The sequence below is a fragment of the Hesperophylax consimilis genome, chromosome 18 (assembly GCF_061612785.1).
Source record: "Hesperophylax consimilis isolate HC1 chromosome 18, BYU_Hcon_1.0, whole genome shotgun sequence".
NCBI classification, from domain to species: Eukaryota; Metazoa; Arthropoda; class Insecta; order Trichoptera; family Limnephilidae; genus Hesperophylax; species Hesperophylax consimilis.
Genome location: NC_142853.1, coordinates 1,838,933 through 1,983,111, shown reverse-complemented (window position 1 = coordinate 1,983,111; position 144,179 = coordinate 1,838,933). Strand labels below are relative to the sequence as shown.

The window sequence follows — 144,179 nt, the reverse complement described above, 5'->3', positions numbered from 1 at the left end:
ATTGTCTCATTCCAGGTGTCCTCTCCCATCCTTTGCGGTGCTGGGATTTGACCCACCTATCAATATGTAATTTTGTGTGGCAAGCTGCTACTCCTGCGGTCGCCTCGGGTCCTACAAGTGGTGCTTGAGCTGAGGACATTACTGATGGTTAAAAAATAAGTTTATTTAAAAAAAAATTTACTGTGAAATAGTTAATATGCTCAGCCAATTTGAAACTTTAACAATTTCAACACATAGATGAGTTATAATTGTCAACAAGTGATGGGAGCTATGATTTTTCACGTTTAGGTTTCATCCGAGTTGTTTAGATTTTATTGATTTTGATAATTATGAATTTGATATTATTTGCATTAAGTGGTGGTCTAGCCATGCTAAGGGTTTATAGAACATATACCATACATGCATATATTAACTGTAAAATAAATTGATATGTATAATGCAAAACTATTTAATCAAGTCAAATTTTTATTTTATTTGGTGGCATGTGAACAAAAAGTTTGATCAGCCCTGAATTTTACGACCCAAGACTGCTATCGTCATCAGCAGAGCAATGTCCCTCTCGCCCTCGATCATACAAGAGGACATTATATGATAATACGCTCAGCCTTCAAAACAATTCAATCATTATCTATAGTTTTTCACAATAAATCTAAATTGCATTTATTTTTATATTTATTTTTGTTTTATAAAAATGTGAATTTTCACGGGTCCCGTGATTTTTAATGGGTCTGTTTTCTGATTTTCTTAAAGAAAGCAAACGTTGATTCCGAATATCTACGTTTTATTTTATACAATCAATTAATGCAATTAATAAATCATAATATACATATATATATTTTCCTGAATTAACTACATAAAAATAAAAATACGTAACAGTATAATATAAACAGTTCTGATAAAATGGAACTGTTTAAATAGACAATAAGTTTTTTTTGGAATATTTTATAGGTTTACATTTACATGGAGTGGGAATTAATAATGAAAAAGAGAGAAATTTACGTTTTCATCTTACGTGACTTAACCCTTTCATCCCCGAGTTAATTCAAATAAACACGAAGTTTGTGATTTTTTTACCGTAACGGAAGCGATTTATAAAAGCCATGTTTTTGTCTTCTTATAGCTTGTAGTCTTTTCTGTGGCGAGTATTTTTTCCGTTCGGTTGAAATTCTTATTCCCGCCACAAAAACTATAAATATTTTGACATCTGCTGGTTTCATCGCATTTCTGCCGTCATTGATTACTTAATTAAAGGTGAGATATCAATATTTTCTACTCAAATTATGAATATTTAACGCATAAAGATGTGTTCTATAATAATAACATCAGTTCAATTCACTGTTCACAGCCATTTGCCATAACATCGTCAATGAATTTTAATGTTCATTCAAATTAACATTGGCAGGGACGCACATATTTGCGACTAGTATGGCTAATTTTTTCAATCATTATTGTCCTAGATTATTTTGTTTATTTCTGAATGAATTTTAGCTAAAATGTTATTTGTTTCAAATCAAATTTATCACTAAATTGTAAATGTGGATTTTTGACATGAAATAGTTATCTGTATTACTTTTGTGTTATGTTTATTCTACCTTACTATTTAAAAATACCCTCTGACGTCGAATGTTAAGCCAAATTAACGTAGAATAATTTCTAAAAAAATATATCAAATGTGGAAACAAGAATGCGGGTGTGAAAGGGTTAATCGCCTTGATCGGCGGATTCTGACGGAACTTAGATCGCTCCCTTACCGGTCGGTCGACGGTTGAGATGCGTGGAACCGCAAACTGTCACCACTGCGTTCAATAGATTATTTAAAAAATATTGAGGATTTTTGTAACAGTTGCTAATAATTTATTTGGGATTGGTTAATTCCATACCGACCCGTGTAGGAATAATCTCACCGACAAAACCGAGGGGTGTATGACGTCACATGTATCCCGCCAGCTATCGATCGTTTTGGACGAAATGAAACTTTTAAAATTATTTTGACTGGACATGAAAACGATGGGGAGAGGAAAACTTGTGAAGTATTCAAGTAAATATAAATAGTTTTATCAAGTCAGGGGATTAGGATCACAGCGGCCTAACTACAAAAACTGGTGTTGTGAGTTAAGCTTGGTTTCGGTAATACCATAATCATATTTATTAGTGACACGAAGCTCTGTCTCGTACATACAGCCATTTAAGAGATACGGTTGGGCATATCAGTTGGGCATAAAGTTGGGCATAAAGTTGGGCATATGAGTACTCGAATCGTTATTTGCGTTTATCTCAAAACTATGTTTTTGTCGATAGGCCCCTATGATCCTAAACCCCAGAAGTGTGTATGTATGCTCAAAACATAAATATGATTAATTACCACCACAAAAACCATCAAACAATGGGCGTTTTGCGAGAACTAATGAATTTTAATGAACGTTTGGGCAAGTACAAGTATGTTTGGCATTTCCTTTAGTTCCGACTCCTACGATAATAGTCTCCACTTTCTTACTGACCAATCCTCGCGTGTCAATTTATTAATATTGTTTGAAACTCGATTACAGCAGTAGGTTAGTAGAATACATGCAGCTATTTTTTTACATTATAAATTACACAGTGAACGAATTTAAACGATTTTTTATAATAATTTGAATGGCACGGTCAATCCTAGTAAATATAAGTGTATTTTTTGTATGTCCGTATGTTCGGACGTATGGAATCATGTCCTTGTTAGAGTTCATGATAGTCAAGGTCTCAATTTATTGTAATGATTTTCACAATAATATTAATCATATGGTTTTTTTCGTTGGGTCTACGTGATCTTTATTGCATTAATTTATAATATGTATTCAATTTATTCACGCTTCGTGGCTTAGTACTATGTTATTATTGGTCGTAATATTATTATGTATTAGCGCAGACTCGTGAAACATCACGGGTTGGTATGGAGATATAGTTGGTATATGGTCATAGAGGGGCTATTACGTTATAATATCTCGCCGAAATATGTACCACTATTATCACGAGAGTAACCGCGCGTCGGTAGTTTCCGGTCGTACGGCGTTGGGGCGTTGGGAGCGTTGGAGGTAGGGTTGAGTATCTCATACAAGATGCACTACCACATATATCCCATAAAATAAACGCAAAAGGTCCCGCCACCTTATTAAATGTATCGGTACCAACTTTTTTCTTTGTATTACTACAAATAAGGCGGTGAGGTGATTGGTGTATTGGCAGTACATCACTACATTTCGTGTATGCGATATTATTGAAAAAGCCCCGAAGTGGTGAAGTGGTGAGGTGGTGAGGTGGTGAGGTGGTGAGGTGGTGAGGTGATGAGGTGGTGAGGTGGTGAGGTGGTGAGGTGGTGAGGTGGTGAGGTGGTGAGGTGGTGAGGTGGTGAGGTGGTGAGGTGGTGAGGTGGTGAGGTGGTGAGGTGGTGAGGTGGTGAGGTGGTGAGGTGGTGAGGTGGTGAGGTGGTGAGGTGGTGAGGTGGTGAGGTGGTGAGGTGGTGAGGTGGTGAGGTGGTGAGGTGGTGAGGTGGTGAGGTGGTGAGGTGGTGAGGTGGTGAGGTGGTGAGGTGAGCATGGGATTGTTTCTATCAAGCGTGTATGTATAATCAAAACATTAATAGTTAAGTAATAACATAGATCACTGTGGAGATGTATTATAGGTTTGTACAGCGCCCTTGAGGTGATTTTGCACAAAGACGACGCTATACAAGTCATCCAATTATTATTATAAATGCGATTCATGACCACCCGAAGTTAGCACAAGTTGTAAGAGCCGGGAGGTGGTTATGTGAGCTGGGACTTATATAATATGTGGGACATTTGTAGTGCATCTTGAATGAGAGACATCAAACACATCAAATCGGGGGCGCTGAGGGAGAGTAGTGATGGTTGGGGATGGGGGGGGGATGTGAGCGAAGTGTACTGGGAGCGGGGGGAGGGGTATTATTTTTTTGTTATGTGAATACCGCACAAGAGTTCAAACAATTGGAGCCAATTGAGGGACTGGGCACTACTCGTACAACATACCTAATACATACGTGACTTGTTTGACGCTTAGCATATTTTTCTATATTCTGATACAAACTCATTCTGATATCGTACACTAGTAACACTAGTTGGAGGTAAAAAATTAGAACCAATTTTTTCGCTTCGTGTCACATCTAAACATAATGCATCAATGGGGGTAGTCTAAATTCTTGACAAATCTCTTGGTTCTTGACTTTATTTGTGATACAATCCTGCTACTGAGGGCTCCATTGTAATTTTAACTCACTTTTCCGTTACACACACCTGCGTTGTTCATGAGAAACAGGAAAAACGTATCTCTCAGCGGTAAACGTCTAAAAAGACATTTCTTTTCTGAAGTTCATTGTGAATAAGCATTACGCAATACGCACGAATATTTAACTCTACGTACTTACGCACATATTACCGACAACCTAAATTTGTACGAATAGATCATTTTATGTGTTTTCGTTATATAAGTTCAACTAATAAATAAATAATTTAATATCGGAATAATAACTCCACATATGAGATTGTGTGATGTTATTTAATAAAAACGGTATGAAATAGGATTAATTTAATCCAATGATTCATTTTTAATTTTTCGTTTGATCAAGATGACTTCCTCACTGGGATTTCCCGTAGCGAGGAATGAAATTTATATGATTTAATTGCTAATGTTAACCGTGTTTTTATATTTTACGTGATTTTTTTTATTATTTTTTTTATTTAGTTATACTATTAGACTATTTTTAGTCTCTTAATACATGTTTGTGTTCGTAATTTATAAGTAAGTGAATATTATTCGTAAAAATTTAGGACGTTTTTGCAACACCGACTGAAACCTCTTGTCTTATGTATTGTCATATTTGGGTTTTCACTTCAATAGAGCACCCTTGTCTGTACAGTGTAAAGACAGCCGACCACCCGGTTGGGCAGTATTTTGAGGAGGGTAAACCCTGCTTGGAAGGTCTTTTTTTTAATAATGGATGCAGTTCTCGTTGATTATAATTATAGTTACGGATTGTATTTATGCATTAAAGTATATATTTTAAATTAGCTATTACCAATTTTCTCACATAAGTGGCAAATGGCTTTTCTCACTTAAGTATCGTATCCATTTCTTCTTTTTTGCAATAACAGAAAAACTGCTTAATCCATTATTGTAAAAAATTTTACCCTTTTGTAATGCAATGGCGTTGATTTGTCATTATGTTCTAGTGGTACGTGTTGTGTTGTGTTGTGTTGCATTACAACGGGTTTCCTTATGCAAGTTGCAAATAGATTTCATAATTATAAATTTGTTTCAATTCCCTCATTATTTGTGTTAGATTAATAACAAAAATCTGCATATTATAATGCTTGCCAAACTTACAATCTAACGTTTATTATTTTATTTTTTAAATATGTACGTTCGTGTTTGCACATTAAATTCTGTATTACAACCGATTTCCTCACGTAAGTTGCAAATAGATTTCGTAATTAAAGTTTCGTGTTAATTTCCTCATATTTTCTTAGATTAATAACACAAATTCTGCTTAGCTATTCAGTCTCGCAATAAACTTAACCTTCTGTCTCGTCTCTGGGTCAAAATTTTCGAAACATCAGCAAAGAGTCAACTAAAGGCTTCTTGACTTGAAATAATTGAAATCATTGCAGTAATTTAGCTCCATCAGATGAATGTCACAATCCAAACCATGTTGCAATGTTGACATGTGACGTGGTATTTATATTTACAATAATTATAATCTATATTATTGTAACCTCCGCGTAACACTAAACATGAGCTATAAAATATAGTAAACACAAATTAAGCAACAATATAATCTAAAAGGAATCTCTAAGACTGTGGAACTACGGAATCCCCAACTGAAGTAGGTGATGAGAATGAAGGGAGTGGAAAATTGGTTATAACTGTCACAAATTTGACATGGTATTTCCATTGGTGTAATTAGTGGTGTGGGTGAAGGGAGAGTAATATAATTATTACTACATTAACAAAGACATTGAAAAGGCGCAGCTGGCGATTTTTTATCTTGTTATCTAGTTAGTTTATCGAGCAAACCAATAATAGCTTTTTTATTTTTTTTATTTATTACAAGATAATACATTACAAAATGATAACAAATTTATAATATATTATTCCCAGTGAGTTTACAAAACTCATTTCGGGAAAGACAACATAAATACATTAAAATAAATAAATGCAGCAGTTATTTTGGAGTTCCAAAGAAAGAATGTGTCAGTCATTAATAAAACTGCTGAGGAAATAGCTTTTAAGAGCTTTTGCCAATGTTTTTTTCTTCGTTGCCGGAAGTTTTAGATTACTAGGTAATGCGTTGTATTGTGGTTCGATTTATATTTTCGGAAAGTTCTCAGTAGAAATCTTTTAGTGTTGTTTAAAACGGAAACCCTTAATTCAAATCAGCTTAACCCGCTAGTAGACGAGTGGAAAAATGCGTAGGATTCTGAACTCAGGCACCGCGTGTTCAATTCAATTATATCAAAGTCCTTCATCATTGCACAAACAACATTTTCCGCTTATTTAAAATGTGTTTTTTTTTAAATCCTGTGTCCTCGATGTGTATCATTGGTCTAGCCCGGGCTCCCTTGCCCCATTAAAACATTATATATCACAAAAAAACATTATATATTATTTTCCGTGTCCTGTGACTTCAAAGCGAATGATTTTCGGTAACTTAACGAACTTATTTGCCATCGGGGTATTCGCTTTATATTAAGTTCTGGGATTGGGTTCTGCGGTTGGGATTGGATTCTGGTTTGGCCTGACTATGGCCATTAGTTCCAGGGCTCCCTCAGGCCGGGGCCCCCTCAGGCCGGAGCCCTGGGCTCGTATCAGCATTTCCTGAAATGCTGACCGTTAGATCCGCCACTGGAAAAACATACGATATGCGTGTTCAGATTTTATATCACTTACTAGTTTGTGTGTAGTTTATCAGGAAAAGTGAGAGGTTTCGAAGGAGCTATCAGACATATGACTGTTGCCTAATCGTTTTTCTTGTCTAGAAGTTAAGATGAATCATTTCTTGGACGTTATTCATGACTGTAGGAAAAATCAGCAATAATAATGTTAGACGGAATTCAAGGTTGAAGACTGGATTTAGTAATTATTTCCAAGACGAATTTCTGAGAATTGATTTGCATTAAAAGTAATAAATTGATAACTAACCCACACATGATAAATCTACATTACCCGTCATATCCGCGTTAAAATAATTGATAAATTAATTTCATTTTTAAATAAGCCGTTAACAAATTTGGCACTCTTTTCCAAAATCATTTTTCGCGTTGAGCATATAAATTATTACACGGTAAAAAATCACGGGATATTATAATTTATAGGATTGATATAGATGATTGATTGAAAGAAAGAAAATCCGGGTTCATTGAACTAGAGTAACAATCATAGACACACAGCCGAAATTAGTATTATCGATTGATGATACGGTTCATGGACACGTGTTCCGACATCGTGATAATATATTCGAAAAAACCTGTTAATTCAATCGTTAAATGCTTGCAATCCTGTTTTTAACAGAATTGCCAATAATTTGACGAGGTTCTTAATAAATTAGCTTTTTATTTAGTTATAAAATTACATTTTTATGTTTAGTATAACTCTTTTAACTTTTTTTCTTTCTTTCTTTCATATCTCTATTTGTAAAATAATATTCTTATGTATATATTTTTCCCCTATTTATAAGTGAAAATATTTGTAAATGTTTTCTGCTGTTTAAGTTAATTCGTGAGAAATAGTTTGGATGCAGGTGAATTCTCTAGTTTATGTTTCGTATATATTTTTGTCAATTGATATCTGTATCTGTTTTTTCTCCTTAATAAAAAAAAAAAAAAAACTTATTTCTATTTATTTATTTATTTGGTACAATATTTTTTAAATTTCAAGTTTTCCAGTAATGTTGGCCTCACTGGGTGGCTTGCCCGTGCTGAGGCCTTCATTTTATAATATGAAAATATAATCTACATAATACATTTAAAGAGAAAATAATACATTTAAAATATAATCTTGTGTGTTTGTGAGTGATGTGTGTTTATATTGGATTTGTGTGTTATGTGTAGGTTTAATTTTTATTTTATGCTATGACATTTTGGTAATATTGTCTATTACATTAAGGACAATTTACAATATATCTAAATCTTATTCTTTATAGTATTTAGGCATAACCTACGAAAAGCAACAAGGTGGTAATTCATTAAAAATCTTAAATCCTTTAAAATAGAGATTATTTTGGGTTCCCGACAAATTTGTTTTTGAAGTCTAAAATCTCCACAGCTTCTCGTGGGGTAGCCATGTATTCCGAAATTAAATTAAGATTCTTAAACATGTATTTTGGGAACATTTTTTTTAGCTTAAATATTGATATTAGGGTATTGTAAATTGTTCGCTGTCTCACACTCAATAATTATTATACAGAAAAAAACTAGGAATTGTTACAATAAAAGATATCAATTTGTTTTAGAACACTTTAATTTTAATTGCACTCTACCGGTTTCGGAAGCACCCTTCCTTCGTCATCTGAATATTAAAACTAACCTATGATACAAAATATTGACAGATATATACACAAAAAATATAATTTAGGTGTTTGAGTGGGAGGCCAACAAAGGGGGACGGGTAATTGCGGGAATTCCGGCAATAACAGAGCGGTTTACTGGAAATATATCCAGAATGGGACTAAACGATAAATTAATTTGGTTATTCAATATACTAACGTTATTATTTAAGTATTTTTTGATTTCAAGAGCTTCTAAGTTATCTAATCTTTTGCTTTTATTATTACGGTGAAGAATTTTAACCCCTGTGTCCTTATTAAAAGTATGATTGGTGGAAATAAGATGATTGGTAAACTCTGATAAATTATTGTTTTTTTTTTTTTTTTAAGAATTATTAATTATTAGCTTTACTAATTTTTCATGACTGTTCCTTACCCTTTCATTATCATTAGGGCAATCTCTAGCCTGCAGACCCGGAATTACTAAAAAAAAACTACGAATGAGTGCAGCCTCCCATAAAAACTAAAATGTTTACTTTATTTATATCGCTAATCGTCATATCAATTTCATTACGAATTCAGTTTTACTCGATTCGTTTTCGGTCGATTTTTTACTCTGTACTGTTTAAAATTGACTCATGGTTTTGACTTACACTCCAGGGACCTTCGTTGCAATGTGATTGATTAATAATCATCATATACCACAGAATAGTATCTAAAGTTCATCCTGCACTTACATATATATTGGTTTTTTTATTTTAGTTTTAACCGTCACGATTGACGGTATGATAAAAACCAAAAATAGGAAGCAAACATCTTTTAAATCATCATTTAAAGAATACAAAATAAAAACACGCCTTTGTAAGCAATTATTAGACGAAAACATTCATTACGATCTTGCAAATCATTTTAATTAAATAATTGATACAAAAAACGTTTTGAGAATATGATTTAATTAGCGATGACGACATTTCAATTATCTCATTAATAATTATTTTAGCAGATCAGAGATCATCTTGTATGTCAATGTCAAGGGATTTATATAGAAAGGTGTTATAATGATCACATTTATCGATAAGTCTACTTCATTTAATACAGTTTATTATTTTGTTACCATGGGATTTGGTGGCAACAATTAATAAAATTGATTTAAAAAATACAACCTAACATTCTGCAAAGGATGGGGTTTTCGTAAAATAGAAAGAAAGAGTTACGCAATAAAATTACACCATAAATTAATCAGTCTGACAAAGGGGAGCTTGCTTACATATGGAATTGTGCAATTCCGATTTGCAGCGTGGTTGAAGACAGCTTATGGCAGCAACTCATCTCGGCTTCAATTGCAACAAATAATATTTTTGTCAGTTCTAGAATCGCCTAGTCTCCAAGACAAAAGCTCGCGAAAATGCAGGATCGGAAGATGCTTTCCGATTACTCATCGTCCAAGGATAAAGATTCCAGTTTCATAAAATTAATGTTGACATAATCGAGCAGATGCATCAGTCACCAGTCAAAAGGATGCCCACTGCTCTGAGCTGCTGAGTGAATGCTGCTTCGATTTGAACTCCTCAGGTTTTGAGATTCGCGCGCAGGTGTGACAACCGATATGTCCCGAAAAATTCCTGGATTTGCAAACTATGGAGATGCCACATATCGAAACCATAGTTATACATTAAGTAGAACTAACCACACACCTTGTTACAAATCTTTTATATAAGAATTTTTGGTCGTTATCAACAATAATATCAATACATCAATGAATATTGATCAAACAGCGGTCAGCATTGGTGAGAGCGGGACATTATCCATGACTTCAGTCATGAAGGATATAACTACGATCGAAAATTGGAACCGATATATTGTGACGTCATAATGATTACCTAACTATATCCACCAATGAAAAACTCTGAAAGTCTATGGAATAAACATTCAAAGTTTTTAATTGGTTGTATAGTATTATAAGTAGGGTCCGAATGAGAATTTTACTGTCTATATATTGGCATATCTATGGTTTTTTAGGAACAATTTGTTTCATGCAGCCTGAAGATATCGATCTAGTGAGTGGATTATTTGTGCTTCAGTCTTGACGAGCGGTCTAGGAAGTAGTTTTGCCATACATACGTCGTAGGCAAGAGCGTATATAAGAGGTTGGAGGTTCACCCCTCCCCCATCGTCGGCCGCAATATGAAAATAAAGAGAATATTACTCGTGTATTACATTCTTGGAAAATACGACAGTATTATTTGCATAATTTATTTAATAAATGTGACGTAAATGAAAAATATCAAACCCAATAATATTGATCCTGTCAACAAAAAAGGTAAATAGATTATAACTAGCAGATTATATGAAGGTGAATGATAGACTCGCCGAACGTCACAGCGGTGCTGCCAAGGTCTGTTATCTATGTGAGGATATTGTGTCAGAGCTTTATTAGCAGCAGACACATACCTGGACGGATGACGAGCCTCGTGCTGGCACTGTTGGTGGACTCTCTCACTGCAGCAGCTGTTGTAGTTTCTTCACCACCTAGGATTCTTGCTGCAGAGTCTCCATCTTCTATCTTCGTGTCACCTGTTCCTGTACTTCATTTTATTTAACATAATTTCACTTTATTTTTGTAATATTTATTTTTTTCGTAATACCTGCATCAACTGTAAAGCGCTCCTGAGGTGATATCTCACAAAGCAGCGCTATACAAATTGTCCAATAAATAAATCAATAAAAAGCTGAGGTAAATTATTTCTTTCAGGGCATATGTCATCTTTGGGGATACTGTGTGGGAAAACCAAGTAAACATGGGTTTTGAAGAGACCCATATTCTAGGAGGGGGGAAACACAGCGGCCCGCAAATCTTTCCAAAACCGAGCTGTTGAACTCAAGAACGAATAGTAGAAGAGACTCGCTCTCTCGTGTGACAAATTTCAAATATGTTGGGCGCTTGTTTCCTGACTATGCACACGGAGAAAAGTGAGTATCTATTGCTTATTTATTGAGAATCTCTTTGAACGATTAGTAATCCGGTGGAAAACGGGATTGCACGCTTTTAACCTATGAATTAACAGCTTGTCTTATGTTATATTTATCTTTATGTTTTATAATCACATTTATATACTCCCATTTGCTGTATTTGGTTATAAATGTGTCTATTTCATGGTTCTGTTTATAAAAAAAGCTACTAATTTAACTAATCTTTGGTTAAATAACGAAAAACGCCCACTATTATTGTATACAGGTTCCTATTTTTATAATTACCCACTTTTACCAGCTCTGTACCGTTTATGTTAAGCATGTTATGTTATGTTACGTTATGTTATGTTTACGTTGTATAATCATCCGTATATTTATATTCTGGCATTTGTTTTATTTGTTTATAAGAAACAAATGTTAATTGTATATGGCCAAAATGACCCCTAATGGGTGAGAGGAAAAATAAAGAATAAAAAAATAAAAACACCTTGCCCGTTAAACTTTTAGCAAATCACGATTCCGAAAAACACAGATTCACAACTTATCAGGAGAACCTGTTCATTCATAATAAAGCAATACTCATTTTTCGCCTTGCACCGGTGCCGAAGGGATAACGCTAGTTTCTCGGAGCATCTTCCGTTGTAATACCGGTAGAACAAGGACATCATATCATCGTGATGCTTGTGCTCTAAAGATTTAGATCTGTTTGTTGAGATGGGGGAATCTTTCAAACGGACCGCTATAGTTTAAATATATTATAATCTATCGAGTGGCGTGTATTCCGCAATATTCCGAAGAGTATCACAGAGTCTAAATGGTGTCAGCCAAACAATCCGCAGATCGCCATCTTTGCTCTTTGCCGTCTTTACCCAAGTGTTTTCTGTTGTCTGTTGTGCAATCTGCCACTGCCGCTTGTTTTCCTACCAGCTTATTCACAAAACAACTAAACACACTCTCAGCTTATCGCAATATTTGATTAATGCAATTTCTAGAACTCCGCGGAAACTCATGATGAGCTGTCGACATCCAAACAATCCGAACAGGCAGCGACGCGTTCCTAGTTCGTCTTATGCACGGTGGTAAAGTACAGCGTATCACATTTCTTTGTGGACTTCCGAATTACCTTATGTATCTCCTTTTTGTGGACCTGTGTCATCTTTGGGGTGTGAAGAGTGTTTTTGAGAAAGGAGAGGAGTGAACATGAGAAAACTCTGGTAAATGCAGGAAACTCATGAACTCATGTGAGGCATGGCACTAATAGAGGAACGATGAAAGTAGATTGAATGCTGAACTATGCATCCCGGTAAACATTGGTCTGAGGAAGTCAACTCTTAGATCATCAGCTGTAGGCAGACTGATGGAACCTAAGCGCAAGCCAAATACTGTTGGTGATCGGTGATCGCGCTTTCGGAGCATCTGGGCCGAAGGCTTGGAATAAACTTCCTCAGGAAATAAGTAATAACATGTCCAACAGAATTCAGGCCTAAACTGAAAACTTACCTTTTTAAGCTGTCATACCCTTAAATTAAAAATACCATTCCTGAAAGAAAGTCGAATTATATCCAATTATGTCCTAAATCATGTATATAAATTTCGCTAATTAACAATTAGTTAGTGTTAATTAAATGTTCAATCTCAAGTGACCTACCAGGTAAGTATTGTACTGTATATTATCTCCATATATATTTAGTACATAATAACACAGATCAATGTAGAAATGTATTATATATTTGTACACCTTGAGGTGATTTTGCACAAAAACGGCGCTATACAAATCATCCAAATATTATTATTATTATTATTATTATTAAATGAGATCCCTGAGGCGCATGTGTTATACCATGTATGATCGTGTGAGAAACATGGAGATTCGCAAAGAATGCAAGGCGTAATGAGCAAAGTTAAGATTAAGAAAGGAATGCTTAGATGTTTTGGGCACATAGAGCGAATGAACGAAGAAAGGAGTGTAAAGAAAATATGTGACGCAAATGTGAGTGGTTGAATAAGTTGGGGATGCCCGAGGCAGACCAGGCACGATTAAGTTAATCAAATACTTATCTAGCCATGTCAAAAGTCAGAATAACAGAAGGGTATGGATCGTATCATCGGAAAATGCGTCTTGTGCAACAATGGGGGACTTGGCTGCCAGAGGAATCGAACCCGCAACGCCAGACTGGGAACGCCCGACGCATTTGCAAGCTCGGCAACTAACCGGTCAGGTTAGTTAACTCATATATTATCTAGAGAAATATTGATAGAAGACACCGCATTTCAAGCCTAAATTAATGATACGACTGGACATCGAAGATTGATCTGATGGTAGCCAACCTTTAATAAGATAGAGCACAAGAAGAAAAAGAAGAATGATGTTGAGCTTCACAATTAACGCGTAGCTCAGTAACGTTGGTGATATTTGAGTGGATCATGGCTTAGTGATCGCTCAGTTTCATTGGCAAAAGTTACTGTTATTTCCAAGGGTTAACTGGGAGAATCGATAATGATGGGTGTGAAAATTGTGTCAGATTCGTGGAGATACCTGTATTAATTACGTATCTGACTGTGACCTGTGAGTTAACCTCACGCCCGCCCACGCTGATTGTCTTCTCATAATCAGAAATCACTTGGGAAGCATATTCATCGATTTACGAGCAGCGTTTAAAGATGATGCAATGACCTTTACGTGTAACCGGCCCCATAAGAAAGAACGTTGCAAACTACGGTAAGCGGAAAACTCAACACAGTGGCAATTCAACACATCTTCAAAAAGCGATATAAAGTCATGAAAAGTGATTAAAACAAAAACTTGATTAAATAGGTTGGGTTTATAGATTACTTTTTTCAAGACTCTCATAACCGGGGTATGATCGAGGCACACATTTTAATTAATTACATTATTAGACCGGTACCTACGGATTTAAGTTATTTATACAGAAGATTAATAAAACAGTACCTTACCATTCAAATATTTTATGTAAAATGGTTTTAAAATTTTATAAAATGTTTTTCAAATGTAAAATTAGAGGTAAGCACCAGATTTTATTTTTTAGACGATGAATTGGTAACTTCTCGAGAGATCCCTCTAGAAACATCTGAGATTGTAGGAATACGTTTATCAGAAAGAATTAAAAAAAAAAAAACTCAAGTAAAGATCAGTTTTCAAGGCTTGCTGGAGCAAATTCGACCGTAGGTCCGCCTGAATATTTTTTGAGACGACTTCTTCACTTATTTCGTTAAGATTCCCACTTTATTTTAGAAATTTGCTATTGCAATTCAACCCCTAGGTCTGTCCAATACACCGGGGCCGCGCGTCGCATTTTTTTGTGCACGGCTTCTTCACATACGGCTTTAAGATTCCGATTTTATTTTAGGCGCCCGAGAAATTTCTGTATTGGACTGAGGTGTCGAATTAAATTTGATATAATGTAGTTTTATAACAGCAACAATGCGGATTTCATGATACTACAAGTTAATGGTAGAAAAAGCCGGGATTCCAGAAAGACACTTATTGAAAAATTATAAAATGAGACGTAATTGATGAACGAAGAAATATGTGTAATAGAATGTATGATTGGACGAATATGTGTAAATAGAATGTATGATTGGAAGAAAATGTGTAAATAGAATCTATGATTGGAAGAAAATGTGTAAATAGAATGTATGATTGGAGGAAATATGTTTAAATAGAATGTATGATTGGAAGAAAATGTGTAAATAGAATGTATGATTGGATGAAATATGTTTAAATAGAATGTATGATTGGAAGAAAATGTGTAAATAGAATGTATGATTGGAAGAAAATGTTTGAAGAGGTCGAGAACGCCCGAAGAAGACATGACACGATCGAGTGAAGCAAATACTTCTTACAATACAATATTATATCCACCTTAAAATGCACCCAGTTATCAGGTTCTCTAGATTTCACAAACTCAAAACTTTACCCCAAGCCACTTATAAGTTACCGAGCAACGCCGGGTATATTATATTTATTACAATTATTGCAAAATAAGTGCCTTATTCAATAGGACGTGATTTGATTGATCGAATAATAAGTCGTGGGTATCCTTGAGAATCCTTGCACGAAAGTCAGATAAAAAAATGTAAAAAATATCCTTTAATAAAATACATTTCCTCATTTAAAATCTATAGCTTTCAAAGAGTTTTCGAATAATGATTAATCATTAAACATTATACTTGACGTCCAACATATAATGCTACGTATACATACACGAGCCGAAATGTCGAACTGAACCTCAACTAATGGGAAAGGAACGAAGCAAGTGCAAACGGCGCGAAACGTCGCTTGCACTTGCTTCGTTCCTTTCCATTAATTCGTGGCTCGGTTCGCGTTTGAGGTCGCAAATGTATACGTACCATTACATATTTTATTCTAATAAACAATGACTAATCATTTGTGAATATTATTTAACAAGGAACATAATATTTTGTATTATTATTTTTAAAGTGTTTTCTTAATTTGTTTATTTTAGTAGTATTAATAGGTATTTATATTTTGAGAACAAGTTTTTAATTTGCCATCGAGAAAACATAAATATTTTTATCCAGTGTTTATAATTATGTGAATATACTTTCAAGAACTGCAGATCATGTGAATAATCTGTTCGCGCTGTCTACGTATTCATGTTTACCACAATATGTAAGTCCAAAGTCGGTACAAGGTGATAAAAAAGAATAAATTTCACAAATGGCTACGTAAATATGAAGATAAGAAAAATATTTCGTAATCCGGTTAAAAACGGGAATGCATGGCTTTAACGAATGCATTGATAGGTTCCTGATAAACTTTTAGTAAAAGAGCAATGTATGTAAAAATCATTCATTGCTTATTTTTTTTTAACGGTCACTACAAAGTACCTTCTCTACATACCACGTCAGCTCAAAGACAGTTTTTCTTCCTAGCTCCTAAAATCTTTAACCTTATCCCTGAAAACCTAAAAACCTTGAGTCAACCCCATTCCTTTAAAAAACAAATAACGAAATGGATCCTTACACACGGAATACATTAGAACTACAATACCCATTAATTCTACACTCTATCAATTTAATCACTTTTCAGACAAAACATAATATATAATTATTCCCTAACTTAGCGGTATAGTATGTACATAATTAATTAGTGTGATCTATTTACTAATAATTTCTCAAATTTTTCATCTTCTTATAATTCTCTAACTTCTCTATTCTCTTCTTGCAACCCAAACTAGATATACATCATTTTTCTTATTTTTCTTTTTTTATATTATAGTAATGTATAGATTCTATGTCCGCAAACTGTAAAATTCACCTGCCATAACACAGGGTCATCCCTAGCATGGAGGGTGAAATATCACAAAAAACCACATGTACTCTCTAAATCATGTATCAATAAAATAAAATAAATAAATAAAATGAAAACATTTTTTTTCGAATTTCGTCATTATATATTAATATCAAGGCATGGTGCAGGTGCATGAACACGTGTTCCGATATATTAGGAATGTATTAAAAGTGTAACAGGAAATAATCTGCATTCCCGTTTTTAAACGGATTACGAATAATTTAAAGAAATTTTTAATAATAAAAATTTTCCAGAATGCATTCAAGGGTAGTGAGATCTTTTGAAATAACAAATAAAATCAGACATATAATAAGAAAAATAAATTAGAAAAAATAGCAATACAATATTTACTTAAAATAAAAACAGGAAACCAAATAAAAAAGAAGTGAAAAACGTTAAACACAAACACATGCGAGCAGTCGTTTTTATCTTCATGATATTTTTGTACTGACACGGAGAAAAATGAGTATTGCTGATTTATTAAAATCTGGTCCAAAACGAGATTGCAGGCCGTTTCCTGTTTAACTTTTAGTGCATTCCTAATACATCGGAACACGTGTTGATGCACCTGCATTTTTAATAATACTGATGAATTTACGACGCGGTAAAAAAAGTAGGTTTGCGTGTAAGAGAACTTTTTCCATTTTCAACTGTCATACCATTTGTAGTTGTACTATTTACTAATTATAGTAGACAATATTTTATTGTACCTTTCTATTCACATAACACGAACATTGTAGTTATATCCGCACATAAATAAAATATGTTATTTCACAAAACAATACTCTAACCTCCAACCAATATCATACCTTCTCTAACTCAGAACATTACACTGAAGCCACAGTTCAAAAATTAACAAGGAGTCGACTGTAATAAATAGTAACACTACATTTCAATATTGTTTTTTTCATCTCGATATTAAAACAATTCAAACTAAATTATTAATTCATAAAAATATTATATTCAGCAAGTATAATTGATAAGGATGTTCAATGAAAATTGTTATGTTAAAATGTCTTATAGTGAAATAAATAGTAGGATTATTCATCTGCTTATAAAAGGTCCTAACTTGTCTTGATGCTGTGAATGCGAATGGAGACGATATTGACGAAATACTCAGACATTAAAATATTTATACTTGTTTTGCAGATATTGTTAAATTTAAATATTTGCCGTTTTGTAGATATGGCTAAATTTAAATATTTGCTTTTATGTTTATATTGGTACATTTGATGTTTTACAGATATTGTTGTATTTGCTGTTTCGGAGATATTCTCACATTTTAATATATTATGCTGTTTTGCAGATGTTCTTACAATTTAATGTTTACTGTTTTGCAGAAATTATAACATTTTGATATTTCACGTTATGTAGATATTTTAAAATTAAATATTTGCTGTTTTGCAGATATTTTAACATTTGAAGTTTTGTAGATATTGTCATATTTGCCGTTGTGTAGAAATTCTTACATTTTAATATTTGCCGTTTTATAGATATTGTCATTTATTAATGTTTGCTGTTTTGCAGATATTGTTAAATTTTAATATTTGATGTTTTACAGATATTTTTTTTTTTTAATGTTTGCTGTTTTGCAGATATTGTTAAATTTTAATATTTGATGTTTTACAGATATTGTCTTTTTTAATGTTTGCTGTTTTGCATATATTGTTAAATTTAAATATTTGCTGTTTAGCATGTATTTTTGAAATAAAATAATTGCTATTTGGAGATTTTGCGATATTGAAATATTTGCTGTTATGCAGATTTGTTTAATTTTAACATTTGTTTTTTTGAAAATATTGTCACTTTTTAGTTATCATTTCCAATGTCTGGGAACAACGAAGGATAATTACCTGAAGCAATCTAAGAATTACAAAGCAACTTGGAAGTGCCCAGAATGTAAGGTGAAACAGCGGTCTACAGGAAGTAATGCGGAAACCCCTGTTCGCGGTAATAGTTCCACTGCACATAGTATGACCCTAAGTGATGAATCTAAATTAATGATGTCTCATATAGACCGTAAGTTAGATGACGTTTTAAAAAATCTTAAAAACGAGCTATTTGTATACCTCAACTCACAAATAGTGGAAGAATTAGGGGACATCAAGACAAAGTTAAGTCATTTCGATGAACTCAAAACATCCCTAGAATTCTTCTCCACGGAGTACGACAGACTTAACAAAATATGCAAAGAAAATGAAGCAGAAATTAAAAAACTTAATGCTGAGAATTTTCGTCTACAACAGAGCCAAGAGGTACTTATGAATAAATTTAATGATATCGAGCAGACGAACAGGAACTGCAATGTGGAGATCCAGATGGTTCCTGAAAAGAAGGATGAAGTTATCAAGACGTCAGTGCTAAAATTGTGTACTGCTGTCAACTACACATTAAAGGAAGATGATATTAAGTCCTGCCACCGAACACCTCATCATCCGAATGCCGTTCCAGGTTCTCGACCTAAAAATATTATTCTAGCTCTACCCAGCCCTCGTATACGCGACGAACTACTATCAGCAGTGAAAGCTTTTAATCGTAGGAATGCTGATAACAAATTGAATCGCCAACATCTTGGATTCCCGGACTCTTCCCCCATTTATGTATGCGAACATCTATCTCCACACAACAAGGATATACACGCAGCTGCTAGGCGCGCCGCCAAAGATCTTCGCTACAAGTACGTGTGGGTCAAGCATGGGCGCGTTTACTTAAGAAAAGATGACACTTCTGCTTCAGTACTAGTAAAAAACAAGGATTCACTCCTTAAACTATCTCAGTAATCCTCCGTGTTTTAACTGATTGTATACATATGTCTTATAAAATACAAAATGGATCTGAAAATTTACTACCAAAACGTTAGGGGAATTAAAACTAAAACAAATGACATAAAAAATGAAGTTATAATCAATAATTACGATGTAATCTGCTTCACTGAAACTTGGTTAAATTCATCAATATTCAATAATGAATTGTTTGACGAGCGTTACCTGGTTTTTCGAAGAGATCGGGAATCCACTAACTCTACATCTAGAAAAGGTGGGGGGGTATTAGCAGCAGTCAATAAAAAAATAATAACAATTCATAAATCATCTTGGGAAAGTGGTGGTGAAGATTTATGGTTAATGATAAAACCGCATGAAAATTCGAACTCATTCATCTACATGTGTGTACTGTACATTCCCCCTAATCTATCTGTCGATGATTACTGTAATCGAATCAAAAATATTCAGGATATTTATTTGCAACACATTAATCCCAAATCTCAATTTATAATCATTGGTGATTTTAATCAACCTGAAATTAAATGGACACCTGACATAGCATATTATAAAAAAATACTAGCTCCATCCAATTACTCTAGTCACAAAGCTCACTGCCTTGTCAATTTGATCTCAGTGTGTAACCTTCACCAATTTAATTATTTACTTAACAAAAATTTTAATATTCTCGACCTTGTTCTATCCGATAAAACCAATATTGATATTTCAGCCACAGCTAACTTATCAAAAATCGATCATCATCATCCCTGTTTTGAAATAAATGTAAATTTAGAAAAAATGCAATACTTACAAGAAAATCACTCTCCTGTCAAACATAACTTCAAGAAAGGTAATTATGAAGGATGTTGTCAGGATCTAACAAATGTGAATTGGACCTCACTTTTCAGCAACTGTCATCTCAACAATAAGGTACAGTTATTCTACAATATTCTATGGGAAATTATAGATAAACACATTCCAAAAAAAAAAACTCACATAAAAAATCACTATCCCAATTGGTTTAGCGAATCTCTAAAAATGCTCCTCAAAGAGAAAAATAAGGTTAGACTACGGGCTAAAAAACACAATAACCCAAGAGACTATGCCGAGTTTGCTACTCTTAGAAAAAGATCAAAAAAAATACTCAAAGAATGCTACACAACCTATATTAACCTAGTTGAGCAAGGGATAAAAGATAATGTAAAGACTTTCTGGGCGTATTCTAAATCATTGCGTAATACAAATTCTATTCCAAAAATAATGTATATGGATTCAATGTCTGCAAATAATGGACAGCAGATTGCCAACATGTTCTCTAATTACTTTGGATCAGTTTATACTCAGTCGAATCCCACATCAAATACTTTCGGACTAAATGCTGCTCTATTCAACCAATTTAGTCTTAGTAAACTTAATGTAAGCATGGAATCAATCAAATCCTGTTTAGAAAGAATTGATATACATAAAGGCCCAGGACCAGACAAAATACCTCCTCTGTTTGTAAGATGTTGCTCTAGCTCGTTGATTAAGCCACTTTTCATTATATTTAACGAATCATTATCTACAGGAACTTTCCCAGATTTATGGAAAAATGCACATATTGTTCCAATACATAAATCTGGTGATCAGTCTTTTGTGAAAAATTACCGACCAATCAGTATTTTATCATGTTTTGCAAAAGTCTTCGAATCTATAATGTATAATTTCATATTCACACACTTTAAACCACAATTATGCATTAATCAACATGGATTTGTTCCCAACAGATCTATTAATTCTAATCTTCTTGACTTTTGTGATTACGTTTGCAGTGCTTTTAACGAAAGAACTCAAGTAGATACCATTTACACAGATTTTAAAAAGGCATTTGATAAAGTAAACCATTCTATTCTACTACAGAAGCTTGATCGTATAGGTATCCACGGTGATCTATTAAGATGGCTTAAATCTTACTTGGAAAATAGAACACAGTTAGTACTTATAAATGGGTATGAGTCACCTCCTATAATTGTAACCTCAGGTGTACCTCAGGGGTCCAATCTTGGCCCTCTGCTTTTTTTAATCTTTATTAATGACCTTGGCCCCATGTTACGCTGCCATTTTGTTTTATTTGCTGATGATCTCAAGATTTACCGTAAAATTTCCACTGATTCTGATCAAGTTATGCTACAAGAAGATCTTTACACACTATATAGCTGGTGTACTCAAAACGATATGTTTCTAAATATTGATAAATGTTACATTATAACCTTCACTCGTAACAGAAGACGAAAGAATCATGCATATTTCATTAATAATGTTCAATTAAATGCAGTCACCACTATTAGAGATCTAGGAATCACACTTGATTCAAAATTTAAGTTTGATGTACATATCAGTGATATCACGAGTAAATCCTTGAAAATGATTGGTTTTATACATAGAATATCGAAACCATTTAAAAATACCCAATCCATTATAACCTTGTACCACTCGTTGGTCAGAAGCAAATTGGAATATGGTAGTGTTATCTGGAACCCTCACTACTTGAAATATTCAAAAACTATTGAATCTGTACAAAAAAAATTTCTAAGATTGTTATCGTTTAAACATGGACTAAGTTCCGTACTGCAGTCTTATGAGGAACGACTCCAATACTTTAACTTTACGACCGTGGATAAAAGAAGACAATTTGCTGACTTAATATGTCTACACAAAATTATTCATGACAAGCTTGAAGCAACTCAATGTGTGAGCAATATTCTTATTAAAGTTCCCAATAGACGTAATCTAAGGAATCATAATATATTCCATCTAGAATTATTTAAGAACAATATTGCCTACTTCAATCCATTATCTAGAATGTGTCGTCTGTACAATTCTATTGAGTGTAACTACATAGATATATATGCAAATAGTCTCACTTATTTTAAAAAGCAAATTAGCAATAGATTGTGAATGTTTGTTGTTTTTTTTTATTTACTCTATTTGTTTTCTGTTTTATTTTTGTTTCTCTTGTTTTTTTGGATCATATATTTATCTGTATGTTTTGTTTCTGATATCTCCTTTTTTTGCCTTTGCTCACGTTTTGCTGTTTATATATTTTTTGTTAATACATAGTGTATAATGACACTTAATCTGTGCATGATGTGAACATTTTTAAGTGGACTGTTGACATATACGTTTTTTTTTTGCAGCGCTTATCTAATGATTTTTTTTTCATGTTAATAGTCTGTAAATGTTCCTAAACAATAAATAAAATAAATAAAAAATAAAAATTAATATTGGCTGTTTTGCAGATATTCCTACACATTTACATTTGCTGTTTTACAGAAATAGTTAAATTTCAATGTTTGCTGATTTGCAGACATTGTTACATATTTATTACTTCATTTTCGGGAAATAACCAGTTTACATTTTTTCAGTTTGTGCGTGTGTAGTAAATAGTATAAAGACAAAATAAAACCAATTATGGCTTTCCTCCTTGTGACTTTACCTCTAACAATATTTGCTGTTACCCATTATGCATTACATTGTAATATTTACTGTTATGCATATATTGTTACGTTTAAACATTAGCTGTTTTGCAGATAGACACATTTTAATATTTGCTGTTTTGTACATATTATTACACTTTTTGCCCGATCAACTGCTTCGAATGGTGAGCCACACAAAAATATTAAACTCACAGGCAAAAGACAGTTTCTTTCGTTTGTCCGACTCATTTCTCTGAAGGTTGAACAAATGCACTCAGCCAATTTAAAATAACACGTTTTATTATATGCATATTTAAAAATTACACCGCATACATAAAAAGTCCATTCAATGTATCAAGTCCATTAGTTTATCGCTAATTATGAGCAACAATAATTCAATAAAAAATATAACAGACTGTTCTAATTTTTATACTGTTATCATATCTGTTGCCCCCAGGGTCACACAATACAATAATAACAGCTATTATTATTATTGTTGCAAGTCGAAATGGAGTAAATTATTATAATAATAATGCTTTGTGGTTGAATGGCGAGATAGTACATATTTGCCTTTATTCATATTTAATAATTGATCTTCTTGACAGTGACATCTTTTGTGTTTTTTTCAAGACGATATTATTTATTTTTAAATGATATTTACATACGACAGCTAAAAAGCCATTTCTATAGTATCAAACAAAATAATAAACAGCACAGCACTAAAATAAAAATATATCTTTATTGTAATTTTATCTTTTTTTCGAGATTAAAAGAAACATTGAAAATACCCTCTTACACCGCTACCCGATTAGACAACATTATGAGGTGGTTTAAGGAAGGGCCTGTGGGAAGGAAATTGTTATATTTGCAACTATATTTATTTTATACTAAAGTAGGTACTCAAAAAAGCTTGTTAGCAGGAGCTCTATGACAACCGCTGAACAGCCAAGTGGACAAATGTGTTAAGTTCCCACCCACATCGTTGGTTCACTGTGCATTTTAAACACTAAGCGAAGAAAAATATTCAAGCGTACTGTTTAATATTGAAACAGTTTAATTAATGGTTATTCCAAATCCAAGTTCCTTCTCAAATTGCCTTTTCCCTTGTTTTTGTTCCATTCCTAAAGTATTTGTTGCATATCTTCTCGTTATTACTTATTAGTAATCTCGTAAAAATCCATGAAATTGTGCAAATTATCTTCCCCGGGTTAAATACATCAAATAGTATCGTGTGGTGATTTAAAAAGAGGTCGTATTGTGGTAATAGTGCTTATAAGATATAGGTATATCTATGAACTGTAGTGCTCACGGAATCTTCCAGAAACCAACAGAACTCCAAAAGAAACAACCACGATTGACAGGTAAAGACGTACTTTTCCTTACTCCTAGTATTCCTTGTTATAAATAAAGAAGATTGCTTGAACTTTTCTTCTCGTTAAAATACAATCCATTTAAAAAATATGTAATTTCATGTTTTTCACTGCAGCAATAATCCAATAAATTTGGAATTTTTTGTGGTTTGTTAGCTCCTTTGGGGCTATACAAATGATTCAATCATTATTTCGTAACATTAATTTATATAGTTTTTTATACGATCAGAAGAAAAACGTAGGTACAGTCACCGAAGGTTTACCCTCTCGAAAAACCTAGATAAGGAGCAAGTCTAAGGTGGCGGACATTATCATCAAGTCATCAATCTCCAACATCAAGTAGAATTATTGCTAGACACTTGGCACAAAATTCAGATTAAAGGTGACCGTTTTATAACAATAATAATCGAAGATTAGCTGACGACTTGATAGAACTGAACAATTAATTGAATCTTGGAAATCTGGAAAAAAATGTAGGACGTGCCCAAAGTTGGACGCCAAAGGGCTCACGAAGAAGAAAAAGAAGAAAGCGTATACAACTACAAAATTATGTGTGAATATTAATAAATACACACCACAAATCATATTTGAGAAGAGTGTTCTCTCAACTAGTTGCTTGGGGATACAGAGATTTTGTACGATGCGAAACCAAGTGGGTTCGTACTCACGACGCCCGCACAAAGCACCGAGTCGTTTCCAACTATCAAATAAATAAATAAATTAAGCTGTCAAAAGGGCAAAATAAAGTGTATGTAATCAATTGTGACTATAAATAGTGTATTCAGGCATTCCCATCAAAGGATTAACCCTTTTGAAGGCATCACTCAGTTTCCCATAGTGCTCGCCGCGAACCGGGGAGAGCGGTTCCCGGAATGAACAAGATTTCTTCAAAATAGCTACAGTAAATAGTAACTAGTTTGCAGTAAAAGGTGAAAATAATGTATTCAAATTGATGGACCAGCCGATCAGCGAAAAGGGAACAAACCAAGTCTGTTGGGCGCGGAAGGTGGCGTGACCGTCTCCTTTCCACAATTTGTCAATAATTGAATCTGACAGTATATAGGCCAATCACATTTTAATACCACTATTCAGTCCTCTAAAATATCATCTGCTTACGAATTACTCTTCCTTTTTACGATGGCATGCAAATCAAACTCAATACCATATCGGGTATACAAAGGTTCGACACTTTTACTGATGTGTTATAATTTGTCCACCTCACCCATTTTTAGCATGCTACGACAGGTGGTTCGTTTAAAGACGAACATTAAAAGTCCAATAATGTGCTGCGCTGCAAAAAATTGCCTTTCTTTAACGAACCTTACTTTTCTGCGTAAGGTCTGGTTATTTCAATGTGTACTCTTCGGCGGTCAATGTATAACTTATGTCATAGTTTAGCATTCTCGAACCCTCCTAGTGCCAAAAATATGGTCTCGTATTTTGCCCCCAGCTAGTCGAAATGATACCTAGATTTCATTTTAGGGCAGTCTATCAGGATGTCTATGAATGTATGTATATTTGTGACAATTGTGACCGATTCATATTGCATTTTTATAAATACCCACGTAATTGCTTGACGCTTGGAATAAATTTCATATTATCATTATTGGAATCTGGGTCAGAAGGGCTAATTTTTTTATTGGAAGACCCCAATATCCAATACCTATTATATATCAATTTGGGAAGTGGGTATGGGTACCGTCGCCCCGGGAAAAATTCACTGGATAATGAACACCTCTGCCATAGGTCACCCCAAGTCGTTCACTACGTTTGGTTACTAAGCAGGGATGCCTAGGTCCACGGGATAATAATTTTCTATGCCTTGGCGGCGCATGCCTCTGCCTACCTACTGTGTGGCGGGCCAGATTTTGACAGACTGGTTGAGGGAGATTGTGTTACCTCTCCAACAGGACTCTCTCGATCCATTGCCTTGCACCGCAGTGGGAGGGATGAATTCGAACGATTTCAACTCACACCTCATACCTTTTTCTTTCTCAGATCTTCCTCTCCTTCCTTACCTTGAAAAAACCCTCCACACAGCATATCCAAAGATACACCCTGTATGGAGCTAAAGTAAAAAAATAGAAATAATCGATTTAATACACTTTATTTTGCCATATTGACTACTGAAGTATTTATTTGTTAAAGGAGAGCGGCTCAGTGCGTTGTGCGAGCACATGAGACGTAGCCATGGATGATTAAAAAGCCTCAGTTTCCCCTTGTAGCCAACATGACTCTCCACTCTCGAAAGATATACGAAGAAGAAGAAAAAAGCCAGTTGACAAAATTGGCAGTAGATTCTTAGATAGAATCTGCCAAACACATTTCAAAGGCGATCCAGTACAACATATGGTGATCGTCTTCCCACAGATTTTTTACGCACATTTAATTTTTAGCAAAAGCCATTGATAGTATCTCTATACTATCCGATCAATAAAAAATTCTATTGTCAATAAAATGACAATAATACAATAATATTTAGCATTATTATTTTATTTGTTTGCGCGTTACTTTTGGCATTCTATTGAGAGGATTTCCCAAGCGCGCTGAACACGACACGACTCATACGACCTTACGACCTTTGTAACTTTGTACTTATAGGTTGTACCTTCTGCCTATTATACTCAGGTCTTTGAATCTTAGGTCGACAACTAATACATAATATAATACATTGGTACTCGTATTATGCTTTTCACGGAGTCGGATAATCTGGAAAATAAGAAATGTTGAATTAAATTCATTTCAGAAGAGCATGACGTTAATTGTATTCTCTTACTTGCCAATCGATTTATGTTGTTGCGTAATTTATTCGTTTGTAAATATTAACAATACTTACATCTCGGTTGTGAATCCGGCTCAATGAACTCTAGAACTTTTGCGTTGAATTTATGTGATATTTTCAAAGTTGTAAGTGTTTGATTGGAGAAATTATACAAGCTATAGAATACAGAAAATTATTTTATTGTCAATTGCTAAATTGGAACTAATTTGTGGAGAATTAAGACGGAATCATGCTTTACTATTGTACGAATATATTGATATGTACAAATATTTCAGATACCGAAATCCTTTGCTCCCCTATGCATTACTTTGCTCCAAATACTTTGCTCCGCTATTGTTAACATGATTGCACTCACCTCCCCACATTCTGGAATAAACAATTATTATTATTATTATTATTATTAAACGCGCCAATCACTAATATAAGCAGGTCTTATAGAATGAGAATTTATATCGGCAAGCAGAACAACAAATCTACTGCCTAGCTCTTATTTAATTTATTTATTGTACTATCCCTAATCTACTATTTTTCCATCTTGCATTGTAGAGTGTTTAGTTTTGTGATGTTATACTCATTTAGATGTTCTTAAACTTTCTTAATAAATAAACCCATAATGAACTTAAAAACATAAATAAACTAGTGACTGTGGTTAAATTTAAGAAAAATTTATCCAAATCATAATTTTTATTTCATCGCCGGAAACATTTTCAATTTAGTTAAAACAGTTTTCTTTATTCCACTATATTTTTTGTTTTATAGAGTGGTTTCAATGGTTATCTCCTGTTATCATTAAAAATTATGATGTTTTAAATTTTAGTTCACAACTTATCTACGAGAAAACAACAAATATACGCAATCGCTATTTCAATAAGATACCTAAAAATGTCATTCAGGTATCTATATAAGGCTTTTACTCATCAGGGCTGACCCTAATTGGGGTATGTTGTGAGGCTGATGGTAGTGGGAAGAGGAAGAAGATGAATAAGATGAAGGTGGAAAAGTACTGGAATATTCAGATCTGGTCACCAAATGCAGCTAAAGCTATTTTAATTCTGAGCCTTGGTTTTCCACCAGGGCGATACTGAGAGTATCAGTATCACTCTGGAACGTGCCGCAGATATACGAGTAAGTACCTACTATAATACATTTTTCGTAGTCGGGAGCCTTACCCCTCGACCACTGAGACCAATATTTTTCACTTCTGATGCATTATGTACATATTGTTATACTTGCCTGAACAGACTATACAATAATTACAATAGCGTATTATCCAAGGTGGATATTTTCAGTTGCGAACTTATCAAATACAATAGGTCTATAAAAGAATATTTTTCTGATGGTTTGTGAATAATGTTATGTCTCTATTGTTTATATTTCTATTTTGATTTGATTTATATCTACAACCTCTCTCCATGGCTATAAATGTATTGATTAATGTTTTGTTTTCTAATTTTTTTGTTTTATATAATCTTTTGTTTTGTATAAATTTTTGATTTCATTTTCCTTTCTTACAAAATTTAAATTACTTATTCCTTATTATGCTATCTTAGTAGAGGGGAAGTCACAAGGAGGAAATCCATAATTGGTTTTATTTTGGCTATTTAATACTTATGTACAAACTGAAATAAATGTAAACTGTCGATTTCCCGAAAATTAATAAATAAATAAATATTAGATTTACTGCTATTTATACTCATTTAAACAATGGCCGGTAGGAAAATTCCTAGTTTTCCACATATAGCCACAGATATCAGATATACGCCGCGAGTAAACAAATTAATATTCTTAAATGTTGCTGTAATATTATATAAATAAACAGCATTTGAATCAAGTTTCCTTATTGGGTTTACTCCAAGACCAAGCCTTTGTGCAAATTAAGGCTATGATAATTTATAAAACCACTCTGAAAACGTAAAATCTGTCCACTGTCTAAAGTTTTCCTATGTTAGAGCATGGAGTTTTGATGATTTCTTAGTGTTTTAATAAGAGATTTAATTTTTTTTTTGTATATTTTATTTATTAGATACTTCCTGTTCCAGATACAGTTTCCAATAAAGAATATTTTGCATAGTTTTCCAGTTATAAAACATGCTCCTCTTTACGTTTAAGGCGATGCACTACGTCGTGTAATATTTTAAATTGAGCCGCTATCAATAACAACCCTTATTTAGATGGCGATAAGGTTTAAATTCCCGCTTAACACCATCCGCCTGTTTTGATTTATGCAAGAAAAAAACATGGTCAAAAAGTGCCTTTTATTTTATTTTGTGGATGTTCAGGCATAATTTTTTTTTTTGGCTCATTTTATAAATAACTTAATTTGCCACATTATACAATAAAATTATAACTGAAAATGGGTTCGTAAGTAGGAGATTTTGAACTTTAAAGCAGTTTTCATATGCCTTATACATTATTTTTTTCTGGGCTTATAAAAGACTTATATAAAAAATACTCGATTATTTCAAAGGCAAAGATGTATTCTACTGGCAGTATTTAATTAAAGCATCTGAAATATTTCTAGGCGACCAAATTTTCAAACCAAAAACACATGATTTTGCATTACTACGTATGGCATCGCCTTAAACATTAAAAAATAATGATTTTAAATTGCTGCTAGTTGTGAGGAACATCGTGTAGTAATTTAAAAACATAAACGTTAAATAATTACCCATGTTCCTTCTGTGCATGTTTATAATAAGAATAATTATCTTTGTTAAATATATTACAGTATTGTGAAAAATCTTCGTGGCTTCTAGAATACACGGTTAACTTAAAGTATTCTTGTGTATTTTTGGAATCTGGGACATAACTAACTATCCATCACGCTGTTTCCCCGCAGGGGTATGCAGAGAACGGACCGCAAAACAACTCGGTATTGGCACACTCTCCTTGGCGCATTCACATTCATACATCGTCTCATACATACTTTTATGTTATGACTCTTGAGATGGCCCCAGTATCTGGTTCGCTTGATCATGCTTCCTCGGGCGTCCCCAATTTCTTCTATCGGAGATATTGTCATGTAAAACTGTTCCATGTCCCATATTAATTATTAGTGAAATATATAATACGAGTAATATTTCAATAATAAGGCAAAGTTGTTTTTTCAGCAGTCATTTGTTTATAGTATTTTATATTCTACTAGTGGGTCCGGGCAGACGTTATCCTGCCAGAGACCGGTTTCTATCTAAGGAAATTAAAATTTGTGTTTGTGTGTATATTTGTATGAAAAATCTGAAAAAAAAATTGTTTAAATTTTTTTTTTGTCTCGACAAACAGCTAACCGAGTCCAAAACTAACCTATTTTTCAAGCTGGATCCAACCATACACATTCACAAAATTTCACTGACATCGGTTGGGCGATTTCGAAGATTAGCGTGTACAAACACAGTGACGCGTGATTTTTATATTTTTATTTTTATTTTATTATTTAATAAATGTTTACATGTTACATTTTTTGACATTTTTTTAACTACCAAGGCTAATGCCCGTGTTGTGGTAGTTATACATGAAATAATAATAAAGATAACATAAAAGAACTAAAAAATACTATTTTATAGAAAAATAAGTATGCAAGTATGAATCATACATGAAATAATAATAAAAATAACATAAAAGAACTAAAAAATTCTATTTTATAGAAAAATAAGTGTGCAAGTATGAATCATACATGAAATAATTATAAAAACAAATTAAAAGAACTAAAAAATACTATTTTATAGAAAAATAAGTGTGCAAGTATGAATCATACATGAAATAATAATAAAAATAACATAAAAGAACTAAAAAATTCTATTTTATAGAAAAATAAGTGTGCAAGTATGAATCATACATGAAATAATTATAAAAATAAATTAAAAGAACTAAAAAATACTATTTTATAGAAACATAAGTATGAAAGTATGAATCACACATGAAATAATAATAAAAATAACTTAAAAGAACTAAAAAATACTATTTTTTGTTTTTTTAATGAGTTTTATTATTCACAATGTACATTTGTTACTTATAAATTTTATTAATTAGCGACCGGTTTCGACACGTTCGTGTCATTAACTAGCTATTTTAAAAAACTCAATGATACATCGAGCCATTAATGTCCCTTTAAATATTGAGAATTTCAATCATGAAATTAACATTATAAAACAGATAGCTCTAAACAACGGATATAAACCTAACATAATTGACCGTTTAGTTAATAAGAAACAAACCAAAATATTTTCTAAAAAGTACATTTATAGTGGAGATAATAACAACCAATCTAGTAAAAATCTAATATATAAAAAACTTCTTTATACAGGCGACTTATCCTTAAAAATATCCCGCATGTTACCAATTAATATTTCTACAGCTTTTTACACTAACTCTAAAATAAAAAACTTAATTAATAACAAGGATGTTTCAAATAAATTAGATACAAATGGGATATACACTTTAGAGTGTAATGATTGTAACTCACAGTATGTAGGTATGACTACTAGACATTTCAAGACCAGAATTAGGGAACACGAACTATGTTTAAAAAATAATAATTTCTCCGAGTTCGGTAATCATTTGATAGAGACAGGCCATAGCTTCAACCGGGATAAAACTAAGTTTAAACATTCTAACATTAATAAATATTTTAATTTGTGCGCATTAGAAACATTAGAAATCAACAAAAAAAATTAATTCAAACATTAATATAGTTAATAAAATAATCGCACCTTGCAAATCACCTATATTGACAATGTTCCCCGTTATGTTGACTCCTCCCTCAGTTTCCTTCTCAACCCCCTCCCCCTCCCTCAAATCCCCTCCCACAAAAGAATCAAACTAAATAAAACCCCATATTTCTGCACTTAAAAATTTAGTTTTAAAATAGCTAGTTAATGACACGAACGTGTCGAAACCGGTCGCTAATTAATAAAATTTATAAGTAACAAATGTACATTGTGAATAATAAAACTCATTAAAAAAACAAAAAATGTCTAGAAATTGTTACATAGTGAATGCCAAAGAAATACAAAAAATTAAAAAATACTATTTTATATATTAAGATAATGTGTGCAATAATCTAACGACACTCTGTGATAGAAAGGCAAACTTAGCCTCACCCTTAAACCCTAAAACCCTTACTAATAAACGTGTTTTTAATTTTACACAACTCATAAACAACTATGAATGTAAGTTAAATATTTATTTATCAAATGTGTATAATTTAAAATAGGTTTATTAGTGAGTAGGCTAGATTTAAGGTCTGTAGAGCTCAAAGATTTAAAACCAAGAAAGTACAAAATAGTATCGGTTTTTACCATATATAATGCGTAAATCTATTTAAAAACTTTTTAAAAATGGTTTGACTGACTATTGAACCTTCCTACCCAGAAACTACCAACCTCGCCAAATGCCAATCGAATAGGACTATCATTTATTTCATACATTTACTGCTGTAATGATATCCGATTTCAGATAAATGCGTATTTGTCGCGTGTGTATTCGTGATTGCCACCAAGTTGATAGAATGCATTGTCATCGACAACGAGTATATTTGCCGAGTTTCAGCTCGATTGGATGTCAGGAAGTGGATTAATTTCGGCTTCCAAGATTTGCATTAACTCATTTCTGCAAACAAAGGTTTAATTCAAACACATAAATTTAAAAATAATGAACTATTTCCATATATTCTCGGATAATTCAACTTCTTGTTTCTTTTTCCCATTATTTACTTTCGCCTCTCAATATTGCCCAATGATTTTTAAGATGTCATAGTCTACGTTTACCGTATTTTTATAGTAAAAACATGTATAAAACCGTCTGAGCTATGTAATCAAGCTGCGGAGAAAATCTACTATGCTTTTTTCTGTGTTTATTTAATGATTTCGAGGTTGACAGATTCATGCAATTCCGAGTTTTAACATCCTCCCATCAAATCGTTATTTGAGCAGTGATGTCAGACTTCATCACGGAATGTTTATTGATTCTCAACTCGCTGAGAATTCGGTTTTGTCATATATACAAGCAATATTTACTTTTTTAATAATAATAATTGCTAATTGCCTTGACCGCTGGGATTGCCGGGAAAATACGTTTTAGTCATAATAAAAAGAATATTTACTGAGATTCTGAATGACAACATGATTATATATTTTTTTGCTAACAAATTAGAGATTTCTAATAAATGTAACAATATGAATAGTAATGGAGGATACAATAGCAACTGTCAATCATGCAATATGCAGTGTTTTTAATAAATGTAACAATATGAATAGTAATGGAGGATACAATAGCAACTGTCAATCATGCAATATGCAGTGTTTTTAATAAATGTAACCATATGAATAGTAATGGAGGATACAATAGCAACTGACAATCATGCAATACGCAATGTTTTTAATAAATGTAACAATATGAATAGTAATGGAGGATACAATAGCAACTGTCAATCATGCAATATGCAGTGTTTTTAATAAATGTAACAAACAATATGAATAGTAATGGAGGATACAATAGCAACTGTCAATCATGCAATATGCAGTGTTTTTAATAAATGTAACCATATGAATAGTAATGGAGGATACAATAGCAACTGACAATCATGCAATACGCAATGTTTTTAATAAATGTAACAATATGAATAGTAATGGAGGATACAATAGCAACTGTCAATCATGCAATATGCAGTGTTTTTAATAAATGTAACAAACAATATGAATAGTAATGGAGGATACAATAGCAACTGTCAATCATGCAATATGCAGTGTTTTTAATAAATGTAACCATATGAATAGTAATGGAGGATACAATAGCAACTGACAATCATGCAATACGCAATGTTTTTAATAAATGTAACAATATGAATAGTAATGGAGGATACAATAGCAACTGGCAATCATGCAATATGCAGTGTTTTAATAAATGTAACAATATGAATAGTAATAGAGGATACAATAGCAACTGACAATCGTGCAATATGCAATGTTTATAATAAATGTAACAATATGAATAGTAATGGAGGATACAATAGCAACTGTCAATCATGCAATATGCAGTGTTTTTAATAAATGTAACAATATGAATAGTAATGGAGGATACAATAGCAACTGACAATCATGCAATACGCAATGTTTTTAATAAATGTAACAATATGAATAGTAATGGAGGATACAATAGCAACTGTCAATCATACAATATGCAGTGTTTTTAATAAATGTAACAATATGAATAGTAATAGAGGATACAATAGCAACTGGCAATCATGCAATATGCAGTGTTTTTAATAAATGTAACAATATGAATAGTAATGGAGGATACAATAGCAACTGACAATCATCCAATACGCAATGTTTTTAATAAATCTAACAATATGAATAGTAATGGAGGATACAATAGCAACTGTCAATCATACAATATGCAGTGTTTTTAATAAATGTAACAATATGAATAGTAATAGAGGATACAATAGCAACTGTCAATCATGCAATATGCAGTGTTTTTAATAAATGTAACAATATGAATAGTAATGGAGGATACAATAGCAACTGACAATCATGCAATACGCAGTGTTTTTAATAAATGTAACAATATGAATAGTAATAGAGGATACAATAGCAACTGGCAATCATGCAATATGCAGTGTTTTAATAAATGTAACAATATGAATAGTAATAGAGGATACAATAGCAACTGACAATGATGCAATATGCAATGTTTATAATAAATGTAACAATATGAATAGTAATGGAGGATACAATAGCAACTGCAAATCATGCAATATGCAGTGTTTTTAATAAATTTAACAATCCGAAAAGTAATATAGGATACAAAGCAACTGTCAATCATGCAATATGCAGTGTTTTTTTAAAATAATTTTGCGCACAATGTAGTATCTTTTCCAAGCTTAAACTTGCAAAAAAAAAGTGTGTTTATCTAACCTTTCCAGATAAATCCGTCAAAAATTCAAACATAACAAATGCAGAATTATCAACTGAAAAAATAATTTTGGTACCCACAATTTGGGAGAAGAGTTTTGGAACCGTCGTGCCGCCTCGGAACCATTTTTTATTGGATAACCTACACCTCTGCCATAGGTTATATGGTTCGCTACGTTTGGTGACTTAGCAAGCCAAGGTTCGGACGTCTCCTGATGAGCGGTGGAGGGAGACGCTGGTTGAGGAATTCCATTTGACTTCTTTATCGGGACTCTATCGACTCATCGCCTTGCACCGCACTGGGAGAAATGGATTAATACGTCTGTCACTCCTGGACACACCCACCCCCAAGTTCCTACCCATCCCTTATACCTAATTCCTCTACTTTATTTCCTTTAAAAATACGCCAAATTCAGAATCTTCAAAGATGACATAGGCCATTATTTTCTTTAGGGCTTTCTGTATAGAACATATCTAAATATGTATATATTTCAAAATTGGAACTGAATGAATTATATAAATTATATATACACCGCTTCTTAGACGTGAGTCATAATTATCAGTTCCAATTTTGAAAATTAAAAGTTCATTGAACTTGAACAATAAAAAAATACTAACCAGAGTTATAATTCTTGTCTCTGGAAACTCTTTTCGCATGCATTATCTCTACCTTGGAAGTCTAGAGGGCTCTTGGAGGGGACCCCACCACTTTCCCAACGGCTTTATAAGAAAACATACTTTCTTCCTTCACCGCACACGTTAAGACTATATTTTTTTGTTGAACGCCGCCACATTTATTTTTAACGACTATAAACTGTTTTAAGTCCGTGTATACGGGGTTAGTGAACAGTATGCAAGTACTTACTTTACCGTAAACAAACCAAAGAAAAATTTAAACAGCAATCCATTGAGAATTCACCTGAAATAGATAACATTAGTTAATAATAAAAACTGGAACCCTTCATAAAAGTCTTCTGGGTAAAAGCTGTAAAAGTGGAGAAAAAAATGTATTCAATAGAGAAGAGAAATAAAAAATTAGCCAGAGAAGATTTTCCACTAACCCCGAGGTTAGGTCCGCTAAGGCCTGACCGCTATCGATACTCGACGTCCGCAGTCTGGAGGGTCTGAAATTTTCCTCTGGCCTATGATATGTTAATAGTATTTTAACTAGTCGGGTCATATAGTGCTCTAATTGTCACGAAACATTAAAAGCCGTTGAGTCACGTTATGCTATATCCGTCACAAACTGACACGTCCTCATAAAACTCGCTCATCTTTTTTCCCTTGTGGTCAGACATATGATATAAACAGTTCTAGAAAGAGAGAAAACCAAGATTTCTAATTGAATTTTAAATTAAAGTTTACCGTGTGTGTTCAAAAATTTTAAATTTGAGGGTCAATCGGGAATCATGTTATATTTTGTAGACCCGATGGAGGAAGTGAATACTGTAGGAGGCAGGATTATATACAATGACGTAACAAGAGAAGGAGAGACCATCTAAAGATGCAATGGATTTTTCATCACTTCCCTTGCTTAAAAGGGTTAGAATTCTATCTAGTTTTGAGGTTTGCATTTTATGAATGATAAATTACTAGGGCAGACCCGAGAACATAAGGACAAAATCAAAAAAGATAATAAAAGTATTCAAAAAATACATAAATGTTTCCTATATATGTGATTTTTAACAACTACAGACTGTCACTGTGCAATGTTCATAATAAATACCCTATCATATTTCTGGGCTCTTGGTATTTTGTTCTTGTCGTCAGGTTCACGATTTGATATTAATTATTTGTATATTTTTTATGCATAAATTAACACAAAATACCCAATGACATTTGTGTGCTCCTGGTATTTTGTTCCTATCGACAAGTTAACGTTTTTACTACCCGGCGTTGCTGGGGAGATAGATAGACCAATACCATCACGCACTTTTCTGTAGGCCTTTTTAAGATATACATTTCCGTAGTACATTATTTGACGTATATTTTACCCTGCGTTAGCTATCTAAGCGCAAGAATTTTTTTATGCTTGATTACAAAACATCGACTTCTCTATACTTTCTATGAATATAATATGCAAATTTATAAACCTTCCGGAAGAAATTCTCTAAATGATACTGAAAACCCTATCAAAATCCCTTGCATAGTTTAGAAGAACTAAACGCACAAACAGACAGACGCAGATTTTGTTTTATACTATTTAGAAATGTAGATACCTTAATGCAGACCCGTGAAAAATTACGCAGTGTCTGAATTCTCGACTGATCACAAAAACGTCAATTAAAATAATCTTCTGTTAAAAACAATATAATATTATTATAGCGATGTAGGTACTTTATCGCGTGTCTGTATTCTCCAAGCAAACACTTAAAATTTTAAAATGACTCTTAAATCTAATGAAAATTTCTAGAGTTCATTGAAACGGAGCCACATTTTAAATTATACTAAGAAATATAATTGATCAGTGGTCAATTTTAGGGCCAACCCTGTATATTATATACGTCTCAATTATGAGTAAATTGTTTTCTTTCATTAAACATTTTGTGTACGCAGACGATACGGCACTCGTAATATCACACGAGGATTTGATTACTGCAATGAACCTTATGCAGCTTGATTTTATTGCTCTCCTAAAATGGTCTTATGACGCGGGTCTCATAATAAATGCAAAAAAAAACTAAAATTATGCACATAAGATCACCACACGCCAGATACAATTTAATACCTTCGTTATATACACATACTTTTGACTGCTTGCATAGAAATGTTGCACAGCCCTGTTCATGTGAAACCATTGATTTTGTCAAAAATTATGTATATTTGGGTGTTACTATTGACTGCCACATGAAATGGGATGTACACATTACTAATGTTTGTAAACGTCTACGGTCTATTGTGGGTAGAATTTATAAAATAAAATATTTTGTGCCTATAAGTACTTTACAGTTAATCTACCTATTAATATACCTATCTCTGGCTGAATCCACAATCCGTTATTCAATAACTTCTTGGGGACATTCTTGTAAAACTAATATAAGTTATATCCAAACAGTACAAAACTCCCTTACAAAATTGTTAATCCACAAATATACCAATGCACACAGAAGCGACACTAAATTAATATACAAGTCTCTGAATGTTTTACCTGTCAGAGGATTATTGTTTTATAATATTGTAAGTCAACATCTTATATTGGCTGATTCCTTGTATAGGGAAAGAGTTTTCCATAAACATAATACAAGATTCACCCAAAATGAAGGATTGGTGGTCCCGAAATGTACCAATAAATACGGTGAAAGAACCCTAAACTTTATTGTACCCACAATATTTAGTAAACTACCAATGACAATTAAAAATATAAACGTTTTTACAGCCAAAGTCAAATATAATCTAAGGAAATGGCTATTAGATAATGTGGATTTATATTGATGCACTACTGAAGACCTTTTTTTCCTAATTGGAATTCACATTCTAGGAAAATGGAAAATCGTTATAAATTTGTATTACCTTATGTATATTAAAACCATAGAAGTACTTGTTGATTATATTCATTTGTTCATATTAAATTCATTTGTACTTGTGTTGTTATATGAGGCTTATACTGCTTCTTACATATTTATATTTATACAATTCTGTAATTTAACCAACTTATCATTTATTGTTAATTATCATCGGCGATTTGAATGGGTGGGTGGGAATTAGACGTGACGGATTTGATTCGGTCTTAGGTATGTTTGGGGATAAAAGAACGAATGACAACGGGAACAGAATGCTTGAAGTATGTTTAGAGTGGAACCTGTTTGTGTCGAATACTTTCTTCGATCATAAAGGTATCCACCAATATACGTGGGAAAGAGGAAATGAGAGGTCAATTATTGATTTTGTAGTAATTGACTCTAGGTTGAGAGCTGTTACCGAGGACACAAGAGTTTTCAGAGGGGCTGAGGTCGAAACTGACCACTTTCTTGTAGTGTCGAGAGTAAACCTCTTTCGCGGTTGGCGCTCTAAAGTGAAAACGGTACCAGCTCCGACAAGAGTCAAAATAGAAAAACTGCAAAACGATAATGTGAGAAGTAAGTATGTGAATTGTGCAGAGATAAGATTGAATGCGAAGGAAATGGATGGTCTAAGCATAGACGAAACATGGAACCACATAAAAGTGTGTCTTTGTGAATCTGCTAGGGAGGTTTGTGGAATAAGTACGCAAGGTAGGAAGAAAGGTGATGCATGGTGGGATGATGAGATTAAAGCACTGGTCTCAGAAAAGAAGAAAGCATGGTTGTGTCTGATTGCGGCTGGCAGTGCTTCCAGCGAAGAGAAGTATCGAGCGAAAGAAGTATATAAGGAATGTAAGAAAAAAGTAAGAGTTGGAGTGAAAGAACGAAAGAAACGCCTGGAAGAGGAAGAAGGAATGAAAATGACAAACCATTTCCAAGAAAACATTAAGTTGTTTTGGAAAGAAGTCAAAAGGTCCCGGAGTGGCCCAGAAAACGGAAGCATGAAAGTGATAAAATCAAAAGATGGAAAAATGTTGACGAATGAGGAAAAAATAAAAGAGAGATGGATGAATTATTTCGAGGAAGTCTTCGAAAGCGAAGTGAATGACAGTGATTCCAGTGGCGAATCAGATATGAATGACGATGGAGTGAATGTTACCGAAATTAGCATGGATGAGATAGAAAGCTCGATTAAATGTATGAAGAATGGTAAGGCTGTTGGGTTTGACAATATTGCTGCTGAATATTTTAAAGGAGGTAGCCGTGTAATTCTCACATGGTTGTGCAATCTTTTTAACCAATGTTTAAAGGAAGGTTACACGCCTTTAGATTGGAGAAGGGCTGTGATCATGCCATTATACAAAGGTAAAGGGTCACGTATGGAATGTGGGAATCATAGGGCTATTAGCCTGCTTAGTTCAGTTGGCAAGCTGTATGGTAGAATTTTGATTGAAAGAGTAAGAAAGGAAACAAAGGATAAAATATGGGATGTGCAAGGTGCTTTCATGAGTGGAAGGGGGTGCATGGACCAGATCTTCTCATTGCGTATGCTCACTGAGAAGTTTCTGGCAAAAAACCAGAAACTTTTCTGTGCCTTTGTAGATTTACAAAAAGCATACGACCGAGTCGACAGGAAAAAGCTATGGAAGGTGTTGTCCAAGTATGGAGTGAATACGAATCTGATTCAGGCAATTGCGTCTCTGTATGAGGGAAGCGTTGCATGTGTTAGGGTAAACGGTGGTTTTACGGGGTGGTTTGATATCACAAAAGGTGTTAAACAAGGCTGCGTAATGTCACCGTGGTTATTCAATCTATACATGGATAATTGTATGCAAGAATTGAAAGAGGTGGGATTGGGCGCGAATTTGAATAATTTGAAAGTATGTTGCCTGTTGTATGCTGATGATGCGGTGCTGATTGCTAATAGTATAGATGATCTACAGTCTCTCGTGTCTAGGATGAACGAAGTATGCATGAAGAATGAGTTAATGATGAATGTAAGTAAGTCTAAAGTAATGGTGTTTGAAAGAGAGAGTACGAAAACAGTGTGCAATATAATTGTGAATGGGGAATACTTGGAGCAGGTGGATGAGTTTGTGTATTTAGGAAGTATGTTTACGAGAGATGGGAAGGCTGACAGAGATATCGAAAGAAGGGTAAATGCAGGTAATTCCGTTAATGGAGGACTAAACGCCGTAGGCGCTAACAAAAAATTGTCCAAAGAAGCGAAGTTAGCAGTCCACAACGGAGTGCTGGTACCTACCTTGATGTATGGAAGTGAGGCATGGAACTGGCAAAGAAAGGATGAAAGTAGATTAAATGCTGTTGAAATGAGATCCCTGAGGCGTATGTGTGGTAAAACCATGTTTGATCGTGTGAGGAATGTGGAGATCCGCAAAGAGTGCAAGGCTGATGTAAGCGTAATGAGTAAGATTAAGAAAGGGACGCTTAGATGGTTTGGGCATGTAGAGCGAATGAGCGAAGATAGGAGTGTAAGGAGGATATATGATGCAAATGTGAATGGTAGCAGAAGTCGGGGACGCCCGAGGAAGACATGGCACGATCAAGTGAATCAGATACTCGAGTCGGGCCATGTCAAGAGTCAGAATAATAGAAGAGTATGTATGAGACGATGTATGAATGTGAATGAGGCAAGGAGTGTGTGCCAAGACCGAGTTGTTTGGCGGTCCGTCCTCTCTGCCTACCCCTGCGGGGAAACGGCGTGATGGTTAGTTAGTTAGTTAGTTATCATCAACATTATACATACCTACATACTGTTTACCATTGTACCATTTTATTGCAAAAATGTTGTCATTATGTACCTGCTGACAAACTACATAAGTAGTTTAGCAGGTTTAAATGTTAATAAAAAAAAAAAAATACAAAAAAAATCCTACACCAAAGCTATATAAAATACACAAATTCTTAAAAGGGGCAATTATTTCTAACGTATACCAAAGCCTGGAAACTGGAGATCGTGTTCCTATGTAGCAATGTTTCCTTTTAACAAAGTGCCTACATACTATTTTACTTCATCCAACCATGAATTAGAGGAGGACATTTTTGTATACACAACCGAAGGTGTGTACTGTCATTTTATTATTTATTTTTCAACAATAATAACATTGTTCTGATTTATTTATCAGTGTTCGATACAACAGCTGCAAAAACGGTTCAGCAAACTTAACAACGGCGTCTCAACACCCAGACCGACAGGGCCAACAGACGTGGACACCCAACCCGACATCTTTTATATCTATCTATATACAGGGTGTATCGGCACGTACCCGACAAACTGTAACCAGCTATTCCTTAGCACATTTGGAGTTAAAATTGTTATGGGCACTTTGCTGTCCGGTAACATTTTTTTTTCAATTAAAAACAAAAAAATTAAAAATTTCCACACTACATCACTGTCATTGGCATTGCTTTTCGTGTTCAACAGCTGTTATAAGCAAGTATGTCGAAAAGCGTCTTCGCTCTTTCGCACACACTAAATAATAATAGTTAAAAATGAGACGAAAAATTTTTAATTAAAAAAAACGTTACCGGACAGCAAAGTGCACATAAGATTTTTTATTATTTTTCGGAATAACTTATTGAGTAAAACCTCAAATTATAATATTTAAATATTGAAGACAATATTAGTGATTCTTAAACGCAAATCTGAAACAGAAAAATCAGAAAAGGAAACGGTCACATCTGGGACTCGAACCCAGGACCCTTGTCTTTCCTGAGTCCCAGATGTGACCGTTTCCTTTTCTGATTTTTCTGTTTCAGATTTGCGTTTAAGAATCACTAATATTGTCTTCAATATTTAAATAAGATTTTTTACTCCAAATATGCTAAGGAATAGCTGGTTAAAGTTTGTCGGGTACGTGCCGATACACCCTGTATATATTAAGTATCCGTGGACAACAGAAAGGTCACTGTCCCATCCCATCCCCTTTTTGAGACTTCTTGATAAAATAAAAATAACAGAAAATTTACGGACCCCATCTGATTTGCGTAAATCCCCAGTAATTTTATAAAGAAATGTCTCTGGCGGCGGCATAGATTCCATTTTTTTGAAAGATCTATTTATTTATTCATTTTCGGGAGGTCGGCATTTCACATTTGATAAGTTTGTACAAGTATAAAACCAATTATGGATTTCCTCCTTGTATATTTACCTCTAATAAGACACCATAATAAATAAAAACCGATAAGCATAAGAAAATTACATAATAATAAAAAAATCTTCGTGAAAAGTTTTTTTTTATCTACGTTTATTTCGAGATTTATGACATTTTGCAAAATTGACCTTCAAAACAAGGGGAAGGTCATTGTCTTCGTGAGATTTTGAAAAATCACCCCCCATGACTATGAGATAATTAGCAGATTTGACTTGACGTTCAAAATAAGATGAAAATTACGGTCTTCATCTGATTTCGAAAAAAACAAGTAACGCCGAGGACTGCAGCTAGTTATACATATTTTTGTTTAAATTATCTCGGAAACGCATGTCACATTTTGAGATGCTGTGTTGGGACTCTTTTTATGAGGAGAAAAGTGTGAACCTTGGTCTCGTTGTTGGAGGGAGGAAACATATAAGCCGCTAGTTCGTTCCGAAGACGAGCTGTTGAGACTAAAAAAAAAAGTGCATCAATAATGCTAGTTTCTAATAACTGAAAAACTGTAGCTGCTGGTAAAAATGACGTATCTTATTTACTCACCGAATGTTTTTATCTTATGCCTGCGGATAAAAATCTACATTACATAGACTTCAATTAGACTCCGTATCTCATAACGGTGCAGAGATATTGCGTTACGTATTTCTCAGGAGTCCCCGACTTCTTTTACTACAGGGTTTTCCAATAAGAGGTGTTATTTTGATATTCAATCGTAAAAGATCAACGATTTCGTTGCTTGTGTGGCACGTAGCGCCGTCTTGTTGAACGTTGTCCAGATCAATACCATCCAATTCCGGCCATAAAAACTCATCAATCATCTCTCGATAGCAAAGTCCAATGATTCCGCCGGACCATAAACCGTCTCAAACAGTCACACCTTGAGGACGGAGACACTTTTCAACAATAACTCTTGGGTTTTCCTAGCCCCAGATGCGACAATTTTGCTTGTTGACGAAGCCACCGAGGTGGAAATGGACCTCATCACTCAAGATGATTTGCATTTGATTCACTCAAGTGAATTTTAATAATTTCAATGCGTTGTTGAAGCGTGTATCGTTCCATTTTTATTAATGGCGTAGTTTCTACTTGTCAAATGTCAAAAAATGACAGCTTCAAAAGTAACATCTACTCAAATAGCGGGCTATTCAAAATAAGGAGGAAGGATTGAAGGATTCCGACATATTTTTTGATACATACAGTACTTTTGATAGGAAATTGAAGTCTGTTTTCCTATAAAAAAAAAGAAAATGTATACTTACTTCATTCACTATACTCTTTAAGTACTTTTTTATGATTTATCTCTAAACTTATATAAAAATATTTTTGCACTTTTATTTGACACTGAGCATTATATAGTATATACAAAATAATTTTCTTTTATACTTTTTCCTTATTTACATGTAAAAAAATATTTAAAATTGTTATCTACTAGTCAATCTGTGAGAAATAGTTAGTATGCAGGCGAATTCTCAAGTTATTGCTTTATAAAATTACCTTTTAATTACTGTATGTATCTGTGTTTTCTCCTTAAATAAATAAATAAAAAAACACCTCTTATTGGAAAACCCTGAATTTAAACATTTCTAAGCACTCCTGGCACTAATAACAACAAACTTTGAAATTTTCAACGATATCGGTCGACTACTTTCGAGTTTTGCGAGTACAAACATACGCAGGCTGGATTTTTATATACTCGCATATTAGAAAACAGTTAGAATTTAACTCAACCATTTAGAATGCATTTTATAATACAAGACGTTGTCCTGACACAGACCCCATTCAAATACATACAAATGTGTTGTTGTGTGTATTTTTGGATAGTGGATTTTTTTTAGATCTCGACAACAGCGCCTCCTATCGGGTCCAAAACTATCCCATATTTCAAGCTGGAACCCACCATAGACATTGACAAAATTTCATTAACAGGTTCGCTGCCGGCGACTCCGGTCGGAGCCATGAGCCATTCGGCGTCTGGCGTCTGGCACTGGGTGCCGGCGGCTCCGGCCGGAGCCATGAGTAGTATGTCTACACAAACATCATTTTCCTGCCGGCACTCGCGGCGAATGGTTGTTTCTGTAGCTGGCGTTGTTGTTGACAATTGTACCAACATTTTATAGCAATTGGTTTTCAAGAAAAAATTAGGTTATTGTTGTAATGGGCCATTTAAAAAAGTAAACGATAAGTTTGTGTTTTTTAATTTTTTTGTGTAAAAATCTTCTAATTGTCATAATGAGTGATGATGCTGGACCATCTTGTCCTAAAAAGTCTCGTCCCTTACTTAAATCTCTGCAAGTTGAAGACATTGAGAGGGAGTTAGAAAATGAACTTGAGTGCGTCAATGAGTACCACCAAATTTTATAAATATTTTTTCTTCATGAGATGTGTATTACTTTCGTTATCTTATTTGATTTGCTACTTGTATTTTAGTTAATATTTGAACAAAAGACAAAAAAAAAATTGCCTATTTTTGTTTTATCAAAATAATAAGAAGAGAGTCAAAAGAGTGCGACTAAACGGACGAAACCGCCGGCACCTGCTAAGTGATTTTCAACCGTGGTGCCGCTTGGCACCTAGGATCAGTTATATTGTGTATAGGCGGCAGCGAACCTGTTAAAATGTTTGGGCGGTTTCGGAGATTAGCGTGTACGAACACTGTGACTTTTATATATTAAGATAAGTAATGATTTGATTAATATTTTAATAAATGACTCGTGATATAGAAGTTACCTACACAGATAATAGTCTCCGGGTTCAGATCTCGGCTCCGGTGCGTCTATTATCTGATTCAATCGATTGTTTAAATTTATTTAAGTATCATTATTTATCTTATCTCTTTACAAGTGAAATCCGGCTAGATCGTTAAAGATTTCATCAAAGTAATCAATATATGAGATAAATTACTTACACCTTCGCTAGACGCGGTGACAAATAATATAATTGCTTGGCGAAAACAATTTAATGAACAAAACCAGTTTATTTTATTACGCCATTAAACACTCCTGTGTTTTTGACTATAATAAAAATCTCTAGTCTCGTCTGGTTAGCGTAATTTTCACATTGTTGGCTCTATAATGTTTATAATATATAATATATACCTCTTTACCAGAAATTACTTCCCGGCTTCGCCCGATTTACAAGACAATTTTTACGAAACTGTTGAATTATATATATATTCAACCATTTATTTTTTCCCATAATTTTTTTATGAGGAAACCACACAAGAGTTCTAACTGCTGCCATTTGGAGTCAGTGAGACTATGCCATCCCCGATCGGGGTATGTTGTAAGGAGGAAGGAGATTGAGAGGTATGTGGGCAAGTACCTGGCTATTCTGATCTAGTCAAAACACGGCCAAAGCCATTTCAAGCAAAGTTTCAATTCGAGTAGTGAACTTACACCAGGGCAATAATGAGAGTATCTTCCAATATATAATAAGTAGTTTGTGAAATAACACAAATTAATCAAATAAAATTTACTTGCGCACGTCGGGATTTGAAACCGCGACCTCCAGATTATATACAAAAATTATCATGTAATAGGATAATTTTTAAATTTATTTATACTAGTTATAATGTACAAATTATATTTTAATAAATAGTATAAAATAAAGTCGCTATGCGCATTTGTCTGTTTGTGCGTTTAGTTCTTCTATTTTGTTCTATTTTGTTTTAACGTATCTTGATAAGGTTTTCACTATCATTTAGAGACTTTATTCTGGAAGGTTAGTAAGTATATAATAAATGTTACATATTATATTTATAGAAAGTAGACAAACTTGATGTTAACCTAGATTTCACAACCTCAAAACTTTACTCCAAATCACTTACAACCCCGAGGAACTCCGGGTAAATTTTGCTGGTAAGCTATAAATAGAATTAAAGTAAGCTAGGTTAAAATACAAAATATGTGAATTTATAAGTACATACTTTTTACCCCTCAGCACTCTGGAATATTCTGTCATTGGAGAATTTGACCGGTCGGTGGCCGAGTTGACATCGCGCTTGGGTCCCACTCGGGCGTAGTGTGTTCAATTCCTCGGCCGGCTAAGTCCTCCATCACAACACAAGCAACATTTTCAGCTTACTGTGGTGGTAGTAGGAGATTTTCAAATATTGTCAGGTTATTCGTAACCCGGGAATGTTTGTCTTTCTTTAAAAAAAAAAAAAAAAAAAAAAAATTTCCGCTTTGCAATACAATCCAAATAAATGGCATATTTCTGAACGTATCCGAATTCTAAAAACTGTTTTAGAAAGGTGATAAAATTCGATAATTGTATTATTAGAAATAAACATATAATATTAAATATTTCAATTTAAACATAAAAGACCTTTTTAAAATTTTCACCTTACACGTGTGGCACGTAGCGCTGTCTTGTTGAAAGTAAACGTTATCCAGATCAATACCATCCAATTCCGGCCATAAAAAATCATTAATCATCTCTTGATAGCGCAATCCATTCACCGTAACTGTTGCTCCAGCCTCATTTTCGAAAAAGTAAGGTCCAATGACTCAAATGTGAGTAAGGGCGACACAACGATTTCTATAAGACCATTTGAGTACCACATTCAAGTCTCGAAAGGGTCATATCTATTCCCACCATCAAAATACTTGATTTTATTTCCGTTCCCTGATCCTTGCTGAGGAAAAACATTTATTTTCATACAATTTTTTTATATTTGTATAAAATTTATACTGAATTCTCAATGCGGCGAATCTTTAAAGTTGATGGAAAGGAATTGCTTCTTCACAATAAGCCTACTTTTATACAATGTGCGTGATGTAACATGTATATGAAGTGTTAATAAGAAAATAAATTTGTCGAAAGACTTCAAAACGTCCGCTATAATTTGATTATTTGAAAATGTGCGTAAGTGTGAGTTTATATTACAAATTATAAGTAAATGGGCAACGCGCTGTAGTAATCAATAATGACCATACTAAATATTGCGTCTTCGCATCGTTGTGAAAGAACATTCAACGTTTTTTGCAATGAAATTAGCCATTCAATCGATGGCTTGCCTTAGAAACCTGGTATTATTGAGAAAACTATTTGCGCACTGAAATTCTAATGTAGGACAAAACTATTAGGACTTGATGTTAACACAATGAAAGAGGCATTACGCACAGATGAATTTGCGCTTTTCCAGAAAGTTACCAAATGTTTATTGATATTATAAGAATTACTGCATCTTTGTGTATAGATTTAAATATCGTAATCAAAGCTACAGCCAATGGTCATGTTGCTGTTCATGTTACTGTCATGTTTCATTGCAAAATGATTTTTATTATTGGTGTTTTTGTTTCTATTTTTGCTTTTCTTTTAGTTTAATTTAGCACCTTTGTAGCAAAATTTATTCAATTTAAAAGCATACCATAAGTAGACAATTAACATAATGTGTGTCACGTTTATACTTTTCTAAGGTTTTCGTATGTAAAACTTTAGATATAACGTCAACTGATGCCATTTGCTCGTCTTAACTTATTAGTAATAACATGCCACCTAACTTATAGCAACGAGAACAAAAACCTCGATAGAAAATTAAATGCAGCGGAATTATATTATAATATTAACAATCCAGTGTTTCAATCCATTCGCGTCGATATTCTTCGATTACTGCTATCATAGTCCAGTGACGGCCGGCATAGTCCAGTGGTAACGCATTGGACTGCCATTCCGAAGGTCGCGGGTTCGAACCCGGCGTGCGCAAATAAATTTTATTTGATTAATTTGTGTTATTTCACAATTAATTAATTAAAATAATATATAGTATATTTGCGGCACGTTCCAGAGTGGAAGATACTACAAGTATCGCCCTGGTGTAAGACCACCATTCAGAATTGAAACGTTGCTCCAAATGGCTTTAGCCGTATTTAGTGACTAGATCTGAATAGCCAGGTACTTCCCCACCTTCCTCTTTCCCTTCCCCACTTACCTTCAGCCTCACAACATCCCCCAATTGGGGATGCCATAGTCTCACTGGCTCCAGACGGGAGCAGTTGGGACTCTTGTGAGGTATTCACTATTAAAAAAAAAAAAAATTGTTTCACGGGACTTCTTTGGTCACTAAAAAGACTATATAACTGTTAGGAGGGAGGAAAGAGGGATCAGTGGCGCTGAAATGCCGGTAAAACTGCCATCAGAGCCTTTTTCATTATTCGAAATGCTTAGCAAAAGGGAAACAGATGATGTAAAAAGTCAACTGCGTAAATAACGATCGGTACCTACTGAAAAGAATATAAGTTAATATATAATAAAATGGAAGACTCGTGAATAAACCTTTTCCAAAACTGTTATCAGTTGGTTTTCGCCACTAAACAAACAAACCTAAAAAACGGCCACGAACATTGATAAATGACACAGGAGAAGCTATTCTTCCCGTTGAAGAAATTCTCAAGCTAAGCAAAGCTACAACTGATATGATAGATAAGTAAATACATTCTGAATCAATAGCGTGGATTCACTTATTTGATCAGCCGAGTCTTGTCTAAAAGATTATATTCAATTTTTGTCAATCTTGTACTTTCTTGTTGACTTTGGAAAGTGTTTGGGGCTGTTGCGAGCAGACGAGCAGGGGAAACAGGGACGGAGACCATAGAAAAGAAGTCTTTACACACATGTTTTATTATTCTTACTTTTGACTTACCCGACCAGGACAGGGGCATGACAATTGTGATTATATGTTTCCAAGTGATGATGTAAGAAAAAATGTAATTGTGACTGTAAAAAGACAAAAATCTATGTGATGCCTCTGATGTATAGTCCAATTTGGGCAAAACGGTATTTTTATAGAAATATAATTATAAATAAGCACAAGTACATACATGTCTTAACCTCACTTTTCAATTTTTTTCTACTGAGAAACTTGTCTGAAAATTGTTATTTCTGTCGTACGCCGCCAATCTGACATGAAACTACAAAACTTCTTTCTCATCTTATGATTCTATTTAATGGGTTTGTTTGTTTCTCCCTAGAACAGTTTTACACCAACATATTACAGAGATTAACACAAAAGTACAGTGGGGGAAAAATGGTTGCAGCCTCGTATTAAATTATATCAGTTGCAATGCAGCCTCGTGTTAAATTATATCAATTGCGATGCAGCCTCGTGTTAAATTATATCAGTTGCAATGCAGACTCGTGTTAAATTATATCAATTGCGATGCAGCCTCGTGTTAAATTATATCAGTTGCAATGCAAACTCGTGTTAAATTATATCAATTGCGATGCAGCCTCGTGTTAAATTATATCAATTGCGATGCAGTCTTGTGTCAAATTATATCAGTTGCAATGAAGCCTCGTGTTAAATTATATCACTTGTGATGAAGCCTCCTGTTAAAAAAATACTTACTCTAATCTCGAATTCATTGATGTTCGAGTGAAAAATGAATATCTCTAAAAGAAAATATGGTTTAGAAGCGTAGTCATTTGTGACATGCGAAATATTAACCTTAACTGGTTACAAACAATTTATTAAGTCTTCTTGTTTTCCCGATTACTTTTGCATTTTAATTTCTCAATTCATCCAGCCGCCATATTTATCAACGAAATCCTTAGATAAATTTATTTTTAACTTTATTACATAGTTGTATGTGATTGAAATGGTGACCGGATAAATCGTCAAAATGATAATTCATCACATCTTTAAAAAGTTATATAAAGTCATGGAAATTGATGAAACAAAAACTTTATTAACTGGGTTAAGTAGGTTAGGTTAGGTTCCTTGAAATGACTCCCAACCACACTCGATCTCGAGCTCTCCAGTTTTCCTGATTACATTTTCTAAAATGGATTGCCTTGTCAGAAGGATTGTGAAGTTTTTCAGGTTTAGAAGCTCTAGGTAAAACTGTTCACAATTTAAATTACATGGAATCCTTCTGATGCTTCCAGAACCACCCCTGTTCAATGTTTATTCTTAAAACGTGGACCATTTTGATAAGAAACTAAAACGAAATGTCGACCGGCATAGAGTGTGAATTAAATCGAGGGTGTTGGTAAAACGTCTTGGTATGTACGTTTATATCTAGCCAGGTGTGGCTGATTGGAAAAAATGATTTTCTGGGCAACCAGAAAATAATTATAATCACCGTTTTTTTCAGAAACCTTCCTAAAATTATTTACATGCCCGACAAAATTCACACCCTAAACTAAATTTCCACATTTTATTTCTTTCTATAAAATGAATTGTCATCGTGATTAATTTTGGAATTTGTATTCCATGTTGCGCTTCCTCCATGTTTAGCCTAGATTTAGGGAAGATATTCCTAACTTACAAATTAAATGCAACATTTTGAAGAAACATACGTACGTTTTTATATACTTAATAGCTGTCCCCGCTAAGTCACCGGCTTGGATTGGTTATTTCCACTATATATTATTATATTGCTCAGTGACAGAAGTTGTCAAAAATCACATAACGAGAAAACATTTATATTTAAAAAAATATATGTGTTATTTTTTGATTTTTCAGTTCGATCAAATGTCGGGAAGTGGGTTAATTTCTACTTCCAAGATTTGAATTCATAAAATATTTAATAAAAATCAAAGATAGATAGAATATTTAACATATCTTTATGAAATAACGACTTACAATATTTCATACACGAATATTTAACATAATATGTATGTAATACTTGTGTATGAAATAACGATCTACAATATAATTTAACCAAAATGACAATTAAACCCACCTTTAAAAGGTGATATCGAGTCATTAAAAGTGATGAAACAAATTTTTATTTTTCATCACTTTTCATGACTTTGTAACACTTTTTGTAGGTGTGTTGAACTGTCATTTTGATGAGATACCCGGTCACCGAAATATCGACTTATAATTTATTTATTTATTTATTAACGGACATCGTCCAAATTACAAAATAATAACACGAATAAAGTAAAATGAAAAATATAGGAGTAGACAAAGGTACATGAAAGCAAAGACATATGGTAGATATCATATAAGAAAATAAAGTGACAAGTCGAAATATAAAAAAAATATAATATAATATAATATAAATATAAATATAAATATAATACTAACATTTCACTGTAGTATCGTACGCACAAAACCAATTTCCTGAAAACTGCATTTTTTCATATTGTTAGTAGCACTGTTACTAGATTATATTTATGTATAAACGTATTACGCTAATGTAACCTTTATATTATTTTACAAGGTGTTAATAATTTTCTCCCCCGTAAAAAGCCTGTTCTATAAACGTTTTATGTCTCCAAGTCAATTTACAGTAATTTTTTATGCAGAGTGTCAATTTGATTGATGTTTTTTGCGCTTTGTAATTGTTGTCGGGAAGTAGATTCACTTTATCAAGGACCATTTAGTTGTAAAGTTGTACAGATACCTGCAACTAAAGTCAGTAAAAGCACAGGTATCTATTTCAGTCATTAATTCAGAGTATGATGAAATGAAATGTTGCGTATTGCTTCAGAAATTATAATGAACTTGCGAAGACCCGTGAAAAATCACGGGATATATTATAATTGTATGATTTATTTGCCTTTCAAAAGATGAAAATGAAAAATCTTTCAAACATTTAAACAAAATAAATACACATTTAAATTAAATTGAAAATCTTAGTGTAGTGACGTCGTTAAAATATTCGATTAGTTCAGCTTTATACAACAATAGAGGCATATTAAAAACATCAGCTAACATAGCATAAGAGTTACCAGAGGTTATAGCCTTAAACCGTCGTACAATTAATTACTTCTATGTATTATTGATATATATCTTAGCTGAAACATGAAAGTGAATCAACATTAATATGTCAGGGCTCCAACGGAAAATTAATCTCCAATATACAAATATAAGATCAAAAGTTGTTCTTCTGTTACATAAAAATGTCATGAATGTAATAAAAATGTCATGAATGTAATAAATATGTCATGAATGTAATAAAAATGTCATGAATGTAGTAAAAATGTCATGAATGATATTAATTTTTTATTAGGTTATGACAAAATTTTATACCTTTTGTTTTTACCACATCAAAATAAATTCTATAACTTGGTAATAATGCGTTCTATTTTATTGTGGTCTCTCATCGATATAATGCATTGTCGGTCGATGTGGTCTCCCCATAACTGTATGCATATATAAATGGAGAAACGAACACTAAAGCAATTGCTAACATTTTTGCAGAACACTTCGCCAACTCTTCTTCGACCTCTCCGATCCCCGCAAGCGAACCACCACTGAGTCGTATAACAAACGAAGACAGCGGCCTCTTGATCACATCAGACATGGTCATTACCGCCCTGAGACAAATGAAAACTGGGAAATCAGCGGGTCATGACGGACTGAGTACCGAACACATCAAACACGCTGGAGGACCGATTTTTCTCTCGCTGGCGAGTTTGTTTACCGACATCTTGAAGAATGGATACTTACCAACTAATATGACAAGAAACATAATAACACCTATTCTCTAAACTAAATCGTTGGACTCTACCTGCCAGGATAGCTATAGACCGATCTCAATTGCCACCACCATCGCACCATTATTCGAACGTCTATTACTAAACGGGATCGGACCCAGCTTGGAAACTTACGACAACCAAATGGGATTCAAAAAGCAAACTGCTACCGATACTGCTATATTTACAGTTAAAAGAACCCTGGAATACTACAGGAATAAAAAGACCACCTCATATGCATGTTTCTTAGACCTGAGCAAGGCCTTCGACAGGGTTTCTCACCCTCTGCTATGGGCTAAACTCAGAGAAGGAGGCATATCATCGGAGGTCATATATATCCTCGACTCGTGGCAAAGACAGCAGGAAAACCTAGATGGAAGGATGGTTTTTTTCGAACCTTTCCTCCTAAAGAGTGGCGTCAGCCAGGGAAGGTGCATGTCGCCAATAGTGTTCAATCTGTACATGGACGAACTCGCCGAAATGCTAAACAATGCAGGAGTAGGCTGCCACATCGGAGGACAGTGTCTGAATAATGGCACCTTCTATAAGAGGACTGCGTGTTCTTCTGAAAATCTGTGAAGAGTATGCTGAAGGAACAAATATGTTGTACAACCCCACTAAAACGGCTCTATTGGTCATAAGACATGGGCAAGGCCCGAAAAATATTCCTCCAGCTACCCTGAATCGAAAAGACACGTAATCACCAGTAATCTGATGGATGATGATGATATCGATAGACAATGAGCTCTCAGCGTTAAAGCAAACATGCTTAGTAGAAGATTTCACCTTTGCAGTACCGCAGTAAAAAGGACGCTCTTTCTTTCCTTCTGCGCAACGTTGTACACGTGCGAACTATGGGCAAACTACAAAAAGAGTAGTATAGAAATACTACGGGTCCAATACAATAACGCCTTCCGCACAATGTTTTGTCTCCCCGGATACTGCAGCGCTTCCCGTATGTTCACGGAGGGGCGAGTTCCCGGATATGGAGACCTTATTAGATCCAGGGTGGCAGGAATGAAGGAAAGGATAAGCAGCTCCGGAAATATCCTCACGATGGAAGCCCACCTCACTCCATCCTCCACCATTGACGCACACTGGAGAAAAATACTACTGCCTAATATAGTCAGGGCTCCCTAAAAGCTTCAACTTTCTATTATTCTATTATTTTTATCATTTTATTCTATTTTATGTTCAACTCATTTGTTTTTTTTTCTTTGTTATCCTGTTAAATTTTTTTTGTTGTTGATCGTCTTTTTTGTATCTCTATATGGAATGTCTGGGAATGCACTAACCTCCCCACATACCGGAATAAACATTTGTTATTTTTTATACTTCCGATTTTATGTCCGGGTTAAATCTTCCCCATAGGAAAAACTAAACCCTTCCACACACTTTTCCACAAATGATCATCTAGTGAATCCACATTATGCAAGTGCATTGTACACGCATAATAAATACAAAACAATACAAGAACAACACGTCAACTCACCAGAGATCAAATGGGAAAATAATTCAGCGACTCCAGATATTTTCATATCAGAGGGTTCGGCTCGGTAGAACTTCTAACAGGGCCTATAAATCCTACTGATCCCTCAACATAAATATTTAAAAAATCTTTCGTTATCCTACATGTATTCAAAATGACCGACTTTTGCATCTTTTATAGATCTAATACGCCTAAATTTTTAATGAGAGAGCTAGGTATAATGCCAGTAGCCGAAATAACGAATGGTAATATTTTTATAGTTGAGAATGCCAAATTCTTTTTGTGTATTTTCTTATTTTTTCATTAGCAGATTTTTGAATATTAATAATATTTATAATATTAATAATATTATAATCCTTACCATAATGTTTGCAGGTATTACGAAAGTTTTTGCGTGTTATTATTGCTTTACGTGACTTAGCAACAAATACACTACATACATGATAATGAGAAACACATTTCATCAATACTTGACCGATTGCGTATTGTTTTGTCATGTTTTAATTTAGCTCAATACAAACATCATCATGTCTATTTTGATAGTGAAAATATAAATCATTCACATATTGCGTACGAGAGTTATCACACGTTTGCCAAAAGTATCATACCTATATAATTTATGTATCATTATTCACGTTATCTCCAATTTCTATTTGCTTTGAATATCTTTGAAAAAGAGGCTCGACTTGGCATAATATTCTTAAAAAGAGTCTTTTTTAAATGTGTTATTTATTCTTAAGAAGAGTGTTTTTTAAATTTTTTATTTATTCTTAAAAAGAGTATTTTTTTAAATGTGTTATTTATTCTTAAAAAGAGTATTTTTTTAATGTGTTATGTATTCTTAAAAGGAGTCTTCTTTTAAGTGTCTTAAATATTCTTTAAATAGTATTCTTTTAAATGTCTTGTATATTCTTAAAAATATTTTTATACAATAACTTGGTGCTTTAGCCGTACTGAGGCCCCCCATTTTACAATAATTACTATTCTCTGAATTAATTTACTTTTTCTATACGGCCGTATATCCTCTCTGCATGTTACCAGGGAGAACGTAAAACATAAATAATCCTTTGGTAAATAATCAAAGTGTCCGAAGGGTAAACTGGCAGAGTAATGAACTGTTCGGGGATCATATGTCCCAGGGATCAACAGTCAGGGGGATCAACAGTCAGGGGGATCAACAGTCAGGGGGATCAACAGTCAGGGGGATCAACTATCGGGGGAATAATCGTCATGGAATCAAAAGATTCATATATGTTAACCCCTTGGGCAATATTGGGAGATACTCATCATAGACAACAAATAACCGTAGTCTTTTTGGGAGATATATCTTCCAGCCTGCCGCGGTCTCATAAAAGTTTTACTCTATCACTTTTTATTATCGTGAGAAATAGAATTTAAACAGTGTTAGAAAGGGAGATTACCGCGCTTTCAGTTTATATTTAATAAAATACTATAAATGCTCCTGAATTTTAGAATAATTCAATGAATTAACATTTAGCATTTGAAACATATTTGTCATGGCTTACAAATTTTTAAATACTCGTAAATATTATGGTATTAAACGAAAAAAAAAATGAATTGTGTGTCTGTTTGTGCGCTTAGTTCTTCTAAACTACGGAACGGATTTCGATTGGGCCTTCACTACCATTTAGAAAATGTCTTCTGGAAAGTTTATAAATATAAAACATGCATTTTATATTTATAGAAAGTACAGAAGAGTCGATGTTTCGTAATCAAGTCGTAAATATAATATTTTCTGGCGCTTACATTGCTAACGCTGGCTAAACTTTATGAGATACATCAAAATAATGTACTTACTAAGGAATATATTGAAAAGGCCTACAGAAAATTTTGTGATTGTATAAATCTCCTAAGGAAAACCCCTAGCAACGCCGGTTACACGTCAGCTAGTTTTATTCATAAATACTTTCAAAAACAGAGAATTTATCTGCAATCAAATGAAAAGCGATTATATTTTCCGCGGAATCTGAATTTTGACAGAGTAACTAGCAAACAGTAAATTGACAGCACTCATCTGCATAAGTTCGTGAATATGCTATCATTGTTATTAATATCGAGTAAAACCATTACGTATATTTGCAACTACATAACTACGAGTTAATTAACCTAAATGTAACCAGATATAAATACCGATTACATACGTAGTCATGCCTTTTCTAAACACGCATTTCCGCGTTTCAGATTTGGTTAATACCGAGTAGTGTGCTAGATAGGTAGGGAGTATTTAAGTACTGAATTAAGTAGGTACTAAGTACCGAGTACTCCAGTACCTACCCATCTCGGTCTGCCGATAATTCCAATATTTTTAGCCATAAAACATGGATATGTTTTAGTTGACCTGGTTGCCTTATCGCGCGACGCATGAGTGCACCCACACACTGAAGGCACGCACTTTAGGCTGTACACCGAGTAGATAAACCTGATAGAAATGTGTTGTGGGCATTTCTACGTGCCCCGAGTAAACTCAATTTAATTTAAGTAATATGAGTCCATGCCGTAATCAGCATTATTGCTGATTGAATATTCGAGAACGCGAGTCAAATTCCGAAGACTCGATTAAACAAATTAATTACAAGTGATTTAAATTTTGAAAGTTTTTTTTTGGCTCTCGGGATCTCGACAAGGACAAGGGTCTTGACAAGGAAGATAAAGGTCGCAGGTTCAAATTCCGGCGTAAATTAAAATTATTATTTTTTTTTTTTTTTATTAATATTTTACACACTTTACAAATACAAAGTCCCGATAAACTACTTTTTAGCAGTTTTTCTGACGGGTTCTTTACATTATAAATCTTATTATAGTGATTTTACAGTTACCTTTTTACAATTATATAAAAAAAAAAATTAAAAATTTTACAGAAATATAGCAAAAGAAAATTATGAAAACATAAAACAACAATTTTAAAAGTCTTTAGAACAATATATCATTGTACGCTAATACAAATTAATTCATTCAGTAAGCCAAGTCTTCCGTAAGTTCACCAATTGTTTGTTTTGGGCACAGTTTTTAATTTCAGCAGGTAACATATTAAAACAACTGGGAATCATATATTTTAACGTTATTTGTCCATATTTATTTGTATGCTTAGGTACAATAAGTCCATCATTAAAGTTAAAACTAGTATTATGATTGTGTTCTAGCCTGTTTATATATTTATGTGCTGAAATATAATTTTTTACCATTTGTTCTGACTGAAAGAATTTTGAGACTTTAATTTATAATTTTTTGTCAGCTTATAATTTAAGCAATGAATTTTGCATGGATTGAACATGGTCGATGTTAGTTTTGCAGGAAAATCCTCAAGCTGTTATTTCATTCCTTATAACAGATTCAGCTAGAGATAAATAAATTATTCGAAGTGTGCAGATTGGAACAAATTTTTTTAGTTTATACAATCTGCTTACAATAGATCTTAGTCGTGAACAAACTTTGTTTATTTGTATATCCCACTTGAAAAATCAATCAATATTGACACATATCATATTATAAATGGAACTTAAGGCGATGCCATACCTAGTAATGCAAAATCATGTGTTTTTGGTTTGAAAATTTGGTCGCCTAGAAATGTTTCAGATGCTTTAATTAAATACTGCGAGTAGAATACATCTTGGCCTTAAATAATAATCGAGTATTTTTTAGATAAGTCTTTTTATAAGCCCAGAAAAAATAATGTAAAGGCCTATGAAAACTGCTTTAATGTTCAAAATCTCCTACTTACGAACCCATTTTCGGTTATTATTTTATTTTATAATGTGGAAAATTGAGTTATTTATAAAATGATCGAAAAAAAAACAAATATTTATGCCTGAACATCCACAAAATAAAATAAAAGGCACTTTTTGGCCATGTTTTTTTTCTTGCATAAATCAAAACAGGCGGATGGCGTAAAGTGGGAATTTAAACCTTATCGCCATCTACGTAAGGGTTGTTATTGATAGCGGCTCAATTTAAAATATTACACGACGTAGTGCATCGCCTTAACTCGTTTAAATCGTGTTCTATATTTTATGTTCAATTATATTTTTTTGTAAAACTGTATGTTTCCTTAATAAATTAAAATAAAATATAATTAATTTAAATAACATTAATTAATTTTTATTTTAACATTTAAAATAACATATAGTATATTTGCAACACGTTCCAGAGTGGAAGATACTCTCAGTATCGCCCTGGTGTACGACTACCATTCATAATTATAACGTTTGCTTGAAATGGCTTTGGGCGTGTTTGGTGACCAGATCTGAAATCCTGTAACACTACCTTCAGCCTCGCGACATACCCCTATTGGGGATGCCATAGTCTCACTGGCTTCAGATAGTTGGGAGCAGTTGGGACTCTTATACGGTTTCAGATTTAAAATAAATTAATAAACATATCAATGCTCCTATGTTCCACACTTATTTTATTTTATTTATTTATTACCGGATAATATACATATTTATACTTTTTTGATTGTCCAAATAAGAGTAAATCCCGTTTTGGGACAATAAATTTGAATGAATTAGATATAATACTTAATATTAAGGGATTAAAGGTACTTAACAGGTGTTTGTTTTGCATATTTATTCATTAATTAATCCTAAATTATATATTCTGTAAAAAGAAGAAAATTTTACACAAAACGTCAAAATTAGTTTTACTTCCATTAGTGCTCAAATGAAAATGTATCTACGATATTTGTTTGACAAAGATTTCGTACAGACACACATTAATTTTTTTTTTTCAGCGGTCGGTCAGCTGTTCTACTGGTCAGTTGAAAATTAATTACATCATTTTGAATTTATTCTCTTTTAAACGATAATTAAATATTTAGTTCTTAGATTAAAATGAATGATAACTTACAATATATATATAGGCGCTGTGGCAAGCCAAAAGCAAGTCAATTGGAGTACTTTTGATTTTCGTAATTTTAGTACTAAACTCTCGAGCGTCGAGTAAGGTCGTGTGCTAGCTCTAAGTAAATTGCTAAAATGCCAGTAAAAGCCGAGAAATAAGATTTCATTAGTAAATACACATTTTGATTGTTCCCCGAAGGTCTTCAGCGCCATTAGAGAAAGTGAGATGGATTAGTACGTCGGTCATACAGTATTCCGTGTTTGTTTTAGTGTAAGCAAGTAAGTGGAACGTTCCAGTGATTTACTGATCAGTGATACCCACATAACCACAAGTAGAGATAGCGGTAGGTACAGTAAGTATTGGGTGTGTAGGTACTCCAAGAATGTCGTATGACTTAGGTACTATTATTAAGTCACTGTGATAACAGGAGCCAAGACATTGTGAAGAATAATGTTACCCAATTATAAATTGTATTTATTGGATATTTAATTCGTCAAATTTAATTTTAATTTTTATAATATTTTTAATAAAAATAAATCAAATTGAAAAATGTTTTAATTTTCTGATGAGTATTTTAGTTTTTATTAGAGTGACGGCTGTTTTGTAATTCAACTCCATTATACAGGATGTCCGGGGGATAATGTTCGCTAACTTGCAGGGGTTGTTTTTCATAATGGTAGAAGTAAAAAAGATAACTAACTCTTTTCGATATTCCAACTTTTTTTTCCATACAAATTTATTTTACCGTATGAGAATACTCATTTTCCCATACAAAAAATTCAACTGTCTTACCTAAAAACTACCTTAAAATGTTCAAATAAAAACTATATGTCTTTTTTACTTGTACTATCATGTAGAATCACTCCCGCAGTTAGGGCGCTTTACCCCGGACACCCTGTATAATGTTACAATATTAAAAATTAGAATATTTGAATAACTAACTTCTTCTTCTTTATGTGCCGTATCAGGTCCCCCCGACGTTGGCGATCACTCTAGAAAATGTCTCTTTGTCTTGCGCTGCCCGAAATAGCTCCTCCACACTTCTAATGCCGGTCCACTCTCGTATGTTTCGCAGCCAAGACATTTGTCTCCTACCAGGCCCTCTGCGACCCTCTATCTTGCCTTTCAATATTAACTGGAGCAAGTGATACTTCTCCCCTCGAAGTACATCACCAAGATATGAAATTTTCCTGATTTTTATTAATCTAAGCAGTTCTCTCTCTGCTCTAGCCCGCCTGAGAATTTGTGTGTTGGTGATCATGTCGGTCCATGGGACTTTGATTATTCTCCGGTGAAGCCACATTTCAAAAGCCTCTAACCTGTTCATGGTATTTACTTTCAAGGTCCATGTTTCACATCCATACAACAAGACCGACCACACATAACATTTTAGCATTCTCTGCCTTAGTTATTATTAAATTTGATTTATTATGAAGAAACAATTGAGTCGTTAATTTGTTTCTATGTGAGGATATTGTGTACCTGGAAGGATGACGAACCTCGTGCTGGCACTGTTGGTGGACGCGGTGGACTCTCTCGCTACAGCAGCCGGTCCAGTTTCTTCACCACCTAGGATTCATCCATCTTCTATCTTCGTGTCACCTGTACCTGTTCTCCATTTTTACTTAACTTCACTTTATTTTTGGAATATTTATATTTTTGCTATACCTGCATCAACTGTAAAGCGCCCCTGAGGTGATATCTCACAAAAGCGGCGCTATACAAATTGTCCAATACATTAATTAATATTTATTTATTATAAAATTTTTCGTAAAAATGTTTTTTAATAGCAAATAACACACGGTGTTCGGAAACTCGTAGAAAAAGCGGGTCATTTGTGAATCTACGTCACATTGAAAGCCGATTTTATTACATATAATTTTTAGATTTCAGCTGAACTTTTCGAGTAAATCGTGTTGGATTTTGGATTTATTTTAGGTAAAATTTGAAAAAAAAAATGTTGTAGGGGTAATAATAGCTGTTGAATGTCATAACAATTTAGTTGCCGAAAAAAGTAAAAATATATTTAATGATTAAGTTCCCGCTTTTGCTACACCATGTAGGTCTAGCAGAACGTTTTATTGTAAAACATGGAACAGATAATAAACAACAATTAATAAAAACAATATACATGCACGGAAAAAATGGAGTATTGAAAATTTGTTAAGAATCTCCACAAATTATTGGTAATCTAGTTGAAAATGGTATACATGCCGTTTCCTGATAACATTTTAGTAAATTGATACTATATCGGAACATGTGTTCGTGCACTTGCATTTGCCTTGATAATATACACTGACAAAATGCGAAAATATTAGGATATTTATGAACACGTATTCCGACATCGTGATAATATATTCGTATTTTACTAAAAGTGTGCCAGGAAACCTATTAATTAATTTGTTAAGAATTTGTGGTGTCCTGAAACTAGTGGTACGGTACAAGCGGGAAACTGGTGAATCTGCATTACATTTCAAGTCAATTTTATGTTTAATATATATTTAACTTTTGATTAGAAGCTATCGTTTTTGACTAAATCAATTGTAACAAAAATAAAATGTTCAAAATTAAAGAAATAAAATCGGTTGTCTATTTGATGGAGATTCCTTGGTTTCTCACTTGTACGACTAATTTCCAAACACCATGTATAAATACAAAAAAAAATTAACTTGACTTCAGATTTGCCCTCCATTGATATTTATTTTATATTTTGTTTACAAAGAAAGCCTAAGGAAAAAATTTGAACGTAATCAATATAATAAAATTCAAAACGTGTTCTCAAAATTTTGCATTTTAATGCTCAGTTTAATTTAAGTACCTATTTGTTCGCGCCCTTTTTACGCATTACAATAATTTTCCCATGCGATATAAAAATAAACCAATACGAAGTTCTGGAGACTTCGTTATCTTTGATGGATATCTTTAGAGAATAATAAATATATAACATGTTTAGTTTATTTCTTATTGACTTTCAGAAACTGAACTTAATATTACTAATCTTGAATGAAACTTTTCTTATGAAATAATCAATAAAAATATTGAAATGTACCTAATATATTTTATAATCTTTACTAAAAGTAGTCTTGCGTAAATAACATTTACTGCTTTCATAATAACATAACTGCCATTAATATCAGTAAACAAGATACGAAATGAAATTAAACAGTTTTTAGGGTTTGTCTGTCAGTAAACGTTTGATCTAAATAGATAAAATTATATGATTAAACCACTTCAGAACTGTTTCCAACTTGAATATTTTCTTCCTACACTATTCGATGTTATTACTATTAGAAGAAAAACGGTGCAAATTTAATGACGCCATAATTCACTTTTCGGTGTAATATGAATCGTGAATACAAAAATAGATTTTCATTTAGAGTTTTGATGGAAATTTTCAAAGACAACCATGAAGATAATTTAAAACAAATTCCTAAATATTCACGTTAAGATTATTGCAATGGAAATACGCAAGTCTTCCTAAATATCGAATAAACAAATTGCAATTCGCTTTTAACGATGCGGCAAGTCTTATCACAGGCAAATATTATCACATTTCAGATAATTTCATATAAATATCTTGATAATTTCATATTTAAACCAATGTATATGTTCAATTTTTGTATTTTTGGACAACTTTTGGACAAAGAAATATTAAATTCTTCTAAGAAATATGGAGATCCGCTAAGAATGCAAGGCTAATGTAAGCGTAATGAATAAGATTAAGAAAGGGATGCTCAGATTAGTTAGAGCGAACGAACGAACAAATAAGCATAAGGAGAATATATTGCGCAAATGTAAATTGCAGAAGAAGTCTGGGACGCCCGAGGAAGACATGGCACGATCAAGTAAATCAGATAATAAGTTGAGCCATGTTAGGAGTCAGAATAATAGAAGCGTATGTATGAGACGATGTATGAATGTGAATGAGGCAAGGAGTCTGTGCCAAGACCGAGTTGTTTGACGGACCGTCCTCTCTGATTGATTTTTTCCTGTCACAATATTTATTTTATTTAAGAGTATTGCCCCCAGCCGTTCGGAGTCAACGAGTTTTATGAGTGTATGAGGTTCGTTGTATATAATGTATTATATATCCTTGCCAAAGACTCGTTGAACCCAACGATCTAATGTTGCTAATGCAGTTGTGTAGGTACCTGTCGAAGTCCTTGACAACACACTGCGCACTACCGGTTTACCTACTGTCATTACAACCTACTAACTACTATTATTTTATTACTATGGTCACTAATTATATTCTATATGCTAATGGTCGTTAGAAGTATCAACTCTTAAAAACATGACGCAAAAAGTAGCTCATATAAACGTCATCCATTTCTGGATTATTCTGTGTTGGTTGAAATTGTATTAGGACTAGCTTCTCAGGCCCCATACTTTGACAGAAGATCAGAGTATTTCCCATTTGCAATACAATCCAAATAAATTTCTGAACGTATCTCTGCTTTTCAAAGATGGTAAAACACAACACTTTAAAGTTTTATTATGATAATTAAAAGTATATTTTTTACATTTTTTTAATGATAAACTTATAAGACAATGTTTTTTATGAGTAGCACAAAGGATAACAAATTATTTTAAGCAATAATTAGTCGCCTAAAATATTAGCCTAGAATTGAACCCGCACCTTCCGATGTCCGACCAGGTGCTCTGGACTATTGATAAAAAACCTTGTCTTATAAACATTAGTTTATCATTCAAAAAATAATAATATTTGACGAGTCAAAATATTTCACCAACAAATTTAGATATAATATGTCTCGACGCCATCTAGAGAGAAATTTACCACTATCAGCGGGAACATAACAAGTCAATCGGTTTAATTGTTGGCAGATGAATCATCTAAATGCGTTTAAGATTGAAGATTGATTTTATTCACTAATTTCATTCATTTAACATATATATCCAGCTAACCATAAAACACCCTAATATAATGGAACTTCCTTCTTCTTCTGGCGTTAGTAAGATTAGATTGTTAATATTAATTTTAGTTGTAAGTTGCTAAATATGTAAATACTCGTATATATGTCGTTAAGATAGTAGTTATAGGCCTTAGTCGTAAGTCACTAGATATAAGTCTTAGAGATAAGTCAGTAGTTCTAGTATTAACTATTTAAGAAATATATTTGTACAGCGCCCTTGAGGTGATTTCTCACGAAAACGGCGCTATATAAATTAGCCAAATATTATTATTATTATTAACAAAGCCTTTCCTACAAAAATAAAGTCGGTTGTTTACAGGTGAAAAATATAATAAGCAGTAATTGTTGATCGAATTACTAGTACATATTGAATTTTTTGGCGTGTTGGGAATAAGCCGGCGTACTCGGTGGTCCAGAACACCTGACTGTACATCAGAAGGTGGGGGTTCAATTCCCGTCGGCGGCATTTATTTTTCCTCCGGAGATATTTTCAATTTTAATTGATATTTCAGTCGACTGATAATTGCTTAAAATATTTTTTTACATATAATAATTTTGAATGAGAACATACAAAAAAAATTAAATCGTTCACCTTACGTTAACGAAAAAATATGTAAAAACATACACATTTTATTAGACAAGTGTATTTATTAAAAACATTATCATCACCTCATTTTTTATCTTTTAATATTGAAATAATTCATAAAAAATTCTCCATGTTTCACTTTTTTTTTCAAACGCGTTTTAAGCTTTTGGTTTCATAAAGGTGCAAATTTTTAATTATTTGTGTTGTTTACTTCTAGAATATAAATCATGGTATTTTCTTTTTCTAACACCATATAGAGTATAGATCATATTTCTCACCATGATAGTAAGGGAGATACAACGATTTCCACGAGACCATATGGGTTTTTCCTAAAAGCGAACATATTTGCCTGAAGCTCTAGGGTTATTGCAACTACAATAATGCGGGGTATTTCTTTTGTAGTTTCTGTAGATTTCTGAAGTAAAATCAATGAGGGAAGGGGAGGACTTTCAGATCGGCTGGATATGGACCTGATGGCAACTTGACGAACAAAAAAAACTCTTAAACCTAGACAGCTAACCTTGTTATTGTACCTAATTCGACCATTCAGCTTTTTTACGAGCTCATATTTTTTAATTAGATTTTTATGTAGTAAAATTTGCAATGATGAGGTTATAAATTAAACAAAATAATAACTAAATCGTTTCTTTATCCAAGTTTTGAGTACTAAAGCACATATTTAAAATTGCAATAATTTAAAAAAATAATTCTTGTTTCAACTTAACATCGCTGTTTATCATTAAATATAGTATTTATCTTGTGGGAAAATTGCCTTTTTTATTTGACATCGTCAAGAGAATTGATAGGAATCAAAGATGACAAACAATATACTTTGTTTTTTTGCGCAAATCGGACCATTATCAGTACCTCAAAAACGACTAAACACAACACGAGTACAGCAATGGCACTAGTTTAGCGGCTCTAAGCCCGTCGTCCCATCGAGAAGAAACTAAGGAATCGACATAAACAGAAGAACATGCGTCTGTTTGCCTATTCTCGGTTGTATTAATTTTTAGTATACTTTGTATCACGATGAAGAAATTATCAACAAGTTTTTATTGAATTGTAGCATACACATTTTTTTTAAAAAGAAAGACAAGCATTCTCGTGTTACGAATAACCTGACAATATTTTAAAATCTCCTACTACCACCACAGTAAGCTGAAAATGTTGCTTGTGTTGTGATGGAGGACTTAGCCAGCCGAGGAATTGAACACACTATGCCTGAGTAGGACCCAAGCGCAATGTCAACTCGGCCACCGACCGGTCAAAATAACATAGTTTGAAATAACATAGTTTAATAACATAGTTTGTTATTTTATTGAATTAAGAGATTTTACGTTATATATTCACTGAAAGAGTCGGTAGAAAAAATAAACCCTTTTTTTCATACAGATACCCACGGATGTAAGTTATTTATATTTAGGATAAATAAAAATAGTACCTTATGATTAAAATATTTTACGTCAAAATGTTTGAAAATTTTATAAAACGTTTTTCAACTATAAAATTAGCGGTAAGCACCAGATTTTATTTTTATACATAATGAATTAATAACTTCCCGTGGAATTCCTGTAGAAACATCTGAGATTTTAGTAATACATTTATTAATTTTCTAGACCTTGTACGGATTATGATTCTACATTCGACCGTAGATCCATCCGTTAAGATTCTCATATTATTTTACAGTATTTGCCATAACAAATTCGACCACAGGTCTATCCAATACACCAGGGCCGCGAGTCGCATATTTTTGTATACGGCTTCTTCACTTACGTCGTTAAGATTCTGGCTTTATTTTAGGGTATTGTGTCGTCTCATTCCTGATTCTACATACTTCCTCGAATCCCACAGCTCTTTTAAATCTCGTTCGTCTTTGTCATAACAGTTCAAAGCCATTTAGTGACCCGGTAGTACGGGCTAATATTCACTTTAACTGTAGAGTTATTTAGCAGTCATTGGACTGAAGTAGACTACTAAGGCAAACTCCTTTTTAAATATTACGGTGAGCCTAGTAAGCGAGCCTTGGGGCAACCTTAAACTACACGAGAGTCACTGGACTGTGGACAGTGAGACCAAAGCCCCGGGCGATACTTGACCGCGCGAAAATTCTCGTCAAGGTACAAAAGTTGTCATTTAATTCGATCAGCAACATAAATATGTAATTATGTTTTATGATGCAGCAATCAAATTTGATACCAGATTTGTAATCGGCGGCAGGTCATTGTATTTAGAAGTATTTTATTATTATTTTTGTCAAGGTGAAAATAATATACTTGCATAGTTACCCGATCTAGTGATATGAATTTATTCGTTTTTAGTTTTTTTTATTTTTTTATTTCTCCTTAACAAAATGGTTCATCTAGCAATTATTATTGTCAGACACAACGTATTTAAGTTCACATTTTTATGCGATACCGCAACTCCAAACTGCTCGGTCTGGAGCCAGTGAGACTATGGCACCCCCAATCGGGGTATGTTGTAAGGCTAAATGTTGTGGGGAGGTGAAGGAGATGGTAAGAGGAAGGTGTAGAAGTACCTGGCTATTCAGATCTGGTCACCAAACACGGCCAAAGACATTTCAAGCAACGTTTCAATGGTGGTCTTACACCAGGACGATACTGAGAATATCTTCCAATCTTGAACGTGCCGCAAATATACTATATATTATAAGTAATTTGTAAAATAACACAAATGAATCGAATAATATTTTCTTGCGCACTTCGGAATTTGAACCCTCGATCTCCAGAATATATACAAAAATCAACATGAAATATAGTTTTAAAATTTAATCATTTTTTTAATTTATTTATACTTGTTATAATGTACAAATTATAATGTAATAAAAATGATGTAATAAATGTAATAAAGATGCAAAAGTCGGTCATTTTTAATACATGTAAGATAACAAAAGATTTTTTAAATATTTATGTTGAGGGATCAGTAGGATTTATAGGCCCTGTTAGGAGTTCTACCGAGCCGAACCGTCTGATATGAAAATATCTGGAGTCGGTGAATTATTTTCCCATTTGATCTCTGGTGAGTTAACGTGTTGTTATTGTATTGTTTTGTATTTATTTTGCTTATATAATGCACTTACATAATGTTGATTGAGTAGATGATCATTTGTGGAAAAGTGTGTGGAAGGGTTTAGTTTTTCCTATGGGGAAGATTTAACCCGGACATAAAATCGGAAGTATAAAAAAAAGTCGCTATCCGCGTATGTCTGTTTGTGCGCTTAGTCTTATAAACTATAGAACGGATTTTGATAAGGTTTTCACCATCATTTAGAGACTTTTAGTATATATAATATATCTAACATATTATGTTTATATAAAGTAGAGAAAAGTCAATGTTAATCCTAGAATTCACAACCTCAAAACTTTACTCCAAATCATTCACAACCCCGAGCAACGCTGGGTTAATTAAAGCTAATAACCTATAAGTATAATTAAAGTAAACTGGGTTAAAATAAAAAATAAGTTAATTTATAATTACATAATTTTACCCCTCAGCACTCTGGAATATATTGTCTTCGGAGTATTTCCGCTTTGCAATAGTATGGAACGTGCTGAAAATATAGGTACTATAAATTAATTTTAATGAGTAATTTGTGAAATGACACAAAATAATCATATTTTTTTATTTTTATTAAATTAATGAGTAAAACCTCAAATTGTAATATTTAATTATTGAAGACAATATTATCAATGAACACCGGAGCGGCGCGGTCTCCCGCCAAGGCGGTCCTGGGTTCGAGTCCTAGATGTGACCTATCTTTTTCTGATTTCTCTGTTTCAAATATTCGTCCAGGAATTGCTAATATTGTCTTCAATAATTAAATAAAAAAATCTTGCGCACCCGTAACCTCCAGCTTGCTAGCCGAGAGTCTTATACCTCGACTACGGAGACCGTCCTTATTTTAGAGGATTTCCTATCGAATGCTTCTATCCACTTTCATCAAAATCAACAGTTCTCCCCAACGGCATGACCAATACATGAACAATCTATGGTAATGCCGCCTGAAGACATCATTAAAATCTAACGAAACTTAAACATAATTAAATCCTTACACGAATTGAGAAAATAAGTATAACTTTAATAAATGTTTTGTTCTAAAAGTGCCACGACTCCGCATCGCTTGCAGTCTTCCCAAGGCCGACTTGAGTACAGGCGCGCGACGGATTTTAAAGTGTCACGTGATTAAGTCAGTGCCATCGAGCAACGACAGTTTGCAAATGGCGACGATTACTGTTGATACTTGTTGATACTGCTGACTTATGAGTATTTTTTTCCGCAAGCACATTAAATAAACAGTCGGATTAGATCATTTTAAATAGTGAAGTTTATTGACTTTAGTTAATTTAGCGGTCCCGCTCGCAGGTATGTATTGTATTTGGCCTTGCAATCATACTAGAATGTACAGATACATATCTTATACAGAAATTGTTGAGGTTGATATGAAAATAGCCTCTTCTGAAAAAAAACTTTGTCTCAAAAATCTATGTGTGTTTCCGTTTTTTTTTACTATTCGAAAAAAAGCTAGAATTAATGAAGACCTTTTTTAAGTGAACGTCGTGTTTAACGTATTTAACATTTTTTATATAACATAGGTACTTATAATTAATACAAAATTTTAACCTACATATGCAAACATTCTACAGTCAGCTTTACTTAGCTTTGACAAGATTTAGGGTGAAATTCCGTCATAAAAAAGCCAACTTTCGGCAGAACGGAATATCTATCCTTTCGATTCTTCAAAACATAAATAATCATACGCTCTGTTTCACTTACACTTGCCTGACATCGTAGGTCTTCATCCCATTTGAATTTCGTAAACATGGTGGTGTTTTACGAAATTTAAGGCCAAATATTTGTATCACGAAACACGTCCACAAGGCATTCCTTGTGTTCCTCTTTATTCTAAGGGCGTAAGCATCCACCATAGATAATTAAAGTTTGAATTATTTTTAGTTCAACTAAATTATTGCCCAAGAAAATCAGTGGGAAAAAAGGTAATTAATCTAATACCCAAGATAATTATTTCGAGTGCTTTAATCTTTTAAATCCAACCTTTCCGTGAAGATTGCTAAACACCAATCGAATGAGTTACCTCGAAGCTTCAATCAGACATCTCAAGCACTTGCAGTGTACATTATAGTATGGTACTAGTGTCATCAGAAGCTGGATTTGACGAAATTTATTTTAGCCAAGTCGACATCTTTATTCGGCAATGGGGCCACATTGCCACCGCCATGTTGATGACTGACATTATTAGCTGTAATATAACGAGTAATGCGATGGTGAAACGAGAAGCCCCCTAATCTGCCAACTTGCGTTTTTCTGTGCACGATCATTGCATTACAATTATTATTATGATCAGAGGTGCGTTGTTGCTAATTACTGTTGATTTTACCATGATTCAAAAATACATTAAGATAAATACATTTTAACCCTTCAGGTTTTTAAGTATTTTTACCAACAAGTCCCAACGACATAGTGAATTTTCTTGGAATTTCGAAATGCTCCCGAGGTATCTAAAATGTGCTACGTATTACTTATTTTTTAAGTTGTCGTTAAAAAATATATACTATTTTAGAAATAACATTGATCTTTTTAAAAAATATTTTTTTTAATATCAAACATGAAATTACCAGGGCATTAATTTTCAAATAATTCTATATTTAAAAAACATATTCCTTTTGTGTAGGTAATAAGAAATAAAACTGTCACTTCACTTTTTATACCGTTTATACAATAAAAAAAAAACATAAATAATTTTTTAATATTCAATTTTTTAAAATGAAAAAATGCCGATATTCGTAATCGTGCACATTGAAATTTTTTTTTTAATTTTATCCAAGTAATAATGTAAAAAAACTCAGAAGAATAGTTATTTATCTTTCTAATAACGAACAAATCACGTATCTACGCATTATAATTTTTTTTTAAATACTTCTATAATGTATTGACGCCCCGGTCAGATCTGTCTTCAAAGGCTATAACGGAATATGATGTTTGTCGCTAGTAACGTCCTTCCGATGCCTGAAGGGTTAAGTAGTACATTTTTTACGATGTGGCATCAGAATTCAGTTTTCTATCATGACATTTTCCAAGAACAGAAAGTTAATTTGAAAGAAGTTTATATTGAAAGAAAACAAAATAAATTTACACGTTTTCAAGTTTTTAAATCGGAAGGTGTTCCAGCAAATTTGTTGAACTATAGAACACTTCGATAAATGTTATGCGTTCGCTTAAATCGCCAGATAGAAGGATTTCCACTGATTAGGCTTTTCCGTATAAATTTGTAAATGATATATTTATAAATTATGACTATCCAGAATTGCTTGCATTGATACAATGAGAAAACTTACTGATGTAAAATATTCATTGTTTATTAAAAATCTAGTCAAATTATTCGTTTTCATCTTAGAAACGGGACTTCAAGCCTTTGACGAACGAATTGACAGATTTCTTAACAAACTATCAGTAAAACACGAGTTTGTTATGATGATGTCAGAACATGTGTTCATAAAGATTCTAATATGTTCGCATTTCGTCATATATATCTGATATTTATATTCAGAGAAAAACGAATCTCTCCAACATTATAAAAAAAAATACGAAAATATTCATGAGTTTTATTTTTACATTCATTTTTTAAATTTAAATTTGTTATTTTGTTTTACGTCCAGTTGGGATGGATTTTAAGAACAGAATATTCTTAGGACGGGTTGTTTCGGAGAATCTAAACAATTCATCAAATTTCAACGTTCATTTTCAAGTTCTGTGAAAGATTTTTTCAAGTTCTGTTTTTATTTCAGTTTTGTCAAGCAACTAGCCTACAATGATATAAAAACAGAACTTGAATAATAGATGCAACCGTATATTTTTTTCTGATTTTTCTTTTGCAAATTTTCGTTTAAAAATCGTTAATATTGTCTACAATAATTAAAAATTATATGGACTTTCCTGTAAATAAATAAAGTACCATGGTTCTGAAAATTTCAAATATTTTTCTCAGTCTCAAATACAAAATTTCAAAGTTAAGGCGATGCACTACGTCGTGCAATATTTTCAATTGAGCCGCTATCAATAACAACCATTACGTAGATGGCGATAAGGTTTAAATTCCCGCTTAACACCGCCCGCCTGTTTTGATTTATGCAAGAAAAAAACATGGCCAAAAAGTGCCTTTATTTTATTTTGTGGATGTTCAGGCACAAATATTTTTTTTTGATCATTTTATAGTAACTTAATTTGCCACATTATACAATAAAATCATAACCGAAAATGGATTCGTAAGTAGGAGATTTTGAGCTTTAAAGCAGTTTTCATAGGCCTTTACACTATTTTTTTCTGGGCTTATAAAAAGTCTTTTCTAAAAAATACTCGATTTTTTCAAAGGCCAAGATGTATTCTACTCGGAGTATTTAATTAAAGCATCTGAAACATTTCTAGGCGACCAAATTTTCAAACCAAAAACACATGATTTTGTATTACTACGTATGACATCGCCTTAAAATGAATGTATTTGCACTTGACGAAATTAAAGTTTTTTCCTTGCCAGGCGGATGAAAAATATTTTTGTATTGCTTTATTTTACAAAATACAATTACACCGGGGAATGTGCGGTGAATTACTAGCGAACCCACAGTGGATTCGTCGGTACACTGCGAATATAAAAGTCAGAAATCCACGGTGGATTTGTTGACACATTATGGGTTAAAAGACATGTGCTAATACTCGTCAGTATGTATCCTAACCTAAAACTAACCTAATCGTACTTCTGACATTTATACAAGGTGAAAAGTGGGCGTCTATGTACGGAAACCTTCCAACCAAATGCTGTAATTAGGTAGTTTGATTGAATCAATCGATAAACGAATAAGATATCCAGTAACATAATAATAACAAAAATAGATTTAATCTTCCAATCTTTGTTAGTTAATGCGTTAATTCTGATAAGAGAAATAATAATTGGGGTCACATTGGTGAAAAATAATAATTTGAAAAATAATATTCTTCGTGTCTCGTTGAAATAAATGAGCCAGGAAATGACTCGACCCTCACTTAGATTGGTCATATTTTGTTGTCAAGTTGATAAAGATATTAAGTCTAGGGTTTACATTAATTTATGGATCGAAATAATATTCACTTCACTTTACTTCTTGTTTTTTGTCTGATTAATTAAATTAACATCCAGACTGGCGGCACTCCAATATGGAAGAACAAAAGTATACCCTCCTTATCTTGTTCCAGAGAAGAAGAGAGGAAGGAATATGCTCCTTGACTCCGAAAGACAGTCTTGAATTAGTGAACCACGAACCGGTGGATGCAATCTGTTAGCCATAAGTTTATAATAGTTTCATTATTGACGACAATATTAGCGATTCCTAAATGACAATCTGAAAATCAGAAAAAGATACGGTTACATCTAGGACTTGTACCCAGGACCCTTGCCTTGCCGGGGCACCGCTCTAATAATAATAATAATAATATTTGGCTAATTTATATAGCGCCGTTTTCGTGAGAAATCACCTCAAGGGCGCTGTACAAATATATTTCTTAAATAGTTAATACTAGAACTACTGACATATCTCTAAGACTTATATCTAGTGACTTACGACTAAGGCCTATAACTACCATCTTAACGACATATATACGAGTATTTACATATTTAGCAACTTACAACTAAAATTAATATTAACAATCTCTACCAGTGATCATAGCTCAAGCTCATAGATCAAGCTCTACCAGTGATCATAGTTTGTTTAGTCTATAGTTAGTAAATAGATAGAGCATTCTAGAAATATATTATATGTAGTGTAGCGCCCTTCGTGGTAGCCGGACGCGTCCTAACGCGTCCTAAGCGTCAACCGCTTTGTGTTTTTTTTTTGTATTTTCAAGGGAAATGAAGCAACATCCCTTTGAAATTATTTTAAAATCAATCAATCAAAATTTTAAATAAACTTATCAACCATTTATTAGAACTTTATAATATGTGATTTGAGTGCAGTGTGTTAAAAGTGAATATTTAGATATTTTGCTCAAAATATTCTACATTCGAAACGAACGTCGATCGGTAAATGCACCCCAGATTTTTTCAACGGAATTATCAGAAACTCTGAAGGGTCTAGCAAGTGTAAGTAAGCTAAGCCCAGGGTAATTTATTATCCCGACCGTCGTCTTTTATTGCGGGCAGAATGCACTGCTTCAATAATCACCAGGATGGACTCGCCGAACGTCTATGTGAGGTGTCAGCGCTTTATTAGCAGTAGACACATACCTCGACGGATGACGAACCTCGTGCTGGCACTGTTGGTGGACGCGGTGGACTCTCTCGCTGCAGCAGCTGGTCCAGTTTCTTTACCACCTAGGTTTCCATCTTCTATCTTCGTGTCACCTGTTCCTGTACTTCATTTTACTTAACTTAATTTCACTTTATTTTTGTAATATGTATTTATATTTTTTGTAATACCTGCATCAACTGTAAAGCGCCCCTGAGATATTGTCATATTATTATTATAGCAAGTGACTTACAACCTTCATTTTCTATGTCTCTTTTCCCTCCTTCGTCATTCTTGCCATCAATAATTATCATGCTAGGGATGTCACCACCTGTGTAGTTAAACAAGGCATTATGTGGATTACGATAAGAAAAATCATATTTTAAGCCATAGAATCAAAATAATTATCATGCGTCAAAAGACTTCCGCCATATTTATGTAGTTATTCTATGGAGAAACGTCGAGTTTTGTCAACACGCACGTATTTCATAACCCAAAATCACTTAAGCTGACGAAACGCGAGAAAATTAAACCTTAATCATTTAATAATAAAATCTAATGTGACGATTTTAATTTCCTTGCCAAACGTCACAAACGAATATTATTTTAAAACGATTGTGATGCCGTCTGACCTCCTTATATTTTATCGTTATATACAGATCAAAGATCAGAAAAACTTTCAATTATTGCATTTGTTGTTACATGATAATATAGAAAATTATTAATTTGATAATGAGGTTAATATTGCCGAAGAAATAACTTCGATTATTACTCTGAAATAATGAAAGGAGAAATTAACTACAGTGTGGGGATATTTCACAATCCTCTTGAAAGTTTTAATCCATAGGATAATACATATTTTCAGTTTATTTATTTATGTATGCCGAGTTTTCTACTGTTGCGGATTTTAAGTTAACAATTTATTATAAGCAATAATTATTCGCCAGAAATATCCATACAAATTGAAAATATCTCCTGAGTAAAAATAAATACCGCCGAGGGGAATTGAACCCGCACCTTCTGATGTCATTTCAAGAGTTTAATCGTTATTCGATTGTATTTGCACTTTCCAGAGTGGTACTTTCAGTATCTCTCTGGTAAATGATTACTATTAAGATTCGAAACGGTGCTTGAAATGGCTTTAGCCGTGTTTGGTGACCAGAACTAAATAGCCAGGTACTTCCCCACCTTCCTCTTCCCAATCTCCATTCCCTCCTCCACTACCGTCAGCCTCGGTGAGGGTTGTGAGCAGTTGAGATATACAGCGGAACTCGCATTCAAAACTACGTAACTAATCAGATCTTAGTATTCGAGAAAAATGACTAAAATATTAAAAACGGGATTGCAGGCCGTTTTCTGATAAACTTTTAGTAAATTCCTAATACATCGGATCACGTCTTCATTCACCTGCATTTGTATGGATAATATACAATGACGAAATGCAAATGTGTATATTATGAACACATGTTCCGATATAGTGATAATGCATTCGTATTTTACTAAAAGTTTATAAGGAAATCTTATCAATTCGTTCGTTAAGTGCCTGCAATACCGTTTTTAATCGGATAACCAATAATTTGAACTTATTCTTAATAAATTATCAATGCTGATTTTTATCCGTGTAGATCAGAGGTTCCCAAAGTGGTCTATATGGATCCCTAGGGGTCTATATCGGCTTTTTGGGGGTCTCTGTCAGCGAAAAAAAAATTTGGGTCCACGAGATTCAAATGGGGGTACATACAAGCGGACCCCCGTTTACTTCAAGTCGACATTTAGGAGTTCTGTAAATGACACAATACACCTAACACAAATAACACAGTTTACGTAATAGTAATAATAGACTGAGAAATTACTTATTTGATATTTTTATATTTCGTAAAATTATTTATTGAGGAATATAAAATGTGTCTACGTTCTTTTTCTCGTCAGAATTAATATATTAAAGCAAAACATTACACATCGGAAGCCGCAAATTTTCCTAGTTCCCCAACTTGTTTTTGAAAAACTTCCAGAGTAATAATGACGTTCAACATTTAAATGTACTTCACACAGACTTCAAAACTAAGTTTGAGGAAATTTTGACTATAGAAATGGAATGTTGAAGAATCGGATATCATGTGACAAAAAGAACTCACCGAAATAAGCACTGACAAAGAACTTAAGGGGCAGTTCTGTAGGGCTAGCTACAGAAAGAAATTCCCGTTGCTTATCCTGCTTCATTTTCATTTGGTGTGATACCTCACAAGGGCGGTACAGTGTAAATACAGAGGAAATATACCACCACCCGGTTGTTGGACAGGCAAGGGAAGGGAATCTTTTTAAGAAAAAAATAAATGATTATCACATGGGACGTTAATAGTTTTAGGAAAATTCAATATTCGGCAGGCAGTGGGGTTTACGGAAAAAATATTTTTGGCAATTGGTCAAAAAAGTTTGGGAACCTCTGATCTAGATAATCTAAAATTCGTTGATAAATTGTAATAAAGGGTACCTTCCCCTTGCTCTTTCAAAATGGTAATTTTTATGCGTAGCTGATTTTAAATATCCTCCATCCAATTCTTATACGTATTCATTATTTTTTACTTCGCTTCTCCTGTTCGAGCATATATTTTGCTAATATGCAGTGGATGAAATATTAACGGCTGGTAGGTTTTAGAGATAGATAGATCTTGAAGCTACTGGGAGTTACAGTACATTGACTGATCAGATTTAGTAAATAATTAGTGCAGACCCGTGAAATACCACGTGATAGTTTGAATGCTTGACAGATGGCATTTAAAAGCCCATCAAGGGGTTTATAATTAATAAATTAAATAATCAGTTTCCAATATTTAAAACGTTAATTAAAATAATAATTGTCTGTAAAAATATAATGTTGTTTATAGATTACGTACTTTATAGCTTGTCTGAATTCTTCAAAGCAATTTTGTGTTCATTGAACGTGAAAATTTTCACGCAGAAAAACTTAAAATTTCAAGCACAGACAACCGAAATTAGTATTTTTGAGGATTATTAGCTGATTGTAACTTTGCGAATGAGTTTAAAAATCTAAAATTTACTATGTACTTGAGGTGAATATAATATACATAAATAAAGGCTTTAATTCATCATATGCGCCCACAGATGATGTCAAGAACCTTTGTGGTTTTTGTGGAGGCTATTTTTGTCATGGCTTGAATCACCCACCGCCCACAGTAGAAACATCAACTATCTGCACAGTATTGGAGGTTCATTTCCCGTATGTAATAGGCATAAGGTATTGTAAACTGTAGTTGTACAGTGTACTTCATCCGAACTAAGCGTAAACGTTTCATTAACGAAAGATTAACTATTCTAGAGTCGTCGACAGCTCTCAGGGCCGATAGGAGTTTATAGGTACTAGATAGCCTAGGTCAGGTGTGGCGAACCTAGGGCACGCGTGCCCGAGGTGGCACGTTTAATCATTTGGATGGCACACTAACGATTTCCAAGTTCAATTTTATTTTTTATAATTTTTAAGTTTAAAAAATATTTTTTTTTGATTTGACCAGTTGTTTCAAAAATATCTGAACAATCGTTCATATTCTTCTTTTATTTTCAAATATTTGAAATGAAATTTATCGAATTCCAATCGAGTTCGCTACGGAAAAAAAATTTGTTGATTTGAGAAATGATTTGGAAATAATTGAAAGCGACCGATTAACGAACATAATTTACTTTATTACTTTTATTTACATTTATTAGTTTATTATTTATTATTATTTTTGTTTCCTTCTCATATTATAATAGTATATATTTTATTCTTTTCATTTTCTAATAGTTTATACCTTTCTAAAAAATTTTATTTTATTTTTTACAAACTCTTATTGCCTTTCAGACATTTTATAAGCACTTCATTATTGCTTATACTACTTTATTGTAGATTATTACATATAATGTCTTACTTTGACTTAATACTATACTACAGATTGCTACTTATATTTTATTTATGTCTCTTTTTTCATACTTTTAACCTTACTACTATTTACTGATTATACCGTTATACTTACATTTATTTTGTTGCATTCCTTATGTTGCTGTACTATTCTCTGTAATTTAGTATGTGAATGGCACATGTTGTGCCGTATATGTGAAAATAAATAAATAAATAATAAAAATGCAGAAGAAGAAATAATGAGAACTTGGAAATCCATTCCAGAAATCTTTAGCGATTAAAAAAAACTAGCGAGAGCAATATTATCAATTTTCTCTTCTACATATGCTTGTGAGTCATTATTTTCAGAAATGAATTTCATAAAATGTGATTCAAGAACGAGAATGACTGATGAATCCAGTTGGTCGTGTGTGTTACTAAAAGTGACGAAATATGATCCAGATATTAAAAATTTGTCATCGAATGTACAACAGCAAAAATCTCATTGATAAATAACTAATATGTACATTTATTGATTATGACTTTATTTTTATGAAACTCTATTGCAATTTTTAAGCTTATGAATAAAATTTTAAAAAAAAAACTATTTTTATATTATCTATTTGGTTAATTTTTTTTACAGCTTGGGCACGCCACACAATCTAGAAATAATTTTTAAGGATTTTTGGCACGCGGGCCCAAAAAGGTTCGCCACACCTGGCCTAGGTTTAGTAAACATACCTACCACTTTACAAGCTAATAAACCACGTTGTCTAGCCTCATGTTTGCTTTCGGTGGCCTCTCATTGGAGTTGGTGACATTAGGAGATGACCTCAACTTGAATTTACATATTAAAATTGTATTCAAAAACGCTCTCATAGATAAACTGCGTATATTTTATTAAATTATTTTTGTCCTTCCTTCTTTATTTTATTGATTCAAAGTACCAAGGAAAACAAACAGTAAATATTTATCATCGTTCCCTTATCAACATTATTAAGGCTTATATGGGATTATATGCAGACCAGAAACTACCTTCATAGGCAAATGAACTTAAAGATAACGTAGTATTAAATCCTTCGTGAAATCGGCTGTGTTGGCGTTACGTCTAAATCTTTCACAATTTAAGAGGCGGGTACGGGTACCGCCGCCCCGGGAACCATTTATTGGATAACCAACACATCTGTATTATAATATTGTAGCGCCCTTCGTGGCAGCAGGACGCGTCCTAACGCTTCCTCCAACCGCTTTGTGTTTTTTTAGTATTTTCAAGGGAAATGAGGCAACATCCCTTTGAAATTATTTTTAAAATCAATCCATCAACATTTGAACTTAAATAAAAATAAACTTAATAATTATTAGAACTTTATAATATGTGATTTGAGTGCAGTGTTTTAAAGTGAATATTCTGAAATTTGCTCAAAAATATCGGACTTTCGAAACGAACGGCGACCGGTAAATGCACTCCAGATGTTTTCAACAAAATTCTCGGAAACTGGGCAAGCTTGGACACTGGCAAGTTTTTTACTAAGCCCAGGGCAATTTATTACCCAACCGTTTATTGCGGACAGAATGCACCACTTCAACAATTACCAGGAACAGGATTACATGGAGATAAAAGATGGACTTGACAAACGTCACAGCGGTGCTGCCAGGGTCTCTTATCTATGTGAGGTGTCAGCGCTTTATTAGCTGCAGATACATACCTGGACGCTGTTGTTGGACGCGGTGGACTCTCTTACTGCAGCAGCTGGTCCAGTTCCTTCACCACTTAGGATTCTTGCTGCAGAGTCTCCATCTTCTATCTTCGTAGAACGTCACAGCGGTGCTGCCAAGGTCTGGTATCTGTGAGAGGATAGTGTGTCAGCGCTTTATTAGCAGCAGACACATACCTGGACGGATGACGAACCTCGTGCTGGCACTGTTGGTGGACGCGGTGGACTCTTTCGCTGCAGCAGCTGGACCAGTTTCTTCACCACCTGGGATTCTTGCTGCAGAGTCTCCATCTTCTATCTTCGTGTCACCTGTTCCTTTACTTCATTTTACTTAACTTAACTTCACTCTATTTTTGTAATATTTATATTTTCTGTAATACCTGCATCAACTGTAAAGCGCCCCTGAGGTGATATCTCACAAAAGCGGCGCTATACAAATTATCCAATAATAAATAAATAAATCTGCCATATTATATCACCCCAAGTGGTTCGATACGTTTGGCGACTTAGCAGGGTGCCCGGGATCATGGGGTGAGGTTTGCCTAGGTTTTGACCACCTACACACTGGTTGAGAAATACCCCTTGACCTCTCCACCCATCGCCCTGCACTGCAGTGAGAGAAATGGATTCATACGTTCGTCACTCCTGGACACACTAACCTCACATTACTACCCACCGCTAATACCAGTTTCCTTCTCAGAACAACATCTCCTTTATTTCCTCGAAAAGACCCTCCAAACAGCATCCCTAAAGATGACGTAAGCCATGGGCGAAATTATTTTCCTTACGGCCTCCTGTCACAGACAACTGAAATTAGTATTTTGTGTAATGTATAAATAAAAATGTTTCAACGGTGGTATTCGTAGTGAAAGTATCCTACTGTGTGAATTTGGGTATATTCAATCAACAGAACACATTGTAGACGAATGTCCCCTTCGTAAGTTCCCTGGAGCCGCATCTGTGCTGAACAGAACCAAGTGACACCAGATGCCATCGACTAGCTGCTAGCTGGATAACCTCAGCGTGGACCGAGTTTTAGGAATTAAAGACCAGGATTGCAGCAGACTGCACGGAGAAAACTAACTCATATAAAATATTGCGAATTTATTCGTATTCCTGTTGAAAACGGGACTGCAGGCATTTAAGTAATAAACTGGCAGATTTTCCAACAAAATATCAGTGAAACACGAATGTGTTATGAAGATGTCGGAACAAGCGTTCATAAAAATTCTAATATTTTCGCATTTCGACAATATATTTACTAGAACAAGCGCAGCTGCGAAAACACGTATTCCGATATATTCTGAATTAACTGGTATTTTGTTGGGAAATGGCGTGCCATCACGTTTTTAAGAGGATTTTAATAAATCAGCAGTACCTACTTATTATATACGTGAGGTATTTTTTCTTCAGTTACATGCCTCAGCTGTTTCTTTCGCATTTGTCTGTTTTGAGGGATCATATTAACAAAATGAAACAATAATTTAAATTAAACACATTTTGTCTTTTATTCATGAAACTTCAGAAAAAAAACATGAGATACCAGAATTATCAAAAATCATTACCATACAACTAAACGTATAAATAAAATTACAAAAATTAAATAGTATAAAATAATATAATATTTATCACCTCAAATAGAAAACTGACTGACGATATATTTTGTAAACCAAAATTGGTATTCGCATATTTAGCTTATATGGGACGTTACATAAACGAAATAATAATGTTATCAAACAAAATATATTAAATTAATTGGTCCCGTGGAACGAAATACGAAAAGGTTAACCGAAATAAGATAAATTAACTTTGCTGGAGAACAGAGATTGGCATATTACGAGAATATTTGGACAATTTAACGGTTAAGTCTAGCAGATACGAATATAAACAAAATTATGCATACGGCGAATGAAATTCAGTAAACCCCAATTACGCCATAACACAACGATGTCCGTCCAACATCAGAGTGGTCTACTTAGTCTCCAAGCAATCAATAAATAAACAATTAAGAACTTTCCCTTAGTTAAATCACAAACTTCCCAAACTCTCGAACAACATATCCGTGAAATAAAACTAAAAACCCGACTGCGCGGGGTATAAAAGCAAGAAGCAGTTCAACTAAGAAAATAAAGAAAAATCATTTTCGTAAAATTTATTTCAAGTACAAAAAATTACAGAGCATCACCATGTAGTAAAAAAACAGATATCTTTATAATTAATATTAACAAACATCTCATCATATTCCACACCATGAATCACTCACAATATTTACATGTTTAGTATAATCACATTCGACAGCACTGGCACATTTCGTCGGCTCAAATGTGGGGATAACAGGCGTGAGACGTGAGACGCGCTCCGGGAACAATCAATATTCAAATAAATTAATTATAATTTACATCAGTTAAATAATAAATATAGTCTTTTATGGAACTAGATAAATTCAATTGCAGCTTTTGTAATGTTAAATCTGTGTTATAAGATTGAGATTTAGTGTATTTGTTCAAAGTAACGTATTCTGAAGAAGTAACTGGGAAAATTGGGTTATTTTGCTGTTGCTACGAACGTTATCAGATAATCCCGTTCTTATCAAAAATATCACAAACTATGGAATATTTATTTTATCAAAATACTCCGGAAGATAAATTATTGTCGAAAAAGCGAGAAAAACCTGCAATAATTATTTATAAGAGAATAATGTAATAAATAGTCTATGTTATTTTTAGTCTATGAGAATATTCTTTTAGTATCTTGGCAGAAATAGAAGATCAATGTTGAATTATTAATAAATAATAAATAAATAAATCAAATCTTAATGTAATTAATTACATATCTCCCGGTGCGCCCGTCTCCTCGCGAGTTTCTCTTTTAATATAAATCATTTGAAATAATAAAATAAAGGGAATAATTAAATAAATAATTTAACATCAGGATCCATAAGACGTAACCGATATCACTCGATACATATTTATAAATGATTTCATTCTTCAAAATGCATTTATTTTTAATTAAATTAAAATATACAAAAAGTGCCATTTACACTTGAAAAGGCAAAATCATAATTTAAAATTAAAGATAATAAATACAAAAATAATGTGTTGAAAAGGTGCGAGGCTGAAGTTGAGTGAACTGAAGGCAAGTGATGATTTATAGTTTAGTGGCGGTGGTCTGTCTACCTTCAATGAAACAACGTCTGTAAACCGATAGAAGAGTTCTAGTAGACCGTTGAATAATCATACTTAAGACCATGGAGAATTGCGTGAACGTTATAATTTAAAATAAATATGTGTTTAAGCGTCTATAAGTAATGCCAACCGCAACCATTCCCGTCTCCGTCTGGGAATGAACTCTGAATCCTGAATGCCGATTGACCAACAAAACCAAGCAAAAGCTGGGAAAACAATATTACTTGTTATTACTGCCTTGACACAAACAGGTTTTGCCATTTAAATGTTCATTCAAGAAAGACTTGGCAATTATTTACATAAATCTTCAAGCAATTCAAGATATTTGCAGACTCAAGGATCACTACATTAAATATCAATTTGAACGTTACGAAGAATTATTTTTTGAATATTGGTTATAATTTTGTGGTAGGGTCCCAGCGGGCAATAAGTGAGGACTGAAGGGCCAGTGTTCAGACTAATTCTGAAGCATTGATTTGCGAACGACCTCTTATATGTATAATCTACTCCTTCCATCGCGTCTAAAGCTTCGAATGACAATAATAAAACTAAACGCTGCAAGACATGATTTGCAATAGAGAATAAAACTATAACTATCAAGGCGACGCACTTCTCAGAGCGATGGGTATAAAGATGCTTACAGTTCTGATATAGAGTGTGTGTTGTAGTTGGTGCTAATATTAACATGTGATGATAACAAGAAGTGATCGGTACTATTGATAGGTCGGGTCTGGCCCGGAGTGTAGTCGCCTTGACTTATTAATCAATGGAAGATTTTGGATTCTATGTTTTTAATTTTCAATAGAATAATTATTTATCTTTTAAAAAAACTTTATCATATAAAAATAGATAAAACGTAATATTTTTAATGTGCTTTTGGAAATTTATATATTTTTTATTCATTGGAAGACATACAAAATTATTGTATTTGCACAATTAATTATTTTTATTTTATTTTTATACATTATATATAAGAGACAAAAGTAAACTCCCTCTGCACATGGCAGATTACAAAGGAGATGAAAACAGTATTTATTAAATCTATAATATTTACCTCGAAATACAATAATGTGAATAAGTTTAGTTTAGCATGGTTCAATTTTAATGTAAACTTATGAAAGATAAGGCTAGGTATATATATAATAAGGCATCAGGTTTCCTTAATAAGGCACGGTATAAGTCCGTTCATTGAGTTAAGTTAACATTGTGTATTTTATTTTTAAAATTAAAAATCATAAATTATTTAACCTAAACGTGTCATACAGAACACTATCGCGTAATAAAAGTTAATAATTAAAAAAAGATAAAAAAGAAAACATTTTTAAATAATATAAATACCACAAATCAGTAAGATAAAAAATGTGAATGATCTATTAACAAAATGAATGTTGCCTCTTACCGGCCCTGTTGGAATATAGGCCAAGTCAGTAAAGTTGTATGGGGGCCGGTGCGGGCCAATCGCCAGCGAATGCGTTGATTTCATATGTAAAGATTTCAGATACACCAGCCCGGGGCTCTAGCGAGGGGGGGCTCATGGCCTGTGCCCCATAGTCTATAGGGCACAAGTTACCACAGTACAGCCCTTACCGTCTAAGTCACACAGTTCGTTGAGAAGCGAATGGCGTCAGCGGGTGAAATAGGTACTGCTCACGATCAAACGAAACGATAATAAAACATAAAACTTTCATATTAATAATAATTAAATAAGAAAAAACGTCGAGCAGTACCTTTTTTAAGTTTAAGTAAATTTCGTTAAATATGTTCATTCATAATTCTAACCTTAACTACGAGATAGGTAATAATTAAAAAATAATTAAATGTGTGATTTTTTTTACATTATGTTATAGCATTGGCTGTAAGGAACTCTCAGTTGATTCACGCGAAAATATTTACAAGAACGTTAACTGAAAAGAACGTTATATGGGAGAAAATAAAAATAAAGTTGATCGATGGATACATCATCGGATCTGTCAAGAAGAGGCGAGGAGAGTATGGTGTTGGCAGGGTCCGGTCGGCTGGACTAGTACTAGTGACTAGTGACTAGTGGTCGCGCTGCGAGCCTTCACCAGGACTGTGACTGTCCGGTACCGCCGTCCGCCACCACATTCCCTCTGAGACTACAGAGTACAGTAGCTCTATAGCTAGACTACGCGTATCATTGCTCTGCGAGATCGATGTAGGTATTATTAGTCGCCCGTCGTAACGCCGTTCGCTTCACAGGATCTCATCCTCGCCGGATTCCGCACGGAACATGCTCATTTATACCAACAGTTTGTTTCGCCAATCACAATAATTACGCTCAATAAATAGTCTAACTTTGCAAAACAACACAGCGAATGTTCAATAAAAAAATAATTACAAAGAATCTGCCACCGCTGCAGAGGCTCGATTCGCCAACGCTCTGTCATCTGTTAAACGGTGAAAGCGCTTCGCCGCGTCTCTGAGTTCCCTCTGGGAGTCGGTGTTCGTAGGGTTGGCGAATCGGGCCCCGGTCGGCGGCAATTTATCACATCGAATCGATCACAAATGGCGGGGATCGAGGACACCTTAGCGAGGCGAGGAGGTGTCAGAGGAATAGTAGAGAAGGCGAGGATTCAGATGGAATCGCCCGCCTCTCGTCACTCAGTATAAGCACTGTGGTTATGTACATATTAGTTTGTAGAATTGCTCTCGTATAAATAGTGAATGTCTCCTCGGGCGGGGTTTCCCCGATCCCGCCAGATCTCGCACAAATGGAATCAACGCGTTCGTCTCTGTGGGGCTCCAGGCCCAGTCTCTAGGCTAGGGCCATGTCCCCGAAGGCCATGATGGTGCTGGACATCCTGTTGAAGACCGGCAGGCGGGCCTCCTCGGGGGAGGGGGGCGGGCTGGTGCGCGGGGACAGCGGGGGGGTGGAGGGGAAGAACGAGGACACGGAGTCCGCGGGCGAGTTGGACAGCGAGGAGCTGCCAGGGCTCGGGGGCAGAGAGGGGCGACAGCGCGCCTCGTCAGCGTTGTGCACGAAGTGGCATCGCGGCCCGTAGGGGCAGAAGCCCACCGAGTGGTAGGTGCGGCACAGCTCTGTCTTGTACTTGGGATGCCTCTGCAGGTTGCGCAGCTCGCGGTAGCCGTGCGCGAACTGGCACTTGTCGCCGTACTTGCAGGAGCCGGCCTCCTCGAAGGGTCGGCACAGCTCGGTCTTATAGCGCGATGCGTTGGGCGGCTGCTGTTGCGGCTGCAGCTGGGCGGGTTCGGAGGCGGCGCGCTCAAGGCGGCGGTGCAGCAGCAGCTGCGAGGCGCGCTCCAGCGCCTGCCGAAGGTTGCAGGGCGAGGGCGGGCCTGTGGGCGGGGAGGTGCCGGCGCCCCCGAGGGAGCGGGCCCGGGCTAGGGCCATGTGTTGGCTCTGGTCGTTACATACTCCTTGGTTCTGAAACAATCAAACATCAAACAATTAATACTGCGTTGGTTGAAAGCCCGTATAAATACAACACAAGTGGATATCGGCTGTAGAATTGTTTCTGTTTTCGAAACAGAGCTCATCAAACAATAAACTAGAAAGAAAGAAAACAAACACCTGACAACCTGTTCAAACAGCCAACGGTGCCAACTGGCTTTGCAAATTTCTACCGCCCGCGTTACTGACTTGTGACTTCTCGCCAGGAGTCTCGGTGAACCCACACGGGCCACATAGGCCAAGTTGACCTAGGTGCCGTCGGACCAGCTCCAGCCCTACCTTTCTAAATAAAATAAAAAAGTGACGTCGGAGACTTTCCCCGCCTTTGAGCCGCGTGTGTCACACGAAAATAGTCAAAACGCGGGCCGGACTTTCTAAAACCATATTCGGAGAGTATTTGAGACAATCGGACAATTGTGCCAACGCGAGAACAATGGACAAGAAACCATCACTGCACGCACTTCAGGAAATCCAGTCAATCCAGACAGATAATCCAGACAGATAATCCAGACAGACTATCCAGACAGACAATCCAGCTAAACCATCTCAAGATAGAACATATGGAATCCACGCGGCATCCCCACAGATGACATAGGCTGCTGTTAATAATAATCTTTCAAATCCTGGGAAAATAGACGAACTATACGGGGAAAAATACACAGAGTATATAGAATGTACATTCGAGCATCACGTTCATCAATCAAATGCATTGTAAATACAGCTTTGTATTGGTGATCGACGAACCGGTGGATTCAATCTGTTAACATACATTGATAATAGTTTGACTAGCCTATAGTAATAACATAGTTAATTGTAGAAATATATTATATATTTGTACAGCGCCCTTGAGGTGATTTTGCACAAAAACGGCGCTATACAAATCATCCCAAGATTATTATTATTGTTGCTAATTTATTAAGAAACTGTTTAAATGATTGGTAACCTGGTTAAAAGCGGGATTGCGAGGCTGATCTGAAAATTTTCGCATTTCGTCACGATATATTATCAAGCTGAATGCACGTGTTACGATGTCTATACGATTTTCATGAACACGTGTTCCGACATCGTGATAAAATATTCGTAATTTACTAAAAGTTTATCAGGAGACCTGTTAATTTATTCGTAATAAATTAGCAATAAACATTTTTCAAAAATGTCCTTGGAAATCCTAGCAAAGCAGATAATCCAGACAGTTCAGGCAATACAGCCAATGGCCCCCAGTTTGAGGGAGGAGGTGATAGAGAATGTATCACACACAATAGACGAATTACACAGAGAGAAAACGAAGTGATTGACATAATAGCTCTCTTTCTCTATGCCTAGATTACGCATTTCCGATGACCGCAACAATGGAAGCGCTCCGTGTTTAGGTACACTAAACACGCCGCTGTATTCTGCATAATCGTGCATCATTTTTCCGAATCCGTTTGTACCAGAATATAAAAATAATATATTATGTGTTTTTACTTGAAATACAGGAAACATTAATATTTAAACTCGATAAAAAACGACGTGTTATCAACTCAGATAAGAGCACTCGCACAAAAAAATATTGTTCATAAACTTCACAACTCGTATTCGTTATATAAATTATCTTTATTCATAATATTCGTATTCATTCAATTCGTGTTCCAATTCCAAACAGCATTTTAATAGTATTTTATTAGTAAGTAAGTTTCAGACAAAATGTTGTAGGTTTGTATCTGTAGGAGAAGATTATGGTTCAAACGTGATATTAACGCAATAAACGTACATAAATCACACAGCTTCTTGTTACAAATTGTAATAAATCATATGTTAACGACCGATAGCATTTTTAACTATTTTAACGACTCGCTTATATACATATTATTATTAAAAGCAAGATATTTTCCAAGAATTTTCTTATTTTGGACAGGTTTTTGAGTAAGCTACACATAATACCAAAGGTAAATTGTATAAACGCGCCATTCTAAGAAAATACACAGGTAAACATATAAAAAGAATAAATCAAATAGAGTTGCGATATATGTGAAAGGTCAACTGGAGAAGAGGCGATAGATCGACCAGTGTTTTTTAACGTCACAGAAAAATTACTAACATGCGAGAAAGTTACTGAAAAATGAATGTAAATACACAGAGGTACGTTGTATCAAACCGTAGAATCGACTGCGGCTATTACTTATCAACATTTTGATATAGGTTGAATCGATGTTTTTAATTGCGGGAGAAAGTAATGAGCTAGTAGATAAATCAAACGTTGGCGCCACCAGTTCAGCCGTGTCTGTAAAGAAACCAGCAAAAGAAACATCCTTTACAAACACGACTAAATCAACTTTACTATCTGTTTGAAGTATTACATACACAAGGAACACGCTATAAATAGTCCTCGATTGTTACACGCAGGACAATAGAGTATCTAATAGAACGAACATTGGTAAACCTCATGAAAACCCAATTGGTGTTCAAATCTCACTAAAAAGGGAAATTGTTTTAACGGTTTAAAAAGCGTAAATGGAGCAAAAATAGCTCATTCTGAATAACACATCCTACTGCTAATGCTAAGAGATGTGGTAATAAAATATTACAACACAACATACAGAGGGCCAATCTGAATTTGATTACAATAGACGCATACAAGAGACAACCCACGTTTGTTGAAGTGAAATGTTCAGTTGTTCAGAGTTCAGACGTTCAGAGCTGCCAGGACACGGAAGAGAGCAGAAGTCTCTGTTACTGTAGCTGTCGAGAGATAAGAGATTTCACCCAATTTCATCAGCAGACGTCGGTTTCCCTTCACGGAATTATATTTGTGGCGCCAAGCTCGTTTCCGAGCCTGAACTTTCTACGGTACATATATATACTAATACACTGCAAACTACAATAGTTTAAGGCATATTTTGGAGCGCATTCAACCAGTGTTCAACCAGTGATACCATCTGAATCAATATTAACTCTAGTATTTGTTCCCATTTGTCCACATGATACTAATCCACTCTCAGCGCGTATTCGTTTATCATTTTATTCCTAAGACATGAATTAATAAGTTCGGCTACAATTTCACCAGTTGTTTTTTTTTTCATTTATTTATTTATTTATTTATTTTATTTTATTAACGCCTAGAAGGCTTTTACATATACATGTTATGGGTTTTGTTGTTCAGTAGCATTATAAAATATTTTAATTACATAGCATAATAAATTGAGTATGAACTTACATAACAATGTGTAGGGTTATTGTTATGGTGTTATTATTTTATAAACATAAGCAAGCAAAGTTTATTGTACAAAGTACGTCGGTTGAATATTTTACAGAACATAGGTTAAACTAATACATAAACTTGAGAAAAATATAACAGATATAGGTAGGTAGTTAAGTAGATACAATTCAAGTATATAGTTACGGTGTTATTGGAATTTGGACAATGAGTTCGATAAGTTTATATAAATATAGTGTAGTTACAAGAGTACAATAATGTAAGTAGGTAATACACACAAGACAAGTAAGTTTGTTATTATTATTATAAAGATAAACACTACAGTTTGTTGTAAACCATCTTTGTAATCATCAATCTTTATTTTGCCCGATTGGGAATTTTACAAAACAATGCTTAGTTAATGAAACAATAAAATATGCGTTTGAAAAAAAATTATGAATCTGTTACAAACATTCTAGTATACTGTATTTTAGTTTGTATACTGATTGGTGATGATAAACATCAATTGAGCTATACTTATTACCGAGTATGTGAAGTCTTTGAATAGGTGAGTTTTGAAAATAATTGTTAGCAGATATGGGAACATTATATAGAGCGGTCTGTCGAGTGTCGCGCGTAGGTACACGGAGCGATATAAGACTCGTCAAATCAATGGCGTCCAGTCTGCCATTCGAAATTTTGAAAAGAGATACTAAGTCGCACACTGTGCGTCTCAATGATAAATCGGTTAAATTTAGTAAGTTCATGAGGAAAGTGTAATTAAGATATTCGTTTGGAATTCCTAATTTATAATTAATAAATCGCAGAAATTTATGTTGCACTCTTTCAATTTTTAATTGGTGAATCTTATAAAATGGAGACCAGATTGTTGAGTTATACTCTAGATTACTTCTAACTAAACCAGTGAATAGCAGTTTGAAGGAATTTATTAATTTAAAATCTTTCGTTGTCCTTAATATAAAACCCAAACATTTCATGGCCTTGTTGGTTATTTCGTTTATATGAGGAACAAATGTTAGTTGCCTGTCAAAAATAATACCAAGATCCTTAATATTCTCAACTCTTTTTAGGAAAATGTTGTTGATGCTATATTGATGCGTAATGGGATTTTTGATTCGGGAAAAAGTTATCGTTTGACATTTATCAATATTGAGAAATAGTTCATTGTGGGTGCACCACTCTTGTAGCCTCACAAGATTAAATTGTAGTACGTAACAGTCATGAATATTTGTAATGGTTTTATAAATTTTGAGATCATCTGCAAATAAGAGAATCATGACTCCATCAAAAACCGTAGTTATATCATTGATAAACAATAAAAATAGTACTGGTCCTAAATGAGACCCCTGTGGGACGCCGGTAAAGACTTCGAACTGGTGTGAATAGTGTGAGTTGAGTTTAACACATATTTTTCTTTTATGCAGATAACTCTCAAACCATCTCAAAATATTCCCTGTTATTCCAAGGGCACTAAGTTTATGTATGAGAATTTTATGTGAGACTTTGTCGAATGCCTTACTAAAGTCAGTATACACTACGTCTGTTTGAAGACGCTTTTGCATTGTATTAAATAGGTATTCCTGATAGATCATCAAGTTTGTAAAAGTAGATCTTTTTGCCATGAAACCATGTTGACGATGTGAAATAACTTTGTTAATCTCAGGCGAGAGTTTAGAAAGCAGAGCAGATTCAAATAGTTTAGGGATTGACGATTGGATACATATAGGTCTATAGTTAGAGATATCTGATCTATTTCCTTTCTTAAAGATTGGAAATAGAAAACTGGTTTTCCATTTTTGTGGAAAGGTACCAATTTTTAGAGACAAGTTAAAAAGTTTAGTTAGAGGTAATGTTAAAACTGATAAGCATTTTGATAAGAAAATTGGAGGAATGTTATCGGGACCAGCCGATTTATTAATATCAAGGGATTTTAATTTAGTTCTAATATCGCTTTCTTTGAATATACATTGGCTAAAATCGATCTTGTTGTCACTGTTAGCTGTAGTTGTATCGAATAATGGAGAGTTGTTTGCAGTATCATAGACTTTGCTGAAAAATTCAGCAAACAGATTGACGACTTCTTGGGGGGTATCGGCCATTTTATTATCTAAGTACATGTTTGACGGAATACTAGAGTCATTATTACTGAGCATGTTCGCAAATTTATAAATATTCTGAGGATTAGCTGCTGCCAATTCTTCGCAGTTTTCGATACACCTTTTGTAACATAACTTGGACATATTTTTAGTTGTCTTTCTTAGTTCACAAAATTTAACATAATCTTTAGGATCACGTGACGATTTATAAACTTTATGAGCAATTTTTTTGTCTCTAATTATTTTAATAAGGTCGTTGCTAAACCATTTTGGGTAGTTGTGCACAGTGATTTTAGTGACGGGTACAAACAATTCAATTGCATTATTTAAAATTAAGTAAAATTTGTCTACCATTACATTTAGGTTTTCTTCAAAGTCAAGAAAGTTCCAGTCAGTAGACAATAGAAGATTTGTGATTTGCTTAAAATCAGCTTTGAAAAAGTTTAATTTTGTTGATGGAGATGGATTTTTTTCTATTTTTGAACTGTAGCATTCGATCGTTAAAGGAGGGTGATACTTGTCGATTGGGAGAATATCTTCAGCAGATGCGGATACTTTTACAGAAGAAGAATTGGAAAACACTAGATCGAGAAGACGAGCGTTAACATTGTAGACATAGTTTAACTGCCTAATTTATAAAACGACATACGTAAGGTATGATGCTGATGTTGACTGAGATTGCAGACAAAGTTATATGGTCCTGCCACTATTTATCGCGTTTTTCGGGATTACATTATACACTAGAAAGTCGTAGAAATTCAGCAGACGTAATATTCTTACAAAAAATAACCACATCTATGATAGAATGCCCGGAACTACTTCAAAGAATCCAATTAAGAGTGCCCATCAGACAAACCAGACAAAACCCCACATAAAACATCCATCACTGCAACACGAACTTATAACAAAACACTTCCATTCACCGCGCTTCATATAGTGAATTAGATCTATTTAATACAGCACCGCACTTGTTCAAACCCAAAATATAAATAACATACACACAACACAGACTAGATCCATCACCCTTTCCTTTTTGTCTCTTTTCCTCTCTCCCATCATTCCAACCCCATAGGCTCGTAACTCTTTTTTGTTTTTCACAAAACATACAGTGAAAACGTCTCATGGGTAATAATTATAGATATTTCACTATACCTTGTAAATACTAAAAAGGTTGGTTATCCAAAAAAAAAATCGTTTATGTTGAATAAGTAGAAGTAACGGATCTCTCAGCGGTGTGACTTTACGTGGACATCGGCGTTGTTGCGCTGGTGGAGAGATGAGGAAACATATCGCGAATCCTTTTATTCTGACCGACACGCGACACGATGGAACACACTCATCACGCGGGTCAGAAACAATGGCATAAAGGCCAGCGAATGATACTCGCGTGTATAAACACTAGTGAGTCGGCGCTGCAGTCGTTCACGGTTCACGGGACCGGGGAAACTGCTGTGCCTTTACAGGGCCAGGTTATGCTAATGGCAGATATACACCCCATCAATACACACACCATGAACGCAGATTCGATTCCCACGCATTGGAATGATTGTAAATTGCGTTTTGAACCGTAAATGAAGAACGATTAAACATGGAAAGTATTCATAAACTGCGCTATGATTCTGACTTCATTTCCTATGTAAAAAATGTTAGATTAACGATTTGCCGTGGCTATACGACCAAACTAACTAAGCAAAAAGTGAGAATGATTTCAACTTTAGTTATTCCACAAAAAATTATATTAAATTGGCTGAACCGCCTACAGAAATCACTGGAAGTGTAAATACAGGTATTGTAGATATTATTGTCATTTATATGTATTATCTTTACAATATTTCGACGGTCTCCGTGATCGAGGGGTAAGGCTATCGACTAGCAAGCTGGAGGTAGCGGGTTCAAATAGCGACGTGCGCAAGAAAATTTTATTTGATTGATTTGTGTATATCGCATTTTGATATAAAGTATATTTGCGGCACGTTCCAGAGTGAAAGACTTTCTCAGTATCGCCCTGGTGTAAGACCACCATTCAGAATTGAAACGTTGCTTGAAATGGCTTTGGCCGTGTTTGCTTATCATATCTGAATAGCCAGGTATCCCCACCTTCCTATTCCCCATCTCCTTTCCCTCCCACTTCCTTCAGTTCAGTCATAGTCTCAATGGCACCAGAGGTGTGGGAGCAGTTGGGACTCTTGGGCGGTTGCTAGCGACGTCGGCATATAATAATACTGTAGACCGCACTGAAAATCATAACTGTATAGACGTAGTGTGCTATAAAAAGAAAACAAAACCGGTCAAAATAAATAAATTATAGCATTCCAAATAACACAAGAAAAATGACAATATTATTTACGAATAATAAGTTGAATTGAATAAGTGTGTAGAAATTTTGATTGATAAATTGGCCACGATACTAGTTCTCGGAAAAATCGACAAATCAATTCAGAGTTCACTGTACATAATAGTGGAATATATTAATAGTTCCGGTACTTGATGTTTCATAACACAAACACGTGTTTGTGGCGCAAATGCCAACATAAAAACAGCTATAGTATTTATGACTTCGTAGCTGATAACTTCTAGACAACAACACTATAAAAAGCAATCACTAACAATAAATAATATCATACAGCTAAAAAACAACAAGCGATAAGAATTTGTTACGTCGAAGAAAAATAAATAATATACGAATAACCTAAAAGGGACGGAATTTGAAAAAGAACAAATTCTTTAACCTCGCCAAAACCAAACCCTATCTAATGGAAAACCTTACATACCAAAATGAGTACAATGAAACGTTTTCTTATCTTGTATAATAGTTCTTGATTCAGTCTCCAGATTGTATGAACCGTTGCGGTTAAAATCATTGGCTGCGCCAGCCCACAGTTCTCTGCATAACCCGGTCCTAATGAACAAACCTTGGAAGAAGGCACGTACCACGCAAAGGCATATTTCGAAATAGCCGTCAAAATTTCGACAAGTGAACTGAAGGCAGGAGACGAAAATAATATGTCGAAACAAAAGGGATTTTTTAAAGCAAAATAAAAGTGTAATGGTACAATTTTACAACAAAAACTCTTCTTTTTGCAATAATCGCAGATATGGTATGACCTTTAATAATCATTTTGACGTAAATTATTTACCGGTAACTTTGTTTGATTTTGTAACATATAACCTTCATCCACGCACGCTGCCCGCTGACACTGAAACTAGTATGTTTCATTAGAGTCATGACTATTTATTTAGTAATAATGAATAAGTATGCCATTAATAGATAGCCCCAAATATCTTCCTAGAATCATCGGTGATTCATAAAAGCAAAACCTTAGAAAAAAGATACAGGGAAAAACATCTGAAGTTCATAAGAAATTATTGTAAACTTGAATCTTGGAACTGAATTCGGTTACGCCATCGATGAATTTAAATTGACCACAACTAAAATAATATTTTATACGTTATTTAGACCGAAATGGTTTTCAGTGTGCAGCAGTTTTAACGTAATGATATTATTACATTAGTCGACTAATACTACGCATGAATCAACAACATTGGGAAAGGTCGTGCGTATGAGCAATTAATCGATCTGTTGTTGGATTAAATTGATCTAAAGAACAGAATTTCGAATAATTAGTTAGTCTTGACCAATAACTTAATACAAATAGTTGCTGATTTTCTGTTAAATTCCTCAGAGGTGATTTGAAACACTAGTAAAAATCGCAAATTTTCCTAAGTTTTGCAGTTTTCGGTTTTGGTACTCACTGAGCACTTCATTAAATTGATTTATTCCTAAACGTCAATTTAAAGTGTGGCAAAGCGTAGACAAAAAACAGTCAGAAACGTGCATACGTGAGAATCTAATTTACGAAATTTACTTCTCTAACTTAGGAAAAGTAAAACAAATTTTTAAAGGATGTTAAATAAAAAAGAAAGGGGGGTTCAGACCTAGACCTTGTGGAAACCCACTTCGAGTGTTAAGTGAAATATGCATCGACATCTCGAGGTGGAGTTGTATTCCTGCAGCGCAAAGAATTTAAATTAAACACTTACTTCCTATAAAGCAGACAATGGTAAGAAGGAATGACATTAATGACACACGTGCACCATCGTACAAATCCGTAGTCAACACTTGTTCACAAAACAAATGTGTATGAAAACAATTACATCCAATTTATTCCGCCTACACAATAGGAGCGGAGGGACAGATTTGTTTATGAAAACACATATGTTCGTAATATTCCCGAACGGTTAATTTCTCGGTTCATCGGATCCGATCCCTCAGTGCGTGAATGCCGACAGGAAGAAATAAGAATTGACTAGTAAAAGCTGGTCGTAGACGGTAGTGAGCGTGTGCACATTCTTCTACCGTCTGCCCATTTGAGCGTGGAATGGATGTCATTACACACAGCGGACACGAGATCATCAAATGCCTAGGCGGGGTTCACGAGACACCGACATTCACAATCCGGCCAATTAATAATAATCATACGAGGGATGTTCTGTGAACTCATTAACTTTGCGATTAGATTCCTACTCCTGTCATTCTAATCGGCTTAAAGACACTAGATTGAGGTCATTAATATTCTTAAAATATAATTGGTATTTCAAGGGTCAAATGATCGGAATTAAACTAAACGATATGTTTCTTGGACGCCCTCGACACGTTTTCCACGTGTCATAACTGCTGCTTGCAATCATTATTATTTGATAATCTAATCATTGTGGTTTTATAGCCTTGTAGTAGTCCCTTCTAATCTCATCAAGTGTAAACATATAACAGTAGTATCACTTTATTTCGTCAATGCTTGGATCTTAATCGGGTTGTTTTGGTGATATTTTTAGAAGTATTTAAAGAATCCGAACTAAAAAATCCAGTCGGCCTTAAGACGAAGCGCAGGCTATAATTTATGAATATGGTACGTTAAAATGAATTTAATCGAATAAAAAACCGGACGCGGTTAATGATGCGTATTACGAAAACGTTTCGATTACCACTTTGAATGGAAAGTTATTGGCTAACAGCCACGCTCTGCAGAACTACCGGTGGAGCCCGAGCGGCCTGGTCTGGTCTGGTCGATGCAAAACGCGTTCGTTTTCACTTCGGCGCCCAGTGATTACATGAAGAGGTTATTATGAAAGTTATTGGATGGGAGGTTCCGGCGGGCTGACCTCTGTTTCTGTTCTTGTTCTAGACGATTCTAGATCAGGCCACTGTCGGCCGTACCGGGCACCGACCACTAGCCATCGGACGGACACCCGAACTTGATGTTATGCTCGGCAAAAAACCCGTCAGTCCACTACGTCGATATTTGACGAACGCCGCTGCCTCTGGCTATGATTGAAATAAACATTAGCTTTATACTGGCAGACGTATCATCGAATCTAAACGACTTGTATTACGTAGACAGATAAAATAGATTGCAATTATTAACTATATAATGTACATTGCTATTTAAAATGCAAAACGGAAGCGCATTAGCAATGGAAACATAAGTTTAGAATTACCCTAGTGGACAAGTACTGAATCAAGTGAAGACTGGATGATATCTATTTGCGTGATTTAGGGCCGTATTGTGTGCTGACTGTAGAGTGAGTACCCTCTCAGTATTCTACCCACCACTAGTTCGCTAACAAAGGGAGCGCTGGAGGGCGACACGGGCGGGGGGCACCCTTCACCAATCAGGAGCGCTCGACTGTGAAGACAATCACAGCAACAGTTCGCTGGGGAGTCAAGGCTGCAGCCATTGGACGAGGGAGAGTAAGGGACGCAACGAACCAACAGGCAGGGCTTTATTCGATGTCAACAACCCATTGATTGGGCCGATGGCATTCTGCCAATAGTATTTTAAACTACAAAAAGCAACATGGGGTAGCGAAGCGGCTGCTATATACTTCGTCGCGATGACTACCGACTAAATACACTAGATGTAGTTATTTCTCGGGAATAAATCGAATTGATGGTTTCCACGAAATAATTTGACGAGAATTTTAACACTTTCAACACGTGTGTAATGAAATGCGAGTCATTACGGCTTGACGAAACCACGTACGCCTCGAGCAGTGTGCGTATGGTCACATACAAATACCTGCACCTGAGATTTAGCTATCAAAATATCACCGTGAATGAAATAAGCGATAAATAAAAGACGCAAGATACCAAGGACAACGATGGCTTTTAATGCGAGTTGATGAAACCCATTCAGTTCGTGGTCAGAATCGTGAAATATATAATCCTGTACAGAATAACAACACACCGACAAACTATTTATTTTTATTTTGTTTGCCGTGTTCACACATATGCTGATAGTCATAATAAATAGTATCCACGCCGAGGCGCGAGGAGACTGAGTAATCATTTGATCTATACAGAAAGTATTTTACAACGTCCTGTTCGTTTAAACAAATATCTACGGCTTCATAGAGATACACGTACCTACGTGACAACCTTACTAATGCTCAAATTTATTGTAATACCATCAAAACAATCATTCTTCATAAAGATATTCTACAAAACGTCATCGATCTTTATCGGAACGCGAATCTACAAGTGACAGGGAGATATTTGGAGATTGTCCATGGCCATGAGACGGGGATCATTTAAATAAGGAAACACTGAGATACAAATTGGCAAGTGAATAGGGAAGCAAACATCGTCCTCGACAGAATGTAACTGAACCAAGAGAACGGTCCATAGTGCACCATATAAATAGATCTCTCCGAAGTATTTAGTATTTTGTTCCGTTAAATCCCGTATGAGTGACTGATTTATATCTCGATACCATTAAGGTCTGCAAACAAATGTGCATTACAAGAGCTATCCCGGCAATTAAACTTTTCATGGTCGCGTTTCATTTCCTTTTGTTACCCGTGTCGTGTCGGGACTAAATTAGCTCTAGGCAAGATGTGGGATGCTGTGTTCGACGCCATTTCATTACAAAGAAAATCCACTGCAGCAGGTATAACTAATCTTTAAGTATTTCAATCGGGAATGGAGCTGCAGGTAAAAAGGGTCCTAGAGATTAAGGGATCAATGGGCCAGGCTCAGGTAACGAGGCATTCAAAGACCTTAGTATAAATCGTGAAGCGATCGATTTACCTCAATAGCTACCTGCACATTTTTCACTATTATTTGGCTGACGGGGGATGTTTATAAAAAATAGCTTTCATAATTTAAAAAAAATGACGAAACAGTAAAATTGAAAATATATATATATACCTTTCTTTAAAGATTATATGAGTTCCTAACACAAAAAAAAAAATTATAAAAACTTCTGTCCAACTTGTCTCATATCACGAAAATTAAAATTAAGTGTTGAACATAAACATGTTGTCTTATATATAATACCAACGATAAATAAACATGCACACAAACAATTGTATGCACACAAACAATTATATGCATAAAACAATCTATATTAATAATGTTTGTATTTTAATCTTAATGTTTAATATTTTTAATTTTTATCTGTATCTTTTTAAATTTACATATACTTTTTCTTTATTTTTCAGTTTACTATTAATTTTAATATATTTGTTCTTAGTTTTATTTATCATTAAATTAGTTTTTTTTTACTTCTTTCTTATTTTTCTATAAAATAGTATTTTTTAGTTCTTCTAAGTTATTTTTATTATTATTTCATGTATGATTCATACTTGCATACTTATTATTCTACAAAATAGTAATTAATTTTTTTAGTTCTTTTATGTTATTTTCATTATTATTTCATATATAACTACCACAACACGGGCATTAGCCTATGGTGGTTTAAAAAAATGTCAAAAAATGTAACATATAAACATTTATTAAATAATAAAAAATAATAATAATAATTCACCCGTATCCTGATGTTTAACGTGTTGGCATGTTGGTTTTGAATGCTCACCTGAAACAAAAATAAAATAAAATTAGCATATTGTTGACAAATAACAGGAAAACTTATCACACAAGCATAATTTCACGGATATATGTGATAAAATTATCGATTTTCAATTCTAAAACTATATAAGTAAGTAAGCATGGTAGGCTAATCGAATTCTTCAATTTCGACGTAAGTAACTATTTGAAATGTTTAGAAGTCAAAAATGAAGCAATGCAAAAACAATTTTTTTCAACAGTGAAGGAAAACAGGTTTTGACGAAACTTGTTTCCACGGAGCAAGATGTGATGTGACAACGAAATTATGTCAGTAATAAAATAAACAATGTAATGAAAATTGCTAGGATACTAGAAATGGCGAAGAAAAACGAAATCAATTGCAGCGACTCATAAATAGGTAACTGTTCCGCTCATACGAAAACGAAGAAATGCCTACGTAACAATTCGCTCCATAACATACTTTTTCAAGCACCGAAACGATTTCATATTGTAATTGGCGTATGGCGTTATTTAATAATAATTATTATTATAAAACTATTTACGTATGATGATGATAGTGGTCGATTTCTCCGCTGTGGGTAATAGCGCTGCATATAGCAATAGCGCATAATGTTCTCTCTTAACCCTTCCAGCTCCAGTGTTAATTCAAATTAACACGAACTTTGTGATTCTTTTACCGTAACTGTAGCGATTTAGAATAGTAGGTTTAAAAAAAAAATCAAAACTTAGATTATTATCAATACAATGTTAATGTGTATTTTCGACATTCGATAGTCATTTGTGTGTTATGTTTATTTTTACTTACTATTTAAAAATACTCTCTGGCGTCTAATTTTAAACCAAATTAACGTGGAATAATTTTTAAAATATATCTTATAAACCAAAAAAAATTAACTAATTTTCTGAGGTACTATCTGGCATAACATATTTAATATATGTGGAATCAATAATGCGGATAAGAAAGGGTTAAGTCAGCTGGTTGCGAAGTAAGAAAGACCTCCTTATAGGCTTGCCACTGATAGCTCCCTCGCAAACTCCCTCCTTCTCATAAACGAAGCATGTAATAGAAAGAGATGTTGCAACGGAGCTCTCAGAGGCTTTATGGGCGGCGAGCATCAACCGTCGACAGTGGCTTAACGCATCGCTGACCATGTGGGCTCTACTTCTAAAGTTGCTAATGTTACGACGGCAACTTATATTGCACTTTATTAAGTGTACCTACAGCAAATCGTTGTACAATATCAAGCAATATACGCCAGACATGAACATAAGAAACGTGGATTGCGATCGGCAGAAGTCCATTTTTAGTTAGTCTGTCTAATAATGGTAAAAAAGCAACAAGACGAGCGATCTTTGAAGAATGCGAAGTTGTAAATACTGAAACAATAGAGTTCAAAGCTGCATCACACTGGTACAATCTGTCCCGGAGACTGCGGAACAAAGCGAAGGAGAATAATTATTGTCTCCTGATATTAACATAACAAATGGAGACTTAAGCGTCTGCTAGGTGCGATGATCTTCTCGGCAAGTCACTGCCTTTTGTCGAGCCTTTTCAAAAGTATGGTCTCTTCACCTTTTGTTACATAATCGGAAGAAAAAGCACTTGCTCGACAGTCAACAGAAGGTTAACATTCAAATTGGAAATTTCACGCCACTTAAAATGGGGAATATTTTCTGAATACACGGCGAGACAGTTTGAATGAGAGTTCATTCGTTAGTTATTCTTAAAAAAATCAAGAAAAAAGTTTGGAGCGTTTATGCAAAGCATTCCAAGTTTCATAAATCTTACACCGTCCAATCACCCCTTTCTTAATACATACAAAAGTAATGACATCTCGCTCATCCAGCTAATGTTATTTACCATATAAAGTGACGGAAGGATCAGATAACTGTCAATTACAACTTCAAATATGTTTACTCTAAATGACAGCGCGTGCAGCCAACGCGCTTCAGAAGATTAAAGCCCGGTAGTATAACAACAATCCGAACCGTTTAATGCGTTCCACAAAGCCAAGGCTATAAACGGGAATTGTTAAATGAATGGCAAGTGCACGGATCTATTTGTGGAAATTCTCAAAACAAGTTCCGGTAGGGTAGTTCCTCGGGTCGCCTGGAACCCAAATAGACAGCGGGAACAACAGACCGGGCTTGTCTGGTGCAGTGTTTACCTTCAACTTGGTGCGCTGACTTCCGTTTGGAGAAATGCATACGCCCTACTCACTAAATCATAATAAACGTGGGTTTATTAGTTTCAGAATCACCTAGCCACAACGTTTATATATGGTGTTAATCCGAATGAGTTCTAGCTTAGCTGAGCCCTCGGACTTCGACCGAAACAAGATGAAAATATCACTAGAGAAATCAAATTTATTGGTCAAATACTTAGTGCTGTATGTAATATTTAAAAGAGATACGTTCCGTAAATTCATATTCATTAATACCAGGCGTTTAGAATGCTGAAAAGAGGAACACATTGCTTGCCCAAATGTTCCAAATATGCAAATGATTGAAAACATCACCAGGTCAGAATGAATGCTTTTGTAAGTAGACATGAATATTTATTTCTGACAATTAGGTCAAATGTCCACATGAATGTTATAATTCATAATATTCCAAATGTTTTGATTAGATACTATTGTTATTATGATGTACATCATAATAACAATAGCACAATAAAAGGACGAATAAAAACATTAGCAAATCAAGATAACATAAAACGTGAGATAAGGTAAAAACAAATACGTCTTATCAGCATTGTAATAAGCTTAATTAAAATGCACCGATGAAAGTAGTGAACAACTTGACATTGAAACACTGTGTTCATTAATTTCAGAAGCAATGAATCACTTTGATATATGTAGGGAATTATATACTAATATTCTGGTTCGAGAACAATCGTGGAATCTTGAAACAATGTTAAATAACTTAAGTGAAGTGAGGTGAATTATTGAAAGCAATTAAATCTGATGTAATTATTGATAAGAAGCGTGTATACTAAGCCAAGAGCATGTATTGAATATAAATATTGGCGTTCTAATCTAAGTAAGCGATTCGATCCTGTGTTGCTTGCTTGTGGTTGGTTTCGTCCTTGAGTTATCGTCCAATAACCCTCGCCGTAACCTCTGGACCATAATAGTTGCTAATGGAAACACACCGGAGCGTCGTTCCTGGCGAGCTGACAGCCAAGATAAATGCTCGCAGTTGTCAATTACCTTCGGGCGGCAGCGGCAGTACGCGGGTGGACGACCGCCCGTGTCCACTGTCCAGCCGCCAGCCGCCTTATAAATGACCCAAGGGAAAAAACTCGCCCAGGGAAAAGTGGAAGAGAATTTATTCATATCCGATCGGTTATTCCCAAACAAACGCAAAGGATCGGGGGGGAATACTGATGCACGTCAAGAGTCCACTGACTTTCGACTGAGTCCATTGAAATAAAGGTTCAAACTCTTATTTTAATTAGTAATTGAAATTCTTGGAAATCTGACGGTGCTACACATGGCCAAGATGATGTATACCTTATACGGGCTACAAATAAAATTTCCGGACGGTTAAACAGATTCGAGTAACGATTGCTTCGCACAAAGAGGATCAACGTTTTATAAAACGATATGTTGTCGATATTGTAAAGAATCAACTCAAGGGCGGTTGGTTTGCAATAAATCAAAAGTAAATATGTACCTGAATATAACATTTACTAATAATGCTGGTTTGAATTGACAAATTGTACCTTACTGTACGGAAATAAAGACACTGAACAGTCTGTTGCAGTATTCGTCATTTTCTGAGTGTCCACTCGTCCTGGAATATGGACTGAGTAACCATTGAGTGAGTCAGTCCATTATCAACGTTGCATATTTAAAAGACAACCTACGGACTTGACAGAAGGTCGTGTAAATTGGTAATGTAAACAACGTATACTAACGAAAGGGATAGAAACGAAAATGTGCATTTTTGCTGTTTGGAAAAGCGTGTGTTATTGGTTAAACGCGTAGAAGGAAACATATTATTGAGATTTAATTTAGTGAGACCACGAAGAATTCTCAAGCAACATCTCCCTCGGTTGCGTTCCAAGTTGCAGTGAACGAAGCGCAAGGAACATCCACTGAATAAATCCATACCAATTAAGCCAGCAACCGATGGATACAACCGAACAATGCAACGCCGAGACACGTTTATTTTCCTTCATATTTTATTCGTGACTACGTCGCTTTGTCTGCCGCGGAAAATAAATAAAACATACCTACCAAACCAAGAGGTCTTCTCATACATTTTTGATATGTCATTGATGAAACCTATTACATTGTTGTAAACATTTGAAACTTAAATTAGTACAATTGTGATTACAGCAGACTTGCGAATATTACGTTTTTGTGAAAATGTTATGAAAATGAAGCTTGCCGTAATTAATTACATAACCACTTTATTCTAACCCATTCCTCTATCGGTTTCAGAAGTGCCCTTCCGCCATCAGGAAAATATGTAAACTAACAGAAGATATATCAAATACTGATGGACATACATACGCATTTAGATGTTAGAGAGGAAGGTGAACAGAGTAGGAACAGAGCAATTAGAATCGATTTCCGAAAGGTCAGATTCGTCATGATGAACAGGGAGGGAATAAAGCAAATCTCATAAGTGATTCCTGTGTTTGGTTGAAAGACAGTGTTTATAAACTGCACGCAATGCTCACGTTTGTATTAAACAACACAGACATGCGTGTTCATATAACATGAAGACATGTGTTTTGTAATGGAAGTACGCCTAACAGCGTCATAATGTGAAACTTTGCAGTCGTTAAGACAAAAGATGATTGGTTTAACTCTTTAATCATCGCGTAATTTCCTCGCGGGAACAGTCACAGAAAGAAACTGTTTCATTCCCTTTTGTACATCGTCTTAAAAATACTATTAATATATTGATTCCACTTGACATGACCCGACTTCTTTGGACATATTTGCCTAAAACTCATTTCTCCCTTGAATCATTATGAACGGATCACCTAAGGTTTTAAAGTTAACAATAAAAATATTTGGATCGACACTAAAAGACAAAAGAAAAGGCTCAATCTGAAGGTGCCCATAGCAGTTTGAAACCGGCCCTATCGCTGAAGATTTCCGAACCAAAATAATAATAATACAAAGCAATAAAACCAGGTATAGTAGACAAACGATAAATCGATTTTGATCTAACGCCAGATATTTGATTCATATTCAGGAATTTGTTGTTTTCGTTGTGCACCTCTGTTCAAATAATTCAAATGCAAAGGGAAAAATATTCTACAGACACGCGCTTAACATAAGTTGTGTGGCTAGACCACATGATTAATCTGTCACGCTGATGCATAGATATCCCCTTCTTTGAATAAAGCAGGAGAAAAGACCGACTGAAGACAGAATTGATGGTAATTAAATGGCTTACGACCTTGACGTGTCGTATCAGAACTATCAAATAATCACCATATTATTTGAAAATACTACGCAGTCTCCTACCAGAGACATTGGCACCTGATTATAATAAGGCGAGTCTAAATACAGATAGTGTGAGCATTTAATGGAAGTCGTGATTCAATTAATAAACGTGCAAATCCATTTATCATCGTAGCCGTTGTGGATCGGGCCAAGATAAACATTCAGCAATAGTAGTATTACCAGCAAACTACACCATCAAATGATATGGTATGATATAATAGTAAAGACAAGATCTGATATTATGACGTGAGGATAGGTTTCGAACCACCAAAGATCAATGCTTCGCTCTGAGGCGGGCAACACATTCCTCCAAAGTGACTCAACTGGTGTTGTACGAAAAGCGATTAATTTTAATTATTCACTAAGTCGTTTGCGTTGTAAGGACAGTTTATGTAAACAAGATGGCTCCATCGAAAAAACTTCCCAGCGCGCAGCATCATGAATCAAGATATTACTAGATTCCAAATGTCAACCCGATTGACCTTTAAACGTAATGTATTCTGTTAATCTGCCGTGGCGATGTGTTTGTTAGAAGGGAGAGACTCCTCCCAGGGCCTCGTGGTCAAGGCGAATGGCCACTTCTCCCACACTCCCACGCTGCTCGCAGTGTTAAACTTAACTGATTATCGACCGAATTAGCAGCAATTTGGATGTAAATGGCCACTCCATGGCTTTTCAACGAAAGTGAAGAAACGATGTCGAAAATCTTAATGTTTTACGACTAGATAATTAAGTTGCGTGTGGTTTCTTAGCACCAATGAAAAGTGGAATAATATTCGGAACAATGTTATCTTTAATGGAGTGGTGGGTTACGTCAGCCTCCCGGCGATGTCACGCCAGTTTTATTGCATTGCGTAAGAAAGTGGAACCTTTCTTCTCGCGCGAGCCAATAAAATGAAGTAACTTAACGCCATTAAGGACAATAAAAGAGGCGAGTATCGGGCCGACGATCGCTGGGTATTGTTCGCTTTTCCTGTCATATCGATGATTGTTTATCAAGTTACTTCGCAGCAACTGTCGGATAGCCAGCAAGTGCTCAGTTGACATAACGCGTGACACGACCAGCTGATATCATCGTTACTCTCAATAATAATTAAAGAACCGAGGAACATAAGAAATAACGAATGAATTAGACTTTCTTATTCTTGAGTCTCGTCGAGGGTACACACTTTCATACGCCAAACGTGAAAGACTTTTGGCGTATGTAATATGTACCTTCGACGAGACTCAAGAATAAGAATGCCGACCAATGTATGTACTTTCGACGGGGTTTACGAGCGGCCTGGTCGCTCTGATGAAGACGAATTAAAGAGATTACACAAAGCTAGTGTTGCATTTTTGGATTATCACATAAAACTTGTGTGATTTCCGAAATGTTTATTAATGAAAACAACAACTCTTGATATACTCTTACTCTTGGTATTGTTTGTTTTGCTTTATTTACACGTATTATAAAACATCTCTGATTAAATTCAAGGAAAAAGTTGAATGTTTTCGGATAATTGCCTGAGTCAGCACACTTTGTTATCAATCCGAACTCTTAATTACCGATATCTTATCTCTGAATTAGGTGTCTTACTATTATAATAACAACTATCTATATATTGTATTATATTCTAGTCAAAATAATACCTGTTGCTATCAGGCGCAGGCCAATCCTTTATTTTTGTCACGGTTGAATGAGACGATAAAGCGAGGCACGTTTTAAAGGGAAACGATAAACAGAATATTCCGAGAAGCATTAGAAATACATTATTTGATTATAAAACCAATCACGGTTCCACGAGCGAAGTATAAATACTCGGAGATACGAGAAGTATGTAGTTATTTATACCTATTAATTAGCTGTTTTTACCAACAAATATATTATTTATTTAAATAAATTCTGTAGCTACATGCATTGTGATGTAAAATGGCTGATAATAACAGCAAAATATCTTACGATTAGATACATACGATATGATCGCTAGATGAAAAAAACATGAGCATTGTTTGTGTCGATATTAAAAGAAAAACTACTAATGTAATTGTAAGCACTTCTTGTGTTGGCGGACTACGCAAAAATAATTAGGGATAAAATGAGGTAGTACCTACACACTTTCAATACTTTACACTTGAATCAATGATCGACATCTCGAACACAAGGAAATAAAAATGAGGGTTGTAACAGGCAAGATAAATAAGTAAGTAGCAGAAGATTATATTGTGCTTTGCTCGAGTTAAAAAGATGCGCTAATTTCAGCAAGGCAACGTTCGAGCGATTTTACGGCTACATGTTCCACCAACAGATTTTCTGCTTTATAGTTGAGGTATCGTTATCGATGCTTCTTCTGTTTTTGTGCGGAACCGAAGTTCTGGCCGGTGACTATCTGCAGGAAATGACACACAACATGACGATATTATTACCTATTCCATTACCATTTTAATATTATATACCACTCTCCGACTGATAATCAACTAATATATCTGCAAGCGATGGTCGGTGTTATCGCTGCCGTATTGTTGGAGTCTAGGAGGCATCGGAGCATGCCGTTGCGTTTCCGCTAAGTACAAAGAACAAATAATAACACTCAAACTCACATACTATACAAGACCGCGAGGGTGACGAAGAAATGAATTGCCAAGTGAGCAAATATAATAACAAAGCATTTAAATAGCGCATTTTAGTATCATTTCACTTCAAGTGCGCTACCAAAGGGTATCAAATAAACCCGCTGAACTCCAGGACGCAAATACATTAGCGTTCGCTGAGTCATAAGGTGGTTGCGGTCACGATAAGCCAGCGACTTTAAAATATTCCTACCAAGTGTGTCGTTAATAATTCTGTCTGATTAGAAATTGTGGTTTTTGGAGACAATTCTCGCCTTATCGGACACGATTGTCTAACTAAACGAGGAAGTGGAACCCGGTTTTTCACACGATAAGAATCTATTGTGGTCTTTCTCTTCACAAAGAAGAATTTTTTATATTATCTCACACCATCTTCATAAAAAAAATCAGAATTGCGTTGCGATTTCTTTTTTTTTAATTTTTGTTCGCAAGAATATCATTGGTTACTTTAGATTCTAAAAGAAATGGAAGGCATAATATTCTGTCACGCAGTTTTTTTTTAATAATCATAAGGAAGAAATCTTTTTTCTACTTATGTTTGTATTAAAGAAGTGTTAAGAGAAATGACAATACTAATTCGATGCAGTCGTGGCACGCACAAACTGGTCGTGTGATATAATCGATCAATAGGGCACTTTACACGCCCAAAACGTCGCATGACAATTGAATGCATTGCGTGTCCACTGTACGTAGTATTGCAAATAGCACGGCTAAACTAAATTGGTTAAGTGACATAACAAGTGAATTCAGAGCGTCAAGTCGCAAATAATGTTAATTAAACGGCCGACTGAATACTTAAACAAGGACAGTAAGAATGTCTAATGGAAATTTCATTGGAAAACATGTTATGTTCTTGCGGTGGTTACCAGACATTTTTTATTAAATAATTTAAAAGACGATTTTAAATGTTGAGTGTTAACATTATAACTAACAGTCGAAGTTGTATGAAGTTGCCTGTTGTATGTCTGTATGAATGCTTCGTCGGTGAGGAGTGGAGAAGTGAAGTAACGCGAGACACGAGAGGAGAGTGGTGCTGGGAGGTTTACGCAACAGAGAACAGTGAAAGTGAAACCAACCATACCGGAACGTTCTTGTCGTTAGCTTTTAGTCGAGAGCTGTTGGTTTTGCTGGTTGGCTGTTGCTGTGTAAGGCTTGACGGAGCAACACAACTCCGGCAACGGCCAACCGAGATGGCTTCACCGAGCTTTATAGCTCTGAGAGCGAAATCACTCTGCGAATTACAATTAACGATGACTTTAAAATATGCAACCGCCACGTAGGTACTGATGAAACAGCCAATGACCACGTTATGGGTGCATTCAACGTTAATGATAAAGGCTCCGAAGCAGATACGTATATACCTAAACCGCAGTATTTAATTTATTATGTTCTCCATAAAACGGTTGTTCACCAACATATTACAGAGAAGATCACAAATTTGAGGTTTATGTAAGTATAAAAGGTCATGGGGAAAGTTTTACTATTCTGAGACATGTCAAAAGATAGTTGCTGAACTGTCCTCTAAGTGAAGTTAAAAATATCGATGATCAATGTAGAATCGATAAGCAGTTGAGTCTCTCTGTGCATTGGAGCGTTCTGATTAAGAAGTCCTCGCTTTCTGAGTAAAAAATTGCATGGGATCTTCCACGAGGGTTTAAGTATAGAACAAAAGATATTCTCTCATATATAGCATAAACCTCTTTTTTTCTATTTCCAGGATATGGTTTTGTTCAGAAGGGGCTCAAATAATGGAGTTATATTCTATGATACTGCCAACAAGGGCTTCATACAGCGGTCCATAATAATTCCACGAGCCAGTTCTTACATGTAATTAATAACCAACACTTTTAGAGTTAACGTACAATGCACAAGGGCTTCACTTGAATCAGTAACTCCATTGATTGAGTCAAATATGACCCGCATCTTCAATAAAATGTATGTTCTTATAAGAAGTCGTCATTTACCATGTGGGTCAATTCTGACAAAGGGCACTTATGACGCATATAAAATGAACACGCAAATGTTGGAAAATAATTTTATAGCTGGTTATTGTTTGCAGACGATTTACGATTCGAACCGAAAATCCAATAAAGACGCGAGTTTAAAACAATAGACTGTGGTGTGGAAGGACATTGCTTTACGAGTTCGCACTGTTAAAAAATCCATCATTTATTTTAGTGCTTTGGTGGCCTCAATAGTTGCGGAAGAGATTTTGCAGTTAAAATTGCAATCAAAACCAACATAATCGTCGTGCATTTTATTGTTAATAAATTATGCAGGAAAACACGATTAAGGAGTACACAATCAGTTGGAAAAACAGTAGTTATATTGTAATACTTCTGTTTTTGTGGAATGTTTTATGACGTGCAATAAGAGATATGTAAGTATGGTCCTGTATATTATCTCCATATATAGTTAGTAATAACATAGATCGTTGTAGAAATGTATTATGTATTAAGTACAGCGCCCTTGAGGTGATTTTGCACAAAAACGACGCTATGCAAATCATCCAAATATTATTATTTATTAATATTATGGGCATATAGAAATATGAAATCATCGAGGTGTTTTGGAACAAAAACGTTACGACACGATACGAGTGTACAACCCAAGCCAGGAGCACTCTCGTCCCGGTGAGACCGGTAACCAGGAGGCACTGAGGACTTGGAACACGTACTCTGACGCTTGGAGTTTAATCGAACGGTATACGTGGAAACCTAATAAACCAATATTGGAATTTGGGATGATAGGAAAGAAGGAATTGCGAGGGTTGATTTTTGTTTGTGGTTTTGTTTCTCGCCAGTTCTGGTCTCTTCTTGCCTGTTCTTGGATATTCATAGACTATTTCTGTCTCTTTTTGCCTCTTCTTAGTTCTCCTTGCTTCTTCCGGCTTCTTTTGGTTCGTAGATCTTGGCTTCGACGTGTTTTGGAACACATCGAGATAATTCGTTTAGCTCTATTATTATTATACGACCCATTTTTTGTGAAAGGATTCAAATAGTAATAACGGACCCGACGATGATTGTAGCAATTATTTTCAAGGAATCAGGCGTGGGCTAAAACAATAATTGCATTAGAAACACATTCTCCGATGCGAAATCGTCTAAAGCCAAATATGCAAAATGTCAGAGTGGGATAATGGCCATGCTTTATTGTCAGTAATTTTACATAAACACCGGCACACCTTTTCGCTGTACTAAGTAACTCTACCTATGCCTCTACCTCTACCTAGCTATGGTTGGCTGGTGTGATTTCAGGGAATAATATCGCTCGCTACAAGTGATTGATGATATCAGAATATTTAAGTGTCAGGAAACGACGAAACCGCTTTTTACCTAAATCCGTTTTTGCGGCCAGCATTTGTTATTACTGGAAGAGAAAAAACACGATAGAATCGATGACTTGCACAAACTGCAAGACCTTGGACCAATCCAAGGGCTCAAGCACAAGCTTGAAAATAATGCACACAATACATTTATTGTGTGTAAAATAGGTAATGAATGCAATTAGAGCTCTGGCCAGAGCACGATTTTCAACGAGCTTCTTTGTTGGGTGTTAGGTGTTATTGGCTTGGCGCTTTGGCGGCCAAGGATATTTATATGATGCATGAAAAAAAATCACGAAAATGGTTTCAGTAAACAACGCAGAATGTAAATGCGACGCTCGCTGGCGTCGGGAGACAGGTGGAGCGATTGCCGCCCATTTTGTTTTATTGATTAGGCGGGCTCGTGTGTCATTTGATAGTATATAATAAGCGGCAAAAGGCTGGCGGCAGTTGACAACTGTCATCGGCAAGGTCATGGTGGCCGGAGATTACCATACGCGTATCGGCTGCGGCGGGTTCAATGCCGGTCAGGAGGAATGCCTTGGACAAACATTCTGAATTGATTGGAGTTGAAACACGACCAGCCGAGTCAATTCAGCAAGCGGGACATTTACATAATACGCGAGGAATAGTAGCCAAATCGGACACCTTCCTATATTAATGTATAGCTTCTAGCGGCAGATGCATTTGGCAATGACACTTTAGCATCCTGTTCGAAATCGTACATATTATTGGAATCGTTCACAAGATCCGCGGCAAGCACGCTCTCTTGTTGGTAAGGATATAAGAATTACCGAGATACATTGATTGTTGGCTTCAAAAACTGGCTAAAGTCACGGTACTAAGAATAGGTGTAGGTACTTAATGATAAATAATATAGAAGAAAGTAACCATTCATTGGTGAATTGAATCACATGATAAGTTTTTTTGTTTGAGTTGTTATATTTTTCAGCTCAAAGAGATTTGTTTTATCTTTACATTATGTTCCCACTATCTCTCTTGTGGACCATGACAGATAGTATGACTAAAGCTTATATTTAGACAAAATCTGATAATTTGAGATAGCACTCATAACTCTAATAACAAAACAAAGAAGTTTTATTATGAGAGTGTAAAACACGTTGACATTAATTTATTTATTCTACGAAAACATACATACTACACTTGCTCACCTTTTGCAAATCAGTTCAATGATCTCTCGAATAATAACAAATGCCGGTATGGATTTATCGTTGAAGTGCTTCGATTAGTTAACGCAGTCAGGAAACAAACAATGGCAAGAATGCTATGGCGAGGTTAGCGTGCGCCATGGTAGAATGATACGTATCAATTAACTCGTTTGGCACTTGGCACACAGAGCTGAGCGCGCACAATGTGAAGTGAGCGGAACAGGGAGATATTGGTAACAGCAATCCGGGTTGAGCCTAGAAAATAACTCTTGCGACAGATAACCGACGTCGCCTATAAATTCTAATTAGCGGATCATAAACAATATCGCCGGCGCATGCGCTTATATTCATGGCGCCTGAGAGGTGACCTCACATTTGCATCAGGACACCAATTACACGTATTCCACTTAAACACGTATTCCAAAACTTGTTTGACGAGTTACATCATTTCCGGACGGAGAGAAATCGAAATTGATAAATGCCCCCTCAAAATCGCAAATAATAAATGGGAAAGAATAGCGCGACATCTGGTACGACAGCACTCGCACGAAAAGGAGCAGTTGTATCATACTTGCCAGAAGGGAGAGTTCCGCGGCTGTTCTAGTCAATCGAACGTATTGACAGGGAAAGTTTTCGTGCAAACGAGTTTGCTGCACCAGGCAACAGGCACCAGCTACAAGTCACAGCCACCAGCTCGGTACTATGAAGAAATGCAATGGCACGATGCAGCCTCCCTGCAAGCAACCAACCAACCAACCAACCAACAGCAACAGCGGCAGCAGCTGCTGCGGTACTTGGCGTGGACGCATTTTAATAGCCTGCATTTACTGCTGCATGTAACAGAGTAGAATGGAACTGCGAGTTAGTGCACTAAACTGGTCAAACAGTGTGTACTACGTTCGCTCGGTGCGCCAGCTATCATTTTCGTACAGTTTGTCGTAGATTAAATCTAGATTATTAACTAAATAGCTTGTTAACTTGGATATTGTAATAAATGCGAGGAAATTTAGATTGGACTTAGCGATATTATAACAAGCTCGGCATTGCCATAAACCAGAAAATGAAAAGCTACATTGCCGCCGATAATTATTAGAAAACGCAATTATTATATCGAGAGCAGTAAAGATAATAATCGGAATACTGTAGACACACCCTAAACAAATGCAGCATTTAAATAAGGCGAAATTTGGGTATTGGAAACCTTATGTGCTGCTGAAGTTCTTTTCTCGAATGTGAAATACGAAGCCGCGAGAGGCTCCGGCGGACGAACTGAAATACTAACATCTTGTAACTAAAGAGCGATTAATGGGACAAAACACTGCTGTCTGTGATTCAACAGATCATCTGGGTCATCACGTTCCGAGTGCGTTCATTGGATAATGCGTGCAATGCGCAGCAGCAGCAATCCCATAATATATTACATAATCGATCAAACTGACACTGTGAATGATAGGAAAGGAACCTGCGAAGACAAAGGACCAAACAGGCGAGCCAAGGTTGAATCGAAACGCGGAAGTCAGTCCAATCTGAAATCGTGCGAGAACAAGAGAGCACCAATCATTTGTAACTAGCTGATCAGGGGCCAGTAGATTAGCATCAGCTATCAGCTCTAAAATGATTCGGCAAAATCCTCGACATTGACAGTGGGATTAATCTCACATGGCACCAGCCGCTAACCGGTGGGCAGAACCACCTTGGGGTCAGGAAGACAAGTGGTCACGACTTCCGTGACGGACATGGCGGCCGCTTTTGGCTATTTGATTCATAACAAAACACATGACCAACAGTTGTCTACAAAAGAACACACGTGACCACCCGACCACACTTGCATATGAAGCTAAACGCCGTAGGGTTAAACCTAAACACGCGATGAATATCATCCTAGGTCTTGCAGATGTTGGAAACACAATTCCCTAAATAGGTGACTAGTACCTACACAATAGTAACAGTTTAGCCCCTTCTCATTTAGTTGGAAGTGCGTAAAAACCTAAGCTACCGAGGCATATTATCTTTTCAACGGATTATACACTTGTATTTGTTAGAACAATCATGGTCATTAAAAATGTAATCATGTTTAATTTCACTCCTAATAGACAATAAAATCACAATATTCTAGGCTAAGAGCGAATTACTTTGGCTCCAAGAGGTGTCTGACTGAGGACGGTTATGTAGGTCTAATACTAATACTTGGTCGATGGCTACTAGGGAACCTTCACGAAATATCGCTATACAATTTAACAAAGGCTACGTAAATACGAAGCATCTAAAATTAAATTACTAATTTAAATTGTGATTCTGTCTGTTACTCCGGTTCAATGAACTGACTAGGATTTGCTTTGAATTTAAGTGTACTATGATTGTGGGAACAATTCCGACAGTTGATAAATAGGGTACTACCTTTTTTTAAATGAATTATTAATTAATACAATATTTAAAATGTATATTTCTTATGTGTAAATTTTTGACAGATGTCGTAATTTTTCAAGTTTTACTAACGGTGATCATTCGAAGGGTAAATTTGAAAATAAGTGAGGCAATGATCCCGGGGCAAATGTGTTTATTATAAATACTATCAGCTTCACACATCCTACAATTATAATATCCCATGATTTTTCACGGGTTAAAAAGACGAAATTGTAAAAAAAAAAAAAAAGTGAAAATTCACTAGTTCCGAAACGCGATTCATATATTAATTTCACATTGACACATGGGATGTAAATGTTATTTTGATGCATTCTCCTATCGGAGGTTAGTTATCATCAAGCCAATGTTTATCCTGCAGACTATAATTTTTGAAAACCTCAATGAAATTGCATTCGCATCATTAATCTTCTCCTGGATGGTTGGAGAATGTGAGACTACGACATTCGTACTGGCGCGTTTTACCGCCATCGCATTTGAACTACGAGGTTCAATGTCGTTTTTTTTGCACGGCAAAATGTAAACTTACCGCAGACAAAACAGCACCAAAACGAGTTCCGCCGAGTTGGCCGGCGGCGATGCACGCCAGGAGTTCGGTCACGACTTTGTTCCGAGAGACCGAGTGTTGTTAGTTTTTATGCAAACTGGATACTGGACATACTGGACATACCAAAGTGTTCCGAAATTTATTTAGCGATGCAAAAGCTACCAGTAACGAGAACACGCCGCTAAACATGGGAGTAATAATTACTGAGAAGTGACCGAGATGGGGATATGAAAAAACGTGATAAATCTTCGATAAAAGATGAATAATTACTTTAAAACTATACATATTATTAAAACTATTATCTGTAATAGTAATAATAATTTACTCACGAATCGTCTGACTATTATCTAATGTAATTATATAGTGAGTAAGCACTGTCGTTATTATTATAAGCTCAGTCAAAAATACGCGTCAATTTTCCGCTGCATACTAATATACCAACTATCAAAAATTCATTGTTAAGGTAATTTTTTTGACACTCAATGTCAAATTGGGATTACAATAACAACTTTGGCAAAATTTCTAATAGAATATTTGTAAAAATAGTTATTTGTCATAGACCTTTTGTAATGTCAGCAGTATAAACTAAACAAAAAAAACCGATAAGGGAGAGTGTATTGTAAATACTAATCTTCAATTATATCTCGACGGGCATTAATAAAAAATCCGCAAATCATGATTAAAATTGGTAAACACCGATGTATTTGTTTTGTTTTTTTTTTATTTACAAGTTTGACATCGCCCAAAACACATAACCTTCAAGAGAACACAGAGGCGAGATGACCGCGCGTCGTTTTGAATGTTTATCGAAGTCTGTATATTTAGCGGCAAGACAAAGGCGATCCTCACAGGCGCCAGAGATCTCCAGCTCGCATTGTGTTCATCTGCTTATCGCGGTCTGAGATCGGCAGATTCGGTGGCCACGTGCGACCTTCACCATTAGCCACCAGTTTACCAGGGGACCAGAAGAAGTAGGAGATCTCGGAGGCTGTGTGGAGGGAGCCAGATGTACACAGTTAGCGGGAGGTCCCTGTACCAAGCGGTGCCAGCACCAGATCGCTTTCCTCCAAGACCACTTTCTAAATAACACCAGTCATTCACTTCTCGACTGAGATGATGGATTTGTTCGCAGTTCACACCGATCTTTGTCACTTGCTCGTTGCCCGACCGAACCGGCCAGCGATTGTACTCCACCAGCTAAGCAAAAAGTGCCAGTAAACTTCGGATCAATCAATCTTATCATTTATTGCCGTTTTTTGCGATCGATTTAGTGTTTCGTTACCACATTTAAAACGGCAGCAAAATATGATTATGAAAAGATATTATAGATTATCCTTGACCGTGATCACGCGTCTAATCGCGAATTTTTGAAAGCATAAAAAAATGATTAGTAGGCTGTTAAAAATGACGCCAGTGAATTGAATGCAATACAGAGAATCCTAGCGGGGAGATAGATAAGATATTGCTTCGTTTGCAATTAAACTACTTTATAGTAATTTGAAATTGCTTCCTGTATCGATGTGATTTAACACTAATCCGAGACGAGTTTTTTATTGAATTTATATGGTCCCATTAATGCTCGAGGCGACCACAAATCTAGTCGGGTTCAACGTTTCAAAAACATGAGCGTGCCTATCGATACCGACCCAGGAAGTTGATTTGCAAATTTCGAAGATCGACATTCCTACGATTGGGTATGGGCGTGCTGCTAAACATGGAAATTATGACACGAAGATACGATTAAGTAAATCACCGATGTAATAAACACCGGCTAATAAAAAAAACAAAGCGATCTATCAGGAATCGTTAAAAGTAATGTGTTGTATCGAAATGATACTGTTTTAGTTTGGGTAACATCCGTATTGGAAGAATTACAAAGAGAATGGCAGATTTTAAATAATGTACTGCAACGCCTACGCGTTACAACTCTCAATGTACTATTTGAATGTGTGTAGCAAGTACATATAGACACGCTTAGTATTATAGCAGGTTATGGCTATTGGGCTACGATCTACGAGGCTTTTGGATGCGGGCCGACAGCCCACGATATTCACTTCTAATAAAGTAGATTGAATGACCCATGCCGCAGTCACGTTTATTACTTGGGCTAAGGTCAGTCAGTCATAAGTAGACAGTTAAAAAAAACAATGAGTTTACTGTGAAAATTTGATAACATGCAACTAAGATGGATTAGCGAAAATACGAATGATGTTCGCTGAATTGCGTTAATTCTGTTGTGTAAAGTTTTTGAAAATACATCTAGGCAATGTTGTTACAATAGTAAGTGATACATATTATATACCGAACATTGGTTTACTTGTATATTAGCGCATTGCTTGTAAATCTATGTCAATAAGCAGCAACGATCAGACAATATGTTCAATTGAGTTAATCATTCCATGCAACATGAATCTTTTATCTAAACAACTATAAGGCGAGAATTCTGTCTGGATAACCCACTCACCGAACAGATATTGTACAAGACACAAAAATCATACACAAATTATATCTTCCATCTACAATTTCTAGGTTTATTAACACAACTGCTTTGAACTTATCACATTATTTCCATCATGAGGTATGAAGCGTAGTAATATATCATTTCTGGTTTCAATTCCATTTTAACGACTTTTTTATTGATTAAATTTTTGATCGGATCGGTTTTACAGCTTTTTATGGCTGGAATCTTCATGGCGATCTGGTACAAGTGGACTGAAGGGACATGTCCACTGTACCGGTTTTCTTAACAGACTGGTCATGTATAATTAAATTGTAGCAAATATCACTGATGTTGGTACTCCACACTATCAGACAGGGACAGGTAACAGGTTGGGTGGGGAAATGTAGGAGCATACGTTAGAGGGAGATATAATTATTACATATAACATTTGTGTACAATATTGAACATTTATGATTTATTTTATTTTATTTTATTGTTGGCAGAGAGGCTGCATACCCCTTCTGTTGGGTCTGAAGATGCCTGCCATGAATGAAACTGGTCCGGCCATTAATACATATTATCTCCGATCCAAATGTTAACATTGAATAACTTAGCAAGTAAGGTTGATTACAATGTAACAGATTATACCCGATACAACCCGACAGATTATATTGTTCTCCTGAAACTTTCCGAAACTATTCTGGTAGTTTCTTCAATTGCGTAAGTTGCAAGTATCGCCTGATCCCGTGTGCCCATTAAGCTGGTACCAAAAACAATGAGTAACAGTTTTCTTGACACTTGACTCTCTATAATATATTTTGGAAAGCGAGATCTGAGATGACCCCGCACCGACCTTATTACAGACACTGGACGGGTCGCGCAGCCATGACGTCAATTGTCTTATCGGTGGCAAAGGTCGCCGAGATGGTGAGCCATTTTAATTTCTGCACACAGCAGTAGTTGGATCGAGTATAATAAGGCGAGTGATTACGTAAAGTTGGTTACGAGCTCGGTGCAGCGGGCAGCGAGCAGCACGAAGACTGGACGTAACTGCCGTGACGTGCAACAAACATTCAAAGGCGGATGTATAATGATGGCACGATGGTAGATTAATACCAAATCACAATTGGCTAATGAAGCACAAATTTACAAATAAATATTCATTCCAGAGCTCGAAGTGTAGATGCAACGCTCGTGCGTGGACTGTTCATTCGTATATTAAAATACCGGAGACCTGCTTAGCCATACAAAAAACAAATAGAATTATGAACGGATTTAGAGATTAGAAAGACGGTTAAACATAGTAATTAATAATTAGAAAAAAATTGCAAAGAATCCTCTCTTGAATATTTTCCCCTTCTAACGATCAAATTCTCCTACTGCTACCCCTTCGGGGGTTATAACCCCCCTGCCGCTCTCTAACCCCTCTGCCGAAATCTAATCATTCTAAGAAAAATTAAAAATGAGTAGATTGGCAACAGAAAAATCTTTTAAAAATAATTACCATAACCAATCATTCGTTGATACAGGAGATATTTCACCTTCCTAACTTATCCTGAAGTTAATGTATATTTACGATTAATTTATTAAGTCCAAGTTCGCTATTCGGTACTCGAACATGTGAATTAATTATTGGCTATAATATCGAATAAGTTAGCAGAGTTTTCTACATATTATTAGTTATATTCCATGGATTAACTATCAAAAGGAATGATGAAATACCCCACAGTCTGATGTTACGTTCGAAACTTAGGCTCAAGAATAAGGAAGCGCAAAATGGCACAACTGCGCGAAATTCAAAAATAAATTTTCGTTTTCTGGAAAAATACAAAATTTCACAACAAACACAAAAAGGTCACGGTAAGGCCCTGATCGCTCAACTTCCAGTTATTTTCACCGCATTTAATTACCTACTTCCGACCTTTCTCTTAACAAGTGTTTTTGCAAGGCAATCGTCATTATTATAGTGTTCACAGCTAGGCAGTGGAAGACCAATGATTCAGTGGATTGTTCCAGTGTTATCATTTATGTTGAAAACAATGTAAACTGTACATTTAGCGTTATATTATAAGTTCTGTATTGGGTAATAGGCACTGTAGGAATAATTTTAAGAATATGACCACCATACTAAATTACCGTTTTTAAGTTTGTTTTAGTAAAGCTTTCACTTGAATTAAAATGACACTAAACTGCGCTATATAAATGCTGTGTTATCGTTATTATTATTAGACACATTTGAGGTGATTTTTCACAAAAACGGCGCTATACAAGTTATCCAATTATTATGATTAGGTATTTAATAGTATTATATTATCCAAGACCGACACCTTATCACTGTCCAGGTTTCTCGTTTACGTCTTCGTCATTAATAATAGGTTTTATCTTTCTTTAAATGAAAAGCAGAGACAGATTAATATCGACCGAGTGTAAGTAATAATTCAGTGGCCTTGTTATATTACCGTTTCCATTACTAATAACGAAATTTAACTTCTTTCGAAATTAATAATATTGTAAACATAATAAACTGAGAAGGAATAATCGCATTATCAATAAGATTTATAAATGACTACAGAAATGAATATTATAATAAAATATGCAGAAAATGATAATAGCAATTGTTGAAATGAGGTTTACATGAAAAGAACGAGATGTGTTCATGGTCACATACGCTCGTAGTTAGTTATCTGGGGCAATTAGAACACAAGGAAACAATTAATACCCAATACGAATTGCGGTTTGGAAATCAACCATAAACTGACAGGGTTACTTGCACACCAGAGTTCATAGGGATAAAACACGCTCACACAACGCCCACAAAGCACACTCGACTCGGCAAGGCAATAAATCTAAATATGACGAAATTTCCCAACGTCTTGTCGCTTTGCAATCAAATTCCGACTTTATGACTAACTCCACCAATACTACAATAATACTACTGCTTCCCGGCCTTGGAAGCCCGTCATATTTTCCTAACTCGAAACGTATAACATGACAAAGGCAAAAAGAACATTTAAAACATTTAGTAAAACCATAAAAAAGTGTTCTGTTCTGACAATTATAATGCAGTGAATTAAATAAAGTAGAAAGAAAGATTGAAACAAAATTATGAATACATCATGGACAACATATAAGAACTGTGGGTTATTCTCTCATAAGCGATGTGTTATTGTTATTATTGTATAAATGGCCTCGTTAAATATATTACGATAATGCGAAATAAGATGTCTGTGGAAAACAGCTACGTTAATGTGGTCACGTTTTAACATATTTAACTAAAATGATTCATATTTGGGAAATGAAACAAGTTTCATAAACGAATCAACATTTGAAATATGAATCAAATTGGTTGACATTTCGAGAAAATACCGTGCATCTAGGTCTTAAATTTGAACTGCTACGTGAACTGTAGTACATTAGTTTGTTGATGTTTGATGGCAAGCTTGCGGGCACTGTGCGATAGCACAGAGGTAAGGCACGTAGTACAATAATAAAATCACGGACTGAAATGTTATAATTTGCTGTATAGGTAACGCAACGAAAGAAGGAAGCAATAAAAATGCTTAGAATTGATGTATTGGTCTATCTGTGTGAACGTCAAGCGCCTCCCACTAACGCGATAAGGCTCTCTGTCTTGCTTACGCTCACTTATTGTAACTAGTTAGAAGAGAGGCAAGTTTTAACAATACCGTTACGGGGTATACTTACGGGGTGTCCTATTCATTCAGTTCGTAATTTGATTTAAACATACGTGCACCTACATATCGCAAGTGAAATAATTACCAATTTTGGAATTTGAAATAATAAATAGTTTTCATCATTTTTAATTCGAATTAGTAGATTTACAGAGTGTTTTTAAAGTGTGCAAGTGAATATTTATTACGACATCATGGAGTCCTGTTACAAAACGGGACGTGGCAAATCACTGAATGGACAAAGTCGTGAAATTTTATTCCGCGTGTTTAATTATTTTATGCACTTATTTATTATTTTATCTCCTACTTATGATCTCACTGAAGAAACCACTCATTCACTCTGAATGCAATTATTGATGTTTTCCGAAATGACCCTGTAAAAAAAATCACATCTTTACGATTCTTTCAAAGACATAAAGAAACCATCCCTTCGTTAAAATAGATAAATAAATATTCTAGGAAACGATAAAATTTTGGAAATGTGGGTTAATTATACTTCTAGGAAATATATCAAATTAACATTAAACATGCTTTGTAAAATAAATATTTCTGGTCAGAATAATAATTATTCCCCGAAAAACAATTAGGTATAAATTCCAATTGCCGTAATTTCCGTGAATTAGGGTCATTATCGATGGAAGTTTGTTATGTACAGCATTCTTACATAAATGACTAAGAATTGTTAGCAATACCATTGTCTTTTTTAAGAATACCTACCCATTTGAATTCAATCCTGAAAATTGTCACATTAGTTTAGAAAAAAAATGATAAACTTCAATATTTCAATAACGATGTCGTAAAACAAAATAAGTTTTATGTGACCGACTTCAACACGCTTTGGCTTAGAGTTCTAAATTGTGAAATAATCATCAATTGTTTTTTTTTTTCAATCTTAAATCGAAACACGCTGTATGTAAGTTTTGCATCTGTGTGAGTACTGTGATGAAGCCAACTTAACTTGCGAGACCTATACGTGAATGAGGCAAACGTCTAATGAGATTCTTAGATAGTCGAGGCCGGCCAATAAAAGAGTTAAATACTGCTGATGCTCAGAAACTAAAGTGTACGTACAGTGGCTTTATTTGTGTTTCGGTATTTATTGGGTCACACGGAATTGAGATAAAAAAGCTTGGTTTTTGAAGGTCGATTTAATTAGTTCAAGATGGACAAAACACGCCAGTGTTGTAAGTAAGGCACGGAACATTGGTTGATTCACTATAACGCATAAAACACAAAGATAATTTAACGAAATATATATTCCGATGCGTTATATTTTTGCATGGCAAAAACACGTTTGAAGACGATGATACTGGCAGCATAATAGTAATTTGTCTCAAAGCAATGTGAAATATTATAATTGAGTGTTTGAGCTTGGGTACTTTAGTATAGTAAACAGTTTATTACTCTAACTGAAAACCTCTTAGTTACAATTTCCTAAAATTTAACTATACATATTTAAAAATTCCATACTATATACATTCACATTGACTCAATGAAACCACACGGGAATGCGTTTGTTGAATATTTAGTATTAAACCTTTGGCTTAGCGAAGGTTAAGCAAATCCACCCAATCTTCTGAAATATATTATTTTTTTGTATTAAATGACGGAAACTTGTTAAAAAAAGTTATTTTTGGCAATAACAAAAACCGCAAAATGTATACCTTGAAATAAGTTTAGTATTTCACATGGAAATATGAATTATGTTTTATTAGTAGGCATATCATATCTCTGTAGGCCGGTTTACTGCTTCTATTCTGCAGATTATAATACACACGCAAATAGTCCAATCTGCGATCAGTTAAAATTAATATAGATTATACATTGAGGTAGTCTCCCTCGATCATTAATTTAATGCACGGACCACGATAAGCAGGTTTAATCAACAATTTGGAAGCTAGCTTCATCCTTCAGAACGACGCTAATCTGCCCCAACGACTACCGGTCTCTTTGAAGGACTTGGAAGGTAAGACAATAACAACAACGTTACTACTAAGAAACTAACAATAATTATTTAAAATTTGTTCATCAGTATGATTTGAGTTGAAAGCACGGTGAGGTATGATCTATGTTGTAGTGTGTAGTCAGTGCGAAGGTTGAGAAGATCTAATCCTAATTGCTCGTTGCTCAGTAGGTGAGTGGTATACTAGTATACTGCAGAGTGATGGCCGACCTTGGGCGCAATAATAATTAAGAGGTGTATGTATTACAATGTATAATTGTTACTTTTCGTCTCGCACAGACGCCATTACGGCTGGCATTATAATAGTCACGATAGAGTAAGCGCGGGGGAACCGACGCGGACCAGTGCGCTCTCTCAGTGAGGTATTACCGGACTCTTCATTATGAAGGAATTAATAATTATATTATGGAGCATAAAATTCAAATTTACACATTACCCTCTAAGAAGGTTTTATTTAAATTTGTCAAAAATATTCTATCTTCTTTATCCTAGTCCTAACTGCCAGTGGGACTCTTGTATCTTATGCCCGATAGGGTATTTACTTATGTTACTATCAAAAAAATAAGATAATTCAACCAATATTTTCGAATGGGAATATTAAAATTACCAATTTTTAGTACAATGATCAGAATCAGAAATGTAAACTTAAAATTGTCCACATGCTTATAACGGTATCCACATTTTTTGAAAATGCACTATTGCGCAGAATATTTGGATTTTTATGAAAACTTTTTCCGACATCCTCATAACACATACGTGTTCTTCATTAAAGGCATGCAGTACCATTTTTAACCGGAGAATACGGATAATTTGACCAGATTTTTAATAAATGCAATATTTTATATTAACAAAGTTTTCTCCGTAAAGTCCTTGCATATTAGTAATGAAGTCGAACAATCAATCATATATATGATTTGCCCTATTTTGAACAGCTAACACATAACCATCAGATGTTTATCATCGCCTTTAATTCTCCGTGAAGATAAGTTATTTGTTATTAATTCCGAGCAGCCAGCATTACATTGGCCACAACATCGGCGAAGCCCGCTTTAGATAGTCTAATTAGTCACAGGCCAGTTCGCGGTTTCCTTTCCGAACTAATTATATTCATGGTTTGAATATCAGCGATAACAGGTCTGATGACTTCGCTCGCTGCATTATTTTAAGGCGGACCCTCGCCGAAATTAATAAGTCTCATTAATAAATGCTATTGTTAATAACTTCATTACGTATTGGTAGGAATGGATGCTTCGCGCGGCGCACAATACAACATTAAGGTATAAAGGAAATGCTCAAATGAACAATCAATCACCCAATGATGAATCCCGGTATGGGTTTTATACTAGGCCCTCTTTACTTGCAATCGGTATATATAGTAATTATTACGCGGCGCTTAAGGTCGAAATAGTGAGAAAAAACTTTATTTACTACCAAGCCGAAGGTACGGTTAGAACTGCTTATCTTATAACAACGCCCAACAGGCTTGTAAGAGTCTAGTAATCTAGAGAAAGAGTCTAGTAATCTAGAGAAAGAGTCTAGTAATCTAGAGAAAGAGTCTAGTAATCTAGAGAATAAGTAAGATCGATTGAATATTCCGATACTAATTTAAACAATGCAAAGGCATGTATTGCCACATCTAATATTGCTTGTATGACAGTTAATTTCGTTCGTATGTGCTGTATAATAAATAATACGGCATTGTAGGAAAAGTGTCTTTATGTATTACGTGCGTGGGAACGGTGTTGCGTGGCAGCCATTTAATTTCGACACAGAGTAATTTCCCTTTTCGCTGTGGAAACTCAGAGGAAAAAGCAGCGACAAACAATAATAATTATTAGTATTACTAACATTCTAGCTCTGGCAACTCTTGAAATTAACGTTTTGACACAGTTTACTGCACTAGATTACGAATGGCAACAAAGAAATTAGTATTACTACGACTTTTTACTTGAAACTGAAAATTTTATAGCCTAGTATGTATATTTGAACTATAAATAATATTATTACTCGTTATCGTTAGGCGAGGTTATGGTGCAATTAAATTTTTATAGTTAGACACGAACAAGTGGGTAGTGTTTGTATCGCACGATTAAGTATACTATCAAATGTGCATTTGAGCTGCAGCAGGTTATTAAATCGTTTGATGTATCTTAAATATACTGGTATTTGTTTGGCGATCAGATGCCTCTCACGGACGGACAGATGCACATAATATTATAATTAATAATGTAACGATTATTAGTTGTTCTCGGGCGCTTCTCAAGCGATCGGGTCGGCGACCAGGTGACACCAACGGCTGGCTGAAAGGCAGACGCGAAACCCGACTTGCTGAAAAATGAAAGTAGAGGAGAAACGGATCGACTCTAGGCAGTCATACTATACTGCTCTTATTAAAAAAAGAACTAGACAATACTAATTACAATTGAAATTTATTGTAATTTTCATCCAGTGTGATTTTTATTTAAGCTCGTAAGTGTAAAGAACATCTACTGCAAGAGTATGATAAGAGTGACAGGCAGAACGGTTGCCTGAAATAAAATAAAAGATTGCAGATCAAATCTACATACCATCTGGAATTTAGTTTGTCTTACTAATAATAATAATAATTGGATAATTTGTATAGCGCCGTTTTTGTGAAAAATCACCTCAAGGGCGCTGTACAATTTATTTCCTAGGATCTACATTTGTTATTTAGACCAACTGTGCCAGCACGAGGTTCGTCATCCGTTCAGGCATGTGTCTGCCGCCAATATAGCGCTGACATGTATCTGCTGCCAATAAAGAGCGCTGACACAACATCCTCACATAGACAACAAACCTTGGCAGCACCGCTGTGACGCTCGACGAAGACAGAAGATGGAGACTCTGCTGCAAGAGTCCTAGGTAGCGAAGGAACTGTACCAGCTGCTGCAGGGAGAGAGACTACCCCGTACACCAACTGTGCCAGCACGAGGCTCGTCATCCGTTCAGGCATGTGTCCGCCGCTAATATAGCGCTGACATGTGTCTGCTGCCAATAAAGAGCGCCGACACAATATCCTCACATAGATAACAGACCTTGGCAGCACCGCTGTGCAAAATCACCTCATCCTAGTTTACCTTAGTCTCTCCAGTCACCTCCCAGCCTTTCATGCCACCTAGTGCATCCTCTCGACCCTTTCAGACTCCTTCCTGGCTCCAATACATTCTTTCTATTGTCGTGATCCGACGATTTCACACCTCTGTCTCAGACCCTTAGGGCTCGCTTATCGCAGGCTATCATAAGCAAAATCTTGAACCAAAGTCAAAGTGAAGTTTGTGAGTGTCATCTGTAACAAAATACATAAACAAAAACAGAAAATAAAAACAAAGACAAAAACTTTAAACAAAATATGGCTTATCTGTCCTCCATGCAGACATCCTCGGTTGAAAAGGTCCCGTAAATCCCAACACCACTTGACACTTGAGTCAGGTATAAAATCTTCGACTGCATTGAGAAATCTTCGTTCTAGCTTCACTTTTAAAAATTAATCGGTTTAAAATGCTATAATAATTGCAAATTCCGGCTAAACGGTAGAAGTTACGCACATTTCGTGAAATAAGAAGGTAAGCACTATATAAAACACGGATGCTGAACAATTTTCAGCGATCTCTTAGCAAGGGAAACCTTCTGAAAGGATCAAACAAACCGGAGCGGTTAAAACACGTCCGCAACGAAGAACCGTTATTTGTTGTATGTTTCCTTCGTCGCAATTCACACATTATATTCTAGAGTGCGTTATCTGGGATTATTAATGTTTTTAGCATTTTTTTATCGTAGTTAGATAATATTAACAGCTGGCACAAAATCCTAAAGTTCTTATAAAATTAAATGGGATTCCACGAAGTAAAAGAAATGCTAAATAAGTATAAGTAGAAATAGATGCAGTGATTGTATTGTTATAGAAACGCGACAAAGAAGTAAGCAGTTAAAGTACACTGACGATAAATGGTTAGCACGACAGTGTGTTTTACTGCCCATTGAAGTAGTCAATGAAAGTTTTACTTTCGATGGATTCGCTCTAAGTTTTTTGTGTCAATAGCGCGCGGGAGAAAAAAAAGTAATTCAATCGTTATCTGCTTTTGGCGGGAAATTCGCGTCGCCATTTTGAAACGCTGCGAGGCCGCTGGGCGGAACAATCGCATTTGGAAAGAGAAGAGGAAAAAGAGCAAAAGATCGGTTTACGAAACCAGAAGGGAAAGAAAACGAGAATAGTTGGATAAAATAATTTGAACATCGTTAAATAGTAATATGTTTTTTGCTATTTGAGCTCAGCATTAACATTCACAGTCTAAGCACCGATCCATGATTGCATACAATGGAACGGTGCTTAGAATATTGATGACTGATGCATTATTCCATACCAGTTCTCTTATAAATATACAGCGAGGCCACATAAACATATTTCAAAATACCCGGAAAAATCGGATTTTTAAACCTGTTTTTTTTTTGTATCCAGGTGTATAAAACCAGTATAGTTGTTTAAGTGGAATTCTTTTCTAATGTTTTCCTGGTTTTCCCAGTCTGTTGGTGACAACCCTGATCCAATTATTCAATTAAACATAAACTTGACGAAGTAAATAACTCGCTAATGCCATATGATTACCAAAAAAATCAAATTTACAGACATCATAACAAGATGAAAATCCTTTTAAAATATTGTCTGACATCCTGATAAAATACCACCAGTTCTAATTAATCGGGAACATTTGTTTAGCTCGGCGAACCATATGACATAATAATAGTTATAGCGTCTGGTTATTATTTGTTATTATGTCTTTGAGAAAATACCAGTCAATATATATATGATTGAATATGGTGGCGACGATAATTCGTGACCGAGAAGTTGATTTAATGCAATAAATCATAAAATCAATCAAATTAATTCCAGCCAGTTTTATATGGAGTCGTAAATCGGATTTATGGCGTTATATCCCAATAGTGTCGCTCGAACAATCGAAACCAATGGAAGCGAGTACTTCAATACGTCAAGTTTACTGTACTCCACTGTAATCAAATTGAAATTGACTGACAACCACTACTGCCTTGCCAGAGAATATGTCCGGCATTTTGTGGTAATTTCAACGGCGTGGGTTCGATTTTCTGGAAACAACAATTGCTCTGACAAGTGCAGAATAGACAAAGTGGAAGTAAATACAACATTATTGCTAAATCACAAGTCTCGACAATCTATCTATGTACAGAATGGGTCAAAAGTAATCACCCTATTAGAAAACGCTATAACTTTTGCAAATGGCGCCAATTGTCAATTCGGTTTTGACATTTGTGAAGTACACAAACGCAGAATACAAATCGAGACATGAATCGGTTTACTCTGCAAGAACGCGGAATAACAAGCAGTACCACAGTTTACCATTAAAAATGTATGTAAAGATGAATGTTTCTTTGCTTGTGCCCTACAGACTAAAAAACTACTGGACCGATTACACTAAAAATTTCAAAATCTGTTCTTATGAGTGCCAGAAGTGAATTGTAGAAGTAGTCAGGGACGCCCGAGGAAGACTAAACTCTTATTTCTGCACTGGTATGAGATATTGAGTCGAATTGGACATACTGTAGTTTTTAACAGCAAAAATGTGGAGTGCGTGGTATGAAAGCGAATGGTAAATAAGACAAGAGTCAAATACTTATTTGTGGTAAAATGGCGTGTATATCACGAATGAAGAAAGAGGTGTGAAGACAATGTATGGACTTGGAAGTGAATGGTTGAAGTCGAGGACGCCCAAGGAAGAGATGGCACGATCAAGTGAAACAAATACCATATTATAATACTAACTAACCCTCACGCCGTTTTACTGCAGAAGCAGGCAGAGAGGACGGACCGCCAAACAACTCGGTCTTAAGACACTCCTTGCCTAATTCACATTCATACATACTCTTCTATTATTCTGACTCTTGACATCTGATGACTCAAGTATCTGATTCACTTGATCGTGCCATGTCTTCCTCGGGCATCCCCGACTTCTGATACCATTATAATACAATATGAGTATTTCCACTTTTAAAATGGACCCAGTTGTCAGGTACTCTAGAATTGACAACCCCAAAACATTTATAAATCCCCGAGAAACACCGGGTACACGTCACCCAGTAATCACTACTACAAACAAAAGCATGTCAAACCACATTTAGCATTATTATTATTATGTGTTTCCATCGTATTCATTAAAGCGACGAAGCAATAATTATTATTTAAGGCGATTAATTTTATTCGAGATGTGCGTGCAAATGGCTTAATTTTTCAGGCCATATAAAAGCGGAATTGACGTTAATATAATGTTTAATTATAAATTATTTGTATCTGCGAGGTGGAGAATCACGAAATTTACGAAATACGTATACAAAGGCTTGCGCAGTTGAACAGAATTAATTTTAAACTTGATTGGATAAAGAAGGCAACTGACGGGTTTTGAACAGTGGCGGCTCGTGACTTTTGTGTTACTAGAGTGCTAATATTACAAAAAATGGCATTATTGATGTTGTTGTAGCTGAAAACGATTTTTTTTTTTTTTTCGAAAAATTGATTTTTTGTATGAAGATTTTCAGGAATTCCGTGCGGCGCACGGCTATACTGAAATTTCCTGAAAATCTTCATACAAAAAATCGATTTTCGAAAAAAAATTAAAAATCGTTTTCAGCTATAACAACATCAGAAATGCCATTTTTTTTAATATTAGCACTCTAGTACACCCAAAAGTCACGAGCCGCCACTGGTTTTGAAATTCAACAAATTATAAACACAAAAAACAACAAGTTTCGGAGTCATCATCAACTGGGTCTGAAACTTGCCAAACTTGTGTTACAAGACCGAACAAACACACACGCACAAAACCACTCATACACACATAAACCAAATGCAGGCACACAATCATATACACTGGTATGCCATATTTTACCAGATAGCAAAAAAACATACAGGTAAAGTTTGCTGCAAAAGAAAATCTTGAAAAAGGCTTACACCCATAACAGGCACGAGCAGATTTGGATGGTAGTAATGATGTAACTTTTTTATAAAGTGTGCCTATATTAAACCCCAGAAAAATTACTCGAAAAACGAGATCGTCAAATAAAAACCGGTAATGCTTACCTGGTGAAGACTGTTATATAAAAAGGGTGTAACACATAAGATGCGTGAAAGAAATCAGTTTGTATCAAGTGATGTAACCTTTTGATTATGTGGTGTGTATAGACCGGGATTTGATAGTACGAAGCCGCATACATTAATGCCGAGGTTTTATTAAAATGTTGTTATGGTAGCGTTCTGTAGCTTCGCGGTGACTGACTGGCAGGAAAGATCGTTACTCGGGAACTTTTACTTTCAACCGATTATTATTGTTACAAAAATTTAAGTAATTTTAGCTCAACTATAAAGCAAAAAAAAACGCGGGAATTATGAGCTGTTGCGTCATAACAATAATTTGTATTTGCACTACTTCTTATTCTAGGTCATGAGATTTATTTTAAGCTCGAGACGTCATTTCCAGTATGAGCGATAAGACGAGATCGATGGAAAAATATTAGACGGGTTGTCCTCGTGTAAAGTGCAGTAACTTCGGGAGGTGATTCTACATGATGGTAGAAGTATTTTATTATTTTTTCCCATTCTGAAATATTTTTCCATAGAAGAATATTTATTGTTCCATACCTTCAAACATTGGAATTTCTAAAAAAGTTATTTATCTTTTGAACTTATAAAATCATGTAGAATCACCCCCGAAATTAGTGCACTTTACCCCGGACACCGTGTCCATTTGTTGGACGCGCGTTTGGCATGTTTCCCGACTATGCACCGGTGCCAAAGGGATCAATGATGCTCGTTCCTCTAAACATCTTCCACTGTAATACCGGTAGAACAAGGACAGCATACCTACCTGACGCCTTTGTTCTAAAGATTGCAATTCCTTTAAGATAGGTGAATCTATCAAATTGGCCGCCCGTTTTTGCACAGAGTCAAGGGGGTATTTTGGAGCCAACAAAAGGTGGCTGCCAAATTAAACAGTGGGGCGCACTTGCGGTTTGTACAGGATCAGCAGTTGTGTACTATTAAAAATTGCTTATATTTTGAACGTATATTTAAAAATCGTAAGAAAGTATGTATCACTTTTATCATAACATCTTGTGTGAAGTGGGTTTTGCGGCACCCTGTTCCGATTGCATTTTATTTATATACCACATCTTTAAGTCGGTAGAACCGGTTTAGCAGCCGCTTAACAATCAATGTGTTAAAATGTCATTAGAGCAGAAGATAATGGACCGTCCTGCCTTCTGCGGGCATACGCTTCATAACGTATTTATACGGCGGATAGTAAAAACAAAATACTTATGGAGGTAGACATCGACTGGCAGAAAATATATATAATAAAGCTTTTTATTTATTTTGTGAATTCTTACGTGTTTTTTATACGTCCTACCCTTCAATGGTTAAAATCACAAGACGATACTGCAACCTTAACTCGACTGCTTAGTTATAATATTTTAGTGCAGCATTTCAAAAAATATATTTGAATGAAATATGATGTAGTGTTTAACAATGAAATTTTCAGCATAAAATGGTTTTCGGTTTGTCGTTTCACACTAGAAAACATGTAATAATAATAATTGGATAATTTGTACAGCGCCGTTTTTGTGAAAAATCACCTTAAGGGCGCTGTACAATTTATTTCCTAGGATCTACATTTGTTATTTAAAAAAGATGTAGACATTTTCAACCATAACTTGATATCATATAAAATTCAGCTTAATAAATTAATAAATTAAAATACTTTTATTTTATTCGATTTATTTGTTGTGAAAATTACATTATTATCACCCGTAGTGAATAGTATAGCTATGCGAAAAGTTGTTTTTTTTTTTCTTTTTGTTTTTAATTTTATGTATTTCTTTATTATGTTTATTTTTTTGCCATTTAATATGTTGTGTAGGTACAAAATACTAAATCAACATTTAATTCAATGTAACTTAATTGGTCTAGAACATATGAATGTTTATTGTTATAATTTTTTACTGTACGGCTGTTTGCTTCCTAAATAATAAAAAAAGAAATAAAATAAAAAAATACTTACCTGGCAAGTCACTTCCGACAAACACACTTATATTAAAAAGTTGATACATCGTTAGTATTAATTACAAGGCCATTATTCAGAAAACAAATGGCTTTAACGATGCTTGGTGACCAGATCTAGTCCATTACTTCTCAACCTTTTTGTTTCAATACTATCCTTCTTACTTCTTCCTCACTCCCTTCAACCTCACTATATACCCTATTTGGGAATGCCATAGTCCCACTGGCATCGGGCAGTTGGGATCCTAGTTCGGGGTTCACATAAAACAACAGTTGTCATTGGCTTGAGAGTGGATGTAACGAAGCTAATAAGAACAGACATTCGAAATTATTTTTATAAACATAATTTGTTTATAAATAAAAAATATATGTTCGTAATTGACAAAGGCTTTAATTGAATCTTTGTACGATGACTTTTTAGTATGCGTTATAGCGTCTCATTTGTACTTTATTCTAGCACGTTCTCGGATTTAACACACCTGCTAATCGCCTTGACCTTTGCCATTCGAAATTTTCCTTAACAGGTAAATGAACAGGATATCATAAACTAGAAGAGACTTTCGTATAAAAAATACATTTAAAAAGAAAAAACATGTTAATCGTGCGAGCAAACATCGCTGAAAACTTACTCTCAAGATTAACACACGAACTCAAGTTTAAATCAAATAAAATTACTAAGTCGTGTGTTAATCGTGTGTTCACGTGAATCATCCTTTATTTATTGTACTGAAACAACAGCAAAAACACTTCATTTATTATTACTAAATAATGAGCAGCTTAATAAATAAATTAAAACATCGAAAAACTAAACTTCACTTCCGTACTTCAACTTTTAAGTGTTTTGTCAATTAATTCCATGGACCATTAGACAATTAGACGTATCATTGTTGAAAAAACCGACATTTTACACAAAAATGTAATTTAAAACGTAATGGAGTAAAATCAAGGTAAATATTGTATAACACATGTTTTCGAACACATTCGCGTTAAACCTTGACCAAAGAGATGGATAATCATCGGTTCGAAGATAATAATAATGTAAAGGATAATGTAATGGCATTCTCAGACTATAAAAATATTACCATTCGTTATTTCGGCTACTGGCATTATACCTAGCTCTCTAATTAAAAATTTAGGCGTATTAGATCTATCAAAAAATTTATATATAAAGATGCAAAAGTCGGTCATTTTGAATACATGTAGGATAACAAAAGATTTTTTAAATATTTATGTTGAGGGATCAGTAGGATTTATAGGCCCTGTTAGAAGTTCTACCGAGCCGAACCCTCTGATATGAAAATATCTGGAGACGGTGAATTTTTTTTCCCATTTGATATCTGGTGATTTGACGTGTTGTTGTTCTTGTATTGTTTTGTATTTATTTTACTTATATAATGCACTTACATAGTGTTGATTGACTAGCTGATCATTTGTGGAAAAGTGAGTGGAAGGGTTAAGTTTTTCCTTTGGGGAAGACTTAACCCGGACAACTAAATCGGAAGTTTAAAAAAAAAAAAAAAAAAAATGTTTTCTAGTTGAATTAAAATTATGCCATCTTGTTTTATTATTAGACTAGTGGACCCCTCAATGATTCGCTATTGCTAATGTCTTTCTCGGGCGTCTAAATTACATACACTTTAATTCCGGTGTAGAGATATATTCCTTGGGAGCCTCCCACTTCTTCTACCAACAACTATCAAAATTCTAAACAATCCTGGATCTAATAAAAACAAACTTTGAAATTTTCAGCGATTTCAGTGGACTGCTTTTCGAGATTTGCGACCGCAAACATCCGCAGGCTGAATTTTTATGTATTAAGAAGATGATTGAAAGATCCTTAACTAATGATGGAAATCGCATTGCATTGCAACAGAGCTCAGCGTTCCTACCTACACCCAATATAACCATATTTACAAATTATATGAGGCTACAGTTAGGCGATTGAATGACGTACTATCTAATACCTAGAGTTAGAGAAAAATAGACGTATGGTAAAAAAAAAAGCAAGTGTAGACACATAAAAAACTGTCCACGAAGCGTGGAAGGCCCGACAATACTCCGGGCGTAAGTAAATCATCGTCAATGTGACCACTCGGGCCTGACTTGTTCCACAAGAGTAGCAAGCAATACGCGCGACGGACGATAGAAGAAAATACCAGATATTTGCCTTCTAGACTTCTAGATACTTTTATTTTCATCGGAGGACACTCATTGTCCGGGAGACCGTGACTGATGAAGAGCATTGTTTACCGCGAGATATTTTTTAAAAACTTCTTGATTCCGCATGGGAATTGATTATTATATCCTACGAAAGGAAGCGTCCATGTTTCGCTAAGCAATTCGGTCAAGACCAACGACAACAATATGTACATAAGAGATTTGCGACGCGATGCGGAAAACATAATGACGAGGTGATCGTGTTACTGCAAAAAATTAAAAGACTGGTATTATATTCGGGTGTCACAAATCACAAACGAATGGAAGAACGAGATACGTTAATGTATATAATAACGATTATTGCGTTTCTGATAGCATCTGCAGTGAAATGTTCGGTTTACAGTCTCCAGCGTAATTGAACTTGGCGAGCGCGGGCGGGTATATTTACCCCGTTGACGTTCAAATAAAACAAGCGTGTCGTAAAACGGAGAAATTGTGCACGGGGCTGTGCGATATTCAATATGCAGTAAAATCCAACAGCAAGAATAATAAACTGGGTGCATTGTGCGGACTGAAATAATAAATACATCGTCCGAAATCGCAGTCGGGTAATTGCTTTATTTTTACTGATGCTTGTGAAGGTGCCTGCTACCTGTTACAGCTAGGTGGGTTTGTATAGGCGCGGTCAGGATTTATACTTTATACATGCCAATACCCAAACAGGAACCGGTTCTCCCGGTTAGCTCGGTACAGGGTTGGGGCAACCGGCGACTGCACTTGTATGTAACCAGCCAGTAACTTCTCTTTCTGTTGCGTGCGTAACCAACCCGCTCCGTTGTAACTTTGCGTGCGTCGTTTGTGAGAAAGAGGGAGAGGTTGTTACAGCGGAGGTACGTTTTTATTGCGTTTAGTTACAGCAAACGCATTCACTCCATTTTGCATATTATCTTGTTGGTTTCCGAGAAACGCAATTATTCCGAGTATCGGGTTTTTCTGACGCGTTCATTAGAGTTATTAGTTTCTTTTGCGAAGGAAGTGGGGAGATTTGTGATTGCTTTTAACTCAGCCGAGACGATAGAGGCAGAGCGAATTTAACTGAAGTTTATAAGCAAAGGTGAAGGTTTGTTTTCAAGCCACACACGGATATGTTGCGATAGTTAGCGTGCGAGTGCGAAAGTAATTTTAGTAGTGGCAAATTAGATTACCGCCTATGCGCTAACGATGAATGCACTTGCTCTTGTCAAAGCCGTGACTCCGTGTTGATTAGAAGGTTAAACGAACAAGGGAATGATGCCCCCAAGATGTACGCAGGTAAAAACAATCGCAAAATACCCCAGAAATACACTAAAAGATATTTTAAGTAGTTTTCTGTCATCCGTGGGGGAGTTAGGTACATTCGTTCCTCCGTACCGTGAAGCCGTGACTGCGGTTTTTCAGGCACAATAAAAAAAGCCAACAGACTGGTTTACAATTATTATTATTAAAGAGTGCTGTGTTGGTTGGACTCAGGTAGCCGTCTTACTGGGGAGGGGTGGGTGCAAGTAGGTAATTCAGTAGCCAATTTTACTGGAAGATCTAAAATTAAAATAACTGGGAAGATTCGAATAAGCTAAGTGTTGCAAGTTAATAATTTGTAATAAGTACCTACAAAGTTAATTTAAACTTAAAAATCGAAAATCGAGAAGGAAAACACATTCTCGTGTATAATAGCAAATTTGTTTATTGGTAGTGTAGTTTTAAAAAAAATCAACCGTGCTGGAATTTCAACATAAATACGTAAAGAAGAAAAAACGTAGATACGAGGCAAACAATATAATAAATTTAACAAACAGCCTGCAGTTGAACAAATAATTTATCTTCATCGCCAAGCAAATAAATTATTTTACGTCTCGAGATACGGCGTTAAAAATAGTAAAAAAAAAAGAAAACACGATAAATAACATTCTAGAATAAGTCATACTTGTTTCATATCAAATTTTACGATTCGGCGATAAGACCGTGAATTAAAACTATTACAATTGACTAATCTCGAGAACTCGAGATAAACCCGACTTGTAAAACTACGTACAAAAATAAACATATGTTAATTATTATTATTACAAAATGTTTTATGGCAGGTTTTCGCAGTAGAAATGTTGTATTATTACCACGAGATTAATAATATCACAGATGCGGTCGGAAATTATCGAGATTATTTCTCGAGAATTCCAAAAACGATTTCCTTTCGTCGATTTATAAATATTATAAATATCTTCAACGTTTTACTTCGTTCACATTTGCCAAAGAGTTTGGCCGATAACTTAGCGGAGTGAAACAGAGAATGAATCCCTCTTCTCGTGTTATTGGAGAGACCTTGGAAGTTAGTAATTAAATCGTTGACCTGTGTTGTTGGCTCCATCGGTATTTAATTTAGAGAGCGATGGCCAATTCATTAATCCCACTAATAAATGGGTTTTTACTATGATTAAGGCCAAATTCATATAAACCACATAGGGTGATAATTTAATAACTTATAACGTTTCAATTTTACACTACGTGGGTTTTAATAACGATCATAATATTATCTTAGTTACATGATCATTAATACATTATACATTACATATTTGCAAAACGGTCTAAAGTTCAAAACTTTGCCTACTAACTAACCTCCATGCCCTAGGGGTAGGCAGAGGACGGACCGCCAAACAATACGGTTTTCGCACACACTCCTTGCTTCCATTCGCATTCGTACGTTGTCTTTATTATTTCAACTCTCGACATCCTGACTATCTGTATCACTTGATTGTACCATGTCTCTAACTTTACTTACCATCTAACTAAATACAAAGGTTATTAATGTTATATTCTCAGAAGGATTACGATTATAATGTTAAAATTTACACGACGTAAAATAAGATCCCTGAGGAGTATATGTAATGTGCGACCGTTTTACAAATGTGGAGATCCCAAAATAAAGAGAGAAAAAAAAACTATGTAAAAATACTATGGGAAATGGCGTGATGTTTACACAAAGGACAAACAACGTCGAAAAAACCCCGACACTCAAAGGGGCAGAGTTCTTTAAAAATCTCGTCAGTAAAATTCATTATACACTTCGAGATTCGGCGAAAGACAACGTAACAATAACCTTGAAAGATGAATCAAAAGAAGCCGAGAGGTGCCCATAGAAATAGACAATAATAATGTATAGTCCCGGGGATGGGAGTTAGTAATTGTGCGGTGCAGATGGTACCTAAAGCAAGGAAGGAATATGGCAGTAATAATCACGAATACTGGGAAATGCCGGCAATAAAGACTTACTTCCTTCCGTGCCGAAAAAGCACCAAGCGCTTATTAATAAACCAGGCACTTTGGGATTTCCGACATGGATAATCCGAAATAAAGATATGCTTATGGGTAAGACGATGTACCTACGTATCCGATTCCGAAACATTTTAATCCGGAAATTAATGGTTCCAACATGGACGACGGGGTTCGTTCCTCTGAAAAATAGACGCCATATTGTTTTCCGAGTGATTCATTGGGTGATTTTGATTATTAAAATACTTCATATCCATTAGGCGATCCCAATGACTAAATAAAATACCCTAAGAGGGTGATCCCATCACTAGTAAGTACTTAAATCATATAAATTCAGTATCATTTTGGAAGAGATATTTTTAAAAATGGTACCTGATAAAAATGTACAATTTGACGGTATAAATAACTTTTCAAGTGGCAAAAGTAGAAAGCAGAAACGAAAAAACTGGATTTTTTTATCCACAAATTCTACACCAGCGTAATTAGCCGTGTTAGGTTGAACGAATCTTTTAACGTAAAATAAAGAAACCATTGTGTAATCTTATAAGTCTACGTGGCAAAGAACCTCAAAGTTCACACTTTGTAAAGCCACACGCTGGCATTCTTTTAAATTATGAGGTTAATTTAATTGATTTAAAACAGGAGGGTCAAGGCAAGTAAAGAAATGTCGTAAAACAAATTATTCCATAAATTATTATTGTCCTAGCCTTGGGGCTGCATATATGGCTGGTGGCCTCAGAGACGTGTAAGCAGTTCAATGTGGTACATGAGCCATGAGCCATGAGCACAGGTTTCGGAGACACCCGCCTTGGGAGAGATCGTTGCCGCTTTCGCCATACTAGGAAATAGGAAGCAGACAAGCGGAAGAAGGATAATACTTCCGGTTGATCAGCCATCTCGGATGTATTCTGATTGGAAAATGACAATTATTCTATCCATCGATGGCAGTTCAGCAAACGATTATGTACATAACATAATCGATTGCTTTGGCATGTTTAACTAGTTGTTTAGTCACGAGGAAATTGAACTACGGTGAAATTAACTATCGTGAGAAGCTATAAAACTGGCATTGATGCTAGAACATATTTGATAAACTGGTCAATTACCAAATACCAAAGATATATCATTTTGTTAAATTTAAAAAAAAATACACCAAAAATAATACAGCGAAAAAAAAAATTACAAAAGTAATGACGGGAGAAAAAATTCGGTCGAGATTTAACACAAAAATCACATATAAAAAATCAATATAAAAAAGGCCACCTCCTGAACTAATTAAAAATTCCAATTAAAAAATAGGACATAAAACTAGTTATACCAGCCACTGGAAAACGAAAACCGCCGATTTTAATACGCTCTATATATAGTGAGGAAAAATTCTGAAACCTACGTTGCCAGTTTTGGTGTGCTGAGCAGAACCAAACAGTGGGGTGAAGTTTATTCTAACAATGGCCAACCTCCAATAGGAGAGACACAAGCAAAACAACTTTATTAAACACCATGGATTAAATAGCCAAGCGACACAAGTTTCCTGTGCAGGTGACTAAAATAGTAACTAACGAACCATTCTTAAAAACAATAGCTGTTTGTATCCAACTGAAGACCGTAAAGTTAAGCATGTCAGGTGTAAGATGTACAGATTATGCATAATGTATGTTTATATTGGCACACCTACTACGTTAATGATGTTGTAAATTGTATACACAATATTTCATTGAATAATATAAATAATCATGTTTTTCTTTTGTATTGAGGATGCTGCATACTTTCGCTTTTCTTGTTCCACTCGTTAGTCGCTGTTACGTAAGCAATTATATTACATACTATTTCAAGTAATCGTTATTATTATTATTGATAATTGATAAAGAACGCCTAACGCTTCTGCGAGTTTTGGTGAGTTGCGGATATTTTATTAGGAGATAAAATGTCATACGAGGATGCATCAATTGACATAAATAATAGAAATGATTTTAACAGGATGGTCTATAACACCTATCATAAACAATTATAAATATTTGTTCAAAGGGCATAAGATCTTACTTATTTGTTTCGCTAAACAAAATTTTAAAGCAGTTTTCATAGGCCTATAGATTATTTTTTTCTGGGCATATGAAAAGGCTTATGAAATAGACTAAAAAATACTCGATTATTTCAAAGGCCAAGATGTATTCTACTCGTGGTATTTATTTAAAGCATCTGAAACATTTCTAGGCGACCAAATTTTCAAACCAAAAACACTTGATTTTGCATTACTACGTAGTGCATCACCTCAAGTATGTATTTCTATGGTAAGACTGCTTATGTTTTAACAACGCCTACTAACACAGGAGTTCGTAAGACATGTACAGGAAATCACCAATGTAAATGAAATCAATAAAGATGATAGTAAAAAGTACAAGAAAATTTGAACAATGTGTTTCATAATATTTTCTATATCAAATAATTATTCGATAGATAAAAAATCCGAGATTATTGATTATTCATAATAATCCAGTAGTAAAAACAACGTAGGTGTATCCCTTATCACGATTTTGCGATAATAGAAATCTTAATCGGAAAAGTATGCATTCAAATTCAAGATAAAAATTGAATAAAATGTAAAACAAATTATAGGGCATATAATCAACATACATATTTTTGCACGTTAATTCTATCACATAAATTTTTAAATTCATTATTGTATGTAAAAATAATTTCGATAGCATAATTAATTTAGAAATAATAAATTTTCACTGAGTGGTTGGTACCTGCCTACATTACGAAAAACAATTATTTCACTATATTGATCAGCCATATTGAAGATTCAATGACTCTTTGTTAAAACACATTTGTTCAAACTTACGACGGAAATAATAAATTCAATAATTTTCTAGGTTAAGTATATAAAATTATACAACTGTTGCAGATAGAAGTAGCCACATCGCTTAAAACCAAATTAGGTAAATTTAAAAATACTGATGAAAATTTAAATTTACTACTAGAAACATTTTAATAAATTTCTCATAAAATCACTAGCATAATTTCTGTGAACAGTAGACCTCGAATCCCAAATTTTATCTTATAATAATAATAAAACATTTGTATAGCGCATATAGACTTAAAAATAATTACTCAAGAGTATCTAGTGGTCATATTCTTAAAATGACTTGTACACAGTGCTCATGACAAAATATTGATCAAATAACGTGACATAAAAATGTACAGTATAATTAAGCCAAAATTTCCTTTGAAACCCTAATATTTGTAAGATGGTAGGTAGGTACTTAAATACTCATCTACTTAATTATAAACATTCATTTCATGTAACATTTCGCTTAAATTTCAAATAAGGAATTACACATTTTGTCCAAAGACTCGACTACTAACTCAAAGAAAATACATTCGTTTTTCAAACTGTTTTTCAGGTAGGTAGAGCACCATAATATTGAAAAAATGCGAATAAGAAAGTCCAAATAAACACCACGATTTCACGATTTGGAAAAATAATCTATACTGAATCATTAAAACGGACACCATTGTGAAACGGAACGTGCAAACAAATTTACAGACAGACGAATGCAAAACGGTTGATAATTAAAATAGACTTTGCTAAGGTGAGTCAGTACTCAATAAACGAAATTGAATACAATGCTACAAAAATTAATTCCACATCATATAAAATGTAATACACGACAATTGAATTAAATTTTCGTGCAACAAAGATGATCAAAGATTTTAAATGGTGGCATATTTCGTAAGCAAATTTAATGTACCCTAATGGAATATTTAGATACTTAATTTTTTTTAAACTAAATGCTTAAAAATAAATATAAATTCCGAAAATAACGGTTCGTAGACAAGTTGATTGATTGTTGGTATTGTTTTATCGCATACTACGGGCGATTACTGAATTCCAAAAATAATGGTAAATTTGAATGCGGGTAAGTTTTACCTGCCTTTAGTAGTAATTGTAGTAATTCTTTCTAAGAAGGTCACGGTAATGAAAAAGACAAATGAATGGGACAAAGTGAAATAATTTCGATTAAATAACCGTTTATGTCCAAATCGTTACAAAATTATCACGAAAGAGCATAATTATGTATGTAGGTACATAATTGTTTGTGCTAATTATCTTTCCAATCAATAAACCTGTCTTCGATTGTGTTGAAAACGATTTACCCAGTAATTTTACATCGGCTTTATCTTTAATATTTTCTAATTTAAAATGCACCGTTAGAAAAAATCACCCGATAAAACCTGAGATTAAATAATAATCTATCAAAAAACAAAATTATAGTTTTAACATAATTCTAAAATAAAAATTGTTGAAAGTTGTCATAAATATCGTGGTAAACGCAGGTACATTGATAAATATTGTAGAACACCTGATTTGGTATAATATACCTGCCCTTTTCTGTGCACATTATGTTCTAACAATAACAACGATCCTTTTATATTATTTCCAAATCTCATCTTCCCCATGTGAAAACTCAAATCTCCTAACAGTCATAAAAGGTTGGGGCTAACGGCTATATGAAAAAAATAATGGGTTCCCAAATTTACCAGCCTGCGAGAGAAGCAAAAAATTAAGTATAAATGAATATAGGAAAAGGTCCCTCTACCTGCCCTCAAAAGGGTCTGTAATCGTAAAATCTATATAATATGCCAAAAGCGAGCAAGTGGAGAAGCCATTGCAGAAGGGACGAGTTGTTTTTTGGAGCCGCCTACACGAAACTTCTCAAATCGGCAAGCGAAATCGCAATGGCGGCAAAACTTCTTGCAACGGTTATAAAATTCGAAATCTTTTACGATTCGCGGCCGTTAAAAACAACATACACAATTTTTTTTTTATATTTCGTTTAAAAAAAATGGCGGTGGCATAAGCCACAATATAATATTAACCATAATACGATATTTTTTCTTGATAAATAATAATATTTTTCTGTTGACAGATGATGTTGTAGACATTTTTAATTTACGCAGTAGGTACATAATATGAAACAATTAGAAATGCAGATTTTATGTTATTGCTACAATAAATCTTTTAATATTTGCAAATGAAAGTAGAAAATTAAGAAAATAACAGGATTTAGAAAAATCAATAACAAATCTTGGAAATTTTCGCACGTATCTAGAAACTGGTATAAAAATAACATGTGTGCTCACATGTTTGGCGAGATATTGTAATCATGACAACAAACCTGATAATTGTAACATTATAAGTTAGATAGCATTATTATTTCTAGAGTTAACTACAATACTAATCTGATTACAAGTAATAATGAATTCTTACCTTCAAAAATAGTTCACCAAAATCATAGACGGCCGACTGATGCATGATAGCGGTAGACATGATGGCAGTTTGAGATGGATCTCTGCTCCAGAATAGTCAAAGGTAGGATATTTAAAATAAATAAAAAGCACTGAAGCACGTAACCAACTGCACACAAGTTTTAAGATGCAAAACCCTCGACCACAAATTTTTTTTATATAAAATTAATTAAAAACAATTCAGTTTGCCTTTGTTTTTGGTCGCCTACCAAAATCACGGAAACAAATCGTTCGATAAAAAGTAAGTGAAATCACATTATTGACATCACAAATTCTCACTTGAAAGGCAAAATGTACTCGAAAGTTTGTAAGTATAATTTATTATTTTCGAAAAATACACTTTTTCCTTTTTCGTTAGCGCGCGTTTGTACGGCAGAGTCGTCTCTATCCTCTCTATATTACGATGACAAATACAAAGAAAAAAAACTTGCTTTCTAAATGTAAAATTTGTCGACTTTATTTTGACTTGTTTTGCTGCTACGTCGGACTGCACGACTACCCCGTATGACGCTCTCTCGCGAACTAAGCTGTGGAGCCGAGTTCGGTGCGCGATCTTGTCCCACAGATTCGTTTTCAATGTAGCCTCGGGCGACTTCGGATCGTTCGGAAGCGTTCGTGCCGCACGCTCGGAGAGAATATAGTCAAGCCGAACGTTGTGGACAATAGTAATAAGAATAATATTTAGATGATTTGTAAAGCGTCGTTTTTGTGCAAAATCACCGCAAGGGCGCTGTACAGATATAATATAATACATTTCTACAGTGATCTATGTTATTACTATCTATAAACTTGTCAAACTATTTTAATTTTTGTCTAGCAGTGGACGTGTTAGATTATTATATTATATCAACTGCAGATAACTATACAACATGCCGATATTATATTTCCATTACGGGAGGTTTTTTTTGATCATACAA

The 144,179-nt window shown here is 34.7% G+C and overlaps 1 protein-coding gene across 1 annotated transcript; it reads right to left on the bottom strand.

The window, feature by feature from the left end:
• Positions 1-82,422: 82,422 nt before the first annotated feature.
• Tis11 (Tis11 zinc finger protein) lies at positions 82,423-143,801 on the bottom strand. Its single transcript, XM_089642386.1, has 2 exons — positions 143,225-143,801; positions 82,423-86,571 (listed from the first exon to the last, which is right to left on the bottom strand). The coding sequence occupies exons 1-2, from the start codon at positions 143,282-143,284 to the stop codon at positions 85,942-85,944; spliced, it is 690 nt and encodes a 229-aa protein (XP_089498512.1). The 5' UTR covers positions 143,285-143,801; the 3' UTR covers positions 82,423-85,941.
• Positions 143,802-144,179: the final 378 nt, after the last annotated feature.

Excerpts from the sequence above, each read along its gene's own strand:
- Tis11 (XM_089642386.1), bottom strand. The coding sequence starts at position 143,284 with ATGTCTACCGCTATCATGCATCAGTCGGCCGTCTATGATTTTGGTGAA. Across the intron at positions 86,572-143,224 it reads TTGGTGAACTATTTTTGAAG|AACCAAGGAGTATGTAACGA; the intron begins GTAAGAATTCAT and ends TGATTGTTTCAG.